The 144,179-nt window shown below is 39.9% G+C and overlaps 1 long non-coding RNA gene and 2 pseudogenes across 1 annotated transcript; all 3 read right to left on the bottom strand.

Moving 5' to 3' along the window:
- Positions 1-40,123: 40,123 nt before the first annotated feature.
- Positions 40,124-59,536, bottom strand: LOC114313452 (protein IWS1 homolog 1-like; annotated as a pseudogene).
- A 23,309-nt stretch (positions 59,537-82,845) lies between these two features.
- On the bottom strand, positions 82,846-85,677 carry LOC114273698 (uncharacterized). The gene is made up of 3 exons (XR_003633178.2): positions 85,252-85,677; positions 85,031-85,134; positions 82,846-84,009 (listed from the first exon to the last, which is right to left on the bottom strand). It is a non-coding gene; the product is annotated as an uncharacterized LOC114273698 (long non-coding RNA).
- Positions 85,678-88,281: 2,604 nt separating this feature from the next.
- LOC114273680 (LRR receptor-like serine/threonine-protein kinase EFR pseudogene) lies at positions 88,282-91,747 on the bottom strand (annotated as a pseudogene).
- Between the last annotated feature and the right edge of the window lie 52,432 nt (positions 91,748-144,179).

Raw genomic sequence — 144,179 nt, forward strand, 5'->3', positions numbered from 1 at the left:
ATCGGTGCTGTTGCCACTCCATGAACTATTGGTATTCGGCCTTTGGAGTTCAAAAATTGGCTGGGGGCAAGGGCAGATTTATTAATCTGATCGGCTATTCAATGATGGTAAATTAGTCGCCTGGGCGTAGCGCCGATCGATTTGTGCCACAGCCACTCCATGAACTCGTGGTATTCGGCCTTTGGAGTTTATGCTGGGTCAAGGGCAGGTTTATTAATCTGATCAACTATTCTACGATGGTAAATTAATCGCCTGGGCGTAGTGCCGATCAGTCTGTGCCGCAACCATTCCATGAACTCATGGTATTCGGCCTTTGGAGTTCATAAATTGGCTGGGGCAAGAGCAGATTTATTAATCTGATCGGCTATTCTACGATGGTAAATTAGTCGCCTGGGTGTAGTGCCAATCAGTCTGTGCTGCAGCCACTCCATGAACTCATGGTATTCGGCCTTTGGAGTTCATACTGGCTGGGGCAAGGGTAGATTTATTAATCTGATAGGCTATTCTATGATGGTAAATTACTCCCCTGGGCGTAGTGCTGATCGGTCGGTGCCGCAGCCACTCCATAAACTCATGGTATTCGGCCTTTGGAGTTCATAAATTGGCTGGGGTAAGGGCAGATTTATTAATCTGATCGGCTATTCTACGATGGTAAATTAGTTGCCTGGGCGTAGTGCTGATCGATCTGTGCCGCAGCCACTCCATGAACTCATGGTATTCGACCTTTGGAGTTCATATTGGCTGGGGCAAGGGCAGGTTTATTAATCTGATTGACTATTCTACGATGGTAAATTACTGAATTGCCTAATTATCTAATTGTCATGTGTACACGAATGTTTTATCCAAAGAAGCAAAAAGCAATACTATGCATCAATACAAAATTAAGCACAAGTAATAGCAAAGTACAAGGGAAATTTTCATTAGTAAATTGGGCACAAAATGCAGCCATTTTACATGTGAAAACTACTAGATAAAAAGCTATAAGTTTGTAGGGAAACGCCTAGCAAAAACTTAAAAACTGTAGCCATACATAAAAACTACTAAACAAAAAGCTGTAACATTACATTCAAAATCTTTAAACAAAAATAACTACTGTCGCCTTCGAAGCCTCAGAATTGGCTACTTCCTTTGCCGCCTTCGATTCTGCCAAGTCCGCCTCAAGTTTGGCGATCGCCTCTTGGGCTAACTTGAGCGCAGTTTCACCGCATTCGCCCTCTACTTGGTAGCCAATCTGAGCTGGTCTTCATTTCTGGCCCTCTCCATCTTGGCCTCGGCCCTTACAGCTTCCATTTTCGCCCTCACTGCTTCGAACTCGGCCCGGCTCTTTTGGCCCTCAACTTCGGATTGTAAACGGCCAATTCGTTCGATGGCGTCGTGCTGGCGACGGCCTATCTCGGCTATCCTTCTGACCGTCTGCAAAACAGGAGATTAAAACAAAAATATATGCATAAAAGGGAAAGGCAAGATCGAGATATTTACCAGAAGAGCCGATTGAGCAGCTAACTCTATTGCCAAAAGGTCTGGCTCCGAGCGGAAAGTCGACTTGTCAGACGGCAATGAAACCGATGAAGCCATGCTCAGCGCCATGGCTGGATCTTTCATAGCCGACGCGTCAGAGGAGATCGGCATATTTTTTATCTTTGGTTGAACCACAAAAGGCACAACCATATCCGACTCCTCTAAACGCGGCCGTTTGTCAGCAGGGTCTTCTCCAAAGCCGGCCTCAACCTCGGCAGGACGTTTCTCTGCCCTTCGTTCAGCCTCCTGATTTGCCGGCACGACTGGCTCTGACTCGACATCTTGGGTTTGATCCGTCTCCTCCTCAATAGCAAGCGGGGGGGGGGGGGCTCAACATCGATGACGAGTGGCACTTCAGATCGAATGGCCTCGACTCTCTGCCGCGCGGCCATTCGTTCGGCGTTTTTCCTTTTGGCGAGTTGTGTGAGTGACAACTCGGCCATATCTCCAGGGTACGCGCCGGGAAGGTGTAGACGCGCTCGAACGTCCCGGGAAAATCCCGTTTGTTCATTGGGCTCACTACAGTTCGGACTCAATGTCACGGTTCTGAATCTAATCTCACAAAGTGCAATGCAAGATCGATAAATCACCAAAGAGTCCAAATCCGGCAAATCATTTTGAAAAACTGATTTTTAGAAAGAAGTGCCAAACATGGACTGCTTTGCCAGATACAGAGTTGCCACCTAAATATTTTATTTTAGGGGGATTTAGGAAACCCTGACTCATGCCTAAGGCCACGTGTCCGTCATCACCAAAGTTGCCTCAGCTCGGGAACTTGGGTACGAGAGGGGAAGGTCATGCAATGAGCACCCCCGCTTGCCCGATCAAAGATCGGCCTTTACTAACATGATATGTTGTTTTTGAAAACACATGCGCTCTTATTCCGGTTATTAGCCTAGAATTACTATGTTATGCGCACGGCAAACAAGTATAGACTGGATTGCCTAAGTTGGAACAAAACATCTCATGTTTGTTTTTTAAAGCGGTTTGCTACTCGCAAGTAGGCTAAAATGCAGATTTTGCCACCCTCAAGTAGGCTTAGAAAAAAATGGTGATTTGCCACTCTTAAGTGGGCTCAAAACTCGCAATCAATGAATTGTTCCAAATCAAATAATTTAACCTTCACCCACAGGCAATTAGGCAGTTATATCACATAAGCAGTTAGCCTCATGGCAAACATGCTATCATGGCAATCACTCACACACATGCAAGGATGCTAAAGCATAAACACTTACCGAGTACTCCGAGCCAAAACAAAAGCTATGTTAAAAATCAATGCATGATCCTAGCTATGTCAAGAATGCCTAATGCAACACATACAAAATGCAACTAAGATAGGCTCGGCTATTCTAAAATGTCATGTGAAATGCAATTTGATCCATGTATTCAAACAGGAATTGAAATACAATGAAGTTAGTATGATGCTCCGAGCTCGGTGCATGCAAGACAAATGAATGGATGCAAACATGCGAGCATAAGGATGCTAATTGAAACATGCCCTAAAACTAACCATCGTAAGCTAGTAAATAAAAGGGAGAAAGAAATAGGGGTTGGAAGACATGCATCACACACACGCACACTTATTTACAACAGTTGTGCCCTCTTGACGGAGGGTTCGAATGAATAATACAGAACCAACTAGCTAATCTAAACTAATATAATTAAACTAGTTATTACACAACAGAATGAATAACAGGCTACAGCTAATTATTACACAACTCTAACTAATTAACAAATTAACTAAGTTAGCAATTAAATAAGCATATACAACTATATGATGTAGGCTGCCTCAGCTCTATTTTGGATGACAAAGGATGCATGCATGCTCGAGTCGCCTTGTTCGGAAATCCCTCGCGACGCCCCGATTTGCCTCTGTTTGCAATTGATCTCAGAAACTTGCACCGAGCTCCAGAGAGATGAAACTCCACCTTGGGAATCTGTAGGGGTGCTGTCAACCAGATATTGGCCTTGGAGACCACCTGCCAACCACTTTTTGTGGTGAAAACCAAAAAAAGTGGTCGGCCAGCCACTTTATCTGGTCGGCCGACTAGTTTTTGTTGCTGGTTTCTGGTTTTCTGCAACAGAGGGCAAGAAAGGGGCATGGCAAAGTATTTGTAACACATGTATGCACGACCACCCTCCCGATCATTACATAAGCTCAAGGGAGTGTAGGTCTCAACCCTCGGGCCACCAATGACGCATTTCGATGCATGATGGCCGAGGGGCCGAATTGCGCAACTCAATATGGAATGAATTTACATACAAACACCTAAAGCCTAGAACTCCGTCATGTATAGTCAGGAGTGTCGGCGACCGGGAATCGAGGTACGTTTCATCACTTCGAGTATGAAACGTTCCTCATTTCCCGTGTTTGGACTAACGCCTATTCCAAACACAATCCAACAAACATGGCATGCACAATGCGACTCAATCATGCAACTTAATGCAACACAACTTGGACATGAAAGCATGCAAGGGATGATCATGCAAACTAGCATACACGATGTTATGAACTATATGGCATACACAACACTCATGACACTAACATACATAATGCACATGATAACCAACATACATAATGCAATGAAAATGGCATGCACAAGTGCAATGATCAATCATGTAACAACATGGCATGCTCAATGCTACGAACTACATGACATACTCATTGCGCAATGGACATAAACCGAAATGAATAGGCCTTAGCCATGTCCAAATCAGCAGCCATTGATGATGAAATCAAGGCACCAAAACACACATAAACATGTATAATGAAATGGCCCAAGCCTAAGGCACAAAATACAACTCCCCAAGAGCATTGAAAAGATGAAACATGGAGTACAATGGCATGTGCTCCAGCACTGAAATGGCGTACAAAATGACTTCGAATCATGCAAACAACTCACGCAATGCATGTTAAAAGGCTCAAGTATCGAAAGCTAGTGAAGCGTATTACACTAGAGGCATGCAAGGCGATGCTCAAATGACCAAATCAACCCCAAACAGACCTTATGCAGGCCAAAACAGTAGCAAAATGAATTCGGATGATGGCTTTGAAAGGCACAAAAATGGGGCTCATGCAATGGCTCACAAATAGGGCATAAAAGCATAACTCTAAAGAGCACTTAAAGAGTGAAAAATATGAAAGTATAGCAGCCCTACATGCTCTGAAATAACATTCCCAATGATGCTAAAACATGCAAATATCTCAGGTTAAGCATGCAAGGGACCTCAAAACTCAAAGCTAGTCAAGGCTATTACACAACAAGCATGCATGGCAAACATCATTCGACCAAGAGGCCTCAAAATAGAGCTAAGGTAGCCCAAAATATGAACAAAACCATATTGGAGCAAAGCCAAAATGCGCTAGAATAAAGAGCCGAAACATCATGCGAACCAAGCTAGTAAACAAGATTTACACTACAAGCATATGGAGCATGTGAGAGGTTATCAAACCCACCAAAAATAGAGCCATGACATGTCAAATGATGACCAAAAACCCATTGAAATGGAGCTAAAACATGCTAGATTGACATGCTACCTTGATGAGCCATAAATGGGAATACACTACACATATGAGAAGCATGCCAAGGGTGGCCAAACCAACCATGGACAGAGTCTAGGCAGGCCCTAAAAGTCACCAAAAAGTGCCTGAACCAAGCCTTGAAAGTATGAAAATGTATGGTCCTTTGATAGGCCAAAAATGCAAGTAAATAAGACAAAAGGAGGGAGGGTCACCCCTCTGTGATTTAGGACCTCAAAATCACATGCCAACCATTGAAAATCCACTGGATTTTAGTGGCTAAAAGGCCAAGCAAGGATTAGCTCAAAGGCCCTAAGGCATGGCACAAAACAAGGCCAAACAAGGCATGCAAGAGGGTAGGAGACCCTCAGCAAGCTTTTTTTAGTTGAAAACAAAGCTCAAATAAGCATGCAAGTATGGCTATGAGAGTGATCAAAACAAAGCTTAAAAGGGGAGAAAACAGGTTACCCTTGGAGCATTGCAATACCAGCAAGTTTCTCAACCAAAAACCAGCTTTTCAACCTCCAAAAAGGTCCTCCAAGAACCTCAGTTCAATGGTGGGGTGTATGGTTAAGAGTTGTGGTGTAAAGGTGAAGGACAACACACACTTTAGGTACCAAATATAGAGATATAGAGGGAGGCCCTCTCTTATAGAAAAACAAAAGTTAAAGCTTTGTAGGGAAACTAAAACTTGGATGCAATCCCTCCATACATGTGTATGGAAGATACAGTCTGTTCCCTCTAGCTGGCACAGCTGGCATCCACACAGTCTGCCAAAACAGGGGGAAAACTGCCGACCAGAAAAGGTGGTCGGCCTGCTACTTTTAGTGGTCGGCAAGGGGAATTGGTGGTCTCCACACTGAAAGTAAGCCAATGGTGGAGTGGGAAACCAGAAAATGTGGCCCAAAGACCAAGAAAACCAGTTTCCCGACCAGAAAACTGGCTGGCAGGGAGAAAAGTGGTCTCCAAGGATAAAAGCTGGTCTCCCCTCTTGTACCACTTCCCAAACATAGAAAGTAAGGTTTGTACCCAAGACAAACCAAAACGGATGCAAGACGAGGGTTCGGGAGGCAAGACGCGCGACCGGGAGCCTCGAAAACCAGCTGCTGAGCATTAAAAGTGGCGTACGACCACAAAAGTGGCCTCTCGGACCACAGTGTCCCTCTAGACGGAGGAAACAAGATGTGTTCCAAAAATCATGCCAAACGGAGAATGTTAAGCGGTCCCGAGCCGAGGCGCACGACCAACGGCTCTGAAAATCAGAAACTAGTCTCCAAATGGGAACAATGGCCTACGACCACAGAGAGATGGTCTACAAGACCTCTCCCTCCCTCTAGGAAGAGAAAACAAGACTTGGTCCATGGACCGAGTCAAAGTGCAAAGGGTCCCGAGGTCCGGAGGCGAGGTTCTCAGCCAAGAACTCCGAAACCTCGAAACGAGCACAACATGCGCAATCACCGAGCGCTCAATCGATGACGTCTAAGTCTTAAGGTCGGTCAAAAATGGGGTGTCTACAGAAGGTCTTCTAATCCAATAAAGACGTCGTCGTAAACTTCTCCTCGACCCGAGGTGGACGGAGGGTTGGCTGAACTGAGGCTAGCTTCCTCAAAGGCTACCCTTAAAGCCTTGTCTACTTCGACTTCGGACTGGCCTAATTCTTCAGCGACCTCAGCGACCTCAGCGACTTCCGCACGCTCCGAGTTGGATCCTTTGAAACCGATTTGGTGCAAGTTTCTAAAGTTGGTTAAAATAAGAGCCGTAAGAAACTCTTCACCCCTCGGAATCGAGATGTTTTCTGTTACCGAGAAAGTCGTGTACGTCGGCTCATATCGAAGAAGAATGTGGGCCGCTCTCCTTTGTTTTTGAAGGCTTGGACGGGCGAAGTATTTCAACGCAACTTTGATCTCTGAAAGAACGGCGTCATCGATCGAGGTCAAGACTTTCTTCAAATCGTTTCCTGCACAAACCAAACCATGAGATCTTAAAATTGAAGTTTTATAAATATAAGAAAAATAAACGCAAAAAACTATACGGCCACCTGGTTCACCCCTTCGTCTAGGAATAGGATCAAGGCGATCCTTGCCTTCGTCGAATTCCCAATTACCTTGGACAACGACCATAACATCATCGACTTGCTTGCCAGAGCTGGAAAGCATAGTCACAAATTGATGGTTGGTGTCCTTAGCCCTAAGGAAATAGCGTCCATGCCGACCAAAAGACTTGGCCAAGGCGTAACAATGCCGAATAGCAGGTATACCGAGGTTAATCCTAAGGCGACGGTTTAGCTCTATTATCCCCATTACGATTCTGAAAAAGTTGACATTGGGTTGGGAGGGGATTAGACCCCAATGGCGAAGGACAGCCCTAAGGAATGGATGAAGCGGGAAACGGATTCCGCCCTCTGCAATTGATAAGAGAGGGAAGACGATTGTGCATTCATCATCCCTCCCCATATTGAGAGTGACGTCTGTCACAAGCGACAGGCAAACATCATCAGGGATAGAAAAATGGCGTCGAAAGCCAGAGATTCGATCCGCGGAGAGAAGGTCTTTCAGATGCTTTGCCATTTTGGTCAGCCTATAGGAGCGTACTAAACCAAAGGCAAACAAGGAAAAGGGATTCAAAGCAAAGAGGAAGCAAAGAGGAAGAAAACTTACAAGAGACGGAGAGGATAATGAAGGATGAATGGAAGTTGCAGAGGTGAGTCGGAAGGCAGTCCAAAAACTCTTAAGCGTCCAAAAATGTGTGTTCGAAAAGACGACAAGATTTCAAATCACAATAAATGGAAGCGTACGAAGGGGCGGGAAGTTGAAATGATAACCGAGAGGCATGTGCTCTGACATCCGCGTTGGAATTTCGGCTCTGACTTTTCGAGTTTGAAACCAAACACTCTAGCTAACTGTCGTTAGTGGAGTGCTTGGGGGGCAATTGTGGGGGCCGAATACTGGGAGTCGTAAAGAGGCTGAATATTATTGGACCTGGAGAGTCGAAATATATACATCACATTTGGCCCCGTCTTGCACATCCTACCTTATTCGGCCAAATAGCTAGTTGAGTAAGGGGCCGAGTGAAAAGCGGTTTGCAACAGAAAAAGCCGAGTAAATAGTAATACGGCGAATTGAAAGTGGGCCCAGTCCCGAGGCCCGAGAAGGAAAAGATATAAATAGAAGAACATCAGCCAGAAAGAGCTATGTGAGAATCATTACGCTTAACTTAAAATACAAGTAATCTAGAGAGTAAAGACTGACTGGCCCGTCGGAGTGCTAATTTTGACACCCCCGACCAGAGTGTTTATCCCTTTTCAGGTTGTTAGCTGAGGATCTCGAGCAACCCAGTGGATCGAAAGAGTATTTCCAAACCACCTTCCCCACAGTTGAGGTTCACAAGGCTGGAGGGGACAGCTTAAAATTTCAAAAGGTATGGTTCTGAAATCTCATTGCAATGGTTGCACACGTACACTTGGTTTTAATGCTTATGCAATTGTTTATTTATTGGTTTTATGCACCGTACTATTCATGCTAATGGCACCTAATGAAGCTTTGCATAAAATTTCTTGGATTTTACAATTAGCAAAAGCAAGTGATTTTCCATTGGACGGTGGCATATCCTTGTCATCCACCTGTTTTGCTTCCAGAAATTTTAACTGTAGGCTCTATGGCTTGTCCTTATTGGAAGTTCGACCAAATTGCTACCTTTTTGTACACAGCTGTCCCATGTTATGGAATCCCCTTCATACACATTTGTTGCTTTTGTATCCTGTTGACTATAATTTTTAAGCTCAACATTGCACATTCTTTATTATAGTTCTACAAGAATCTCGCAACTGGTTTGAAAGATATTGTCTGGAAATCAGGAAATGAAATAAAAGAGGAAGCAAATGATAGTATACAGTAGTAATAGCAATTACCATATTTCAATTGAATATTGTGTAATGGTTTTTGAATGGGTAATGGTAATGCCACAACTTTCTTTGTCGGTTCCATGCTAAAAATGGTACACAACACAAGCTAAGTATATTTGTTCCATATTGAGTGGGCTAGGGGGTTGAATCGATGTTTCCAATTATTATCCGACTTTCGTTAACTGCTTATCATGGCCTGGTTCATTATTTGTGTTTTGGTTCAATGTAAAAAAAGAAAAGAAAAGGGGAAAGAATAGAGCCTATCAATAAAAATAGAGGATTTGGTATATGTGCTTTGATTATGAGTTTCCTTTATTTTAAAGTTTTTAGCAATAAGACAATGCATTTGTTCATTATTAACAGTTCACAAAACTGATACTCATTAAATTTTTTACCTCTATTTATGGCTGTAGACACCCCATTTTTGACCGTCCTCAAGACTTGGACGTCACCGTTTGAACACTCGGTGATTATCTATGTTTGTGTTTGTTTGGAGTTCCCGAAGGCCTCGGCTCACGTGCCTTGCCTCAGGATCTCCGAACTCGACCGTTTAGTGTCTGGTTTTGCACCAAACACTTGCATCTTGCCCTTGAGAGGCGGGGTGGGGCTTGTAGACCATCCCCACCCACCACCGGCAGTGGCTAGAGGCCACCGGCTGGTGTTTGCTGCCACCGGCAATTTTTATTGCCGGCCGGCACTTTTTGTTGCCGGTCAGCACTATTTTGTGCCGGTCGGCACTCTTTTTGGCCAAGATGGCAATTTTGGCCGGCCGATTGCTGTTCATCTGCTTTTACAGATATTTTTAGACAGCTGTCTTGCTTTTGCTCCCCTCCATACACGTGTATGGAGGGATCTCCCTCTTGTAAAGCTTGTCTTGTAAGCTTTACAAGAGACATATAGAGAGGAGCTCTCTCTAAGGCAAAAAGGAGGAGAGAGCCCTGTTTTGTATTGTTTACAGTGTACAGTGTGAGCAGTGTACAGTCAGTGTAAAGCAGAATGTATGTGTGTGCCGTGTGTACAGTATACAGCAAGTATAAAGCAGACCACAGTGTGTGCAGTGTACAGAGTACAGAGAATATCGGACAGAAATGAAAAAAGCGGAGAAGAAGTGTACCTCCCAAGCCCGCCAGTAGCCTCCGAGTAGCTGGCCGCTGCCGCGAGAAGCCGAGCTCATGTACCCATAAAGGGTGGCCAGAGCAGCGCCGCCCCAATCGTAGTGCAGAATGTCCCGGACGTCCACCAGTGCGCTGAGAAGACAAAGAGGCACGGTGTTCGCCCGGTCGGCGAAGATGGTAGTCCCGAACAGGAACATGAGGAAGCCGCGAGCATACCTCTCCTCGTCCTCCGGGGTCATCTGCGCCTCCTCCTCCAATGCGGGCTGGACCCGAAACTGTGTCTCGAACCAGGAGTACCGCACGAAGCCTGGACGAGCTAGTGGTGGGGCCTCCCCCAGTAGATGGACCTGAGCGGCGGTCCACTCATCCATGTCGGTGTCGAAAGGGATCGGATCCCCCCTTACCCCGATGCCTGTGAGCATCGAGAAGTCATAAGGGGTCATCGTCATGTCCCCTGCAGCAGAAAAGTGGAAAGAATCGGTGGTGTCCCACCACCTCTCCGCCAAAGCAGCAAGAAGAGGTCTGCATGTGGACAACCTAGAGAGCCCTCGGCAGAAGGTGCCGAAGCCCGCCCGGTCCACGATGCGCTAGACCGCATCAGGGAGCTCATCATACCACTCCCGTGCACCAGTATTCCCATACCCGCGAATGGTATGGGAACCCTCCTGTAAACGGAAAATAACAATTGCAAGACAACATTCAAAATGCAGTTTTGAAAGGACAGATATAGCATGTATGCAAGTTTGTCTGTTTCAGGCAAATACCAGGTGCCGGTGTGCTTACAGTGAAATACGTGTGCTGTGTCAACGTGTTTGGGTGTTTTAGAACAGATATAGCATGCATGCGGGTTTGACAGATTCAGGCAAATACTGGGTGCCAGTGTGTGTACAGTAGAATACAGTGAGTGCAGTGTTTGAGTGATTCAGGGCTAGTTCAGTGTGTGTGCATGTGTCAGTCTCAAACAGATATCGGTTGTATGTATCTTTACAGTCAAATACGGTCTATGGTGTATCAGATTTCAGCAGTTAAAGAGTACAACTAGCTACGGCAGTTTTGTATCCTACATTGCAGAAAGTAAAGCAGAAAGAAGAGAGTTACCTCGGAAGTGCCGAATGACAGGTGGGAGGTAGGCTCGCGTAGTAGTAGCTCAGGCGCCGCGTACCTCTCAAAGCTCCGGAACTGATGCAGGCCGTCGGGGGGCAGAACGTGGATCGCCGGCCGGTAGGTCGCCGGATCAAACGGGCGCTCGCTCAGTGGTAGGAGCTCGACCCCGGGATCCATCTCGTGGTCCGGGGGAGTCCCGCCACGTGGAATGTCGTCCCCCATGTAGAGAATGTTTTGAAAATGGCCAGGAAAAGGAAAACCGAGTCGGAATACGAAGAGTCAACTGAAAAGTCAACTCCCGAGCGGGTCGGAAATGGCCGGGAAGGTCGGAATGTGAAAAGGCACAAGAATGAAGAGGAAAGTGAGGGGAACAAACCCCGAAAAGGCTAGAACGCCAAACGAGGCACCGAAACGAAAATGTGATCGGTGGAAAATGTCCGAAACGCGAAGAGAATCGCGAATCCGACGACGAAATGAGCGTAGAACGCGAAAAAACGGGCGAAAAATGAGAGAGAAACACTCTAGAGAGAGAGGGCAAGAGTTTTTGGCGGTGGAGAAGTGAGAAAATAGGGCTTGAAGCCCTATTTTATAACACCCAAGGTGAAAAGTCAAAACTGCCCCGCATCAGCAACTGTTTGCCGGTCGGCAATGTTTTGTGCCGGCCGGCACTTTTTTGTGCCGATAGAATTGTTTTTGTGCCGGTGGCTAGCCGGTGGCCTCCCCTTTCGGCCGGTGGGGTTCCCACAGCCTTGTTTAGGCCATATGAGAAGTTTGTGATCTTCATAGCTCAAGAAAGTGCAAGAAAGTGCATCTCCGACGTTCAACCGGCCTCCGTTCTGACCGCAGACCGTGTCTCCAGTGCGTGGCACTCGAATTCGTGCAAGGTGTATCCTTTTTGTATCCTTTTAAATTCGAAAGTTGCCCCATGTGTGTTGCACAAGTTCATCACACTACTTCGGTGCATTACATCGCGCTGTCATGCGCCACACATTTGCATTGATGTGCACATGTTACATGCGTCGCAACACGCACCCCTTTGCATTGTCGTGCACGTTTCTCATGCATCATCATTGCATTTCCATTCCATGCATTGTCATGCATTCCGGAACACGTGCGTTGTTGCGCATTTAAGTCTTTTTTTGTGCATTTCAAATTATCGCGCTGTTTTGCGCATCGCACTGTTTTGTGCATTCCAAACCTGCACACTGTTTTGTGCATTTCAAACCATCGCGCTGTTTTGCGCATTGCATTTCATTGCGCGGCTTTGCGCATATCATTTCTTTACTTGCGTAGACCGCATGTTCATTACATTACCTGCGTAGACCGCATGTTTGTAATCATTCCATTACCTGCGTAGACCGCATGTTTTGATTGCGTAGACCGCATGATTTATCGATTCCATTACCTGCGTAGACCGCATGTTTTGATTGCGTAGACCGCATTATTATTTTCATCTCCTGCGTAGACCGCATGTTTTAACCTGCGTAGACCGCATGTTTTGATTGCGTAGACCGCATGATTTATCGATTCCATTACCTGCGTAGACCGCATGTTTTGATTGCGTAGACCGCATTATTATTTTCATCTCCTGCGTAGACCGCATGTTTTAACTTGCGTAGACCGCATGTTTTGATGGCGTTGACCGCATGTTTAATTCCATTACCTGCGTAGACCGCATGTTTTGATGGCGTAGACCGCATGTTTAATTCCATTACCTGCGTAGACCGCATGTTTTGATGGCGTAGACCGCATGTTTTGATTGCGTAGACCGCATGTTTTAATTGCGTAGACCGCATGTTAATTACATTACTTGCGTAGACCGCATGTTTTAATTGCGTAGACCGCATGTTTAATTCCATTACCTGCGTAGACCGCATGTTTTGATTGCGTAGACCGCACGTTTAATTTCAATACCTGCGTAGACCGCATGTTTTGATTGCGTAGACCGCATGTTTTAATTGCGTAGACCGCATGTTTAATTACATTACTTGCGTAGACCGCGTGTTTTGATTGCGTAGACCGCACGTTTAATTTCAATACCTGCGTAGACCGCATGTTTTGATTGCGTAGACCGCATGCTTTGATCGCGTAGACCGCATCTTTATTAATTTCATTACCTGCGTAGACCGCATGTTTTGCTTGCGTAGACCGCATCTTTCTCAACTTCAATACTTGCGTAGACCGCATGTTTTGCTTGCGTAGACCGCATATTTTGATTGCGTAGACCGCATGATTATTTTAATTTCATTACCTGCGTAGACCGCGTGCTTTGATTGCGTAGACCGCATTCTCGTTAATTTCGTTACCTGCGTAGACCGCATGCTTATGATCAATCCCGTTGCCTGCGTAGACCGTATGCCCCACTTGCATGTTTGTATTTCCGCAGCATTGTTATGCTCCCCACTTGCTTTGCGCTGTCACGCATTTCAAGTACACCACTATTTTTGCATTGTCATGCATGTTGCTAACGATATTGTACCTGTTAAGTTTGTTTTCTTTTCAGGCACGATATTGTATGTACGGTTCATTTGAGGTTGGTGCAACCAGACGAGCCGCACAGGTATTGTATCCTCCGAGTGAGACGTATTGAGAATTCCATAATTCTCTTACATCCTTTCTGCATTGTAGTGTAGTTTGGTATGCTAGCTTAAAATTGTCGCATGTTTGCTTCATTACAGCTTTCTTTGCATGATCATAAGTTATGCTCGGCTCCGTGCATTGTCTTGCATTTTGCCCCTGCCTCCGGGCACATATCTTGATTGTCTTGCATGTTTGTCTAAGTCTTCGGCCTTGTCAAAAATGGGTCGTCTCTGGGCTTTGACATTCACTCCCGTCATTGTTATGACTTTCGAGTTCTGTCAAAGAGGGGCAACTGTAGACACCCCATTTTTGACCGTCCTCAAGACTTGGACGTCACCGTTTGAACACTCGGTGATTATCCATGTTTGTGTTCGTTTGGAGTTCCCGGAGGCCTCGGCTCGCGTGCCTTGCCTCAGGATCTCCGAACTCGACCGTTTAGTGTCTGGTTTTGCACCAAACACTTGCATCTTGCCCTTGAGAGGCAGGGTGGGGCTTGTAGACCATCCCCACCCACCACCGGCAGTGGCTAGAGGCCACCGGCTGGTGTTTGCTGCCACCGGCAATTTTTATTGCCGGCCGGCACTTTTTGTTGCCGGTCAGCACTATTTTGTGCCGGTCGGCACTCTTTTTGGCCAAGATGGCAATTTTGGCCGGCCGATTGCTGTTCATCTGCTTTTGCAGATATTTTTAGACAGCTGTCTTGCTTTTGCTCCCCTCCATACACGTGTATGGAGGGATCTCCCTCTTGTAAAGCTTGTCTTGTAAGCTTTACAAGAGACATATAGAGAGGAGCTCTCTCTAAGGCAAAAAGGAGGAGAGACAAGGTGAGACTTAGGATTTTTAGAGAGCAAAAGCAGCCATTGTTGAGCTCTTGTTCTAGGGTTAGTGTTAGATACACACTCTATCTCTCTTTCCCTCTTATTTGTACACTAGGTGTTTTGTGTCTCACTATTGCACACAAACACCTAGTGTTTCACCTTCCTCTTGGAGCTGAGGTTCTAAAGAGTTTGTTTTGAGATTTTGGTGTTGGATTCAAGCTCAAGGAGGCCATTGGAGCACCATTTGTAAAGGGGTCTTCAAGGGTGAGATTCTAGTCCTTTTTTTCCTCATTTTTGCATTGATTTTATACCTATCTTAGAGCTGTTTTTGTGATTATCGTATAACATAAAAAAGTTCTGTTTTTAGGCCCTCTTTATTGTTTATTAAGAGTGTTTGGTGGTTTGAGGGTTATTGACCACCCTTAGGCATCAAAAGGCCTATTTTTGAGCCATTTTGTGTTAGCTCCGGGATTTTGGTGTTGAGGTCTCTTCACCACTGAAATCTTGAGGGATTTCAGTGGTGAAGATGATGCTTTAAAGTCCCAAGAAGGAGAGGGCCACCCCCTCTCCTTGTTGTCCTTGAAAAGGACATGTTTTGGCCTCTTAAGGAAGCCTATGCTTGAGTGTGTGTTGAGCATGTTTGGTTTGTTTTTCATGCTTATATATCCATAATATAACATGATTTCAAGTTGGTTTTGGAACTCCATGCATGCTTAGCATAGTTGCCATGTAATGCCTTGTTTGTGCCTTAATGTGCCTTAGGTTGTTAGCCTTTGTTGGAGCATGTTTTAGGCTTAGTCTTGTGAAGATTATGTGCTTATTTTGCCATGTTCTAAGTCTGTCCATAAGTGTTTGGGTCGATTTTAGCATGCATTATATAGCTCCTTTGTATTTGGGCTTGTTGGCCTTGAGTATGTGCATGTGTAGCATGCCATCTTTGCATTGTTTTGGTGATTTGGGATCATTCTATATGCTATTTCAGTCCCACTTCCATGCTTGTTGGATTGCCTTGCATGCCTCTTTAATGCTTTGGAAGCATGTGTAGCATTGCTCCATGTTTTGGTGCCTTTGCATGCCTTTGTCTTTGAGCCATCTAGATGCCATCTAAGTGGTCTTTCGGGCCTTATGTTATGTGCTAAAACTCTATTTTGGGTCAATAAGCTCATACCATGTTTAGTCTTGCAAGTGTATTTCAATGCTCCTTGGATTTGCTTTGAACACTTAGACTATTTGTTGCATGTTTAGCTTGATTTGTTGCTTGGTTTGGCACCATCCTAACATGCATTTTCAATGCTTATGTTGCATGCTAATTGTCCATGATTCCCCCTTTCAAGTGTGCTTGAATGTTGTTTGATTTGTGCTTAAGTGTTGGTCCTTATGTGCATGTGTGTGTGCATGCCATTTAGCCCTCATTTTATAGCACTTTGGCCACTGTTTTAGGCCCTTTTTAGAGTTGCCTAATTCATGTATAAGTCCATCTTGCCATCCATTTGCATTGCTATATGTATGCCTGTATGCTTGCATAAGCTTGTCACCATGCCATGTTGCATCCTTAGCTTGCATGCTTAGGTTGCATTGCATCTTGCATGCATGCCTTGTTCCTTGACTTGATGATAGGAATTGGGCCTAGTTTTGTTTGATTGGTTTGCATACATTTGAAATCAAAGTTGCATACTTGGTTCTTTGGGCCATCATGCATGGAAATGCGTGATTGGTGGTCCGAGAACCGAGGCACATGTCCCTTTGAGTCATTACAATGATAAGAGACATGGTTGGTGCATACATGCTTTGAATTGTGCTACCATGCTTTGCCTTGCCCTCTGTTGCTGTGAGTTGCAGGTTCTGCAGGAATACTCTGCCGACCGGCAGTGTAATGTGCCGACCGGCAACAATTTCTCTGCCGACAGATTCAATTTTGTGCCGATGGCCATACCACACTGCCGGTGGCAATCTCAATCAGCCGGTGATGATCCTCTCTGTCCAAGGGATCAGTCCTGAGGCTTTGACAGCCTCCAGAGGAGGAAAAGAAGGAAAACAGAGGCAGCCCACGCATGGTGGCGCACTTCCCGAGGCATTTTCCTGTATTAATTATTTTATTTAATTTGTTAATTAAATTAGTTAATTTGTAATATTAATTAGCTTGCGTAGTTAATCAATTTGTAATATTTATTCGGTCCCTCCGAGTGAGGGCAAATCTGTAATAAGTGTGCGTGAGTGTGTGTATGTTTTCCAACCTCACGTCTTTCTTCCCTTTTATTTACCTGCTTATGATGGTAGATTAGGGCACGTTTAATTCGGCATACCTTATGCTATGCATGTGTGCATCCATACATTTGTATTGCATTGCATTAGGCTCGGTACATCACGCTAACTGCATCAATACTTCAATTCCCAAACTGAATACGTGATAATTGTGCATTTTCACATACCATGTTTAGGATAGCCGAGCCTATTCTAGCAACATTTTGTATGCGATGCATTAGGCACTTAACATGGACTTGGATCATGCATGTTTGCTAACAAGTTCTCTGTTTTGGCACGGAGTACGATGTAAGTATTTATGCTTTAGCATATCGCATGAGTGTGAATGTTGCCATGACAGCATGCTTAACATGTGGCTAGATACTTATGTGTTAAAAATGTTTTGAATGCCTGTGGGTGAAGGTTGGATTGTTTGAGTTGGAAAAACTCATTGAAATCCGTGTTTTTTAGCCTACTTGCGAGTAGCAAATTTCAAAGCGTTTTCAAAATAAACGGATATGCAATGTTTCTTTCCAAAATTAGGCAATCTAGTCTATACTTGTTTGCTGCGCGCATAACATAGTAATTCTAGGCTAATAATTGGTACAAGAACACGTAAAGTTTTCAAAAACGGATATCACGGTTAGTAGAGGCCGGTCTTCGAACCGGGCGAAAGGGGGTGCTCATAGCTGACCTTCCCCGATCGTACCCAAGCTCCCGAGCCGAGACAACTCCGGTGATGACGGACATGTGGCCTTCGGCACCGAGTCAGGGTTTCCTAAATTCTCCCATAAAAAATATTTAGGTGGCGACTCTATATCTGGCAAAGCAGTCCATGTTTGGCACTACTTTTTCAAAAATCTGTTTCTCAAAACGATTTGCCAGATTTGGACTCTTTGGTTCAGATTAAGAACCGTGACACAAATCGAGTCCGAACTGTAGCATGAGGGTCCCTCGCGGACTTGTCTACAGTTTCTGGCGACTCTGCTGGGAATTTTTAGAGAGTTTGACTCGAACTCGTGATATCCTGTTTTGACTTCATTTATGTGTTTCTTTGCATTACATGTGCATTGGTGCGCCTAGGAACACAGTGTTTGCCATCTGCCATTCCTGAACGGTTTGCCGGAGGCTTGTCTTGTCAAGGCATGTCCATAAGGCTGAACGGCTATGGGCTCTGACAGCATGGGAACACAAACCCCGGTTTACCGGGGCACCCTTTTTGACCATTCGACCTAGTTCATATTCGGATCCATAGTGACCATTCCAAATTAGGACAGGCTGCTTACCCGATATTAGGTTGTTTGAGAACCGCTGTGTGCGTAGTGAAACCCTAGCTCCTGACAAAATAGGACAGGGAAACCCTACCCCAACATAGGGGTGTTTTGTTCTCTTTACTTGCTATGTGCATTTAGAGTGTTGCTCTACAAGAACGCACATGTCAGTTTGCAAGTTTGAGTATCAAACCTGGGGACACCAGTATCAGTATCAGTTGTGAGATTCAGTTATCCGCGGGTATCGGTTCAGTTTTCGGGAACAGTGACTTCTGGGAACAGTGATCGGCAGTAGGGTACAGTTGTTTGGCTACACCCGTGTTTGATTAGTTTGGGCTGAAATGCGGTCTGTTTTTCTTTCAAGGTTCAGAGAGTTGCAGAGTTGATACAAAATAGCCAGTGTCTCCCCTTGTTGAGGCAGGATTTATGGCGGCACAAAGTTCAGAAGAAATTGTGGTTATGGCAGCTGCATCGGAGCAGGGAACCGCTCCGCAGAATGAGGCCAGCATCAGTATGTCATATCCGCCCAGGTCGCCCGTTGTGCACCCGGTCTGGGCTCCCCAGTTATATCAGGCTCGTGAGCCCACCACCTTCGAATTGATGGGAATGATAGGGGACCTCCAAAGGTCTGTGGCGGACCTCGCCTATGGAATATCGGCTTCACCGCCAGCGGTGCCGTATGCCGGGAATTTCGTACCACAGGAACCCCCGCTGTTGGGGCGGATTGTGATAGAGCTCAGCCAGCCAGAGGTGGCTTCTGGTTATAGCCACGGCATGCCAGCACCAACCCAGACCCTTGATCAGGCTGAGGCCAGAGGAAAGGACAAGGCAAAGATAGACGCCGACCCCATTGAGCAACTGCTGTGGGCAGTCGAGGCTTTGAAGGCCAGAGGGATGAACAAGCAACAAACATCTGCAATAGTGACCAAAGCTGTAGATGATGCTTTCCCCGCTCCAACCAAAGGCAGTTCAAGCCAGGCAGAAAACCGGGATGGGCCCCGTCATGCCCAGACAATTCCAGTAGTTCCCAACCCTGCACCGGGAAAGGTTCAAAAGGCCAAGGCAGCGCCAGCTGATCCTTTCGCCAGCGCATCTGGCAAGAATCCTCAAACTGCAAAGTACCTGCCCCGAGGGCGCAGAGTCTTTCACGACCTCCACATGCCTTTGTCTAGGGCATTGTTAATATTGGCGAAGAATGGGCATCTTAAGCCTTTGGAGCCCCGGCCACTCCCGAAGAATCTCCCCACCACTCATGATGCTACCTTGTACTGCGCGTACCATCAACAGTCCGGTCACAGTACCGATGGATGTTCCCGCCTTCGTCATGAAGTGCAGGATTTGATTGATAACAAGGTTATCCTACCACCTACCTCGGGCAAGCCCGTCACCACTCAGTTGTTGGATTTCGAGGGCTCAGATACTGCGAGTATGTAAAGCGAACCGCCTGCGGGCAACATTTGGTGTGTTTTTGAAGCGTCTAGCACGCATTTTTGAGCATCGGTGAAACCGAGTTTTGTAAATCCTGTTTTGGATATCGAGCCAGTCTTTTGTTTGAGTCTGTCTCTTTGTCTTGAGTCAGTCTTTTTGCTTAAGGGTCAGTCTTGTTGTGTCGAGTCAGTCCCCTTTGTATATAATACCAGGTGATTCTGGGGTTGTTGCCCCGAACACCGTTTTGTCTTGTAATTATCTGTTTTTGTTTTGAATCTGTTTCTGCCGAGGGGCCAGTTGCACCAACAAATCCGAGTGAAACAGCTGTTGCTATCTCAACTTCATGCTTGCTTTCAGCATAAGCGCCAGAGAATTTGATTGGGCTGACAGTACATCTCGCCTGCTCTCCTGCGCGCCAAACTCATTGCATTAACCTAAGTTTTTCAAAGAACAAACCTTTTGAACACTGCGGTGATGAAAACGAAGAGGAAGGAATTCCTCGGCTTTTGCAAAATTTTGATCATTTTGAGAGAAAGAAAGGCGTGCTAAGCCTTTTAATGAGTGAAACCATGCTTGTCAGCGTAAGTACTGAGAAGGATCCTGGCCTGATCCAGATTGGTTCCGCACTATCTTCGGCGCGAGCGATTCGTCGCTTTCTTAAAAACTTTCAAAAACAAATGTTTTACGCGGCCCTGCGAAGACCTGTGTGGAATCGCTCTCGAGGTCGCACAGCCTAGGATCGCTCTTAGCCTCAAGATTCAATCTACTTGTTCTCCGACTTTGAACCCGTTCAGAACATTTAGAAAGTTCAACGGACAAACGCCATGAAAGGCCCGTGTGGCCAGTTTTGAAGTAGCCCTCGAGCAAGAGGCACCAAAGGCGAATCAGAAGGAGTAGATCTCGCCGGAAGAAGCTCGTGGAATAACCGGGATGGATACTTTCGCAAATCATTGCAACAGCCGTTCTCCTAGACACAGAGAGGCTTCAATTTCAAAAAAACCATTTGGCATGGACTTGCTACACTTTTACCCTTTGAGAGGCTCGCTGGGCCGAAAACCCGGAAGGGCGGCCCAGGCAAAAGTTAGAGCAAGAGAAAAATACAAAAAAGAAGAAAAGAAAAGAAAAAAAAGGGAGAAAAAAGCAAAAAAAAGAAAAAGAAAAAAGAATGGAAAAGAAATAGAAAATGAAAAGAAGCTCGCAAGGTCGAAAACCCGCATTGGGCGCCTTGGCAAAAGTGAGAGCCAAACAAAGTGAAGGTTAAAATACCCGAGTGGACCTTAGCCGGAACTACGTAAGGCTTGATTCCCATGTTTGGGATACGTAGGCAACTTCATCATGAAGTCCAGCCCCCAACGCTTTCATAAGCGTCTCAGTCCATGCAATGGTTTCGACTTCATCCCAAAGTTCAGTGGCCAACACCCTTCAAGGTGATTGTGTCCATATATGTGTTGTGACCGTCTTCGTCATCACTGTGTCCAAGAACTCGACCACCGCCAATGAAGACTGTTTGCGGACTGCTGCGGCACCATCCAAACAAGGGGCAACTTTCCGTTGCCACGAGCCGCCGTGAGCCGCCATTCAAACCAGGGGTAACTTTCCGTTGCCTCCCACCCCCTTTTAAACCAGGGGCAATTTTCCATTGCCTCCGATCCAAGGTTGTGCATCTCGAAGGGTAAGCTCCATGCTTGTCGAGCATCAGCTGTTTGAAAAATAGTTTTTGAAAATTTTTACTGAGGTTGACTATTTTCTCGAAAACTATTCCATTTTCCAAAATCGGACCATTGTCTTGGACCCAAAAAAGGAAAACTTTCAGTGCTTGCTGCCTGACTTGCATGCTTTTTAAATCAAAAATCGAACAAGTATGTTTATCCGACTCTCATTTTGATCAAAACTGTTTTAGTAGAAAGCAAAAACGAAAAAATGGTTAAAATGATGAACTAGGGGCATGGTTGAGCCAGGCGTTCTGTCTTTCCCCCGTCACCGACGTACTTGCCAGAAGAGCACTCTGCCCGCCAGAAGAAATAGCGGTGAGCTAACGGCATCGGGCGTGAACCCGCAACTTCCTATTCATTCATCAATCACCCCGGGGAGGGATGGAAAATGAGAGATTGAAGAATAGAGAGGTGTAAGTTGAGAGAAAAGTGAGGAAAAGGGTTTTGAGAGAAAATCCGAGCTTGAGAGTCGAGTAATGTGAGGATCACAAATCAGAAAGGGTGGGAAACAATACCCAGGTTGAACTGGCTCCTCGTGGTCCGAGGTCCCCCATCTTCGTTTACGCGTCTGTGTGCCGTGTCTCTTTCATTTGACGGCCTCGTCTTTTGTTTTGAGTCTCTCCCGAGCGTGTCTCGTTGTGTTTAGGTCGTGTACCTCTTTGTTTGAGTCCTCCCCGCTGTGTTCAGTTGTAGGCTCGATATCCCGGTTTGAAAAACCCCATTCAATTACAAAAATCATTTATGCTCAAGGATGCTGTGCCATTCTCTACATTTGAACGTGTTTCGACTCCAACCGGTTCCATCTTTGAGGTCCGTCTTGTTAGATTGGGCCGTTTGTTCAGAATTCGCCGTGTGCAGAATGAATTGAATGCTGTGTTATGGGCTGTGTGCAGATTAATCCCCAGTAGAGCAAGGGCTGTGTGTCCAGAATCAGGCAGTGGGTTGCTTGGGTGCATTTTGCTGTTGGCTGTTTAAGTTATCTGATTATTACAATGCAAGTGTTCAATTTTCAGACAACCAATCAATTCCATTTACATTGAGGTGTAACATGATGAGATGCGATGCAATGCATGAGAAGTATAAATGTAAACACTTTTTCAGATAAAAAGTCTGTTTCATTTCATTATCTTTTCAAATGTACAAGTTTTGGAAACAAAAATCTGCCTGCGGCAGTACAAGGTAATCTATCTACCAACAAAAAGAAAAGTACAAAAAAGAAAGAAAAGATAGCAAAAATCTGCATCCATGTCAAGTACTCCAAGGGCCGTCAGTCCGTCCTAGTCCTCTTCCTGGACGAGGGTCCAGGAGCATCATCAGCGTCGTCGTCAGAGCCCGAGCTAGAGCCGTCTCCGGTCTCCTCCTCCGATGACTCTACCTCCGCCTCTGACTCCTCGTCATCGTCATCGTCCGGGACTGGAGCTCGCGAGCTGCTCCCGACGTGAGTACGCCCTCCCCTGGTACGGGGAAATATCCTGCCCTCCTCATCTCTCCCCCGAGCAGGGACAGAAGGCCCAGCTGGAGCACCTCCTGCCATGGGAATCTGGAAAGGAGGCTGAAAAAGTACACAAAAAGGGAAATGCATCAGTATACTGTGAACAGTTTAAAGGTGCAGAATGCAGTGTATGAATACAGTAAGAGTGCCGTGAGCAGTTTAGCAATGCAGAATGCAGTGTGTGAGTACAGTGTATGAATGCCGTGAGCAGTTTAACAGTGCAGAATGCAGTGTGCGAGTACAGTATAGGAATGCCGTGAGCAGTTTATCAGTACAGAGTACAGTGCAGAATGCAATGTATGCAGTGTGTCAGATACTGTGAGATCAGTGTGTCAGGTGTTGTGCCATGAATCAGATTATGTAAAGCAGTGGGTGAATGGTTTGAGGCCAATGTCAGAAGAACATACCGGTATGCTGTAGACGGCTAGGAGGTCAAATGTCCACTGGAGCATCCCCATCATCGAGGCATTCATCGCTAACGACTGACGGGTGTACTCAGAAGAAGCCTGCAAAAGTATCAGACGCATCAATATTCTGTGGAATATCAAGTAAACTGAATTGAATAACTGTACGAAGTGCAGTGATACATACCGGTGGTAAGTCGGGGACGTCAATGAACTCATGACCAGCCGGTGGAGGGGCGAAGGGGATCTGATAGGTCGACCCACCCTGCCCCTGGAAAGTCAGTACAGCAGGCAGGGCAGGCCAGCCAGCTCCTCGTCCTTCCTGCACTCTACCCCTACCACGGACCCGGGCCCTCCTCGAAGATCCAGCCCCTGCTCCTGCTCCGGCCCCAGCCGCCGATGCCACATGCCTGGCCCCCTCTGCTCGACGGCCGCTCAAGGGGCACATCAGGTACGTCCGCACGTACTCCTGATAGTCGCCGGTGCCTCGGAAGCCGGCCTCCTCCCAGCCGATGGAGTAATCATCCAGCTGCTCAGTGGTGAGCCCCTCGGTCTCCCTCATCTCTGCAGGGAGGGTGAACCGGGACTATCTGCTTAGGTAACCCGCGGGTCTGGCGTAGAAAACGCTCCCCCAGGTACCAAGCCTGACAGACCGGGCCCTCTAGCAAGATCCGGAAACGCGAGGCCTCCTCAGCACCAGGGAACCGACCCCGCATCGCCGACGGCAAGGAAGCCCATGGCCGTCATGTGATCTGAAAGTGACAGACAGTTTGTTATCTACTGTTATTGAAATATGCAGTGGGAAAGCGAAGCTAAATGAACTGAAAGTAAAGCATACCTCGGTCGGGGTGATGGTGTCAAAATATCGACGGAAGAAGCCGAATGTCTCCCGTGGTCGCCGGGTGCATCTCCTGTCGAAGCGACTCGAGAACGGGACAGCCGGGGGAGGCTCCGCGACTGGTACGGGTGCAAGCCTAGGGAAGTAGGCGTAAACCCACAGCTGCAAAACAGATGTCAGTGTGACTATCAGAAAAAGTAGAGTATGCAGAATAAAGCAGGAATGGCAGAGCCCTGTTTTGTATTGTTTACAGTGTACAGTGTGAGCAGTGTACAGTCAGTGTAAAGCAGAATGTATGTGTATGCCGTGTGTACAGTATACAGCAAGTATAAAGCAGACCACAGTGTGTGCAGTGTACAGAGTACAGAGAATATCGGACAGAAATGAAAAAAGTGGAGAAGAAGTGTACCTCCCAAGCCCGCCAGTAGCCTCCGAGTAGCTGGCCGCTGCCGCGAGAAGCCGAGCTCATGTACCCATAAAGGGTGGCCAGAGCAGCGCCGCCCCAATCGTAGTGCAGAATGTCCCGGACGTCCACCAGTGCGCTGAGAAGACAAAGAGGCACGTGTTCGCCCGGTCGGCGAAGATGGTAGTCCCGAACAGGAACATGAAGAAGCCGCGAGCATACCTCTCCTCGTCCTCCGGGGTCATCTGCGCCTCCTCCTCCAATGCGGGCTGGACCCGAAACTGTGTCTCGAACCAGGAGTACCGCACGAAGCCTGGACGAGCTAGTGGTGGGGCCTCCCCCAATAGATGGACCTGAGCGGCGGTCCACTCATCCATGTCGGTGTCGAAAGGGATCGGATCCCCCCTTACCCCGATGCCTGTGAGCATCGAGAAGTCATAAGGGGTCATCGTCATGTCCCCTGCAGCAGAAAAGTGAAAAGAATCGGTGGTGTCCCACCACCTCTCCGCCAAAGCAGCAAGAAGAGGTCTGCATGTGGACAACCTAGAGAGCCCTCGGCAGAAGGTGCCGAAGCCCGCCCGGTCCACGATGCGCTGGACCGCATCAGGGAGCTCATCATACCACTCCCGTGCACCAGTATTCCCATACCCGCGAATGGTATGGGAACCCTCCTGTAAACGGAAAATAACAATTGTAAGACAACATTCAAAATGCAGTTTTGAAAGGACAGATATAGCATGTATGCAAGTTTGTCAGTTTCAGGCAAATACCAGGTGCCGGTGTGCTTACAGTGAAATACGTGTGCTGTGTCAACGTGTTTGGGTGTTTTAGAACAGATATAGCATGCATGCGGGTTTGACAGATTCAGGCAAATACTGGGTGCCAGTGTGTGTACAGTAGAATACAGTGAGTGCAGTGTTTGAGTGATTCAGGGCTAGTGCAGTGTGTGTGCATGTGTCAGTCTCAAACAGATATCGGTTGTATGTATCTTTATAGTCAAATACGGTCTATGGTGTATCAGATTTCAGCAGTTAAAGAGTACAACTAGCTACGGCAGTTTTGTATCCTACATTGCAGAAAGTAAAGCAGAAAGAAGAGAGTTACCTCGGAAATGCCGAATGACAGGTGGGAGGTAGGCTCGCGTAGTAGTAGCTCAGGCGCCGCGTACCTCTCAAAGCTCCGGAACTGATGCAGGCCGTCGGGGGGCAGAACGTGGATCGCCGGCCGGTAGGTCGCCGGATCAAACGGGCGCTCGCTCAGTGGTAGGAGCTCGACCCCGGGATCCATCTCGTGGTCCGGGGGAGTCCCGCCACGTGGAATGTCGTCCGCCATGTAGAGAATGTTTTGAAAATGGCCGGGAAAAGGAAAACCGAGTCGGAATACGAAGAGTCAACTGAAAAGTCAACTCCCGAGCGGGTCGGAAATGGCCGGGAAGGTCGGAATGTGAAAAGGCACAAGAATGAAGAGGAAAGTGAGGGGAACAAACCCCGAAAAGGCTAGAACGCCAAACGAGGCACCGAAACAAAAATGTGATCGGTGGAAAATGTCCGAAACGCGAAGAGAATCGCGAATCCGACGACGAAATGAGCGTAGAACGCGAAAAAACGGGCGAAAAATGAGAGAGAAACACTCTAGAGAGAGAGGGCAAGAGTTTTTGGCGGTGGAGAAGTGAGAAAATAGGGCTTGAAGCCCTATTTTATAACACCCAAGGTGAAAAGTCAAAACTGCCCCGCATCAGCAACTGTTTGCCGGTCGGCAATGTTTTGTGCCGGCCGGCACTTTTTTGTGCCGATAGAATTGTTTTTGTGCCGGTGGCTAGCCGGTGGCCTCCCCTTTCGGCCGGTGGGGTTCCCACAGCCTTGTTTAGGCCATATGAGAAGTTTGTGATCTTCATAGCTCAAGAAAGTGCAAGAAAGTGCATCTCCGACGTTCAACCGGCCTCCGTTCTGACCGCAGACCGTGTCTCCAGTGCGTGGCACTCGAATTCGTGCAAGGTGTATCCTTTTTGTATCCTTTTAAATTCGAAAGTTGCCCCATGTGTGTTGCACAAGTTCATCACACTACTTCGGTGCATTACATCGCGCTGTCATGCGCCACACATTTGCATTGATGTGCACATGTTACATGCGTCGCAACACGCACCCCTTTGCATTGTCGTGCACGTTTCTCATGCATCATCATTGCATTTCCATTCCATGCATTGTCATGCATTCCGGAACACGTGCGTTGTTGCGCATTTAAGTCTTTTTTTGTGCATTTCAAATTATCGCGCTGTTTTGCGCATCGCACTGTTTTGTGCATTCCAAACCTGCACACTGTTTTGTGCATTTCAAACCATCGCGCTGTTTTGCGCATTGCATTTCATTGCGCGGCTTTGCGCATATCATTTCTTTACTTGCGTAGACCGCATGTTCATTACATTACCTGCGTAGACCGCATGTTTGTAATCATTCCATTACCTGCGTAGACCGCATGTTTTGATTGCGTAGACCGCATGATTTATCGATTCCATTACCTGCGTAGACCGCATGTTTTGATTGCGTAGACCGCATTATTATTTTCATCTCCTGCGTAGACCGCATGTTTTAACCTGCGTAGACCGCATGTTTTGATTGCGTAGACCGCATGATTTATCGATTCCATTACCTGCGTAGACTGCATGTTTTGATTGCGTAGAACGCATTATTATTTTCATCTCCTGCGTAGACCGCATGTTTTGATGGCGTAGACCGCATGTTTAATTCCATTACCTGCGTAGACCGCATGTTTTGATGGCGTAGACCGCATGTTTAATTCCATTACCTGCGTAGACCGCATGTTTTGATGGCGTAGACCGCATGTTTAATTCCATTACCTGCGTAGACCGCATGTTTTGATTGCGTAGACCGCATGTTTTAATTGCGTAGACCGCATGTTAATTACATTACTTGCGTAGACCGCATGTTTTAATTGCGTAGACCGCATGTTTAATTCCATTACCTGCGTAGACCGCATGTTTTGATTGCGTAGACCGCACGTTTAATTTCAATACCTGCGTAGACCGCATGTTTTGATTGCGTAGACCGCATGTTTTAATTGCGTAGACCGCATGTTTAATTACATTACTTGCGTAGACCGCGTGTTTTGATTGCGTAGACCGCACGTTTAATTTCAATACCTGCGTAGACCGCATGTTTTGATTGCGTAGACCGCATGCTTTGATCGCGTAGACCGCATCTTTATTAATTTCATTACCTGCGTAGACCGCATGTTTTGCTTGCGTAGACCGCATCTTTCTCAACTTCAATACTTGCGTAGACCGCATGTTTTGCTTGCGTAGACCGCATGTTTTGATTGCGTAGACCGCATGATTATTTTAATTTCATTACCTGCGTAGACCGCGTGCTTTGATTGCGTAGACCGCATTCTCGTTAATTTCGTTACCTGCGTAGACCGCATGCTTATGAGGTTGGTGCAACCAGACGAGCCGCACAGGTATTGTATCCTCCGAGTGAGACGTATTGAGAATTCCATAATTCTCTTACATCCTTTCTGCATTGTAGTGTAGTTTGGTATGCTAGCTTAAAATTGTCGCATGTTTGCTTCATTACAGCTTTCTTTGCATGATCATAAGTTATGCTCGGCTCCGTGCATTGTCTTGCATTTTGCCCCTGCCTCCGGGCGCATATCTTGATTGTCTTGCATGTTTGTCTAAGTCTTCGGCCTTGTCAAAAATGGGTCGTCTCTGGGCTTTGACATTCACTCCCGTCATTGTTATGACTTTCGAGTTCTGTCAAAGAGGGGCAACTGTAGACACCCCATTTTTGACCGTCCTCAAGACTTGGACGTCACCGTTTGAACACTCGGTGATTATCCATGTTTGTGTTCGTTTGGAGTTCCCGGAGGCCTCGGCTCGCGTGCCTTGCCTCAGGATCTCCGAACTCGACCGTTTAGTGTCTGGTTTTGCACCAAACACTTGCATCTTGCCCTTGAGAGGCAGGGTGGGGCTTGTAGACCATCCCCACCCACCACCGGCAGTGGCTAGAGGCCACCGACTGGTGTTTGCTGCCACCGGCAATTTTTATTGCCGGCCGGCACTTTTTGTTGCCGGTCAGCACTATTTTGTGCCGGTCGGCACTCTTTTTGGCCAAGATGGCAATTTTGGCCGGCCGATTGCTGTTCATCTGCTTTTGCAGATATTTTTAGACAGCTGTCTTGCTTTTGCTCCCCTCCATACACGTGTATGGAGGGATCTCCCTCTTGTAAAGCTTGTCTTGTAAGCTTTACAAGAGACATATAGAGAGGAGCTCTCTCTAAGGCAAAAAGGAGGAGAGACAAGGTGAGACTTAGGATTTTTAGAGAGCAAAAGCAGCCATTGTTGAGCTCTTGTTCTAGGGTTAGTGTTAGATACACACTCTATCTCTCTTTCCCTCTTATTTGTACACTAGGTGTTTTGTGTCTCACTATTGCACACAAACACCTAGTGTTTCACCTTCCTCTTGGAGCTGAGGTTCTAAAGAGTTTGTTTTGAGATTTTGGTGTTGGATTCAAGCTCAAGGAGGCCATTGGAGCACCATTTGTAAAGGGGTCTTCAAGGGTGAGATTCTAGTCCTTTTTTTCCCCATTTTTGCATTGATTTTATACCTATCTTAGAGCTGTTTTTGTGATTATCGTATAACATAAAAAAGTTCTGTTTTTAGGCCCTCTTTATTGTTTATTAAGAGTGTTTGGTGGTTTGAGGGTTATTGACCACCCTTAGGCATCAAAAGGCCTATTTTTGAGCCATTTTGTGTTAGCTCCGGGATTTTGGTGTTGAGGTCTCTTCACCACTGAAATCTTGAGGGATTTCAGTGGTGAAGATGATGCTTTAAAGTCCCAAGAAGGAGAGGGCCACCCCCTCTCCTTGTTGTCCTTGAAAAGGACATGTTTTGGCCTCTTAAGGAAGCCTATGCTTGAGTGTGTGTTGAGCATGTTTGGTTTGTTTTTCATGCTTATATATCCATAATATAACATGATTTCAAGTTGGTTTTGGAACTCCATGCATGCTTAGCATAGTTGCCATGTAATGCCTTGTTTGTGCCTTAATGTGCCTTAGGTTGTTAGCCTTTGTTGGAGCATGTTTTAGGCTTAGTCTTGTGAAGATTATGTGCTTATTTTGCCATGTTCTAAGTCTGTCCATAAGTGTTTGGGTCGATTTTAGCATACATTATATAGCTCCTTTGTATTTGGGCTTGTTGGCCTTGAGTATGTGCATGTGTAGCATGCCATCTTTGCATTGTTTTGGTGATTTGGAATCATTCTATATGCTATTTCAGTCCCACTTCCATGCTTGTTGGATTGCCTTGCATGCCTCTTTAATGCTTTGGAAGCATGTGTAGCATTGCTCCATGTTTTGGTGCCTTTGCATGCCTTTGTCTTTGAGCCATCTAGATGCCATCTAAGTGGTCTTTCGGGCCTTATGTTATGTGCTAAAACTCTGTTTTGGGTCAATAAGCTCATACCATGTTTAGTCTTGCAAGTGTATTTCAATGCTCCTTGGATTTGCTTTGAACACTTAGACTATTTGTTGCATGTTTAGCTTGATTTGTTGCTTGGTTTGGCACCATCCTAACATGCATTTTCAATGCTTATGTTGCATGCTAATTGTCCATGATTCCCCCTTTCAAGTGTGCTTGAATGTTGTTTGATTTGTGCTTAAGTGTTGGTCCTTATGTGCATGTGTGTGTGCATGCCATTTAGCCCTCATTTTATAGCACTTTGGCCACTGTTTTAGGCCCTTTTTAGAGTTGCCTAATTCATGTATAAGTCCATCTTGCCATCCATTTGCATTGCTATATGTATGCTTGTATGCTTGCATAAGCTTGTCACCATGCCATGTTGCATCCTTAGCTTGCATGCTTAGGTTGCATTGCATCTTGCATGCATGCCTTGTTCCTTGACTTGATGATAGGAATTGGGCCTAGTTTTGTTTGATTGGTTTGCATACATTTGAAATCAAAGTTGCATACTTGGTTCTTTGGGCCATCATGCATGGAAATGCGTGATTGGTGGTCCGAGAACCGAGGCACATGTCCCTTTGAGTCATTACAATGATAAGAGACATGGTTGGTGCATACATGCTTTGAATTGTGCTACCATGCTTTGCCTTGCCCTCTGTTGCTGTGAGTTGCAGGTTCTGCAGGAATACTCTGCCGACCGGCAGTGTAATGTGCCGACCGGCAACAATTTCTCTGCCGACAGATTCAATTTTGTGCCGATGGCCATACCACACTGCCGGTGGCAATCTCAATCAGCCGGTGATGATCCTCTCTGTCCAAGGGATCAGTCCTGAGGCTTTGACAGCCTCCAGAGGAGGAAAAGAAGGAAAACAGAGGCAGCCCACGCATGGTGGCGCACTTCCCGAGGCGTTTTCCTGTATTAATTATTTTATTTAATTTGTTAATTAAATTAGTTAATTTGTAATATTAATTAGCTTGCGTAGTTAATCAATTTGTAATATTTATTCGGGCCCTCCGAGTGAGGGCAAATCTGTAATAAGTGTGCGCGAGTGTGTGTATGTCTTCCAACCTCACGTCTTTCTTCCTTTTTATTTACCCGCTTATGATGGTAGATTAGGGCACGTTTAATTCGGCATACCTTATGCTATGCATGTGTGCATCCATACATTTGTATTGCATGAATTAGGCTCGGTACATCACGCTAACTGCATCAATACTTCAATTCCCAAACTGAATACGTGATAATTGTGCATTTTCACATACCATGTTTAGGATAGCCGAGCCTATTCTAGCAACATTTTGTATGCGATGCATTAGGCACTTAACATGGACTTGGATCATGCATGTTTGCTAACAAGTTCTCTGTTTTGGCACGGAGTACGATGTAAGTATTTATGCTTTAGCATATCGCATGAGTGTGAATGTTGCCATGACAGCATGCTTAACATGTGGCTAGATGCTTATGTGTTAAAACTGTTTTGAATGCCTGTGGGTGAAGGTTGGATTGTTTGAGTTGGAAAAACTCATTGAAATCCGTGTTTTTTAGCCTACTTGCGAGTAGCAAATTTCAAAGCGTTTTCAAAATAAACGGATATGCAATGTTTCTTTCCAAAATTAGGCAATCTAGTCTATACTTGTTTGCTGCGCGCATAACATAGTAATTCTAGGCTAATAATTGGTACAAGAACACGTAAAGTTTTCAAAAACGGATATCATGGTTAGTAGAGGCCGGTCTTCGAACCGGGCGAAAGGGGGTGCTCATAGCTGACCTTCCCCGATCGTACCCAAGCTCCCGAGCCGAGACAACTCCGGTGATGACGGACATGTGGCCTTCGGCACCGAGTCAGGGTTTCCTAAATTCTCCCATAAAAAATATTTAGGTGGCGACTCTGTATCTGGCAAAGCAGTCCATGTTTGGCACTACTTTTTCAAAAATCTGTTTCTCAAAACGATTTGCCAGATTTGGACTCTTTGGTTCAGATTAAGAACCGTGACACAAATTGAGTCCGAACTGTAGCATAAGGGTCCCTCGCGGACTTGTCTACAATGGCTAGTTTTAAATATATTGAATATATACTGACGAGTGTAACTGGTTGCCCAAATGGTAGTGCTAGACCCTACATGGATGATTTATAATACTGACTTTGCTTTGCAGGGAAATTAGTTTCTAAAGGATAGCTGAGTTGTGAAATATGATTTGGAATGATCCTCAACTTTGGCTTAGAAATTCTTATTGATGGTGTTTGGGAAGTTTGGGACTTGGGTTTTTTTTTTTTTTTTTTTCACAAAAGGACAAACTTTTTGCAAAACCAAAAAAAAACACATCCAAACAAAATATCATATCCAACCCCACAATCATTTCACTTTTTCTCTCGCAAACATCACATCCAACCACAAAAAAACCCAAGTACCTTCCCAAACACAAAATTTTTTTTCTCCAATAATATCCTACAACTGAAAAAACCTACATAAAAACCCACTTCCCAAACACCCACATTGTAGGTAAGGTTTTTTTATTTTATTCTGTGAGCCCTGTCTATTGGAACAAACTTATGTTTAGCTCTTGGGTTCCATGTGCCAGTGAGTCTTATATAATAACTGTAGGGCATGATAGATCTCTATTGTGATGGTTTAAATTGTGTTTGTTTTGCTTTTCTGGTTTATAAAGAGGATGATTGTAGGACAATTTTCCTCTTCAATTTGATAACTTGATGGGGGTATTTATGTCCTGTTCGTTCATTGTCTGGCCTTCTGTTTTTGTTGTGCATATAACTGATCTGGTATGTTGAATTTACAAAGTTTTGACCCGATATCATGATAATCAACTTGAGCTGATTTGAGTTGTTTGCTTCAATGGGGTCCACTGATTGGTTACTATGATGACCTGTCTGTAATACATATTGTTCAATGGTTATTAGATTTGTGATTTTATTATTTTTCTGCCATGGAACTCTATTGATGGTCTTTCTCAGTTGGTATTGATCTTTTACCCATTTTGCTTATTCCAGCCATCGAGTTGATGTAGTTTGAGAAGATGTGTTGCAATGTCATTGATTCAACACCATCACCCAGGTATATTTTTTTCTATGCTCCAAGGTATATATATATATATATATATTTTCTATTTTGGAGCCATGTAGTTTGTTGGCCAAACCATGTAGTTTTGCTAAATCATGCAATCTGTTGTGGTTCCTTTGTCAAAAATACTTTATAAGAAAATCATTTAAACGGTAGATGATAATCGAGTATATAATGTGATTTACTAGTTACTCTCAGTATTGTAACTTTCGATTTCAAGTGCCTAATTGCTTATTGCTTCTCTAAACAGATAGTTGACTTCTGTTGCGGAGCTAATGATTTCAGTTTTCTTATGAAGAAGAAGCTTGATGAGACAGGGACGAGGTGCTCATACAAAAACTATGATGCTTTACAAGCCAAGGTAAACTGAGCTTTTAATAATCATAAATTGTTAGTGTCTATGTCTGGGCTGGGCCTGTAAATGCATCAGATTTGGATTGTTTGCTATTGGATTTGGTATATTCCATGGTAAGATTATTGTTGAAAGGTCGTAAGGCTCAATCCTCAAATATTTATTGATTTTAATGCAAACAAAAATAGTGGCAAAAATCAGTATGATTGTGATTTATTTATTTTTGGTTACAATTGTTCTGTATACAGTTCGAAATTACTACTGATCTTCTACTCGTTGCTATTAGGTTTTAGCTCTTCCTTGTTAGCTTCTAAAAGTATTATTAGTCGAACAACCTGGATTAGATGTTTAATTCTTTCATGCCATGGAAGACTTGGTTGCTAGGAGAAATGAATCCTGTTTCTTAATTGTGTACTTTGATCATAATACTATGTTCTGTTGCCATTTCCATTTTAATTATTCATTGTTATGTAACACTCTGCTTGGTTGCAGAAAATTAGACAACATTCCTACAGCAATTTCATTCCAATGAAAATCATGAAATTGAATTTTCCAAATGCTAGAGATTTACATACATGTTCCTCTATGTTTTAATAAATCGGTGCACCAATAACTGTCAATTGATGTTGCAACTTTGCCTAGCTTGTCTTCCTCTTCATACCTTTTTGTCTTTTGGGTTAATTTTTGTTTTTTTATTTGGTTTTTAACAGGAAAAATGTCATTGATAGTTTTATTGTAAGCGGGGGGAACTAAAGCTTGTTGGAAGCCTTCAACCTGTTTCCCAGTGCTGTAAAGAGCACATGATTGGTCTTGCAATTGTGTTGTACTGCTGTTGATCTCCCCCTCCCTTCTCTTTTTATGCCAGACAAATTCATAGATATCTTGATTTTTTTTGTGCAGACCTTTTTGGTGCTGAGCTGTAAAGAGTACATGATTGATCTGTTTTTTTTCCCCTTCTTTTTTTGTGCTGATCTGTTTTGTAATAACTTTCAACTTATCCACTAGGCACTAGTTTAACTTTATTTCATTTTGGAATTGAAATATTTTTGCATATTGAGAACCATGGATTGATCCAGTATTATGTTTACCTAAATTAAGTCAATATATTGAATATTTATCAGCTTTATTGCAAGTGTTTTTTTTTTTTTAGTTAAATCTCACAGATTTAGCATAATTTCAAAAAAAAAAAAAAAATGAAGCTATGACGGCGTTTTTAAACGTTACTATAGAATAATGTTAACGGTTATATATTTAAAATAAAAAAGATCTATGACGACGTTTTTAAAACGTCACTAAATGTTGTGTGACGTCATTGTATCGTTATGCAGCACATTTAACAACGTTTTAAAAAACGCCGCTATACTAAATATAGCGACGCTTTTAAAGCGTCATAAAGCTATAGCGACGGTCTCATCTTCGACGTTTGGTACTAAAATATCACAAAAATAATTAACGGCGTTTTTGGTAGCTATAGCGGCGTTTTTTAAACGCCACTAAAAACCTAATTTCCGGCAGTGACTGTTATTGTGTAGTTTATTCACCGGTATTATACCGGCGTTAATTAGATACAAATTTTTCAAAAAGGTGTGTCAATATATATGAATTATTTGATAATTTTTTATATATTGTTTGATGATTTGTTATATATTGTTTGATGAATTATACTTGTTATTTGAACAATTATTTTTTGTTGTCATTAAATACTCGGAATAGTCTGCTTTTATTTCTTTCAATTGTGTTTCATGTTTTCATGTTGCAGTGTGAATGTTCACATTTGTATGAATTTAGTTTTTTTAAGGCTAGTTGTATGTTAATTGTAAATTATAAATATTCACAATGTATTCTGATATGAGTTTTGTTTTCTCAAAAGTTAGTTGTATGTTTGTTATTTTTGTTACTATGCTTGTTAGTTGAATAATCATTTTTGTTACCATTGAATAATTGAAATAATCGATTTTTACTTTTTTTTTATATTATTTTTGTTTCATGTTTTCATGTTGTAGTGTAAATGTTCACATTGGTATGAGTTTATTTTTTTAAGGCTAGTTGTTTGTTAATTGTAAACTGTGAATATTCACATTGTATTTTGGTATGAGTTTTGTTTTTTCGAAGATTAGTTGTATGTTTGTTATTTGTTGTTTATTGTGAACGGCTAGTTGTTTGTTAATTGTAAACTGTGAATATTCACATTGTATTTTGGTATGAGTTTTGTTTTTTCGAAGATTAGTTGTATGTTTGTTATTTGTTGTTTATTGTGAACATTTATATTGTATTTTGGTATGAGTTTTATTTTTTCGAAGGTTAGTTGTATGTTTGTTATTTGTTGTTTATTGTGAACATTTATATTGTATTTTGATATGTGTTTTAGTTTTTCGAAGATTAGTTGTATGTTTATTGCTTACTATGAATATCCGCATTATATTTTGATTTTCGTTCAAATTTTTTATTGCGTTATTTTTAAAATTTTCACATCATAAAAAAAAATGAAAGTTCATAATTTGAGATTTTTTTGTATGAACTAAGGTAGTGATTTTCTCCTTATTCATAAGGGAGATATTTTCTCAATAGAATAAGGGATATGTTTTCTCTATGGAATAAGGGACTATTATTATTATTTTTTTATTGTGTATTAGTTTCAAAATAAAAAATGTGCAAAAAATTAAAAGGATGAGTTGATCATATTATATTAAATAGGACCTAATAGAATACTTAAAAAAAAAATTAGATGAAATAAAACACTTTCAAAAAAAATTTATCAAAAAATAATCGTTGTTGATTTTAAACCAAAAGGTGACATGGAAAATTTATTGACAATAATGCCTATATTTTCTTATCGTTAGCTGCATTAAATCAATGACAGTTACTAGATAGCAGGGTTATAGGGTTCATTATTGTGCTCCTTTTGATAACTTGAGTTATTCATTTTTAGGTCTTTTTATAAATTATTCATACACAATATCCCTAACTATATAGTTCTATAACGTTTGTCTAAAAAAAAAAAAAAAAGTATCACATGAATGATTTTGAAATAGATCGTACAATTTTTCAAAAATAAATATGATAATAAATATGATAAAATTATGTATCTATATGTATATATCAGATAGACTTATTTTTTTGTATGCATGATCTACTTAAAGTGACTTAAAAAACAAACTGCTCGAATGATCGAAACAAGATCCGTAGTGAGTTCCACAGCCAGAACAATACTGCCAAAACATAAACATAAAAATAATGAGTTCGATTATTTAGATCTGATACTTTTAGTTTTTTTGTTTTTTTTTTTTGAGAGAAAATAAGGACATTCATTATAATAGAATAGATACAGTCATACATCACTACAACATATAAGAGTTTTAGAAACCAAATATTTTGATCTCTAAAAGTGAAAATTTTGTTACAAAAAACATTTAGAGACCAATTTCTATCATTATGAGGATAGTCGCTAAAAGGTCGTCCCAAAAAGTCAAAAACAAGACTTTTATCGACAAAATTTTGAAAATGTCACTAATAAATAGACTTTTAGGGACAAAATAAATTGGTTTCAAAATATGGTTTATTTTTTGAGACAAAAAATTTGGTCCCAAAAAGATAATATTTCATCACCAATGTCTAATTTTCGGTGTTAAAAATATAATGACACTTTTTGCAACAAAAATATTTGGTTCCTAAAAAATAATTTTGTTCTTAAGTTTTGGTCTCTAAAACCTTAATTTTTTGTAATGCATATTCACGTACAAAATAAAATTAGCCTTTACTTGAGGTTCGCTGCCTCAGGGGCAAATTAAACATCCTTCCTCTTTACCTTAGTAATACATACATGATCCAAAACACTACAAAGATAATTAAGATATCCTTCAACATAGAATACAACTCCCATTCTATAGCCATCTTTGATTTTATTCAAATTAGGTTTTTGTTTTTTTTTTTGTTTTTTGTTTTTTTTTTTTTTTTTATCTATTGTGGCCTATTAATTATGGCCAAGTTCGATTATAATCTATCGATTGAAATCATAAACTATTTTCAAATAATAACCTTGACCACATTTGTTTTTATTGTTATTATTTTTGTCGATAGACATGCTAACATGACATGATAGATGTGTTAAGGACGTGGCATGATGACATGTTAAATGGAGGGCCAGAAAATTAGCAATTGCAGCAATTTCAAAGTTAGTTGTTGAAATCAAGGAGCCAAGATCAAATCAAGTACTAAATCTGCAAAATGGTTCCTATCAAACATGGGATATGGATAATTTTAAGGAAATCATGGGCTTGTTGAGGAAGTCGTGAGCTTAGGCAATCTCTTTCTCTGGTGTGGTTGAGCCTATAAGTAGGCCAAAAGGGATACAAAGAGAGACCGATCAATCAACCACCACTCACAAATCGTGAAGAATTATTTAGGAGTAGCTTAAGTTAGGCATTTTAGGAATAGATTAAGTAATTTTTCAAACCCCATTTCTTTTCTTCTGTCGTTTGTTGTATTTTTCATTTCTTTATTTTTGTTTAAGTTCTGGTAACTAGTAACAAGTGACAATTTAATCGAATAAATGCATATTTTGTTTTGTTTTGTTCTTTCTTTACTTAATTACCTCTAGGGAAGTCTTTAGTCTGTTTAAGGCAGAGAGCTCAACCACAAAGTCTGATCTTTTATGTTTATTTCAAATATGCTTTAAGTTTGTCGATCAATCACTGTTGATTGGGCCTAAACAGAATTTTTGCTAACATAAATTGGCACGCCGGTGGGACCATTCTAATTTGGAGTGATGATGATGAAGAAATAGATTTATCCTTATGGAATCATACCTTCAACAAGTGTGCTTACATCATGTGCACCCATGGATACAAATCGCGAATGGAGTAGTAGTGTTCCCATCGATACAGATTATCAGTGGAATGCCTTACATTCTGAAAGTTGTCAGTGTCATGGTGGTGGTTCTACTACTTATTGTCAACATAATGGCATGACAAATGATGTGAAAAGAATAATTTGGTGTTGTGAGGATAAAATTTATTGGTGTGGGAGTGAAATTTTAATCCTAAAAGAAGAAATTAGTTCTCTTTGTAGGCAAAGATTTCAAATAATTTCATCATCTTCGCATTATTTGACGCAAAGAGATTTAAATTACTGTGATGGACAGATTCATCGACTTAAAGGCCAAAATTTTCTAATTGAATAAAAATTCTATATTGGAAGCAAAAATTAGAAGGCAAAATGGCCAATGAAAAATTAAGATATGAAAATAATGTGGCTCATATGGTTAATACACATATTTTTGAAATATGTGGCTCAAAGGGTTAGCACACCAAGTCATGAAGATAATATGACTTTGCAGAATTTTCATAGGCTATTAATGGCTAAAATTAAAAAATAACCCCTTATCTCAAAAAATATTGAGAATTCTGATGATAAAGGTTCACCTAGGGGCATGATGCTTTGCCAAACGTGGCAAAAAGTGACAATCCATTAATGGCTAAAAAAGAAGAACAACCCATTCTCTCAAAAAATTTAAAAAAATTATCACAAAATGATAGTAAAAATTCACTTAGGGGCATGATTTTAAGCCAAAGATGGCTGAAAATTATGAACCCACGTTTATTGAATATGAATTTTTTAGCATTGTTCAAAGTGTCAAAATTTATGAATTTCTCATAAAATTCAATTATGTGAGTTTTGGGATCCAACATCCACTTTGGATTTGTAGATCACACAAAAAATTAATTTTCATAACATGGTTTGAAAAACAAGGGTTGAAAAATGCTATATGTAATGAATTCTCTTTAATTAGTCAAAATGTGGCCAATAGAGAATTGTTTTATTTTAAAAATAAGGTATATGACTCTTTGTTATGTCACTCGACAGAGCCAAAGATAGAGTGTTCGCCAATCAACATTGGTAGATTAAAAATTACTATCGGTATAATATAACTCTTCAAGAATTTGAATTATTTGCACCATCAAATATTTTCTGTTGGTTGTGGTAGACCGCCTTATAGATCATTTAATTGGATTTCATTCTTCAATCTATTTAAATGAAGGGGGCATTGTTTGCACCACATTTCATTTTTCTGTCGATTGTGGCCTATTAATTATGGCCAAGTTCGATTATGGTCTATCGATTGAAATCATAAACTATTTTCAAAGAATAACTTTGATCACATTTGTTTTTATTGTTATTATTTTTGTCGATAGGCATACTAACGTGGCATGACAGATTTGTTAAGGATGTGGCATGAAGACATGTTAAATGGAGGGCCAGAAAATTAGCAATTGTAGCAATTTGAAAGTTAGTTACTAAGATCAAGGAGCCAAGATCAAATTAAGTACTAAATCTGCAAAATGGTTCTTATCAAACATGGGATATGGATAATGTTGAGGAAATCGTGGGCTTAGGCTATCTCTTTCTCTTATGTGGCTGAGCCCATAAATAGGCCAGAATAGATACAAAAAGAGATTAATCAATCAATCACCACTCACAAATCGTGAAGAATTATTTAGGAGAAAAGAATTAGTCATTTTAGGAGTAGATTAAGTAACTTTCCAAACCCCATTTTTTTGCTTTTGTCGATTGCTGTATTTTTCATCTTTTTGTTCTTGTTTAAGTTGTTGTAATTAGTAACAAGTGACAATTTGATCAAATAAATACATATTCTATTATGTTCCATTCCTTCTTTACTTAATTACCTCTAACAAAGTCTTTAATCTGTTTAAGGCATAGAACTCACCACAAAGTTTGATCTTTTATGTTTATTTTAAATATGTTTAAGTTTGTCGATCAATCATTGTCGATTAGGCCTAAACAGAATTTTTGCTAACACCAGTATTTGACAATCTGTAAGAATATTGGTTGACATAATTTGATGCTGTGAACACTATTTGAGCACCTCCAAACATGCCTTTGCCTCCGCCACTAGTGCTGAAGATGCTGTAAAAGAAAATTGCTTCTTTATGATTGGATTTCCGTTGTAGTCCATCGCAACCCATGTAGCCCCAGCTTGAGATGATTGTTGCCTCTATGCTCCATCAATCAAAAATCTGTGCACAATAGAATCTGGACACCAACTAGCATTGTTAGTAATAATAAAAGAAACATCCCCCCTCTTTCGGGTGCTCAATATCCTTTTGAAATACAGCCTTGTTCCTGTGGATCCATATTCCCCATAAAACCTTAATTGCTTCCACTGTAGCCCGCTCATCTGGTGCATTTCGAAACCACCACTCAATCCATTCCTAAACCAATAAACTTTGCCCAGATTCAAAATCCAGACACAACTGTGAACCCCTCCAAATGTACTTGGCAAAGGGTATTGAAAACAAATATGTTCCACATATTCTTCTTCCTCCAAACATCTTGGGCATCGAATATCAAATTAATTAAGGCAACATTGGCAGGTAAAATTCTATGAATTAATTTCCATAGAAATAAAGCCCATTTCACCAGAATTTGAAGGTTCCATAACTTCTTCCGACACCAACAATGGACCCCTATTCCTTGAACTTCAGAGAGAGACCCGGCAATTTTTGTGCATTGATATGACTTTTTTTGGCCTAAATAACTTCAAAGTGAATATGTTAGCTTAATTTTAAACATTAAAGCTTTTAGATATTCAGAATTTTGTAGCTAAATATGAGGAAACACACTGACCTGTTATTTAGTGTCAATTAAAATATGTGAAGATGAAAACTTCATTTTGTGACAATTTTTTTTCTATAATTTTTTTTTTAAAATTTCATTGCAATAAACCTATTACGATAGTTTTTTCATAAATATATTGTCACAAAATATTACGACAAATTAAGGTATGAGATATATATATGAGTTATTTTTATGAGATATATTAGTTTGCAGGGACAAAATTACTTTGTAGGTATGAGATATATTAGTTACAAAAAATGTAATTATTTTTATTTTTTACGATGAAATGAGCATTTAGTGACGAAATACTATCCTTTGTAAGATCCAATTAAGAAAAATGATGTTATAAATATGAGGAAATTTCATTTTACCTCCAAATTATGTCTTAATGATCAATTTAACTTGTGTACTTTTTATAATTTCAATTTTATACTTTAACTATTTGATTTTGGATCAATTTTACCCTAACCGTTAACTACCTCTTAAAATCAAAATAAAGTTGATGGCGTGACACCAAAATTTCGTTCGAAATTTTATTTTGTTTATTTTGCCTGCCAAACTATTTTAAAAATATAAATTAGACCCCCAAATCTCATATTGTTTAAGGTTCTAATTAATATTTTGGGGATAGTTCAAGGGATAAAATGAAAACGATAGCAAGTATCGTTTAATTATAGATGGTAGCTGACGGTAGGGATAAAATTGATCTAAAATTACAAAGTTCAGGTATAAAATTAAAATTATAAATACATTAATTAAATTGATCATTGAGGTATAATTTGAAAAGCAAAATGAAATTCTCCATAAATAAAAAGCATCTTCATGGGTGTTTTATTTTAAAGTGAAAGGTCCATATTAAATTACATCATTTTATACAAATGTATGATTTTTTTATATCATTATCAAAAAAAAAAAAATGATATCAAAATATTTATTATGTCAATAAAATTATGCTCACTATACTTTTACTTGATATCTAATGTGTGACATACACAATAATTGTTGTAATGGTATCCATACAAGTCATATTCATATTCATATTTAACCATTAATAATTATGTATGCTAAACAAAAAATAATATAAAAATATGGTAAACATAGAATTAATTATTTTTTTAAACAAACTTCTTTTTGTTGGTAAATCTATTTTTTTGAACAATTTTAATGGTGCCAATTTATAAAAACCTCTGAAAAATTTTATATAATACTACATAAAAAAGAAAAATTCAAAGTTCAGTGGTTCAATTGAACCCACTACTTCATGCATAGCTCGGCCCATGGAGAGAAATACAAGTATTTGACCATGCCACGACCCTCCACGCTAAGTTTTGTAGCTTGAAGTTGCTTCTTTTTTGGAGCTTTCAACTGTTGTAACTTCTTTTGCATCTGTCAACAAACAAAAGAAGCAAGTGCACTGCTCAGAGCTTGTCTAGAAAAAATAATAATAATACCTCCAACACACACACGACGTCTAAACACACAAACATGCCTACAGAGCCACAACAAGCCAATGTGAGTCTACCTAACACAGCCGAAGTTATTACAAGAAGACATCTTCTGCTTCAGCAGGTAAATGGGCATGGCTCATATAGCGACCCCGGTCTTTTCCCATTTGATTATTGTATCCGGACTTAGGTTCCGTAGCTCCTGCCATTGTATTATGATTGTTACCGTCCTTTAATTTCCTATTTCTGAGTTGGGGGATGCGATGGGCAGGTTTGTAGCAGGTTGGTTGAGCTTGGGAGGAAAGGGTTGCTGCCCAGAATTTTGACCCTTCGCTCGAGCAAGCAGTTCTTCGCTCGAGCGAGCTATTTGTTTTGGTCCGTCGCTCGAGCCAGGGTTTCTTCGATCGAGCGAGGATTGCGTTTTGTAGTAAGACCTGAGAGCAGAGGTTTTTGGCTCGAGCGAGCTTTTCTTCGCTCGAGCGAGTTAGTTCGTTCTTCGCTCGAGCGGGAGTTCCTTCGCTCGAGCGTGTGTCTGGTTACAGACCTGAGGGTTTGAGTTCTTCGCTCGAGCGAGATTTCTTTAGCTCGAGCGAGCTTTTGGGTTGTTGGCTCGAGCAAGGCTTCCTTGGCTCGAGCGTAGATTTTCTATGTCTGGTCGCTCGAGCGACCAAGTCTTCGCTCGAGCGAGCCTGTCAGGTTTAAATAGGCAGCAGCGTGTTTCAGATCAGTTTTTCATCCACTTTCAGATTCCAAAACCCTAGGTACGAGTTCTCTCTCCCTCTACACACCTTCTCTCTTAGGATTGATCTACTTAGAGTGAGTTTCTACCTTAGATCCTTTATTAAAAAGATAGAGTGGGTCGAGGGCTTCCATTTAATCTGAATTGTTGGTAGTTTGGAGCACTTTGGAGTTTGGGTCTTCATCTTCATCTTCATCTTCTCTTTTGGGACTATTTCTTCGAGGTAGGGATTTCCTACTCCATTCTATAAGTTTTGTTTTAAGTTTTGGTATTTTGATATGTTGGGGATACTTTGGTAATTTTGGGAAAAAAACCCTAGTTGTAATAATAAATTAATTTTTATAATAAATTCATGGAATTGGGAAAATATGGTTAAATTCATGGAATTGGGGAATTCATTGATTAAATGGCGTAGTTGGTTAATTTAAATCACTCATCTATTGAATTGTTGGTATATTTATTTCCAAGTCTAGAAATAACTGTTTTGGGCTATCGGTGGAGGATAGTCGTGCTTGTTGTAGACACTGCATGTGGATTAGGTATAACTGAAACTAATCATTGATTAAGTCATCAATTTTGACTGCTGAATTAATACAGGCATTATGTGTATTGATTGTGTGTTGTATATGTTATGTGTTTGCATACATTGTTTTGTGTGGGAGGAGATAGGGGATGTACTCCACGGTTTAGGGGAAGATAGGGGATGGACCTCTAAACCGGATTTTGTTTGGGAGGAGATAGGGGATGGACTCCATTAGCATCACTTTTATGTGTGCTTATTTATATTGAAGTGTTTTATTGATACAGCACTAAAATGTGTATCAAACTGGAAGTATGAAGTGTTTTGATTTGAACCTGAGTCTCATCTGTTTGTTGACACTGGATGAATGTGAATATATTATGTATGGTTCACTGTTGTAGGATTGGCCAGGTTCTGAGCCATATTGATAATGTTGGAAAGTAAAACATGTCTTAGGCATTAGTGTCTTGAAACTGTATAATGATGTAATTGATTATCTTGGTTAACCATCTATTGAATGCTATTGCTTTATTCAATGCTTATATTTGGTTTAGTATATTTCTACTGGGCTGTGGCTCACCCTTTATGGGAACATCATTTTCAGGTTCAGGTGATAAGCTACCTCCCAGGACTTAGCTTGGAAGGATTTGGAATTTGAAGACTATCTTTAGTTGTTTGTTTTTATTTGATAAATAATCAAGCCTAGGGCTTTATTTGTATTTGAGTTAGAACTCATATTTTGTATCCAAGTGTTGGCTTGGAAAGATGTAAGCCCATAGGGCATTTAATTTGATGTTACATGTAATGTTTTTATTTAGTAATACTCTGATGAATGAATTAATAAATTGTTTTCTTTAAGTAATGCATGTTGATGATATACATATAATGGGTTTATTTTGAGGGCGTTACAACTTGGTATCAGAGCGTACCGAGTTTGAATACTTTGGGTACGTGGGAAGTGATTAGTATCACAATGGGTTCGTCTCGTCTCATAGAGACTTAGTGTAATGTTATATGCTTATGTGATAACATGTTTATGTGATTATGTGGGTACGGAATGTAGTTTCTAGGATGTTGATTGGACCCTTGAATTTCTAGTAGTCTTGTTGGAAAGGAACTTGATCACTGCTGCTTCCAACCGGAACTATAGTAACGCATTGGGACTATCATTATCCGGGAATGAAATTCGTAGGTGCTTATGTGATTATGTGCTTACGTGGAATGAATTATTGTTGTCCAATGCATTAGGACGTGGGTGATTAGCTTCGGCACATTTATTAATGTACTAATGTCTTTGTTTCCTTTATTAGGATGTCAGGACATGGACGAGGACGCGGTAGGCGTGGTAGGCCGGTTAGGCAGGAGGTGCCTGTGCCAGAGGAGATTCCAGCAGTTCAGGAGGGTATTGGCCAGGCCAATGTGGCCGAGCCAGTAGGCCAGCAGGCTATGGGCGCTCTAGCCCGAGAGATAGCAGGGGCATTCAGGGAGTCGGTAGGCATTCTCAGAGCTAAGAATCAAGCTCGGGATGTTGTTGCAGATGCAGGACCTTCCTTTCTGAAGAGGGAGTTCTTCCGGTCTAATCCGGATGAATTTGTGGGTGATCCTAAAGAGCCGCTTCAGGCAGATGAATGGCTCGAACAGATAACGAAGACGTTTGAGATGCTTGGCATCGAAGACGAGGGGTTGAAAGTGACCTTGGCATCTTTCCAGTTGAAGGGGGATGCGGGTCAGTGGTGGAAGTTTACTAAGGGTCGTATAGGAGGTACATGGGAGGCTTTTGTGAATGCTTTCCAGGAAAAGTTCTTATCTCCAGCAGTTAGGGAGAAGCTGAGAGACCAGTTCTGCCAGCTTAAGCAGTCGAGTTCTTCAGTGGCCGAGTTTGAGGCTGCATTTACTAGTTTGTCCAGGTTTGCACCTGAGTTGGTGGCGTCTGAGGAACGCCGTTGTATTGAGTTTGAGAAGAAGTTAAGGCGTGGCCTCAAACTGAGAGTTGGGGGAACTATGATTCGGGATTATGGGCGTATGGTTGATGCTGCAGCCCATATGGAGATCATGATGCAGGAGGAGGAGGAAAGACAGAAGGGCTCCAAGAGGAGTCAGGATAGTCAGAGTGATGGTAGGAGACAGAAGGGTTTTAATCCTCAGCAGTCTCAAGGTAGTTTTTCTAGATCGACTTTTCCTGTGCCGAGTGCTAGTTCGGGGAAAGGCAGTCAGGGAGACATTACCTGTTTCAAGTGTGGCCAGCTGGGCCACAAGTCTCCAGTTTGTCCTCAGAGGGGAGGAGTGCAGAGAGCAGCATCATCTGCGGCTCGATCTCAGAGCCAGAGTCAGGGTAGAGGTCAGCCACTCTCGTGTTATCAGTGTGGTCAGCAAGGGCATATGAAGAGGTATTGCCCTCAGTTGGGTGGCACACCAGGTGTATCTGGTTTGAGGCAGATTCAGGTTCAGCAGCCAGCTCAGTCGGGTCAGGCCTCGAGGGCCAATCAGGGGGCTTCATCGCCCCAGTCAGTGCAGCAATCTTATGCTCCTAGGGGTGAGCAGGTTGATCAGAGGTCGTCTGGGCGCGTGTATGCTATTACCGCGCAGGATCTTGTGCCAGCACCATCAGTTGTGAGAGGTACCTTCTTGTTTTGCAACTCGGTTGCTAATGTTTTGATTGATACGGGTGCATCCCATTCCTTTGTGTCTGCTGCATTTGCATCTGTTTTGGAGTTGGAGTTAGCACAGTTAGCATCTTCTATTTGTGTAGTGTCACCTCTTGGGGGTGAATTGATTTTGAAACAAGGTGTTAGGGGTTGTGATATAGAGGTTGATTACCATAGAATCCCATTTTCCTTTGTAGTTATGCCTATGAGAGGTTTCGATGTTATTTTGGGTATGGACTGGTTATCGTCATACCGGGCAGTTATTGATTGCTACCGCCAGAGGGTCAGTTGTTGTACCGTGAGCGGAGAGTATTTTCATTTTCTGGGGGACCGGGTTGGTAATGTGTTGCCACCGGGGTATGTTCCGCGAGGACGGAGTGAGCTTAGTGGTCTAATTGCAAACCTTTCGATTAGTGAGGATGATGAGACTTAGATTGTGTTGCCAAGGGTGGTTTGTGAGTACTAGGGCGTCTTTCCCGAGGATCTTGTTGGTTTGCCACCGCATCGGGAGATTGAATTCTCTATTGACCTAGTGCCCGGCACGGCGCCGATTTCTATGTCACCTTATCGTTTTGCCCCAGCCGTGTTAGTTGAGTTGAAGATTCAACTCCAGGAGTTGCTAGATAAGGGCTTTATTCATCCTAGTGTTTCGCCGTGGGGAGCACCGACCCTCTTTGTTAAAAAGAAAGGTGGTGCTTTGAGACTTTGTATAGATTACCGGAAATTGAATCGGGCTACGGTTAAGAATAAGTACCCTATGCCTCGTATAGATGATCTGTTCGATCAGTTGAAGGGTTCTCATTGTTTCTCGAAGATAGACTTGAGATCGGGTTATCATCAGTTAAGAGTCAGGGAGGAGGATATTCCAAAGACGGCATTCCGTACACGGTATGGCCACTGTGAGTTTCTGGTGATGCCATTTGGGCTCACCAATGCACCGGTAGTTTTTATGGATTTGATGAACCGAATATTCCGGGAATTTTTGGATCGTTTTGTGGTCGTCTTCGTGGACGACATCCTTATTTATTCACCTTCTGAGGAGAAGCACAAGGAACACTTGAGAGTGATGCTTGAGTTACTTAGAGCCCATAAGCTTTATGCTAAGTTTGGAAAGTGTGAGTTCTGGCTAGAAGAGGTCAAGTTCTTAGGCCATGTAGTTTCTGGGGAAGGAGTGTCTGTTGATACATCCAAGACTGAGGCGGTGCAAGATTGGGCACAGCCTAAGAGTGTGTTTGAGATCCGCAGTTTTCTGGGGTTAGCTGGGTATTATCGTCGGTTTGTGAAAGATTTCTCCAGATTAGCTTCGCCTTTGACTAGATTGACTCGGAAGGGAGTCAAATTTGTATGGAGTGAGACTTGTGAAAAGTCGTTTCAGGAGTTGAAAGTTAGACTGACCACCGCTCCAGTATTGATTATTCCAGAGAGAGGGTTGGGTTATGCAGTCTATTGTGACGCCTCACGAGAGGGTCTGGGTTGTGTGTTAATGCAAGAAGGGAAAGTAGTTGCCTATGGCTCACGCCAGTTGAAAATTCACGAGCAGAATTACCCTACGCATGATCTAGAGTTAGCAGCTGTGATTTTTGCCTTGAAGATTTGGAGGCATTATCTTTACGTTGAGAGATTTGAGGTATTCTCGGATCATAAGAGTCTGAAATATTTGTTTACACAGAAAGACTTGAACTTGAGGCAGAGGAGGTGGATGGAGTTCATAGAGGATTATGACTTTGAGTTACATTATCATCCGGGAAAGGCCAACGTGGTGGCCGATGCCCTTAGCAGGAAACCTGTTGGTGACATAGCTAGTATAGCCATCCGAGAATGGGAGATGTTGGGTGCACTTGGGGAGTTTAATTTCCTTCTGGGCGAATCTGTTGAGGCTGCGGCCTTGTTTTCTGTTGTTGCACAGCCTACACTTGTGACTCGAGTGTTAGAGGCTCAGGGGGGTGACCTTGAGGTAGAATCCCTCCGTGAGAAGATTTCCAGTGGGAAGGTTGAGAAGGGTTTGACGGTGTATCCCGACCTCAGCGTGAGACACCGAGACCGTCTGTTTGTGCCGGAGTCTTGTCGAGAGGAGGTACTCCGAGAGTTTCATCATTCACGCCTTGCGGTGCATCCGGGAGGCACTAAGATGTATCGGGATTTGGGTCGCCAGTTCTGGTGGCGGGGTATGAAAAGAGATGTGGCAGCTTTCGTATCTAAGTGCCTTACTTGTCAACAAGTGAAGGCCGAACATCAGAGGCCAGCGGGTTTGCTGCAACCCTTGCCTATTGCCGAGTGGAAGTGGGAACACGTCACTATGGACTTCGTTGTGGGCCTTCCGAGGACTCAGCGGGGTAGTGATGCTATTTGGGTGGTTGTAGACCGGTTGACTAAGTCGGTGCACTTCATTTCTATGCGCGTGAGAGATTCAGCCGATCATCTTGCCGATTTGTACATTCGGGACATAGTGAGGTTACACGGGGTTCCAGTGACGATCGTCTCAGATAGAGATCCTCGTTTTACTGCCAGGTTGTGGCAGAGTTTGCAGAGTGCCTTAGGCACTAAGTTGACCTTTAGCACGGCTTATCATCCACAGACTGACGGGCAGTCCGAGTGTACTATTCAGATCCTTGAGGATATGCTTCAGGGTTGTGTTCTAGACTTTAGTGGGTCGTGGGAGAGGCACTTGCCGTTGGTGGAGTTTGCCTACAACAACAGTTTCCAGTCTAGTATCGGTATGGCACCGTTTGAGGCCTTGTATGGCGGACCGTGTAGATCTCCTGTTTGTTGGGCCGAGGTGGGTGATGCACCTCTGTTGGGTCCGGAGTTGGTGAGGGAAACGACGGAGAAAGTTGAGCTTATCCGTAAGAGGCTTGTTACAGCACAGAGTCGTCAGAAATCTTATGCAGACTGTAGGAGGAGATCTTTGATGTTTGAGGTGGGTGATCATGTCTTTCTGAAGATATCACCTAGGCGGGGTTTGATGAGGTTTGGGAAGAGCGGGAAGTTGTCCCCTCGATTCATTGGTCCTTTTGAGATCCTTGAGAGGATTGGCGAAGCTGCTTATCGTTTAGCTTTACCACCGCAGCTGTCCGGAGTACATGACGTGTTTCATGTGAGTATGCTTCGGAAGTATGAGCCGGATCCATCACATGTGTTGGATTGGACCGATTTAGTGGTTGATGAGGATGTCTCGTATGAGGAGAGACCGGCTCGGGTATTGGATAGGCGGGATCAAGTTTTGCGAGGCAAAACCATCCCTTTGGTGAAAGTTTTGTGGAAACATCACGGAGCAGAGGAAGCCACTTGGGAACGTGAATTGGAAGTCCACCAGAAATATCCGGACATGTTTATTGATTTGTAATCTTATAATTATATTATGTTATATTGTTGAACTTAAGAGCTTTATATATGTCTTAAGTTGTAAAACATTGAGTTTGTTTTGGTAAAAGGGGTGTATCTTGAAACTTGCTTCATTATAGAAGTTTAATGTAACATTGCATCTGTTGAGTACATTGTTGAATGGGTTGTATATATCATGCGATTGAATATGATATGGGAATTGTTAACATTGAAAGGAATAATGCATAATAATGATACAGGTTGAAATATATGTCGTTTTATATATATATTGTAAGATGCCTCTTGATGAAGAAATGAAATGACTAGTTTTGGGTCAAGATGTTTACTAATGAATTGTCATGTTATAATAAAAAAAAAAAGGAATCTGTTTTCAAAAACTTATGCTTAATTTCGGGGACGAAATTCTTTGAAGGGGGGGAGGTTATAGCGACCCCGGTCTTTTCCCATTTGATTATTGTATCCGGACTTAGGTTCCGTAGCTCCTGCCATTGTATTATGATTGTTACCGTCCTTTAATTTCCTATTTCTGAGTTGGGGGATGCGATGGGCAGGTTTGTAGCAGGTTGGTTGAGCTTGGGAGCAAAGGGTTGCTGCCCAGAATTTTGACCCTTCGCTCGAGCGAGCAGTTCTTCGCTCGAGCGAGCTATTTGTTTTGGTCCGTCGCTCGAGCCAGGGTTTCTTCGATCGAGCGAGGATTACGTTTTGTAGTAAGACCTGAGAGCAGAGGTTTTTGGCTCGAGCGAGCTTTTCTTCGCTCGAGCGAGTTAGTTCTTTCTTCGCTCGAGCGGGAGTTCCTTCGCTCGAGTGTGTGTCTGGTTACAGACCTGAGGGTTTGAGTTCTTCGCTCGAGCGAGATTTCTTTAGCTCGAGCGAGCTTTTGGGTTGTTGGCTCGAGCAAGGCTTCCTTGGCTCGAGCGTAGATTTTCTGTGTCTGGTCGCTCGAGCGACCAAGTCTTCGCTCGAGCGAGCCTGTCAGGTTTAAATAGGCAGCAGCGTGTTTCAGATCAGTTTTTCATCCACTTTCAGATTCCAAAACCCTAGGTACGAGTTCTCTCTCCCTCTACACACCTTCTCTCTTAGGATTGATCTACTTAGAGTGAGTTTCTACCTTAGATCCTTTATTAAAAAGATAGAGTGGGTCGAGGGCTTCCATTTAATCTGAATTGTTGGTAGTTTGGAGCACTTTGGAGTTTGGGTCTTCATCTTCATCTTCATCTTCTCTTTTGGGACTATTTCTTCGAGGTAGGGATTTCCTACTCCATTCTATAAGTTTTGTTTTAAGTTTTGGTATTTTGATATGTTGGGGATACTTTGGTAATTTTGGGAAAAAAACCCTAGTTGTAAGAATAAATTAATTTGTATAATAAATTCATGGAATTGGGAAAATATGGTTAAATTCATGGAATTGGGGAATTCATTGATTAAATGGCGTAGTTGGTTAATTTAAATCACTCGTCTATTGAATTGTTGGTATATTTATTTCCAAGTCTAGAAATAACTGTTTTGGGCTATCGGTGGAGGATAGTCGTGCTTGTTGTAGACACTGCATGTGGATTAGGGATAACTGAAACTAATCATTGATTAAGTCATCAATTTAGACTGCTGAATTAATACAGGCATTATGTGTATTGATTGTGTGTTGTATATGTTATGTGTTTGCATACATTGTTTTGCGTGGGAGGAGATAGGGGATGTACTCCACGGTTTAGGGGAAGATAGGGGATGGACCTCTAAACCGGATTTTGTTTGGGAGGAGATAGGGGATGGACTCCATTAGCATCACTTTTATGTGTGCTTATTTATATTGAAGTGTTTTATTGATACAGCACTAAAATGTGTATCAAACTGGAAGTATGAAGTGTTTTGATTTGAGCCTGAGTCTCATCTGTTTGTTGACACTGGATGAATGTGAATATATTATGTATGGTTCACTGTTGTAGGATTGGCCAGGTTCTGAGCCATATTGATAATGTTGGAAAGTAAAACATGTCTTAGGCATTAGTGTCTTGAAACTGTATAATGATGTAATTGATTATCTTGGTTAACCATCTATTGAATGCTATTGCTTTATTCAATGCTTATATTTGGTTTAGTATATTTCTACTGGGCTGTGGCTCACCCTTTATGGGAACATCATTTTCAGGTTCAGGTGATAAGCTATCTCCCAGGACTTAGCTTGGAAGGATTTGGATTTTGAAGACTATCTTTAGTTGTTTGTTTTTATTTGATAAATAATCAAGCCTAGGGCTTTATTTGTATTTGAGTTAGAACTCATATTTTGTATCCAAGTGTTGGCTTGGAAAGATGTAAGCCCATAGGGCATTTAATTTGATGTTACATGTAATGTTTTTATTTAATAATACTCTGATGAATGAATTAATAAATTATTTTCTTTAAGTAATGCATGTTGATGATATACATATAATGGGTTTATTTTGAGGGCGTTACAGCTCAGGTTTGACCCGACTTTCAAAGCACCTTCACTAATAAGGAGATAGTGGCCAAAAGAAGTTATTTCTTCTAAAAGGTGAAAAGTTTTCCTTTCTCTAATTTGTCCCTTCATTAAAACTTTTCAAAAATATTGTCGGACCCTCCATTTCAGGTGGGTGTCCGAAAATAGGGCACGTGTCTGACATATCCATAATGTGGCCAGTGAAAAGAATTAATTATCACAAGCTTTGTGGGCTTGAACAGAGTGACAGTACATCAGCTTTCATTCAGGCCAGGTAAGGGGAAAAAAAAACTGCTTTCTCTCTCTTTTCTTTTCTCTTCGGTCTCCTCCTTTGTAAAATAGGGCCTAGGACTCTTTTGCTCTTATTTGGTTGGATGAAATGAGATGTAATGAAATGATCATTCTTTAGATTTGCCTGTGAAGTGATCATTCCCTTACAAAGATAAATGACACAATTTCATTTACAATGCATTTTTCATTGTTTTTTCCATTAACCAAACATGGGAACGAATATTTTGATCGAATAACCATTCAATTTCATTCCAGTGAACCAAACATTATTTTATAATTTATTTTTTTGATCCACAGGAGAGAAAAGGTTGTACATACCATATTGTAGTTGCATGTTGACATGAGATTTGACCTTTTGGGGTTTATAAAAAAATATGCACTCTGACCCTAGAGGAGTCATGTCCCCAAAATAATAAGTCGAACAAAATCAACACAGCTTGTGCACATTTGAAAATCTTTTACAGCAAACTTGAGAAAAGGCCTCTATCAAAAAAATTTCTATTTATCATTATTATTAGATAAAAATTGAAATTTCACAACAGCTTAAATTTTATCAAGGTGATTTACATGACTTAAATTAAATTCCATTTACTTCCACTTCTTAGCTTTCTTATCTTCAAATGAAAATTAAACTGGCATCATTTGAGTTTAAATGGATTGAAAAAATCAACTTCAAATCAATAAGACTTCCGACAGAGAGATGCCATATTTTGAACATGTATCCTGTAGACATTTCAGCACTCCCTTCGTTACCATGTACATATACATACATACATACATATATATTATGAAAGAAAGAAACTAATTACAATAGTAGATGGTTAAATTTAAGAGTTTGTCATAGTTGTCCTAATCTATTTCATGTTAAGTGTCCAAGAGAGGAAGACCAACCTTCAGACGGTGCTGATCTTGCACAACCTATTTAGCACGGGCCCTAACCTCATCTGGATCAATCTTGGATTGCGGGCGAACTAGAAAATCCATTGGCATTGCTTCAAGCCCTAAAGCAAGATGCATGGAAGATGACTGGCCAGACTTCGATTCCCCGCACATCCCTCATAAAATTGAAGCATTCGAATATATACATTCAAAACATGGTGCAAATCAGCCATATAATAAATCAAAATTGGCTGACTGACTAGGAACCAACGGATTAATTCTGTTACGACATCTTATTGTGAAAATTCAGGCAAGTCATCTCTAGATTCCATTCATGAAGCTTTATTCATGGGCTTATTGAAAAATAAACAAGACATTCTACACATGACTAAGACTAGATATATATATGGAAACAAGGTCAAGATGGCTAAATCGCTCAAAATACGTGTAAGCAAATTGAACAAAGACAATATATACTTTTTCGCAGATGACCTCCGAAAGGGTACCTTCTCATCATCAAAGTTTCTCATGTCCTCAAACTGTGTGCTCTTATTGAATATTGGTTGACTCTGCATTTTATTTTCAAATTTTAAAATGATAAGGAAATATTAATATGAATGAATAGAAAACATGTACCCACATCAGTTATTAAAAAAAAAAACTCTTGAGGTTCCAAACAATACCTGCATACAAGGGTTCCGAGAATATATTGTGTATATATTGCATTGTGTATATTAGGAATTAGGCAAGAATTAAGCAAGATTGTGGTGTAAATAGGAATCTTTGTATTTCCTTTTTCAGTCATAGATTTAGGGCTATATAAACTGATGAACTCTTTGTAATCAAACACAAGTTGAATATATAGATCATTTAGAAAAACTTACATGGTATCGAAGCCAAGTTTGAAACCCTAGCTTGCAAAATCGAAACCCTAGTCGCCATAGTGGGTTTGCTCCATTTGGTTTTTCGTTTGACTCAAAGGTTTCATCTGGTTCGACGACTCTTCGACGTCGACCCAGAGCTCTCTGCCTCTCGGTTCAATCGCGGCTCATTGTCGCACCTCGTCACACCCATCTGCTGTGAATCGCGACTGTCTCTCGGTTCAGCTCAGCATGTCGTCACAAACGCTGGTTCTTCTCTCTCTGTCTCTATGTTTTGCACTATTATTTGTTTTAAAAATATATATATATGTATATTTGTCCCATTTGGTACTATTTGCTTGGGTGTTCTGGAGTTTCTCCTTTATTATGGTTTGACCACAGTTTATATCTCTGGTTTTGGTTGGACCCATTTGACTTCCAATATTATAAGTGTATTCATAAAGAAGAAGGGGCTATTGGCATCAAATGAGTATGCCTTTTGCTATCAGAGGGGTCATTGGAAGTATCATTTTCCCAAGAAGAGATGTTTGTCTGCTTTATCTTCTCAGTAGTTTCCGATCCAGTTCCACGCCCCTTCTCTGAATATTTTTCAGCCTCCTGCCAGTTTTACAGCATCTGCTCCGATTCCTAATCCTGACTTGGCTTCCTTGAGTGCTCAGATTAATCAGCTTTAGCATATACTGTCTGCCTCCCAATCATCTCCATCTATCTCCATTGTTTCTTCTATTTATTCCGATTTGCTTGGGTTTTCTTCAAATATTTCTTCGTTTATCTGGATTTTTGACTCTGGTGCCTCTTATCATATGACTCCCCATTTTCCCTTACTTTAAAACTGTACTCTTCCTCCCTTTCCTATTACTGTCAATGCTGCTAATAGGTCTGGTATGTTTGTTATATTTGTTGGATCTGTCCTACCATCTGCTATTTATGCTGTCTCTATTCCATCTGTCTTTTATGTTCCTCAGTTATCTGTTAGTTTATTATCTATCAATCAGTTTGATGCCTCTAGTTTTGATGTTATCTTTTCTTCTGCTATCTGTTTTGTGCAAGATCGAATGTCTAAGCAACAAATTGGGACTAGCCGTAGAGTTAGAGACCTCTATGTGGTGGAGAGCTTACATCTGCCTATGGCAACCTCTCAGATTGCCTTTTTCTCTTTTCAGTTAGATTCTTTGTTTAGTCCTTTCTACTTGTGACATTCTAGATTAGGGTATTTGTTTGCTGATCGCTAACGGTCTTTAGCTCAGTCGGGTATGTTAGGTTAAGTTTCTCCTCGTAAACTTACTGAATGTCGGGGTGTAAACTTGCCAAAATGAGAGCCTTACCTTTTCATAAAAGTACTTTTATAACTGATACACCATTTTCTTTAGTTCATACTGATGTTTGTGGCGCTTCTTCTATTCTCACCAAAGGGGATTTTGCATATTATGTGTCTTTTGTTGATGACTACACCCGTTACACTTGGGTTTATCTTATGACTCATAAGTTTGACTTTTACCAGATATACCGTACTTTCCAGTCTATGGTCACTACACAGTTTGGGTCTACTATTAAATTGTTGTGGTCTGACTTGGGTGGTGAATACTTTAAAATTGAATTATGTGAATACTTAGCCAAATTAGGTATCATTCACCAAATTTCTTGTACTGATACACCTGCCCAAAATGGTCGAGTTGAGCGTAAACACCGTCACCTTCTTGAGAAAGCTAGGTCTCTCCTTTTCTCTACCTCTGTTCCGGCTCCTTTTTAGGGTGAAGCATTTCTTACTGCTGCTTTTCTTTGCAACCGTATGCCTACACCCCTTCTTTCTAGTCGGTCTCCTTATAAGGCTTGGTTTTCTCAACTTCCTAATTACTTCATTCTTCGTGTATTTGGGTCTGCTAGTTTTTTTCTTTTACCCCGTAAAGATAGGACCAAACTAAGTACCTAGTTTGTTCGATGTGTCTTTTAGGGTTATAGTCTCACTCAGAAAGGTTATCGCTGTTATGACCCTATTTCCCGTCACCTTTATGTCTTCCGCCATGTTGCCTTTCTTGAACATCTACCTTACTTTCAGTTTCCTCCTCTCACCGCCCCAGTTTCCAAAGAGGATTTGGTTCATATTGATCCATTTCCTTCTGAGCTCCCGTCTGATGAGTACATCTACACTGTTCCTCTTGAGGCCGTTCCTACTTCTCCGTCTGCGTCACACATGGCTCTTTCTCCTCATTCGGCTTCTTCTTCTCCTCTTTTGTTAGTCTATTCTCGTCACAAGGCTCCCCCACCACTAGTTGTCTCTACTCCTGTTACTGCTCCTTCTGCTTCTGATCCTACTGCACACCGATATCCTACTCGTGAGCGTTGTCCTCCAAACAGCTTGGGTTGGTCTAATACATGTTTTTCTACTTCCTATCGTACTTTTTTGTCTGTTATTCATTCTTTTTCAGAACCTCAGTCTTACACGGAGGCCTGTCAGGATCCTAATTGGGTTTAAGCCATGGAGGATGAGTTATTTGCCTTGCAAAAGACAAACACTTGGGAGTTGGTTCCTTTGCCTGCTGACAAGAATCTGGTTGGTTGCAAATGGGTATATAAAGTCAAGACACATTCTGATGGTTCTCTCGAGCGCTACAAAGCTCGCTTGGTTGCCAAGGGTTTCTCGCAGGAGTATGGTATTGATTATGAGAAGACATTTGCTCATGTTGCCAAGATGACTACTATCTGTACCTTGATTTCTGTTGATGCTGTTTGACATTGGCCTCTCTATCAGATAGACGTTAAGAATGCTTTTCTTAACGGTCATCTCATTGAGGAAGTCTACATACGTCCTCTCCCTGTCCTTCTCCACTCCTCTGGGCAAATTTGTCATCTTCAGCGTACTCTGTATGGTTTGAAGCAGACTCCTCATGTTTGGTATGATCGCTTTTAGACTGTTACTGTGCTTGGGTTTCATCCTTCTACTTCCGACTCTGCTTTGTTTCTGAGACATACCTCGACTGATTTTGTTTCTCTCCTACTCTATGTGGATGATATGATCATCACTAGCTCTGACTCTTCTGCTATCTCTGAGGTCAAGCAACATCTCTTTTGCACCTTCGAAATGAAGGATCTGGGTCCATTACGGTATTTTCTTGGTATTAAGGTTGCCTCTTTTTCAAAGGGTTATTTTTTGTCTCAGGCCAAGTATGCTAATGAGGTTATTCACCATGCTGGTGTTACTGATATTAAGGTTTTTGATACACCTATTGAGCTTAATGTGAAGCTCAACTCTAATGATGATGTCCCTTTGGATGATCCCACGTTCTATTGCGAGCTTGTGGATTGTTTAGTTTATTTGACTGTCACTTACCCTGATCTTGCTTATGCTGTTCATGTGGTTAGTCAGTTCATTTCTGCTCCTCGCTCTACCCATTGGGCTGCTTTGGTTCGCATTATTCGCTATCTCCGGGGTTCTATCTTTCAGGGCTTACTGTTGTCCTCTACTTCCTCTTTAGACTTGGTGGCCTATGCTGATTCTGATTAGGCTGGTGATGTTAATGATCACAAGTCCACCTTTGGTTTTTGTATGTTGCTTGGCGATTCCTTGATCTCTTGGAAAAGAAAGAAACAAATTGTTGTTGTTCACTCTACTACCAAAGCTGAGTACCATGCTATGGCTCATGCCACTGCTGAGCTTGTTTGGTTCGGCTGTCTTCTCTCTGATTTAGGTGTACCTCAGTCTTCTCCGACCTCTGTTTATTGTAACAACTGCAATGCTATTCAGATTGCCCACAATATTGTCTTCCATGAACGGACGAAACAGATTGAGATTGATTGTCACTTTGTTTGATAGCATCTGCAGTCTGGCTCTATCTCGTTTTCTTTCATCTCATCAGCTTTGCAACTTGCGGACTTCTTCACCAAGACTCATACCACCGCTTGGTTTTAGTTTCTTCTTCGCAAACTCTTAGTGTTTTTTGATAAAACACCTTGAGTTTGAGTGGGGGTGTGAGAATTATGTATGTATATACGGCATTGTGTATATTAGGAATTAGACAAGAATTAGGCAAGCTTGTGGTGTAAATAGGAATCTTTGTATTTCCTTTTTTAGTCATAGATTTAGGGCTATATAAACTGATAAACTCTTTGTAATCAAACGCAAGTTGAATATACAGATCATTCTGAAAAACTTACATCACATACCAATCAAACAACATTAGAAGGGGAGAACAAACAATATTAGAGAGCACATCTTCAAAACTCATAAATTTACTCGATGAAAATAGATCCCCCATGACCAAACATCATGCGATGATAGCTCATTACAGAATAAAATGAAACAGGAGTGGTTCTGGATTTTCAAGACAAATTTCATCATCTTGGAGAATAGATCTTGGGTTGATCATTGAGCAAGAAAGAAGTCTATCCACCACATACACTTTCACACAATGTTCTAGCAAACAAATATCATAAAATTTATCCAAGTACAAAGGGGAACCATGAAGAGTGATCAATACATGTATGAGTGCCAAAAGTCCAAAAAATGTATAACATTACCCATTTATCAACCAAGTCTTTTGTCATTCTTCTGTTGGTTGTGGTCTCCTCATCTAACATCAACAAAAACATAATAACCTGCATAGCACAAAAAATTAATATGCAGAGTTGTTCCTTCCACTGCCAAGCCATAACCATTATTCATGTGTCAGTGTCGCCTCATAAGGAGAATCCTGACCTTCCCAAGACCACTCTTCTTCAGTTGCTCTCTCCTATCATAATGCTCTAAATCAATGGGAAACTCTATGAAGTGCAAGACATAATCAGTGCACACATAATTTTAATACATCTCACTTAAAGAAATGGAGAAAACGCTTTTTGTACATCAGTTAAGATCCTCAATATTGCCCCACAGGTGTTTATATTCGGTAAGCTTCCATCTGGAAGGGGTTCGAGCCAGGTTTTCAAGAGAGTTAATACTCCATGATGGAGTTGTTTCCTGCACCAATCAACAGTTGGTGTAGGAAACAAGATAAAAACCACAAATACTAAAATGGAAACATGATGTCAATGAAACTAATGAGAGAAAATCATCTTACTTTGAGAGAACCTCCATAAGGAGAGGCGACTTTTTGAGTTTATTTATAGCAGGTTTTGACTATCTATCCAATTCTGCATCTTCTTCAGCCACCACTTTAAGCTATAACATTTTCAACAAGCAATGCTATCTCGGCAGTACTCTTCTCATCTTTCTTCTTTTTCTTGCCTGACTTGAAGAGCTGATCAATTTCCTCATTGTCTTCGCCCTCTTCCACTTGGAAAAATTGTAATAGATCTTGTAAATCTTCAAAAAAATATATATATTGATAGTCATTATTAAGAAACCGACACAATTGGAATTGCCACAATAATAAATTTTAAAGAACGATGAAATCCTAACCTAAGGAGCATCACCAGGAGAGCGTGGTTCATTATCAAATCCATACAGCTTCAATTGCATGAGTTCCAGGCACTACCTTGATAGCCACTTGTAACAATAACAAGAGATGTCAAGAAATAGAAAAACAACAAAATTAAATCAAAACCACTAGCAATTGCTGGATATTTCAATTGAAGTGAAGCACAAGTAAACCAAATTTAATCCAGCCCCCTCAAATAGAAGTGTGCTTCTAGATTAAATCAAAGAGAGATGTGCGACTAGATTATAAATGTAATTAATGACATACAACCAATTATAAACAGGAAACAGTTTTTTAAAACCAATTATTAGCTTGACATCTGGGGAGATAAAGCCAACACTTCACTAAAAAGGAATTCAAAGTGGCTTCAGCAATCATGTTTAGAAGTAACATTTCCAAAACTTCCCCGTTATATCTATATTACTCATCTCAAAATGACATCAACCTTGCTGAGATCAGTAGAAGTTCAGAACCATAGTTATAGTGAAGACCATTCATTAATATCATCAATATAACAAGTAAGGTCTCAGAACCATGGTTTCGAATTATTAACCTAGATATGCCTTATGGTCACACTCAAATTTTGGTAGCTACAATTTCTTAATTTCTATTTTGGCTTAAATCTGTATCCATTTTTGATATTAGACCTGACTAAAGAAACCATTGATGATATGTTATTTTATCCACAATAGGATCCACTACAAACATTAATGAAACATACCACAACAATATGAACTTCCAATCCTCTATGATGGGACTTATACAGTATGTAATTTGTAAACAAAGAGGTACCATCACAAAACATATAGCGATCCCGGCTGCCCCTTTACTGTTCTGTTGTATTCCGGACTCGGTTTTGTGAAATTGGTAGTGGTATCTATATTGTTGTCGTCCTTTAATTCCACTTGATCGAGTTTTAGGATGTTTTGAGCAGGGTTGTTACAGGTTGGTTAGGCCTTGGCTTCAATTCCTTGTTGTTCAGTTTTTAGGCGATCCGCTCGAGCGGGTCTCCTTGCGCTCGAGCGGGAATTGCACACCTTCAGTATTTCGTGTTCCTGCAAAACTTCTGCAGATGTGATTTTTACGCTCAAGCGGGTTTGTTTACGCTCGAGCAGTAGCGCTCGAGCGGGTTTGTTGGCGCTCGAGCGGGTAGTACTTTCTGGGTATAAGTCCTGGGAGGGGGAAATCTACGCTCGAGCGGACTGCTTTTCGCGCTCGAGCGGAAGTGCTTTATTCTTGTGTCTTGGCGCTCGAACGGGCCTTATTGCGCTCGAGCGTGTTCAGATTTTTGTTCTTAGCGCTCGAGCGTTGTGTTCTCCACTCGAGCGGGTCATACGTATATGAGTTATCCGCTGGGTGATTTTAAATCACTTTTTGCTTTTCTTTCTCTCTCCTACTTTTTCTAAAAACCATTTTTGAGAGCCTCTCTCTCTAGAAACTCCTTTCTCTCTAGGGTTTGATCTAGTTAGAGTGTCCTCTTTCTCTTCGGCCTTTGTAAAGGTTGTGTTGATCGTCGAGGGCGTCGTTTTGATCCGAAACTCTTGGTCTTTGGAGCACTTTGGTTTTGGTCTCTTCTCCATCCGAGCTCTAACTTCGAGGTAGGGATAACCTACTCCTTACTATGTGCTTTGTCTTTAAATTTTTTGCATTTTGATATGTTGGGGGTTGTTGGGTAATTTCGAGAGAGTTTGGGCCTTTGTGTAATTTTACAAAAGTTGGGGTTTTTATTTATATAAAGCCTAAATGCATGTTTGGCATGGAAAGGTGAAATTAATGTTGAAACATTAATGAAAATGGAACCTAAGGGTTGTAATGTTAATTATGGAAAATGCCCTAATTACATTGATTGATTAATTTGTATAATTAATTGTTGGAGATGAGGGATTGATTTGAAAATGTGGAAATTGGAAAAGGAAGGGGTTAAAGGGTGTAGTTGGATCATTTATCACTCACCTAGTTGAAATGTTGATTATATATCCATTGTTGCATTTATTTTCTGTATAGAAATAACTGCTTTGGGCTATCGGTGGAGGATAGTCTTGATTGTTGTAGACAACGCATGATGATTAGGCAGACTGAAACTAATCACTAGAATGTGTCATTGAGTATGACGGTTGAAAGAATACATTAAATTTATGTGTTGTGTGATGATGTGTACAATTTTTATTTATATGCATTGTGTTGTGTTGGAGAAGATATGGGATGTACTCCACGGTTTAGGGGGAGATAGGGGATGGACCTCTAAAGCGGATGTTGTTGGGAGGAGATAGGGGATGGACTCCATAGCTAGAGCTCATATGCTTATCTAGTGATGTGTTGACAGAGCCCATATGCTTGTCTTTGGAAGTGTGATAGTGCTCTTATGCATATCTATGGAAGTGATGATATAGCTTGTATGCTTATCTGTTGGTGTGTGATATAGCCAGTATGCTTATCTATTATGAAATGAGAAAGTGCTTAATATGAGTTATTGCCTCATATGAGTTGTTTGGCCAGGTTCTGAGCCATGGTTATAAATTGAGAATTGAACAGAATTGGAAAATGGATTGTAACATGGACTTGTATGTCATGAAACTGTAAAGTGTGATAAGGGAAAATATCAGTGTTGGCCATCTATCAATTACTAATCTTTTCGTCATTGTTCATATTTGGTTTAGTGTATGTCTACTGGGCTGTGGCTCACCCTATATGGGAATATCATTTTCAGGAACAGGTAGCATGCCACCTCCAAGGACGTAGCTTGTGAGGCTAAAGGCGGACACACTTTTGTTGTCTTATTTCTTTTGATGTATTACATGTAAATTCAAGCCAAGGGCTTAATATGTAATTGAGTTAGTACTCTCTCTTGTAACCAAGTGTTAACTTGGAAAGCTGTAAGCCCGTAGGGCATTTGCTTTTGTTGTTAACATGTGATACTTTTGTAATGAAGTACTCTGATGAATAGAAGAATGTGAAGCTTTTGTATATCAATGCATGTCTATGTTAATGGGTTTAATGTTGTTATTTTGAGGGCGTTACAACTTGGTATCAGAGCGTACCAGGTTCGAATACCTTGGGTACGTGGGAAGTGATTAGGATCACAATGGGTTTGTCTCGCTTGATAGAGACTTAGATGTAATGTCATATGCTATGTGCTTAATTGATAACATACTTATGTGACAATGTGGGTATGGGATTTAATTTCTAGGATGTTGGTTGGTTCCTTGGGTTTCTAGGAGTCTTGTTGGAAAGGCACTTGATCAATGCCGTTTCTAACCGGAACTCTAGTAACGCCTCGGGACTATCATTATCTAGAAATGAAATTCGTAAGTGCTTATATGTTTATGTGCTTACGTGGAGTGAATTACAGTTGTCCATGTATTAGGACGTGAGTGTTTAGTTTTGGCACATTTGTGAATGTGCTAACGTTCTGTATTACCTTTATTAGGATGTCAGGACGAGGAAGAGGTGCTAGGCGTGGTAGGCCTGCGAGGCAGGAAGTACCTTTACCGGATGATATTCCGGCAGTACAGGAGGGAATTGGTCAGGCCAATGTGGCCGAGCCAGCGGGTCAGCAGGCTATGAGTAGCTTTGGGTATTCTCAGAGCAGGGAATCATGCAGCTGAGGCAGGGCCTTCTTTCTTGAAGAGGGAGTTCTTCCGGTCTAATCCGGACGAGTTTATTGGGGATCCGAAGGAACCACTAAAGGCTGACGAGTGGTTAGAACAAATGAGTAAGACGTTCGAGATGCTTGGCATCGAGGACGGAGCATTGAAAGTGACCTTGGCATCCTTCCAGCTGAAGGGGGATGCGGGTCAATGGTGGAAGTACGAGAAGGCTCGTGTTGGTAGTACATGGGAGGCGTTTGTGAATGCTTTCCAGGAGAGGTTCTTGTCTGCAGTTGCTAGGGAGAAGCTGAGAGATCAGTTTAGCCAGCTTAATCAGCAGGGTATGTCTGTGGCAGAGTTTGAGGCCACTTTTACTAGTTTGTCCAGGTTTGCACCTGAGTTGGTGGCGTCCGAAGAACGCCGTTGCTATGAGTTTGAGCGGAAGTTGAGGCAGGGCCTCAAGTTGAGGGTTGGTGGGTCTTACATCCGAGAGTATAGACATTTAGTGGATGCTGCAGCTCATATGGAGCTTATGATACAGGAGGAGGACGAGGAGAAACATAGAGGCTCCAAGCAGGGCCAGGAGGGTTAGGGTGATGGTAGGAGACAGAGGGGTTATAATCCTCAGCAGTCTCAGGGTGGAGTTGCTAGATCAACCTTTCCGATGTCGAGTGCAGGCTCGGGGAGAGGTAGTCAGGGAGGCCTGACTTGTTTTGCGTGTGGCCAGCTGGGTCACAAGTCTTCGGTTTGCCCGCAGAAGGGAGGGGGTCAGCGAGCTACTTCCCCTTCAGCTAGACCTCAGGGCCAGAGTCAGGGTAGGGGCCAGCCCTTGTCTTGCTATCAGTGTGGTCAGCTTGGGCACCTGAAGAGGTATTACCCGCAGTTGAGTGCTACTTCAGGAGCGTCTGGTTCTAGACAGACGCAGAGTTATCAGCCAGCTCAGTCTGTGCAGGCCTCGAGGGCCAATCCGGGAGCTTCGTCATCCCAGTCAGTGCAGCAGTCTTTTGCTCCTAGAGGTGAGCAGGTGGATCAGGGGCCTACGGGGCACATGTGTGCTGTTACCGCGCAGGATCTGGTACCGGCTCCATCAGTAGTGAGAGGTACCTTTTTGTTTTGCAACTCGGTTGCTAATGTGTTAATTGATACGGGTGCATCTCATTCTTTTGTATCTGCTGCATTTGCATCTGTTTTGGAGTTGGAGTTAGCACAGTTAGCATCTCCTATATGTGTAGTGTCACCTCTTGGGGGTGAACTGATCTTGAAACAAGGTTGTAGAGGTTGCGATATAAAGGTCGCCGACTATAGACTTGCATTCCCTTTTGTAGTTATGCCCATGAAGGGTTTTGATGTTATTTTGGGTATGGACTGGCTATCGTCATACCGGGCTGTTATCGATTGCTACTGCCAGAGGGTCACGTTATGTACCTTGAGCGGGGAGTGGTTCCATTTCTTGGGAGACCGGGTTGGTAGTGTCCTGCCACCGGGGTATGATTCGCGAGGGCGGAGTGAGCTTAGTGGTTTACTTGCTAGCTTTGAGAGTGGCGAGTGTGATGAGACCCAGCTTGTGTTGCCGAGGGTGGTTTGTGAGTATTCGGATGTCTTTCCCGAAGACCTTTTTAATTTGCCACCTCACCAAGAGATTGAGTTCTCTATTGATCTAGTGCCCGGCACGGCGCCGATTTCTATGGCACCTTACCGTTTTGCCCCAGCAGAGTTGGTTGAGTTGAAGATTCAGCTCCAGGAACTGCTAGATAAGGGTTTTGTCCGCCCTAGTGTTTCGCCGTGGGGAGCACCGGCCCTCTTTGCTAAAAAGAAAGATGGTGCCTTGAGATTGTGTATCGACTACCGAAAGTTGAATCGGGCTACGGTCAAGAATAAGTACCCTATGCCCCGTATAGATGATTTGTTCGACCAGTTGAAGGGTTCCCGTTGTTTCTCTAAGATAGACTTGAGATCGGGTTACCACCAGTTGAGGGTCAGGGAGGAGGATATCCTAAGACGGCATTCCGTACACGGTATGGCCATTATGAGCTTTTGGTGATGCCATTCGGGCTTACTAATGCATCGGCAGTCTTTATGGACTTGATGAACCGGATCTTCCGGGAATTCTTGGATCGATTTGTAGTCGTTTTCGTGGACGACATTCTTAACTATTCGCCTTCAGAGGAAGAGCACGAGGAACACTTGAGAGTGGTGCTTGAGTTGCTTAGAGCCCATAGGCTATATGCCAAGTTTGGGAAGTGTGAGTTCTGGCTAGGAGAGGTTAAATTCTTAGGCCACGTGGTATCCAGGGAAGGGGTGTCTGTTGATGCATCCAAGGTTGAGGCAGTGCAAGATTGGGCACAGCCTAAGAGTGTGTTTGAGATCCACAGTTTTCTGGGATTAGCTGGGTATTACCGTCGGTTTGTGAAAGATTTCTCCAGGCTAGTTTCGCCGTTGACTAGATTGACGCGGAAAGGGGTCAAATTTGTATGGAGTGAGACTTGTGAAAAGTCGTTCCAAGAGTTGAAGGTTAGATTGACCACCGCTCCGGTCTTGATTATTCCGGAGAGAAGGTCGGGTTACGCGGTTTATTGCGATGCCTCACGAGAGGGTTTGGGTTGTGTGTTGATGCAAGAGGGGAAAGTGGTAGCTTATGGCTCACGTCAGTTGAAAATACACGAGAAAAATTACCCTACACACGACCTAGAGTTAGCGGCAGTGATCTTTGCCTTGAAGATTTGGAGGCACTACCTTTATGGTGAGAAGTTCGAGGTGTTCTTGGACCACAAGAGTTTGAAGTATCTTTTTACACAAAGAGACTTGAATTTGAGGCAGAGAAGATGGATGGAGTTCATTGAGGACTATGATTTTGAGTTGCACTATCACCCGGGGAAGGCCAATGTTGTGGCCGATGCCCTTAGTAGGAAATCCATTAGTGATGTAGCTTGTATAGCCATCCGGGAATGGGGAATGTTGGGTGTACTTGGCGAGTTTGATTTGCATCTGGGCGAATCTGTTGAGGCTGCGGCCTTGTTTTCTGTTATTGCGCAGCTTACACTTGTGACTAGAGTGTTAGAGGCACAGAGAGGTGACCGTGAGGTAGAGTCCTTCCGAGAGAAGATCTCCAGTGGAAAGGCTGAGAAGGGTTTGACGATGTATCCCGACCTGAGTGTGAGATACCGAGACCGTTTGTTCGTGCCGGAGTCTTGCCGAGAGGAAGTACTCCGAGAGCTCCATCATTCACGCCTTGCGGTGCATCCGGGAGGTACTAAGATGTATCAGGATTTGGGTCGCCAGTTTTGGTGGCGGGGTATGAAGAGAGATGTGGCAGTTTTCGTGTCTAAGTGCCTTACTTGCCAGCAAGTGAAGGCCGACCATCAGAGGCCAGCGGGTTTGTTGCAATCCTTGCCTATTGCCGAGTGGAAGTGGGAGCATATCACTATGGATTTCGTTGTAGGTCTTCTGAGGACTCAGCGGGATAGTGGTGCTATTTGGGTGGTTGTAGACCGGTTGACTAAGTCGGCGCACTTCATTCCTATGCCCATGAGAGATTCGGTAGACCATCTTGCCGACTTGTATATTCGGGACATAGTGAGATTGCACGGGGTCCCAGTGACGATCGTCTCAGATAGAGATCCTTGTTTTACTGCTAGGTTGTGGCAGAGTTTGCAGAGTGCCTTGGGTACTAAGTTGACCTTTAGTACGGCTTATCATCCTCAGACTGACGGGCAGTCCGAGCGTACTATTCAGGTCCTTGAGGATATGCTTCGGGGTTGTGTCCTTGACTTTAGTGGGACGTGGGAGAGGCACTTACCATTGGTGGAGTTTGCCTACAACAACAGTTTTCAGTCTAGCATCGGTATGGCACCGTTTGAGGCCATGTATGGCCGACCGTGTAGGTCTCCAGTGTGTTGGGCCGAGGTGGGTGATGCACTTTTGTTGGGTCCGAAGTTAGTTAGGGAGATGACGGAGAAAGTTGAGCTTATCCGTAGGAGGCTTGTTATAGCCCAGAGTCGCCAAAAGAGTTATGCCGACCATAGGAGGAGGCCTTTGGCGTTCGAGGTAGGTGATCACGTCTTCTTGAAAATATCACCTAGGCGAGGTTTGAATGAGATTTGGCAAGAGTGGGAAGTTATCCCCTCGGTTTATTGGCCCCTTTGAGATCCTTGAGAGGGTTGGCGAGGTTGCTTATCGTTTAGCCTTGCCGCCACAGTTGTCCGGAGTTCATGACGTGTTTCATGTGAGTATGGTTCGGAAGTATGAGCCGGATCCATCGCATGTGTTAGATTGGACCAACATAGAGGTAGATGAGGATGCCTCGTATGAGGAGAGACCGGTTCGGGTCTTGGATAGGTGGGATCAAGTCTTGCGTGGCAAGACCATCCCTTTGGTAAAGGTTTTTCGGAAACATCACGGAGTGGAGGAAGCCACTTGGGAACGTGAGTTGGAGGTCCGCGAGAAATATCTGGACTTGTTCATTGATGAGTAAATTGTATTTAAATTTTGTAATGTTGTTGGACTTAAGAACTTTATATATGTCTTAAGTTGTAAAAAATTGGTAATGTTTTGGTTCAATTGAAGTACGTTGTAGAACTTACCTTGATATGGGAAGTTGATTATGATATGAACTGTGAACCATGTATATTGGAAATTGTTGGAAATTGAAGGAAATTGCATGTTGATAATGCCCTTGTAATATATGTTGTGAAATGCCTCTTGAAAAGAGATGGAATTGACCAGTAATGGGTCGAAATGGTTAATATTATGTCGTAATATTGTTGAGAATGAAGAAAACCTGTTTTTGAAAAACTTGTGTTTAATTTCGAGGACGAGATTCTTTAAGGAGGGGAGGTTATAGCGATCCCGGTTGTCCCTTTACTGTTCTGTTGTATTCCGGACTCGGTTCCGTGAAGTTGGTAGTGGTATCTATCTTGTTGTCGTCCTTTAATTCCACTTGATCGAGTTTTAGGATTTTTTGAGCAGGGTTGTTACAGGTTGGTTAGGCCTTGGTTTCAATTCCTTGTTGTTCAGTTTTTAGGCGATCCGCTCGAGCGGGTCTCCTTGCGCTCGAGCGGGAATTCCACACCTCTAGTATTTCGTGTTCCTGCAAAACTTCTGCAGATGTGATTTTTACGCTCGAGCGGGTTTGTTTACGCTCGAGCGGTAGCGCTCGAGCGGGTTTGTTGGCTCTCGAGCGGGTAGTACTTTCTGGGTATAAGTCCTGGGAGGGGGAAATCTACGCTCGAGTGGACTGCTTTTCGCGCTCGAGCGGAAGTGCTTTATTCTTGTGTCTTGGCGCTCGAGCGGGCCTTATTGCGCTCGAGCGTGTTCAGATTTTTGTTCTTGGCGCTCGAGCGTTGTGTTCTCCACTCGAGCGGGTCATACGTATATGAGTTATCCGCTGGGTGATTTTAAATCACTTTTTGCTTTTCTTTCTCTCTCCTACTTTTTCTAAAAACCATTTTTGAGAGCCTCTCTCTCTAGAAACTCCCTTCTCTCTAGGGTTTGATCTAGTTAGAGTGTCCTTTTTCTCTTCGGCCTTTGTAAAGGTTGTGTTGATCGTAAAGGGCGTCGTTTTGATCCGAAAATCTTGGTCTTTGGAGCACTTTGGTTTTGGTCTCTTCTCCATCCGAGCTCTAACTTCGAGGTAGGGATAACCTACTCCTTACTATGTGCTTTGTCTTTAAATTTTTTGCATTTTGATATGTTGGGGGTTGTTGGGTAATTTCGAGAGAGTTTGGGCCTTTGTGTAATTTTACAAAAGTTGGGGTTTTTATTTATATAAAACCTAAATGCATGTTTGGCATGGAAAGGTGAAATTAATGTTGAAACATTAATGAAAATGGAACCTAAGGGTTGTAATGTTAATTATGGAAAATGCCCTAATTACATTGATTGATTAATTTGTATAATTAATTGTTGGAGATGAGGGATTGATTTGAAAATGTGGAAATTGGAAAAGGAAGGGGTTAAAGGGTGTAGTTGGATCATTTATCACTCACCTAGTTGAAATGTTGATTATATATCCATTGTTGCATTTATTTTCTGTATAGAAATAACTGCTTTGGGCTATCGGTGGAGGATAGTCTTGATTGTTGTAGACAACGGATGATGATTAGGCAGACTGAAACTAATCACTGGAATGTGTCATTGAGTATGACGGTTGAAAGAATACATTAAATTTATGTGTTGTGTGATGATGTGTACAATTTTTATTTATATGCATTGTGTTGTGTTGGAGAAGATATGGGATGTACTCCACAGTTTAGGGGGAGATAGGGGATGGACCTCTAAAGCGGATGTTGTTGGGAGGAGATAGGGGATGGACTCCATAGATAGAGCTCATATGCTTATCTAGTGATGTGTTGACAGAGCCCATATGCTTGTCTTTGGAAGTGTGATAGTGCTCTTATGCATATCTATGGAAGTGATGATATAGCTTGTATGCTTATCTGTTGGTGTGTGATATAGCCAGTATGCTTATCTATTATGAAATGAGAAAGTGCTTAATATGAGTTATTGCCTCATATGAGTTGTTTGGCCAGGTTCTGAGCCATGGTTATAAATTGAGAATTGAACAGAATTGGAAAATGGATTGTAACATGGACTTGTATGTCATGAAACTGTAAAGTGTGATAAGGGAAAATATCAGTGTTGGCCATCTATCAATTACTAATCTTTTCGTCATTGTTCATATTTGGTTTAGTGTATGTCTACTGGGCTGTGGCTCACCCTATATGGGAATATCATTTTCAGGAACAGGTAGCATGCCACCTCCAAGGACGTAGCTTGGGAGGCTAAAGGCGGACACACTTTTGTTGTCTTATTTCTTTTGATGTATTACATGTAAATTCAAGCCAAGGGCTTAATATGTAATTGAGTTAGTACTCTCTCTTGTAACCAAGTGTTAACTTGGAAAGCTGTAAGCCCGTAGGGCATTTGCTTTTGTTGTTAACATGTGATACTTTTGTAATGAAGTACTCTGATGAATAGAAGAATGCGAAGCTTTTGTATATCAATGCATGTCTATGTTAATGGGTTTAATGCTGTTATTTTGAGTGCGTTACAAAACAAAAGCTCATACCTTATACCGCATAGGCAGGCTGAGCATGAGTTTCACTCGCAAGCAAAGGCCAATCACAGTTGCCAGACTATAATGTTCAATTGTTGGAGTGAATGTCACCCTGAATTAAAAAAAAAAAAAAAACCATATTTAATTTATAAGAACTTAAAATTCCACCAATACAGGAGGATTTGTCTCTACCTCGCACAGTTATGCTTGTCATTTACTTCAATTGCATCTTCTCACATAACTTTCAGCTTTTCCAAGGAATAGGGATGCTCAGAATCTTTTATGTCTCTAAGATGATGTAAGAATGTTAAGAGAAGTACAGAGTTTCCAAAACTACTTAGCTCCCTTGTATAATTTGGTATGAAACTATATCCATCATACTCGGATGTTAAGAAATAGTATCTAATTTTATTCAATAAATAAGCTCAAAACAAAACGATATAAAGAGTAAGAATAACTAGTTGCCATAAAAAATATAGTTTTGCTTCCAACGAAAAGATACACTTGTTTGATGAGAAGAACATGATAGTTTTGCTTCCAAGGAGAGTAGCATCTTCCCAAGAAATTCTCCATTAATTCTTTGACAAATGTATAGCATTTATTTTCTTGTGCTTGTTTTTTTCTTTGTTAAAGAGCCTTCTTTTACCCAGTGAATATTGTACTATATCTTCCTATTGTACTTTCCTCCTCCACTTTGACAAAATTTTCAATTAACACAAAAAGTATTGTCGTTCTTTTACTTTTTGTATATAGACACACAATCAAATGTAATGCATATTGACTGCAAATGTTAGTTGCGGTGAGATAGTCACCACACATTTATTAAATTTTATATCAAATTTAAATGGATTTCATGATAATTTCTATAACATGTCATTAATATTCAAAAGTTTCTATGGAAGTTTTACATACTCATAAAAGTTTTGAACCACATAGAGGCACGTGCTTCCTTACAATTGCGTCTGCTCCCTTTGTCTAAGAGATATGGACAAGCAGCAAAACTTTGCTGAATAGGAACTTCACCCATGTAGTTCGATTTGATCAACATGTCTAAACTACATATTCCTTTCTAAATTCTAATACACTTACATACAAGTGAATTTTAATATCAACACCAAGCCTTGCAAAGAAACGCATGATTTGTGAGATATATAACTGACAAAACACAATGGATATGACAGAGCATCGAATGTAATAATCAAACTCAAAGGATATCAAAGATTTCTAATTGGTCAAGGGGCTCCACAGCATACTCGTTGACATCATCCGGTGCTGTTCTAGTTCGATGCTCCTTTTTTTCATAGACAATGGGATTGGCATTGATTAAACCGGAATCCATTTTCCTCAGTCAACCTGATGCAGTTTGCAGAAGCTCCACATAAAAAACATTAAAAACTATGGTCCACGCTCAAATGCGACCAAATGGAAGCCAAATTGATATTGAATTATTGCATAAGCATTGAACACTATTGTCCCCTTGTTCATAAATCATAGGATGATGTGCAAAAAGAAATAGAATAACAACAAATTAGCAGATTACATATTCAATTCCAATTGAAATTCTTCGCGGCTGAAATCTGCTTAACTTTTTGTCCTTTGTTATAATACATGATCACTCACCAGTACATCATTAACCTCAAATTGTAAATAACATCACATCGAAGCAGGGATATCTAATGATTTCTATAATCAACTCATAGAAGGGAAAAAAAAAAAGAAGAAAGAAAGAAGGAGAAATTACAAAAAGAAACCAGAGTTGGACTCTTGTAACAAAATAAAACTTAAGTTTTTAATTTTGTCCATTTAAACCCTAATCTTTTGGTTTATTTTTAATCTAAAACATTAGTCAATTTTCATTAAGTAAAACCGACTAAAAAAGGGTATTTGAATGTAAACATTAAACTCAATGTAGGTGTATATAAAATGTCTAAAATACCATTTTTTGTTGTGTTTAATGATTAAAATACATTTTTTCTGTTGGTTTTACTTAATGAAAAAAGGCAAATGGTTTAGATTGACAATAAATCAATAGTTTAGGATTTGAATTGATAAAATTAAAAACTCAGTTTATTTTGTTATAAGGATCAAACCATAGTTTTTTTTTTTGTTTGCAATTTCCCCAAGAAAATCGCTTTGACTTATTCGACTAGGCAGGGAAGGTCTGTCCCTTCTCCACTGGAAGAAAGTGGATGATCGCGTAGGGTGAATGAATCAAAGAAACGGAATACTCAGCTTGAGAGATTGAATTCCGCAAGTTCGAGTGTCTGTACATTGGAGGAAGACAAAGAAAAGACTAATTCCTTAATATCTTATCATGCTCATTCTTTATATAGATCTTAGTTAGCTTTGTAGGGATTCTTTAGGATAAGCCTGATCGGAATAAGAAGAAGACAATACCATTAACTGGTTTCATCCTCAATTTTGGTGACCTCATCCATTACCAAGGTTTCATTCATGATTTTAACCCATATATGCGATGTTTATTTATTTTAGTTTTTTCCCAAATTGACGGCTCAACTGCTGAAATTTTTTGTTTCTTTTCTAAACAATCCTTTGTCAAATGTAATTCACAGTATAAATATTTCTCCTACACATATTAGTAAACGACTACAACATCAATTGTTTCAAGAGATTGAAATAGTGTACCCAAGTGCATAAACTAGGGTTAAAAAATGTAAATCTTAATCATGGTTAAGATATGTCAATTTGGGGGTATTTTAAAACATTTATTATGAGAATAACAAAATTATATTGCCTATACGCCATTACCTGAACATAACAGATCAAATTATAAACTAAAACAATCCACAAATCAAAGAACATGCCTTCAAACCACAGAAATCAAATATAGGGTCTCACATAAATACATATACACATATATAACTTACAAATCTACAAGAAAATACACACATGCGTGTATACATATACATGTGTCTTGTTTACATATTGGATTTTCGAATGACAATGATTATCTCCAAGTTTCTGGGAACTTTTATAGCAGTTTACGTGGAAACTAACAAGTAATTAATATCTATCTATTCTATTATTATTAAAAGGGAACATCTACTTAGCCATGGTCTCATAAATTTTTATTATTTTTCCTAAAATAGCCTTAACTTCTTAAATAATTTTTTTATTTTAAAACTTATATCAATTTGTAATGAAGGGTCAAATCGTAAATTACTACTCAGTAAATAACTTCTACTTTTCCACTTCCCACATTTCACAAACTGCTGTGCAGTTCCACCTTTCACCATCTTCTCTCTCTTTTTTTTTTTAACAAACTGCTGTGTAAGTTCCATATTTCACCATCTTCACTCTATTCAAAAACTTTTTCTTTTTCTTTTTCTTTTTGTTCTTCTTTTTGGAGAAAGACTATTCAAGTATTCAAGAACTTTTTTCTTTCTGGTTTTTTTCTTTTAATTTTTTTTTTATTTTTTTTGGTGTGGAGGAAGACTATTCAAGAACATTGCAATCTTATAGTTTTGTTGCAAGTTGATAGAGTGGTTGTTCAAAATATGTATCTACTGCTCATCTTGCACGGTAAGTGTAATATTGTTAATTATAATTTTTATTTTCTTTATTAAAAAGTTTCATTATGTAATCAGGTTTTTGGAGAGGAAAAAGTAGAGTATTAAAAGTTTGTTTGTTTGTTTTCTTAATTTTGTATGTGTGTGTGCGCGTATGTTGTTTAAAAAAATCAATGTTCTTAAAATTTCTATTATGTTATCAGGTTCTGTAGCTTTTTTTTTTTTTTTTTGGGGGGGGGTTCTTTAATCTTAAATCTCTGTGTGTGTGTTTAAAAAAAAAAAAAACAGTGTCCTTAAATTTTCCATTATGTTATCAAGTTCTTTGAAAAAAAAAGTACAGAATAAGAAATAAAATTTATTTATTTATTGTGTTTTTTGTAAAGAAAGAATTCATCGTTCTTAATTTTTTTTTAAAAAACAAAAAAAAAGCTGTTAAAAAAAATATATTTTATTATTACAAAACGAAAATCCATTTGGTACCAAATGCAGCACAACGGGAGCAGGAGGGCGTGAGAGTAGCGATGACTCACAATGTCATCCAAGATTTTGTTCACTTTCTTTAAAATAGAGCATATTTTTCCCTTTCTTTTTCAATCTCTTATGCATATAATCACCCTATTTAAACCCATTTGCACCATTTTCTTTCGCTCAAAATTTTTTTTAACTGAAACTTTTTTCTCTCTCAATTTTCTTTTTATTTTATTTATTATTTGAGTTCTAGCGTTGGGTTTTTTTTTACTGAAACAGTTTTTTCATTTTTTTCTCTCAATTTTTTAACTGAAACTTTTTTTTCCTCATTTTTTATTTTTTTTTATTATGATATATCAATTGTGATCAATCAATTCTCCATGGTTTTTCCCGTTCTTTATCTCAACTTTTTTTTTGACTGAATTTTTTTTCTTTTTCTCAAATTATTCTTATTTTATTGATGGATTATTGTAGAGTTTTTTTCCCCCCCAATATAGAGTTGAGTATGCTTTATTTTCGCCCAAAGGTTCTCTCTCAAATTTTCTTTTTATTTTATTTTATTTTTTTATTATGATATATCAATTGTGATGAATCAATTCTTCATTGTTTTGTCCAATTCCTTCTCTCAATTTTTTTGATTGAAACTTTTTTCTTTCTTAATTTCTTTTTATTTTATTTATTTATTATGATATATCAACTGCGATGAATCAATTTTCTCTTGTTTTTTTCCAATTCTTTTTTTCAAATTTTTTGGACTCATACTCTAAAAAATATAAAAATTAAAAAACAAAAATAAGATACCTTGACAAATTATGTACAAATGTAGTTTTAAATTTTATTAAGCAAATAAATTTATAGATAATAAATTTATAAATTTATATAGTTTTTTTTCCCCTAAAAAACACAAACAAAAATTTAAGAATAAAGAAAAACCCAAATAAGAAATCCAAAGTAGGTGTTACCTTTTAATAACAGAACAGACAATAGATAGATAAGGAGGACACCAACAGTTATTAAAATTAAAAATAGATATATATTTTTTTTTCTTGATCTTTCTCATAACATTATTTGAATTGTTCTTAAAAAAAATTAGAAAACAAAACTTACAAATATACTTGAAGAAAAATTACTATTATTTTAACATTATAATTTTTTTTTTAGTTGCATAAATATGTGCAACATTGTTACATGGTAATCTACTTATAGGTTTGTATATATAACAAAAGTTACGTACTTCATTTTTTGTCAATTCCATCTTTTTTTTTTTGTAGTTTAATGCTGTCATATATGTATGTCCAAAATTGCATCAAAACAATTTGAAGAGATGGTTGAACGTGACGTTTGATTTATGCTAAAATATAAGTTTTGAATTTTTGAATTTCGTTTATAAATTTTTTTCACAATATTTACATTTTGTGTTTTTATACATAATAAGCCAATTAGAAAACCAAAGTTATTATTGTGCACTTAATGAAAGTACGCATGTGAAAATTTTTGGCTCATTTTACGAACGTAAAATTGTAATTTAATCAATGTACATTATTAGCAAACTAATCTTTAGCCTTATGTTACCAAATTAAGATTTTATATGAATTTTTGTTGTACAATTTTTTTAGTTAAGATTAGTAAATATTGTATTTTTTTAAAGATAGGGGAACAAAAAATTTATGTCCATCTCAGTAGTTGAATGAATTATACCAAATAGGGGAACAAAAAAAGAAAAAGAAGAAAAACCCAAACTGTTTAAGTGTAAGTCTAAACAATTGCACACATTTTATGATTTACAATTTTGGGAAAAAAATTGAACCAAACAGGAAAGTATGATTACACAAAAAATACAAAAAAAAAAAATAAAATCCAAGACACTCATTTTATATGATTTTTTTAAGAGCACAGAATTTTATTTTAAATTACAAACACAGAAAAATCAAGATAAGTGTCGATAAAGAATCACCCGAGAAGTTGTTTATTATGAACAACACAAAGTCATAAAGCAACCTGCAAAAAAATTAATAGTGTTACACACACACAAAAAAAAAAATCACAATTATGGTTGATAAAAAAATTGAACCAAATAGGAAAGTATGATTACACAAAAAATACAAAAAAAAAATCCAAGACACTCATTTTATATGATTTTTTTAGAGCATTGAATTTTATTTTAAATAACAAACATAGAAAAACCAAACTGTTTTTTGATCAGCAATAGAATAGAAGTACCATTATATGCATGGAGCCCTTGCAAGCCTCAAGATGATGCTCATTGCTTACCGTATGCAGGTGTGTAGTTCCTTTTGTGTGATGCAGCAATTGGAAAGCATCAACCCGGTGTGGAAGTTCAAAACGTATGCAAAATACAATGAAGATATAGGGGAGTTTCAGAATTTTTGTATGAAAAATACAGTGAAGTTATACAGTACTTTTCACTGAAATCAAATGCAAAATGCAATTCAAGGAAGATGTTGTAACTGCTTTAGACGTGGAGAGTGGGAAGTGGAAAGTGGAATTGGTGTTTTAATTTATCATTTTACCCCTAATAAAAACTGATGTAAGTGTAATAAGTTAAGGTCATTTAGGAAAAATTGAGAAAAAATTGTTTAGGAGTGGCTTCATGACACCAAAAATGTTGTTCCCTTTTAATAAAAGAATAGATATAACTTACAAATCTACAAGAAAATACACACATGCGTGTATACATATACATGTGTGCTTGTTTATATTGGATTTTCAAATGACAATGATTATCTCCAAGATTCTGGAAACTTTTAGAGCAGTTTACGTAGAAATTAACAAGTAATTTATATATATATATATATATATATATACACATATAGATAGATAGGTAAAGATTTATACCTTTCGATGTGAGAGAACAGAGCACTGGAGAGAGAGAGAGAGAGAGAGAGAGAGAGAGAGAGAGAGAGAGAACTGCCTAAAATTGAGGAAGAAACAAGGGATAGAGCCAAGAAAAAGAAGGTATATTTGGTGGGTGTTTGGAAAGTGGCTATTTTTTAGGCTTTTGGCTATTTTAGTAGGCTATTTTAGTTTTTGTGTTTGGGAAGATAGGATGAATTTTTATTTGAGTTGTTGTATTGAAAAATGCATTTGAAACGATGTTTGAAACTGAAATGACAAATTTGTCCGTAATCTCATTTTTTTCAAAATTGTTCTAAAGGGGCAAAAGTGTCACTTACTATGTGTGAGACTAGGCTGGGGCTGCACTGACAGTGTAGGCTGCTGAAACTGTCCAGCTGCCTTTTTTTATTTATTTTTATTTTTTTATTAATATAAATTATTGGTTTATGGTATTTGAGGCTTTTTGACTTTTTTAGTATTTGAGGCAATTTTAGCCTCAAACTTGGCTTCCCAAACACCCCATACAAGGCTTTATTGTATAGCCCATTGTAAAATAATAAGTAAAGAAAAACCATGAGTTATAATTAAAAGAAAAGAATGAGTAACTATTAACGGGTTTTAATGGTTGGACTTAATTTTTGGGTTTCACTTTATTTTCAGTTTGTGATCGGATTAGAAGATATTGTTGGCCCTACAGGGGCCCAATATGGGTCCCATTTTGATAATCCGAACCATTCAATGTGTAGAACTCATCGAGTAATATATGCTTGTAAAAAATCACGTTGATTGGATATCGATAACTATCTCATCGGATCAGATTTCTATCAACTGCTTATTTTTTCACTGCCTATTTTTTTTTTATACAAAACTAATTTGATCATGTAGCTATAGATATCCGATCAACATGATTTTTTACAAGAATATAGTACTTGACGAGTTCTACACATCGATTCAGATTATCAAAAACGAAACACGTGGTGGACCCCCATGGGCCCAACAGCACCCTCCAGTCCGATCACGGACTAGAGGGAAGCCAGACCTTAATTTTTTATCAAATTTTATTGAAAATAAATTCTAATAAATTGTCATTAAATATAATTTTTTGTAACAATTTTAAAAATTTATAATTATTGACTTTTTTGTCATAATTTTAATAAATTGTCGTTAAATTTATAATTAGTGATATTTTTTCGTGACGAATTTTTTAAATTTTCATTAAAAATTAAAAATTAGTATCTTTTTTTGTAACAACTTTTTTAAACGGTCGCTAAAATTTATAATTAGTGATTTTTTTTGTGACAATTTTCAAACTGTTGATAAAAATTAACAATTATTGACTTTTTTTAATATTATTTGATGACAAACGTTTTTAATTATCGTAGAACCTATTAGACAATAAGTCCACCTATTAGGACCTATGCATAAGTCTCTCTTACACTGCATTTGGTTGGAGGATTTGGGAAGGGATTAGAAAAAGAAAAGTAAAATGTTAGATAAAATTTGAATAAAATATACTTATATTTCACATAGTTTTACACATCTCTTCTCTTTTCATTTCCAAATCCCTTGTCAAATCCTCTAACCAAACATAACGTTGAAGAATTCATGCCTTATAACTAAAATAATATTATAACTAAAGAAGAAAAACGATTATAATTAAAAAAGAAAATGACATGATTAAGGGTGCATATAATGCACCCCTTTCAAGGGTGTATATGTTAGAATTTCCCATTTAGATAACATAAATCCTAAATTACTACATATTTATAAAAAAAAAAAATTAACCCCTAAATTATTACATATTATCATCTTTACCTCGTTGGCTTTGAAATTTGGCATCGGCTTCCCGGACTCCGCCCCATGAAAAAGTGGATTTCAATAAGGAAAAATTACTTATAAGTGGGATTTAAGAAAAATAAGTACGGGATATTGGCAAGTTTTTTGAAATAACAGCCGCAGTGGAGAATACAAAAGTAATTATTGAAAAATAATTTTTTTTTTTTTAATTTTAGATTGACCAATATACCATTTTCTTGTCTTTTTCTTAACTTTCTGCCATCACATCTTTCATGTCACTCATTCACTCACACTTTTTGTAGAGAAGATTTTGCTTATGATATTCATCTTTGAATCAATAGTAAAAAAGTCATACATAATGATGCGGTTCATTACGAATATTTTACTTTAAAACAAAATATTATTAAAGATAAATTTATTTGTGATAATGATATTATCACATCATTCTTCTAAAAATTTTTGTATATATTTTATATATGAATAGAATTTTCTAACCTATAAACCAATCATGAGAAATGAGTAATCTTTCTCACAATTTTTTTATCATTTTTCACAAAATCATCCCATTCAAACGGAGTGCAAGGATTGTTGTTATTGTTGAAAAAATATATAAAAATTGTATTGAAATATGTAAAAATATTTTGAGATATGTGAACAGTGTATTAAAATTAGAGTAAATTGTTGGAACAATCTTCTATGTAAAAAAAAAAAAACTTGAAATAAATTCAAACGAAATAAATAAATAACATACCAGATTTATTTATCGAACCGAATTAAAATTAAGACTAAGTTGAGTGTGTGACACTCTATCCTTAAGATAGATTTGCCTCGCTATGGTGCTTACGGTTGAGTGGCGTCTATCTCCCAGGATACAATGATCTTCACAAATTGTAGTAGCACTCCAAACAATTTGTTCGGCGAACCAAACCTGTGTTCTAACTCTCTGAATATTTATTCCTAAAATTATAAATGAAGAATAATGTACTAAAGATTACAAATGGATAGAAAGAACAAATTTCAGACTGATTTCTTCAGATCTCTTAAATACTGGATTTATGGCAGTATATATAGGCAACCAATCACTGCCCCGAACAAGTCCAAATAAATAGTGAAAAGGTGCATAAAGCCTATGAACAGGTGCACCCTCTACTATTCAAATTTGAAGTGTGGTTTTGACCGTAGTAGGAACAAATTTCCAAATACATTGAAAAGGGACCCGTTGGAACAGTTAAGGAACTGTTTCACCTTTATTGTTTAAACCATTTAATATATATATATATATATATATATTAAACTAGTTTAATAAATAAAGGAAGAGGTACTAATTTTAGGAAACTATTAAGGAACCTAAAATTTGAATTTAGAATTAAATTAAATTCCCACAATTACAAACTTTAGAAAACTATAAAAGAACTCAAAATTTGAATTTAGAATTAAATTAAATTCTCACAATAATTTTTATTGAAAAAATTCAAATGAATTTTAAAATAAAAAATTAATGTTAGACTCGAAAACGACATCAACTTCCCATTCACTCATAAATGGTTTTGACGAACCGTCTTCACCGTGTAACTTGCCACATGGCAAGGAACACTTCACCTCTTCGGACTCGCCCCAAAAGACGTTCGGGGCCCACTCAACTTGGGCTCAAAAATATGCCTATATTAAACTATTTTTCCAACATAAATTACATTGATAGTCCTTTCAATTTGCTCATTATATCATTTTGGTCCTTATAATTTCAATTAGCTTGATTTCGACCTTTAATTTTAAATTGTGTCAATTTAGTCAAATTGATAACGTCAATTAGGTTTTGAAGAAAAATGGTCACCAAGTTAGTTGAAATTAACTCATTGGATTGAACAAATTTATAATTTTGTCTATAAAATCAGAATACATGTTGCTTCTGCGTACATTGTCTTTCAAAAAATACTAACAATTGCAATAAATTGGATTAAATTGAGATAAAATTATAAATTTCATATCAAAATCGAGCCAATTGAAATTACAAAAATCAAAATGACACAGGACAGAAATATAGGATTATTGGTGCAATTTCTCCTTAAGACTATAAATATTTTAATATTTTGTGCATCTTATTGACAACTCTTAGAACTACCATTAGTAGGACGAACCAACCATGAGCTATTTATGAACGATTCGGTTCGTTTGCACAAAGTTTTTGGAATTAGGTAGAAAGAGGGAAAAAAATTATGGGAAAAGTATAAATCAATGGTACCTTCACAAAATATTTACAATTCATGAAAATATTTATCATTTTATTTATTAAACTTGATAAAATTTATCATTGATTTAATTTTATTTTTGAAAAATTGCAATTTCCACATGAATATATTAATACACAACGTGATCCATTTTCCACATGAATCCGCGATCATTTTGTCTCATTTTTCTAACAAAATGGTCACATACCTCACATATGGGAGTTTAGATCCTCCAGAGTTCCTTCTCTAGAGTGATCTCTTTATAGTTCGATTCAATGGTTGAAATTAAGAGAAATCAAAATCACGTCATTTTGATTAAGTATGGAAAAACAAAAACAACACAGAACAAAAAGAGAGACAGAGAAGAGACCCCTCATTTCCCTCTCAATCGATAGAGGGAGTCCTTTGGTGGTGCAGCAGATTGAAGATCGCTTGGTGGACCCAGAATTTTCTATTTCTTGATGTAGTTGCATTGTGTGTTTTCGTTGTATTGCTATTGTTATACGAACTCGCAGTTTGGGATTTTTTATCATACTAGTTGGACCCCACCCGCTACGCTCGTGGGGTTGCATTATTATTGGTAGAAATAATAAGAAAATAAAATTGAAATGATTATTTTTCTTCAAAAAAATCCCCAACACAAAATGCACAATGTTTCTTCTTTTCTATTGAATAATTAGTTACATTTTACATTTAACGAAATTGGGAACCAAAAAAAAAATCAGTCCCTTGTTGTCCTAGAAAAAATGAAAATACTTTGCGGATTAGTTAAATAGTTTAGTTTTTTTTTTTTCCCTTCTTGCATCCAGCCAATACTTTGTCAAAGGTTACACGTATGGTTATGCTCAACTGGTCATGAATTCCCTGTATCAAGAAGATTTGCAAATTAGAAAGGCATACTCATTCAGTTAGTAAACTAGTGTGGAAGAGTTCTTCAAATCTCCTATAAGCAGCTCTTGTGAGTAATGGGCATATGTATGGCCATGATTTCTTGAGTCAAATGGATGTTGCAACCACCTCTTTTAAGGATAAATTACAAATACACCCCTTGAAATTTGATTAAAATAGAAATCGCCCCCTTGATTTTGAAAATTACATTCCACCCTCTGCGGTTTCTAATTTCATAACAAATCGTCCTTTTATTAATAAATCATCAAGTCAATTAACAGTTTTTAATGATTTTAAAAATACGTTTCAATTAATAATTTAGATAATTTTATTATTGTATAGGAGAGCAATTATAAATTTCATTTGTTTTAGTTAATTATGTTAAATAAAAAATTCTAATAAGGGGGTATTTGTAATTTTTCAAACTACAGGGACAATCTGTATTTTTAGCAAACTTCAGGGTTGTATTTGTAATTTACCCCCTCTTTTATTAGCATGTGCTTGTGGACATGCAACTAAAACCTAAACCACTAAAATCACCAGAAAATATGAAGAAATATAAGCATAAAGGCGACCATTTCTTCAAAAGAATCAAATAGCATTTTAATGGTATATGCCCAACATAATTTGCACAAACCATTGCAATCTAACATCTATTCATGTAGTTCAAATTTCTATATGACATATTACTAATAGTTAAAAAAATAAATAAATTTCTACAGCAGTGATTCATCCCCTTAAAATTAGAGCTCTAATTGAGCTCTAGTGAGGTGGAAAATAAAAAAAATAAAATAAAAACAAAAAACCAAAACAACACATCAGATGAGCCTCACACACACATTAGAGCAATTAGAGCTCCAAAATATTTTTGATGAATACCATGGTTCTTATTTTTGACATACAAAAACACTGCCCCTTATTGAGCACTTAAGTTTCGCACAAGTTGCTTAATCCATTGCTTGTTGCTTTCGAGTCGGAGCCCAGCTCCACTCCAAATTCACCATCGCTTGAAATTCACATTTTCCATCATATGGTATTGATTCTATTTTTCATATTTCTTTATTTTCTTCAATCTTTGTCATAACAGACCTCAACAGATGGGTTTAACCAGAAAATCCAATAGCTGGTTCATTCATTCATTTTATCTGAAGTATGACCTTTTGATGAATGACTGTCAAACAAACAAACAAACAAACAAACAAAAGAGAGAGAGAGAGAGAGAGAGAGAGAGAGAGAGAGAGAGAGAGAGAGACAATAGTTAACTAAAAGAATTCATTCTAAAGTTATTGATTTTATTTCTCAACTTATCACTTAAAGAGAAAACTCAGGTGTGGATCATACACCTGGTTTTGATTGGAACCAGCTAGTCGCAATCATATTGATCTATTATTATGGGATTTGAGACATTTTCCTTCCACACATTCTGAAAATCAATCTTCATGGAAAAACCACTGCGTGTCATGTTTTGATCGTTACCCCAATTTCATAGTTGGACGGAAATGGTTCATGAAGACTTATATCATGCACTTGCACCAATGGACTTGATTTCACAAGCTTTCAATATTAACAGATGAAGGTCATCATCATTCAAGTTATTCACTAAGCACATGGGACGGAACAAACAAGTTTTAGAACCTAAGAAAAAGATAATTTATCAAACAATTAACAACAGAAAAAAAAAAAGAGAGGAAATTATTGAAAACACAAATAACAATATTTTATTATGTTAAACAAAGTCTGACAAGTGATTTTCTTAGTTTATATTTTTTCTTGGTGGTTATTAAATGGCTAATGAAATTTGGATTATGCCGAATGACAGCCTAATGAGTTGTCAATTCAAAATAGAAAATGAAAAATAGAGGGATCTTTCCAATCAATACTGTCACGATACAGTATCCAGGTGCAGCTCGTTAACAGTGGCTTGGCTATAGTCATTATGACAAAAAAAAAAAATAATGTTTTGATAGATGTACAAACCTCTCCACCTGGAAGACGAAGGTGTTCAGACCATAGCGTAACGTGAAGACTCGAATAAAATTTTCCTACCTTCCAAGGCTTTCCTCTCATACACGAATCCACAAATTCTTTGTCTTCAATAAGTACACCAATCTGAATCAACAGCATTTTTGTTAACAACTAAGAGAACTACTACAAAAAAGTGGAGGAGATTTGTACATTAAAATGGAAGGGCATATCATAATAGATGTGTAGTTTGACAAGAAGAAGTTGGAGTTGCCAGTAATATGATTGGTTGTGACTAAACGGAGAAACAATTCAAGAAGTCAGCAATAACAACAAAATTCCGTGTGTTAAGAACAGCAATCTGAAAGTAAAGAGTTGTATCTACTACTTTAGTTATTAGTTTGTACATTTTAAAGGGGTAAAAAAAATTTGAATTGTTCAACAACTTGTATTATTGAGAAATTGTGACTTATCAATCCATCTGTGAAAGTTGTTCTCGCTTGAACCAAAAAAAGGTAATACTCATATAATGTAGACGCAACAAAAGAACTCAAAAATAAGAAAGTTATCACAAAAATTTATCTAATCTTATAATCTGTAGATCAGATTATTCCACCACTCTTCTGATTGCAAAGAGCATCAATGGCTCACTTCACAATTTTTTTTTTTATTTTTTTGGAAAAAAGAAATGAACAAAATGAATCCATAGATGCAAAATTTTCAAACTTCCATTATGCAATCAACTACGAGATAAATCATACTGTATCCGGTTCTGCAATTTAAAACAGCTGGTCAAAGAATAGAAAACATTAATGCAAAAGGATCCAAAAGTTTAAGTTGATACCTCAGAATCTCTTAATCCAAGTAAACTCATGTTGTTTATATTAGCTAATCCTATCAAGGATATGCAGTCATCAATTATCATGATTTTGCTATGCACATATATCAGCAGAAACATAAGAATGCGAAATGAGATGTGAATATCTTCTCTCCATACCATACTTCACATGATCCGGTTCCCAAATTTGGTTTTCTAGTTTTTGTATCTAATACCAAACAATTGAGCAGTGAAGGCATGTTTGGAATAAGGTAGTAAACAACTTCTACCAAAAACAAAGTAAACAAATCGAGAGGAAAAAAAAAATAGAAACATAAGGAACGCTCTTACAGGAATTTTAGCGAATAGCTGGCATGCTTCCATCAATTGAGTCAAGGAATTTGAGAATCACTCTCTCCAAAACCTAACTAGAGAATGTAATTGTTGCATTTCAGCTGGAGAGTAAACAAAAAAAAATTAAACACTAACAGATATTCCATTTATTGATCCAAAAATGGATTAAGAAATTAAGATAATGATACTAAATTAAGAGAAACGAATGAGGTACATACCAGAGGGGGGTAAGAGAAAGCAAAAGGCTTTTCCCTGAATTGAAGATCTATAACAATTGATGGGAGAGGGTTTCATGACGATTGAAAACGAAATTCAGGAGCCACCGCCAAGAGTGTGTAGAAAATGAATTCAAAACTGTGAGCATACAGTGTATACATGTTCACCGCCAAACCGAAAGCTTTCCAGAGCACAGATGGGAGCCCTGGGTTGGCTTTATGGGCAGTTCACTGAAACAAAAAACAAAAACAAAAAATATATCCTTTTTCAACTTTATCTTCTTCCTCCTTTTTACAAGAAAACAAGGGGAGGGTTGAAATTCATTAATGAAAAGTAGTGTTAAGGAATCTGTCATCCCAAGCTCACAATAGGGTTTCAATCAGGGCTAACCTCCTTTCTCTAATATGAATAATGTTCTCAAGACCTGAGAAGAAAAAGGGGGTAAGAAATTAATCAATTAAAGGTAAATGTATTGGGTGGAGTAGTTGATGTGAAAATGACATTTTCTTTTATGTTGCTAAAAAATATCAAGCTTGGCTTTTGATTGAGTGGAAACCAATCCCAAGCTTAAGTAGCTTGGTTCATGTAGAAGGATGGTTTCTTGGTGCTTAATAAGTCAAGTTTGGGATCAACTTGAAAAATCAAAAGAACTCTAGAAGTTGGCATTGAAAAAAAGCTCATAATCGAGCTTAAATCCAAGTAACTCAATAAGCTCCATATATAGTATTCTAGCTATGATTACCGTCAACAAATATGGCCTTATTGACACTTATGATGCCTTTCTTGATTCAGTGCCTTGGAGAATTCACTATAATTATGCAAACCTGTAATACAAGAATTTGTGTTTCTAATGATGAAAATGGAAGAGTTTGAAATGAAAAATAAATAAAAATGGATGAGTTTGAAAATATTCTTGAAAAACAAAAAATGTAATTTGCAATGTTCATATCCTTTGGTATCAACTACGCGGCCATAAAACAAAAGAAGTTTTATTTTACTAAGAGTGCTCCATATCTGCGCAGATTTAGATCCTAAACTGACTTCAGGATTAGCTTTGTTGTTCTACTGAAAATCTTTTGGAAGGATTGTTTACTATTGGCATTGAAAGAGTTCTGAATTGCTAACATTTACTATTTCATTACAGATCATATAAAAGCAGTCCGAGTAAGATTGCAAAACATCCAAACTACCTCCCAAATGTCACCTAAGATCATGACAATTAGATATTGCACGCATGAGGAAAGCAACTAAGATTAAAAGATTTGAAATTCACCTCTCACCAGAATTAAAATCTTTGAAAAGATTACTTGAGGAACAATGGCTTCTCTAATCTTTTCATTCACAGTGAAAATCCAACTAAAATTATGCTTAAAAGGTAAATTGAACTATGTTTAATATCATTAGCAATACAAAAAAGGTAAATTGAAAAACAAAAGAAAAAAATTGTAAGCCATTTGAATTTGCACATAACCAACTCTAAAAGAACACTTCGGAATTGAACTTGTCTAAAGTTAAGTTGTGTTGCATCCACACGAGACTAAACACAACTCGATGCATTTACAAAGTTATAAAAATTCAATTTTTAAATTGTTTTTTGTAATTCAAATTTTATTAAAACACAAAGAAAACTAATTCAAATTATATTCAAACAAACTCCAAGCAATTGTGCAAATTACTATTTTGTTTTACTGAATGCTCACTTGAACAAAGGCAGATAATTGTATTAAGATCAGATGAACTATTGTCTTCTCTTCTTTTGTTAAAAAACTATTGTCTTCCTATTCTTCTTAATGGTGCTTCAACATCAACTACTGACTTTGTTGTTCTTAAGTACTTATTTAAAAACAACAATTTCAACTGAAGCTTAAAATGTTGAGGCTCAAGTAGGAATAAGGGATTCATTTACAGATATTAATAAGAACTTCAAACCAAAGCACAAATGCATGAACATTAATTTGAGCAAAAAACAAATTCAATTCAATGTCGGCACTAACCAAGCTCATAAGCAGACATCTGAAAACAATTGTCAATGAAGCAAACATAGGACAATGGAAGTAAGAAATGGAATTCATAGCTACGGGAATATGGAAGTTGGGGAATGTCATGCCTCTTTTGTTTCTTGGACCAAATTCAGAGTAGTTTGCAACAAGGCAACAATTTACACCTCTTAAAATAGCAGAACTTGTGGAAGAAGCCTGAGTGGAAAGCTGCAGCAACACACGCGGGAAGAGGTGATGAACAGCTTGTTGGAGAAGACCCAATTGATGGAGATGTTGCTCAGCAATCTTCAACAAGGGTGAATTTTCCATTTCACCTGCGTTAGACACACTGATGCTAGAGGCGGATTTTCCTTCTTTTATAGGTAGGTTATAGACTAGAAGATTGTTCCTAGCATTGTGTTTTTTATTTTTTTAACACTTTCTACCAGTAAATTTTTGCTTTCCTCATAATAAAGATCATTCACATTTCCCATTAGCTATATACATTGATTAAGTTTTAGTTTTGCATCTAACTAATATGTCACTAATACCATTACACCATCAGATTAAGTTTTAGATTAATATATGATGAGAGTGAAATCAACATAAATGAAACATTTTTCCCATTACTCAATAATTTATGAGTGATATTGGTTAGTATTTGATGTATAACAACTTCATAATCCATCATATTATGAGCTAAATCTTTTTTTGTTTTTGTTTTTCTCTTTTAGCTTCTATGGCATTAGTTTTTTGTTTTGAGCCAAGCTCCCTTATGTACAATAGAACTACTAGAGAGCATAAACCAAAAAACGAAACTATGACAAAACTAGATAGAGAAGGCATCCATATAAACATATAGAAACCTTAACTAGTTATAAATATTTGATGACAATGCCACAAGTACAACCACTTTCATGCCTTTTCTAGCTTAGCAATTACAGATTCAGAAAGTAAAAAATGGGGGAGAAGAAAAGTGAGGGAAAGAAAATCCTAGAACATCAAAATAACCTATAGATACGGCTTTAGTTAAGAATCATTTCTTCTTCCATCCTAATGCCTTTGTCCCCTAACCCCAAGAAATACAGTTCTAATCTTGTGTAGTTCTTTGAGAACATCTTTCACACTCATTCTTTCACTCGGCATTTCAGCAGAACATGAAACTCCAATTTGAAAGACTGGTACTAGGCAAGCCTCTAGTTTAGAAATGTTGGTTGTACTACATTGCATGCTCCTACTTGGCTCCTCTTCCATTTCCAATATGATTTGGGGATCAATGATCTGCATTACTTTGCCCGGAAGACACATTTGTACATAGCTATGGAGGTTTACATTGCCCATAAACATGTTATTAGTTGGTCTTTTTCCTGTGAATATTTCTAGTAGCAACACTCCATAACTGTACATATCACCTTGCATTGATACCTCTTCACCCATACCATACTCTGCAATATGAAATAGTTAAAAAAAATGCCCAAAATTTTTACTTTTGGTATGATTGTTGAACTAATAAGTTGTATTTCTTTTGCTGAAAAAAAAAGTTAAACATTTCAAAAGATAAAATTATCTCAAGGGTTAAAATCTATGTTCAAACACCATAGGGGTAGGACAATGGTTGATTTAATTTGTTGTGGTAGCTATACAGACAATAAGGCAAAGTCAAGGAAAATCATCTCCAAAACATGGCTTAATTTCTATATAATCTCGTAATTAATTTTTAGTTCACCGCAAGATAATAATATAATGTAACTAAATAATATTTCTTAATCAATTTCAACGTAAGAAGCACTAAACAATTACCTGGGGCAACATAGCCAATTGTTCCTCTAATCCCAGTTGAGCTTGATTGCTGATGAATAGAAATTCCATTGGTTGCTGAAAAAATCTTTGCCAAGCCAAAATCACTAACATGGGCACACAAATCACCGTCAAGAAGAATATTACTTGGCTTTAAATCACAATGAATAAAAGCCATTTCACAATGATGATGAAGATAATCCAATGCACATGCCACATCAATGGCAATGTTTAGCCTTTGAACAAAGTTCAAGTTCTTAGGTTCATGTGGCTCTAAAAGACTTAGGTGTAACCAATTTTCTAAGCTCCCATTTTCCATGAACTTGAAGACCAAAGCCTTGAAGTCGTTGCCCTTAAAATCAATGCTTGAGCAAGCTGTAATTATCTTGACAAGATTTCGATGGCGAATGTTCTTCAATGCTTCACATTCTGTAACAAAACTTTTGTTCGCTCCACATTCGTGTAGTTTGAACACCTTCACAGCAATAATTTGTTCATCGGAGTTAAGAATCCCTTTATAAACAGAACCATATTGTCCCTCACCAATTAAGTTGGATGGAGAGAACCCATTTGTTGCTTGAAAAAGTTCTCCAAAAGATAGTTGCAAATATTGGTTTTGCAAAGGCGAGGCTAATTTGACTTGTTGTCTTGACGTTTTGTTTCGGTAAATAATAGCTAAAATGCACAATGATAATAGAACAATAGTCAGAGTAACAATTAGCACTATTACTCTATGGTTGAAAAGTCGTTTCCTTTCATTTAAGACTTGCATTGGGCATGCAGGCAATTGCAATAGTTTAATTCCTCCGCATAGCTTACTATTTCCAACAACTGAGAAGGCACTAATGTTCGTGAAAACTCCTTCATTCGGAACTTCACCATCAAACATATTGTAGGAAAGATTGAGATATTGAAAGAACCGAAACTCCCCGAGAAACCTTGGAATCTGTCCACACAAGTTGTTCCTAGAAACATCTAGTTCTTGAATACCTCTCAGTTGTCTGAAGGCCATCGGAATTGTACCTTCGAAGAGGTTACCATCGATGTAGAGGAATTCTAAAACTTCACAATTGCCGAGAGTGGCAAGGATTTCTCTAAATAGTTTATTTTTTGATACATATAGTCCACCTAGATTTTTCAAGTTGCCCACTTCTTGTGGTAGTAATCCTGTTAAGTAATTTTGATTCAAGGATAGACTAATGAGGGAAGATAGACCAAAGATTTGATAAGGTATTGCTCCTGTGAGATGATTGTAATCAAGATAAATTTGTTGTAGATTGGTACAATTGCCTAAAGAAATTGGAATGCTTCCCTCAATCATATTTGTTGACAAGTCAAGTACACCAAGCCTACTCAGGTTTCTAATAGACGATGGAATCTCTCCAGAAATGTTATTGTATTGAAGCAAGAGCCTTTCCAACATGGAGAGTTTTCCAATGGAATTTGGAATACTATCTGTAAGCAAATTCTGACTTAGAAAGAGGTATCGCAAATTTACAAGGTTCCCAATACCAAAAGGTATGTTTCCAGATATATAGTTGGCTTGTAGATTGAACCAAGTGATATTGGTGGAGAGATTTGCAATAGAATGGGGCAAAAAACCTTTAAAATAATTCAATGCCAAATCTAGAACTTGTAGATTGGAACAATTGGATAAAGAAGTGAGGAAGCTCATTAATTCATTGGCTTGGTTTGTTCCAAGTGAATTGTCAGAAGCACCTACACCGGCTAAAGCATCAAGGGTTCCCAGATTCATAGGCATGGGCCCAGTAAACGAATTGCGGCCAAAATTAATGTATGCAAGTCTTGTAGCATTGACTAATGACGATGGAATTTGGCCATAGAATTGATTTGAAAAAACATAAAATTCTTGCAAATTCGGAAGGGTCAAGCCTAAATCTGGTGGTAGAATTCCATGCAGTTGGTTGGAACTAATAGAGAATAAATAGATTGATGAGATGTTGTAAAGCGAAGTAGGAACCATACCGGACAAATTGTTTACTGACAGCTGAAGAAACTCCAACTTGGAAAGCTGCCCAAGTTGGGTGGGAATGCTTCCCTCTAGATTATTGAACCCTAGAGAAAGCTCACGTAGATTGGAAAGGTTCCCAATTGAAAGTGGGATAGTTCCAGTAAGATGATTGGTTGCAAGATTCAACTTTGAGAGATTGGACAAAAAACCCAGCTCGGTGGGAATTTTACCTCCTAAATGGTTATCACGCATATCGATATATCTCAAGTGTGAACAATGAGTCAAATTGGTTGGAAATTCACCTTGGAAAGAGTTATTCAAAAGCAGAAGGTACTGCAGACGAAACAACTTGCCAAGTTCTTGTGGGATTTCGCTATGAAAGCTGTTGTTACCTAGATCAATCCTCCTGAGGAAGGTGAGGTTCCCAATTTGAGGAGATACGGAGCCCACCAATGCGAGAGATGACAGGTTTAGGGCTGCCACACGTTGATGTTGACGACCGCATGAGATTCCTTGCCAATTGCAAAAGTGAATTGAATGATTCCATGAGCTTAAGGCACCCCGAGGATCTCCTTGTATCAAATCCTTGATTGCAAGCAGAGCCTGATGGTCTGTCTCGTTGGTGAGAACTAAACTGGGATTGCCCTTGGTAGTGGTAATCAGTTCAAGAGAGCTCATGAAAAAGAAAATGAAACAAAGTAAAGATGTATTGAGTAGACCACTGAGAAAAGTCGAATTTGTTTGCTCCATTTTGCATAAAAAATAGAATATTATTATGAGAAATGGAGCTGATCAACTTGTATACACCAATGGGGAGCCAAATATATGTAACGGGGAGCCAAATATATGTATTTATAGAGCCAAAGGCCGGGGACTTTTTTGATTTTTTTGGGATTGAACATGGTCTGGATTGGTTTGGATTGGGATAAAATCAGGACCAATCCATTATCTATAGTTCTTGAAAATTTGAAATCAATCCAATCCGTTTAAATCGTGAAACCAATCCATTTAAATACTAATTTGATCGGTGTAGGACTACAGATCACATAATTAAATAATAAAAAATATACATAGAACATTTTAATTTCATAAAAACATAAATATAGTATCCTATTAGTTCCACAATAACAACATGTCGACATATTATTCTAGAATTTAAACAACCATAAGAAAATTGGTTCCATCGTAAGTATTTAAACCATTACAAATTAAAACTAAAAACCAACAAACAAAAGCAATAAAAGAGCGGATTTAGGTTTGGGTTGGAATAAGAGAAGATACTATGCGGAATGACGGTTCCAATATAGAACCGTGAGGTTCAATCCAGAACCGATCTGTGAACTATGGGGTTTAATACAGTGTGTACACAAATTCGAAAATTTAAATTTGAGATAGTTTGAGGGGCTCGTGGGGTTCACCACATGTCATATTTTGATAAATTGAAGCATTCATTTTGTAGAACCATTTGTTCATATCTTTTATGAAAAAAATAAATTAATTTGATAATTGTAATATTTTTATTCGATCGCATTTATTTCCAAAAAAGCGAATGGTCCATTTTAAAAAAACATACTTGTCGTTCATATTTTTAGAGACAAACACAATAAATAAAAATATTATGATTATTATCAGATTGACTTAATTTTTACCACAGATGATATACATTAAGGATCCTATAAAATGAAGGTTCAAATCCTAGAAATAGAGTCCTTGATGGGCTCCACGAACTCCTTAAGCTCTCTCAAGTTCATATTTGAGTTTGACAGAAGCTTAAGTTTCCCAATTCAATATCATTTTGTTAATGATTTCGTTTTAAAAATGAACCAAATTAATTCGAATTAAAAATTAATGGATTTGACAAAATTAAAACTTAATCATCTAAGTGACACATAACGCAAACTTAAACACTCTGTTTGTATCATGTGACTTCGTAAGAAATTACCTATACTATTATTAAAAGTAAACCCGTCACTTAATGTCCATGAACTTCCTTCTCTCCTTTTGTCAAGTAACCTTCTCTTCTTCCGCCCAGGGTCAATTTTTTCATCCAAAAAGGAAAAAATAAAAAAATAGTAGTTAAAAGAGAGCCACAAGACTTGAATCTAAGACCATCCACTTAACTTACTAAAGAACACTTTCATCACTTAAACAACATAAAAAATATATTACAAATTCAAAATTAAATTTTATATTTTAAGTACACCCATCAGGTGAGCTCACACCCTAATAAGAAATAATGTGAACGATAACTCTTTTTTTTATATAGTAGTGAGGTGATACATTCCCCCCATTTGTTTCCCCCTAACTCCACCTCTAATGAGGTGGCTAAAAAAACCAAAATTTCAATTTGAGTTGCAACACAGTGCGAAACATACGCATAGCCCCCCTCCCCCCCTTCCAAAAAAAAAAACACCACCTATTTGCTTCTCTCTCGTTCTTACCAAAAACACAATCTTTGGTTCCTATGTAAGTGTCAATATCTCTCTTCTGTTACTCCATTTTTAAATCTTTAACAAAATTTAGTCATGTGACAAAAATGTGACAGGGAAATGAGGATAAAATAGGAAAATCATCAATGTTTCTTACCAATACACTTTGTTCTACATGATAAGCACATGAGAGTTATATAATACGAATATATATATGTTTGTACAGTAAAAATTGAGACGAAAATATAAGAAAGTAGATCTTTTGAAATAAATAAAAAATGCGACAAAAAAATCAAAGAGAAAGAAAGATGAATAGATAGAAGATTGTTTTATCATAAAAAACAGAGTTTCGTAATTTCAATTTATGCAAAATGCTAGTTTATCTTCTTAATTGTTTACAATCTGTGTTTTATTTTAGCTTAATATAGTCATATTTTGATGTAAATTTTAGGATAAAATGTGTATTGGTGAAAAATGTAGATGTTTTTTTTTCTTTTTTACCCTCATGTCATAGTTACATTCTTATCACATGACTAGATTCTGTTAAATATTTAAACAATTGAGCAACAGAAAGGAGACATTGACACTTGCGTAGGGACTAAAGTTAGATTTTACCAAAAGTACAGGGGGTTAACTGTCACAATTTCATGTGTAGGGATCAAAGTGTGATTTGTCCAGAAGTGCAGGCGATTGACTGTCATAATTTCATGTGTATGGGCCAAAGTGAGATTTAGTTCAAAATGAGAGGGTGCAAAGTGTAATTTACCCTATAATAATTTTTATGTTAAAAAATAAAAAAATTAAAATGAAAGGAGTCTGTATTCAACTTTGCTTTGCTGGCTAATTAATGGCTATAGATTATGATTGGGAAATGGAGTTGATCAACTTGTATACATACACCAATGGAAATTCAACTTTGCTTTGCTGGCTAATTAATGGAATTCACATATACTCTTGGGTGTTTGTTACAGCTTAAATGATCTATTTATAACTTATTTTAATTTGGGAGTCTGTATTAGACCGTTTGTTGTAACTTTTGTTTACAATTTATAGGCAGAAATTAAAAAGCCGAAAAAAGAAGCTAATTATCTAAAAGTTAGGGGAGGGATGGTTTTAGTTTATGTTTTCTTATTATCAACTTTTAGCTTACAATAAACTGTACCAAACAAGGCAAAAATGGTCAGAAACGACTATAATGTTTCATAACAAAATGGGTATTTACACCAAGGCCCCCTCAAAATATTAATGAATATCACTTTACCATCATGAATAATTTATATTACGTACTTGACCTATTTAATTCGGTACCTATTATATAATTTTTAACTTTGGATTTTTTTTAATTGCCCCAATATTTTAATTTGAATTAGGTCCCTATTGTCGTTCAGAAGGACGTTATTAACCTATTCTTGTTGGACCATATGCTAATGTTTGAATGCAAATATTTTGGAGAAATTTTAATTTTTTTTTAATGTGATTATTAGATCATTGGTGCAAAGCCAAAAAAGAATTGAAGGGAGAAAATAAAAATATTGGTAAAGCCAATCATGTGAACACCTCTCTTGTACATTGCTAGCGACTCAAAGAATAAATTTGACATAGTCCAAACAAGTCTAAAGCAATAAAACTTGACATAGTTGAAAGAAATAAAACCCATATGTTAGTTCGAACAAATACAACGAAAATAGTCTAAACAAGTCTAAAGAATTTTCTTTAGCAATGCTTTCATTTTCAATTTTCCTACCCAATCAACTGATTACTTGAGTTGGCCACTCTTGGACATTTTTATTCAAGAGTTGTTGCGGTCAGTCATTACAAGACATGAAGATTGAATATTTTTTTTTCTCTTTATGAGAGTTGCATTTGGTTATTTCTTTTCATTATATCTTATACCTAGCTTGACACAATTTTTTTTTAAGTAAATTACAGTGACAGCCTTTCCATAACATTGAAATCACGTTGTCACCTCCCTTATTCTCTAAAATATCAGTAACCCCCCTTCCTTCAGAATTTTAAGTAACATATGGATCGATCTGTCAGTCAACTGCGAGTTGACCTAACAGATTTGGTTGATGCAGTTAGTTTGATATTTTAATGTACCAAAAATGCCCTTATCCAATCAACATAATTTAAAATGCATTTTATTTACTTTGTTTAAAATAATTTCACACCACTTGAAGCTACAAATCAACTGTGTCTAATCCATAAACTTGATTTACAAAAACCAAGGCCACCATTCTGCTACAAGCTGTAATAGTAGTACTCCATTCTTCAACCAAAAGCTAAAGGCATCATTTCATCAAGCAAAGACTGAAAAACCCACAATCCCTTCCCCAGTTTCATAAACCCAGAAAATAAAAAAACAGAGCACCCTTAATTTCTCTTGACAAAGAAAAATAATTTATTCTGGCCCACATACACTTATTGAATGCATTCAGCTCAACAAACTCAATTCATCATCCACATTACACTGCTCTTTTTCATACATACATGTATATATGTGTGTGTCTGTGTGTCTCATTCTTTGTTGTATTTCTTTTTGTCTTCTTCTTTGAAAAAAACTTGGTTGTGATTGCAGATGTGGATATGGCTGTGCTTGTGTTTGTGATTATCTTGACAAGATTTCGGTGGCGAATGTTCTTCAGCGATTCACATTCTGTTATGAAACCGTTGTTTGCTGACGTAGGTGAGATGGGATTCCTTGTAGAAGCACTGTGGGTGCTAAGATGCAATATTTCCTGGTAGATATGTGGAGTAACCTATTACATATCCATTTTTATGAAGAGAAAAAAAAAAAAAAATTGCCCTTATTTTTGTTATCAATTGTAGATGGAAATGGAGGTAGGAACTATTCAGTGACAAAAATATTAGATTGGGAACAATTTGGGACATTTAAAATATCAAGAACCAAAATAATACACAATGCATATTCCTGGAACAATTTGCGTATTTTATGCATTAGATTTGTTTGGGCCAGCATGATACAAGGCATAGATTCAATTGCCGAAGATTAATTTGGAATAAATAACATTTATGATTTTTAACTATGCATTTAGTGTCATTTTGATCTTTCATGTTTTCATTTTGTCAATTTGGTTCTAAATTTTTCAATTTGGGTTACTTTGGTCCAATTTCAAATGACTCGTCTAAGTAATTAACCAATAATGAAAAGAGTATGTGTTCTGTGTCACTTTAGTTTCTAAAGTTTTTAATTTTGTCAATTTGACCCCGAAACATTGATGAAAACATGAAATATAAACTTACAATATTGAGGGGTGAAATTAAAATTTTAGAGATCAAAATGAGACAAAACATATACTTTTGGGATCATAGTTGAAATTTATAATTATTCTGATAACAATTTAGACCATCGTTTGAAATTAGATCAATTTGATTCAAATTAAAAAATTTAGAGATGAAATTGATAAAATTAAAATTTAAAAGATCAAATTAACTCAGAACCCATACTTTTATATATATATATATATAAGTATATTTTATCCATTAATTTATTACTGAGTTGCTTTCTCTGCCGTCTGTAACTCCGAAAATAATGACAGTGAGAACGTCATGAGAATAAAATTCCACTTCCTTTCCACCAATTACAATCTTGAATGTTACTAAATTTATGTTGACTTAGAGCATCTTTAATGGTATATTGTCATTGCTATAATTTGACAATAAATAGTATTATTTTGCCAAATTATAGCAATAGTTCTCTAATGGTCATATGCTATTTTGGCAAATCCCAACCAATTTTCCATCTAAGTTTGTAGGTGTTGTTTGGATATAAGTTTTTTAACGATTTTTTTTGTTTTGTTTATTTGTTTGTCTTTTGTGACCTTTTTTCAACTGTTTGTAAAAAAAATTATATATTTACTGTGGGGATATATTTTCTGAGTACCAACACGTGGCAAGGTGATGCCGACGTGTCAGCCGATGTGCCACGTGTCCTGGTCGTTATGCCGAGGTCATCTCAGTTAGGCCGAGGTTATCTCCGAAGATATCGGAATCCGAGATAAACGGATAAGGGATAAGGGACAAGAGTCCTAGAATAAATAGGAGACTTAGCCAAGATAAGGATAAAGCTCTTAGGGAGTTTATCTTTATCTCTTGAGGAGTCCAAAGTAAGTACTGAACAAGAATCCATAGAAGGCAGGCTTCTATTGGGATTAGGATTGAGGTAACTATAAAAGAGAGACACCCTCATGGGTCTAAGGTGTGCTTTTTATGCTCAAGCTAGAAAGTTTAGCACTATTGATTATCTTTGAGAGATATACTGACTTGATCGTCGGAGTGGCCCCGGGTGGACGAACTACCGCTGGAATCTTCTCTTTCTGTTACAGGTTAGCTAGGTGTCATCCATTCTACCAGTGTTCTCCAGCTGAATACTAAGTTGGGTAGTGTGATCGGAAAATCACCCACACAATTTGGCGCCGTCTGTGGGAAAGAAAGTAGAATAGTTAGCCAGTAACGGACAGAAGGAAAAGATTGGGGACGACACTCCTACTAGGAGTGGGAGACCTGACCTTGATGGCGAAAGAGACAGGTCCAACGCAGAAACTCATGAGCAAGCTCACGGAGTAAAAGACATCGGCCAGACTGGCGACGTACCAAAAAAACCTGATCAAAGCAGGTACTACAACGAGGACGACCTCCAGGTTTGGAAGGATAGGTGTCTACGGAGGGATGAAGAGGTAAAAGAGATGGGAAACAAATTGGCAGACCTACAGTCGGTCGTCAACTTCATGATGCAAAATAACGTCATGCAACCACCGTTCCTGCTGCAGGATACGCCGATTCCAGCGGCCAATGCCCAGAAGGGAGGGTAGAAAACAATCCCCATAGCCCCTCAGCACAACGGGAGCGAAAGATACTCTCACCGACCTTCCAGGGAAGTCGGACGAAGAGAGTCAAGAAGAGAAGAATCACAGAGGACGCTTTCCATAAAGGAGGCATACCCTAAAGGACATCGGAATGTTCAGGGACAGGCACTGTGCTTCGACACAACTCATGGAGAAGGGTCGAAAAGGACTCTCCACGAAGCAGAAAGTAGTGCACCAAAAAGATTGAAAGCAGGAGATAGCTGAGCTCCTGGACGGACGAAGGAGGACTTAAGAGATTACCTCAAAAGGAAGTAACAGAATACCGAGGCTGAGGTAACCTCCCCAGATAAGCCGAGGACACCATTCTCGGTGGAATTGGACAGGTTTGAGGCACCAAAGAGATTCAGTATGCCTAGGTTTCAAATTTACGATGGTAAGTCAGACCCCAACTTCCATGTTGGACTATATTTGAACTCAATGGCATTGTATAGTGGAAACGAGTCGTTGCTCTGCAAAGTGTTCCCCTCATCATTCGAGGAGATTGCATCAAACTGGTTCCACAAATTACCGAAGGGAAGCGTGAAGACTTGGGAAGGCCTGGCCGAGATGTTTGTGGCTAGGTTCGTAACAAACAAGCTGCAGCCATTAAGGGTGGACGCATTGATGGCTCTGAAGATCAGCAAGGATGAAGGCCTTAAGGCCTATGCAAAAAGATACTATGAGGTGTTCAATCGAATACCCGAATGTAATCAAGAGGTGGCGGTCGTATCTTTCAAGAACGGCCTGAAAGACAACTATCCACTACAAAAGTCTTTGGCAAAGACATTGCCAAAAAGTATGGAAGAGCTCATAGCGAAAATCGAGAAGTATGCCAGAGTCGAAGAAAACACGTCGGAGACTAAGGAGATAAAGTAAGAGAAAGGAAACGGCTAGCCGAAGCGAGGCCGAGGTAATAATAGATCGAGTAAACAAGAGACAGAGCTGAGGGCCACACAGGTAGTAACAACTGTGTTCCGAATCCTGATTCCCAAAGTCCTGGACCGGATTCGGAACCAACCCTATTTCAGAACACCAACGAAGGCACCAGGAGAGTTTATGGGAAGGAACGTTAGCAGACATTGTGCTTACCACAATGAAGATGGGCACACGACTTAGGGTTGCAGAGCCCTAAAAACACACTTGGAAGAACTGGTGAGGCAAGGCCACCTAAGAGACCTCATCGATGAGGCCAGGACAAGGGAAGAACATGCAAGACTACCTCAGGCGCCAGCAGCTCCGCCTCCCCCAGCACCACAACCTCAGGCAGGAGGACCTCGGATAGTCAATGTGATTCACTCGAAGGTCAACGAGAATGAAATTATGGGGGAGACCCAGAAGGTGAAGCACCTGCAACATGTCTACCAAGTCGGGGAGAAGAGACATCGGGCAGAGGAGCGCCAAGGACCAGTAGTGTCCTTTTTAGAAGCCGACCTTGAGATGGTTCAGCATCCGCATAATGATGCCTTGCTAGTATCCCTCCAGGTTGGGGAGTGCCAAGTGAAACGCATCCTGATTGACCAAGGAGCTCTTGCGACATCATGTACGTTCGATGTTACAAGGAGCTCAGCCTTCACCCAGACGATATGAAGCAATCCAATAGCCAATGGTCGGGTTCAATGGAACGCCGACATGGCCACTGGGAACAACTAGCTTGGAGGTGCAGACGGGCACCAGGAAGGTAACAACAGAGTTCACCATAATCGACACACCCTCCCCTTACAACATCATCTTGGGAAGGCCATGGTTGCATGCAATGGGGGCAGTTCCCTCAACGTTACATCAACTATTGCGATTCCCAACAGAGCATAGGATAGAAGAAGTCAGAGGCGATCAACTGCAGGCGAAGAATTGCTCCATGGCAGCAATGAAATCCACCTGCAGCATACGAGAGCCAGAAAAGGCAGAAATGGAAGATGAGGACGTGGAAGTCCTAGAAGACGTCGGCAAGGAGCCAGCCGAGAAGAGCGAAGAGGCACTGAAGAAAATCCTCGTCCAGGATGGAGATGAAGAACGCTTCTTTCTTCTTGGCTCGGGCTTAGCCGAAGAAGAGGAAAAGAGTTGGAAACTTTTTCGAGAGCAAATATTGAGGTGTTTGCTTGGACACCTTACGAAATGCCTGGCATTGACCCCGAGGTCACTTGCCACAAACTGAATGTTGACAGGTCGGCCAAACCTGTAATTCAACGAGCCAGAAGACCGACGTTGATGCACGTCGAAGCAGTAGAGGAAGAAGTAGACAGACTTCTAGAGGCCAGGGTCTTTAGAGAAGTTCACTACCCGACATGGCTATCCAATACAGTGGTGGTAAAAAAGAAGAACGGTAAATGGAGGGTCTGCGTAGACTTTACCAGCCTCAACAAAGCCTGTCCCAAAGACAGCTTTCCTCTACCCAAGATTGACCAGCTAGTAGATGCCACTTCAGGACATGGAAGAATGAGCTTCCTAGACGCCTACAGAGGGTACCACCAGATAGCCATGTACCCCCCAGACGAAGAGAAGACCGCGTTCATCACCCCAAAAGGCCTGTACTGTTACAGAGTAATGCCTTTCGGGTTGAAAAATGCAAGAGCAACTTACCAAAGGCTGGTAACCAAAATGTTCAAACACTTGATTGGCCGAACAGTAGAAGTCTACATCGACGACATGGTCATTAAGACCAAGGAGCCTGAGGGTCATCTCGCCGATCTAAAAGCAGTCTTTGAAATCCTTAAAGCATATCGGCTCTGACTAAATGCATCGAAGTTTGCATTTGGAGTTGGATCTGGTAAGTTTCTAGGATACCTGGTGACCAGAAGGGGCATCGAGGCCAGCCCATATCAGATCAAGGCCATCCTAGAGTTGAAGAGCCTGACGTCGGTAAAACAGGTGCAGATGCTAACTGGAAGGGCCGCAGCCCTGAACAGATTCATCAACAGAAGCTCAGATAAGTGCAGACCTTTTTTCAACTTGCTGAAGAAAGCCACAGACTTCCTGTGGACCGAAGAATACGAAGCCGCTTTGGCCGACCTAAAGAAGTACTTGACCACAGCTCCAATTCTTTCAAATCCAGAACCTGGGGAGGAGCTGTTCCTGTACTTAGCCGTTTCAGAACATGCGATAAGTGCAGTACTAATCCGAGAAGAAAAATGGGAGCAAAGGGCTGTTTACTATGTAAGCAAAACCCTAGCCAATGCAGAAACGAGGTATCTACCCTTAGAGAAATTGGCACTAGCTTTATTAATGGCTTCAAAGAAGTTGAACCATTACTTCCAGGCCCATAAAATTGTGGTGCTAACAGAACACCCTTTGAAGTCCTTACTGCAACAAGGAGACCTGACAAGAAGAATAGCCAGGTGGGTAGTCACCCTAGGCCAGTATGACTTGGAGTAAAGGCCAAGGACAACAATTAAAGGCCAGGTTCTGGCCGACTTCGTGGCCGAGTTCACGCCAGAATCCATCGAACATCGGGCTCCGTTGAGCTAGGATGAACGATGTCCAACCAAGCAAGGAGAAGCTCAGTCAAAGGCGAAAGAACAAGGAAAAAAGGAGAAACTCAGACCCTGCAGCATTTACATCGGCGACTCCTTTCGATTGTTCGTTGATGGGAGTTCAAACCGGCAGGGAGCGGGGGCAGGAGTAGTGCTTATATCTCTAGATGGACAGATAGTGGAACAGTCCATTCGTTTGGGGTTCAAAGCCTCAAACAACGAAGCAGAATACGAAGCACTCATCGCAGGGCTGAAGCTGGCAGCAGTAGTACAAGCAAATGAGGTAATCATTTTTTGTGATTCATAACTAATAGTTAACCAGACAACAGGCGAGTTTGCAACCCGAGATGAACGAATGTCAGCATACGCAAAGGGGGTCATCAAGTTGTCAGCCTTGTTTCAGAACTGCCGACTACTTCAGGTAAGCCGAGATGATAACAGCCACGCCGACGCGTTGGCCTACCTAGCTAGTGCAGTACAACTTGGAAAAGCAAGGACAATAATGATTGACTATTTGTTGGGCCTGAGCGTCGAGCCACTATCCACAGAGCATGAAGCAATATGCGTGGACATGGGGCCAAGATGGATGGACGCAATTGTTGCATTCCTGAAAGAAGGAAAGTTGCCAGAAGACCACAAGGAGGCACACAAGATCAGATTGAAGTCGGCAAGATTCAGTCTAACAGTAGAGGGACACCTCTACAGAAGATCCTTCACTGGACCCCTTTTAAGGTGCGTACACCCTTTGCAGGTTGAAGATTTTTTATATGAAATTCATGAAGGAATTTGTGGAAGCCACGCTGGGGGCAGATCACTAGCTCACAGGGCCATTACCCAGGGGTATTGGTGGCCTTACATGCAAAAAGATGCAGAAGCCTACGTGAAGAAGTGTGAACAATGCCAAAGGTTTGCACCTTTGATACACCAACCAGCTGCTGACCTGAACCCTGTATCTTGTCCTTGGCCATTTGCCCAATGGGACATGGATCTCATTGGGCAATTGCCCCAAGCAACCGGACAAAGGAAGTACTTGCTGGTAGCAACAGATTACTTCACAAAGTGGATAGAAGCAGAACCTCTTGCCAAGATCCGAGATGTGGATGTAAAGAACTTTATTTGGAAGAACATTATCACTAGGTTTGGAATTCCAAGAGCAATTGTTGCAGACAATGGAACTCAATATGGCAGTAAGCTAATCAAGAATTTATGTGCAAAGTTCAAGATCAAGAACTACTTTTCAACCCCAAGCTTTCCACAAAGCAATGGGCAAGCAAAAGCCTCCAACAAAGTAATTCTGGATGGGATAAAGAAGAGGCTGCAGGCATCAAAAGGAAAGTGGGTAGATGAATTGCCTAATGTACTCTGGGCATATCAAACTACGCCGAGAAGATCAACAGGGGAATCCCCCTTTGCCATGGCTTATGGCACAGAAGCAGTCATTCCGCTAGAGGTCGGCATCCCTGGGATCAGAACCCAGGGGGTAGAGAACGGGACTAATGATGTACTCTTAGCCCGAGATCTAGATCTTCTAGAAGAACAAAGAGAGAAAGCTGCAATTCAGCTCGCAGCATACCAGCAACAGCTTGCCAGAGCTTATAACAAAAAGGTTAACCCAAGGGAATTTCAGATTGGTGACCTCGTCTTAAGAAAAGTCGTCGGCAACAAGAAGGATCCCAGAGAGGGCAAGCTTGGCCCAAATTGGGAAGGACCCTACAGAATCATCTCGGTGCTGGGCAATGGGGCATATCGGCTTGAAAATAATGAGGGCAAAAAGTTGTCAAGACCTTGGAACACTTGCAATTTGAAATTTTTCTATCATTAGAATTTCTTTATTCCTTTGTCATTTGCCGAAGTAAATAAATAAAAATTCAGTTCCCTTTTCAAGATACTTGACATTGTCACTAGAATACATGCATAATGAGAACCCAAGTGGAACTCAGGTTCACATTAGGGGGCAGAGAGAAAAAGAATATGTTTAACACTTGTTGAAATTTGTGGACAATTTACAAGTTGAAGTTAAACCGAAATCATTGTTTAACACTTGTTGAAATTTGTGGACAATTTACAAGTTGAAGTTAAACCGAAATCATTGTTTAACACTTGTTGAAATTTGTAGCAATTTACAAGTTAAAGTTAAACCGAAATCATTGTTTAAACACTTGTTGAAATTTGTAGCAATTTACAAGTTGAAGTTAAACCGAGAACATTGTTTAACACTTGTTGAAATTTGTAGCAATTTACAAGTTGAAGTTAAACCAAGAACATTGTTTAACACTTGTTGAAATTTATAGCAATTTACAAGCTGAAGTTAAACCCAGATTATTGTTTAAATAATTGTTGAAATTTGTAGCAATTTACAAGTTGAGTTAAACCAATATGATGTTCAACACTTGTTAAAAGTTTACAAGTTAAATTAAACCGAGAAGTTTGTCTATCCGAGGTGTGTCACCCTGAGAAGATTGCACAAAGAAGGAAGAGTATGTTAAAAGACATGCAGAATATTCTAAGTATAGAATCACGCAAAGACAGTCAAAAGAAGACAAAGGTACAAGCACTCAGTGAAGGAAAGTTGTATTAGCATTCAACAAAAAGAGGGCACATCGGCCATACAAAGAGCTTACATTATCTCAAAAATAAAATTCGAAATACAAGAAACAAAAAGACATGAAAACTAAGATTCCTCAGCATCGGTAGTGAGCTGGGTTGGGACCTCGGAAGACTGTTGAGAAGCCACCTTGGCCGCCTTCTCCGCCGCAAGCTCAGCATCAATCTCTTGCAAGGTTTCATCAATACTCTTGTCGGCGAGGGGGACGTCGGATGAAACCCTCTCAGGAGCAGCATCTGTGAGGACCTCATCACCCTCCTCATCTTGAGTCAAGTCCAGGACTTGCTCATTTTGGAGAGGAGACTTGGTCCCAGCAGCATCTTTGGACTTCCTCACTAAAACTTCCTTCTCGGCCTCATCCTCAGAATCAGATTCATCATCAGATTGAGCAAGAGTTGGAGTTGGAGGGAATGGAAGAGGAATGGTGTCGACACTTCTCAAAGGCGAATCTTCAGGGACATTAAGCTTTTTTAGAAGGGACATCCAACCAAGGGTGAAACCCTTGTTGCATGCCTCTTTCACTTGCTTTTCGTATGCCTCCGTAACATCGGCTATGCCCTGAGCATATGCCGTCTCATCTGCATCCTTGATTTCGGCTTCTTTCGTGGCCAAGGCCTCTTGAAGCTCTTTTTGGGCCTATTCCATCTTTTCCTCAGCCTCTCTTTTTTGGGCCTCAGAGACCTTCCTGATGGCCTTGGCAGATTCAGCCTTTTCTTCAGCGTCGGTTTGGGCCTTGATGGCGGCCTCGGCTTGGTCCTCCAACTTCTTTATTTTCGATTGAAGGCTTTTGTTGGCCTTTTGAAGAGAAGAGAACTCCCTCTTCATCTCGGCCAACTTCTCTTGATTTTTGAAAGATTGAACAGAGAAAGAATGGGCATGCTGGATGGCCTGAAATTGAACAAAACAAAAGTTATTAGAAAATTTCTAAGTATGAGAAAGAAGGAAAAAAGTGCCAGATGAAAGACACTTACATGAACAGAACGTTGAAGCATCAAAGCGTAATTTTCATACTCGCTCAACCCAGCGTTTCGGTCAAGATCGTCGGGGAGAAGCAAAGAAGTACTGAGGGCTACGCCGACATTGATGTCTTCAATGCTGTCATTGGGCATGACTGGCTTATCTTCTAGAGTAATTTCGGGGGCCTAGGGGACAGCAGGCTTTTTAGACCCCGAGGTCATTGCAGAAGATGACCTCAGCTTTTTTGATTTGGAAGAATCGGGTGGAAGTGTTTTGGCGGACCTCTTCGTAGGGACAGAGGCAGTTTTCTCACTCAGAGCCGCTTTGGAAATAGGCAAGGTATCCTTAGAATCGATCTGAGACACCTTTGCCTTTGGCTGAGCCTTTTTGATTCGTTTTGGCTTTGGAGGAGGCAGGGTTTGTGTTGGCTGAGCGTCAACATCAGTTGGAATGTTGGCCAGGAGATCTTTTGCAACTGGTTTTGGGAGACCCATCTCGGCAGTAGAAACTATTCGGCGTCGATGGCGGCGTTGGGATATTGGAATCAAGAATGGAGCCAAGGTTGACGGTTGCTCAGCTAGATCAGAGGTTGATCCTTGGTCTGTCCGAGATGTGGACGCGGTTTGTGGAGTTGTGGCAGATGGTGGAGAAAGGCTTTTCTTCTTCCTCCTAGGGACGTTGGGCAAAGCTGACTTGTATGTTGGAATAAAATTGAGAAGCAGAGGTGCCGTTCATTTATGGACTGGCAGGTCCAAGAGTTTCTTCAAACCCTTGCTGGGAATAAAGGATTGGCGAAAGTTTTTTGGTGGCTTAGGAACAGTTACAAGAAAAACAGACATTAAGAAATGGATAAAGTATGAAAGACTTTAAAAAACAAAGTAGGTATAAATGCAGGGCTCTTACCATTGCCCTCTACAAAGACTGATCGAAGGAGAGGGAAGAGATGGAGGTCTTCATTTGGGGCGAACTCCCATTTCCCCGAAGTAATGAAATAATCGTCCCCAGCTCCCTTGTTGGAGTCAGGGAGGTCGGCAACAATTTTGTATTCAGTGGACCTCGGCTTGAGGTAGTAAACGTAGCCGGTGTCTTTTTTAAGGCCACACATAGTATAGCAATATTGGATGCCGGCTAATGTGATCCTAGCGTTTTCTTATTTGGCTAAGGCTATGATACCATTGATGGTTCGATAGGAATTGATGGAAAGTTGCATCGGGTTCAACTTGTAATAATGAAGTATTTCACGGAAAAGGATGTTGAGTAGGAGCCGAAGTCCACACTCAATGAAGGATACCACAGGGAAAGGCATGGAGTCATCAGTAGGCATGATGGAGTCATCATCCCCAGCCAACCTCAGATGGATATCGGCTGGGATTTCAAACTCTTGTCTAAAGAATTCTAGTTTGGATGGGGTGTTTACCCTATGTTTCCACATGCCCATAATGTCGGCTTAAATGGAGATATCAGATTTCAGGAAGAAGAATTTTTGGAAGGATTAAAGGACCTCGGCCAAAAACCTAAAAGTCCACTTTGGTAAGGGTTTGTATGGATCTAGAGGGAGTTCGTTTCAGTTTTTCCTAAATTATGGGTTCTACAGACAAATCCCAAACCTAAGTCTATGGAAACGAAGATTGAAGGCACGAATCTGGAAAAGACACAAAAAACAGAAACAAGAATGAGTTTCAGAGTCAAGAACAGAGATGGTCTATCAAGAGCATAAAGAACACAAGAAGTATAGGGCCAAGAACAGTGGCAAAAGTATAGGGAAGTGGTGAAACAGTGCGTGTGTTCAAGATATGGGCAAGGGCAAAATTATGAAAAAAAAAAACACATTCAGATGTATGATTCACAAATTAAACGTTTGAACAAATGCAGTAATGGCAGCAAGTGATAGAAAGCATCAAAGAATTAAAAACGAAAGGAACAGTAAACTCACCGAAGAAAAGAAGCTGGTGCGAGGATCGCCGAAGTCAGACAATGGTTACAGAAGTAACAGAACGGCGGAAGCTTCACCAGAATGAGGAATGAAGGCAGTTGCAGAGCTTAAGGTTTGGAACAATGGCGTATTCAAGAGCTAGAGAGAGAAAAAGCAAAGGAATCGAATGAAAAGTGATGAAATAAAAGAAGACGGAAACAAGTTTTGCCAAAAACTTGAAATGGTGGCAAAAGAGGACAATTAATGCGTCTAGAACAGTGAAATGCGTTAGACGGCGCATGTAGGCGCGAAACGACTTAGAAGCGCGTTCGGAATACGATCCAGTAAGGAAAAAACACGTGGCTAAACGGTTGAGTTGTTATGTATGACAGCTCATACGCGTGAAGGAGCTCTTGGAATTCTTGATCTTTAAGAAAACATGTCAGCCTACGAAGATGATCTCAGATTAAACCGATGAATTAGCATGAGGTACTAATAAAGGATCCATCACCTCAGAATGCCGAGGTAATAGAACCTAGGGGCAGTTGTGGGGATATATTTTCTGAGTACCAACACGTGACAAGGTGACGCCGACGTGTTAGCCGAAGTGTCACGTGTCCTGGTCGTTATGCCGAGGTCATCTAAGTTAGGCCGAGGTTATCTCCGAAGATATTGGAATCCGAGAGAAGCGGATAAGGGATAAGGGACAAGAGTCCTAGAATAAAGATGAGACTTAGCCAAGATAAGGATAAAGCTCTTAGAGAGTTTATCTTTATCTCTTGAGGAGTCCAAAGTAAGTACTGAATAGGAATCCATAGAAGTCAAGCTTCTATTGGGATTAGATTGAGGTAACTATAAAAGAGAGGACCCCCATGTGTCTAAGGTATGCTTTTTATGCTCAAGCTAGAAAGTTTAGCACTATTGATTATCTTTGAGAGATATACTGACTTGATCGTCGGAGTGCCCCCGGGTGGATGAACCACCGCCGGAATCTTCTCTTTCTGTTACAGGTTAGCCAGGTTTCGTTTATTCTGCCAGTGTTCTCCAGCTGAATACTGAGTTGGGCAGTGTGATCGGAAAATCACCCACACATTTACATTATACCTGACTAGACAAATATAAAAAATGAAAACAAAATTGAAAAATTTCCAAAAAAGAATTTAAATATAATTCACCCCACCAAAAAACATACCACTAAAAAAAAAAAAAAACAAAAAATTTTATTAACTACATTAAAAAATAAACAATCACCAACTACTACCAACAACCATCCATTATTCATCTAGCATTCATTCACCAACAACCATCCACCAACAATCATCTATCATTTTTTTTTTTTTTTTGAACAGGTGAAAGCTAAAGCGATTACAAAACATCAAACATTAACAGATCCTTCAAAGGAGAGGGGAGAGAGGTAACCCATCCCAAAGGTAAAGCACCTCGTAAATGAGTGGAAGCAATCCAGTGAGCAACCCCATTTGCGGCTCGAGGGTCCAAGAGAGAGAGAGAAAGAGATTCTCAATCCCATTAAGCGAATGTTCAGAATGCAAACTCAACAGTCCCATGGGGGAACCAGCTTTGTCGTACTCAACTTAATCACTGATTTGTTATCGCTTTCCACTTGGATGTGCGAAAGACCAAGGGCTTGAATAAGAACGCACGCGAGTCTAACTGTCATGGCTTCCCTTTGCAAGACTGAAGAAGTTTGGACTGAGCAGACCCTGCCATCAACTAAAGTACCCTTTCAATCTCGTAAGACAACTACAATGGAGGCTATCCTCCCATCTGAGGTGAAGCTGGCATCACAGTTTGCCTTGAGAAAGCCTTGGTGAGGCGGATGCCAAGAAGGGTGGGACTGACGGGTTAAGTGCTCGTTGAGGGGAAGACTTCCTCTTGAACACCATGGTAGTAAACTTCCCTCCAAAGGGACGCTGCTTGCCGAACAACTTGTGTAGGCTCTATTGGTGAATGATTAAAAACCCAACCATTATGATCTTTCTAGATAAACTAGCCCACAACTACAACCCTGCCTATTCTGCGTTTCCTTTCTCTATCAGTGGTGTAGTGCTCAAAAAGGGATACTGTCTAGGCTTGTGTAGAGGAGGTGACACCAATGCTTGATAAGAAACCTAAATCAGACCCAAACTAGACTGCTCTGGTCCAACTGCAATGAAAAAGTATATGTTCAATCATTTTCGTGACAGCCCCGCAGATGGGGTAAGATGGAGATGTGGCACATTGACGACGAAAAAGGTTTTCTTTGGTGGCTAGCTTGTTGCAACAGACCTGCCACCAGAAATTACAAATCTTTGGTGGAACATGGAGTGCCCAAATTAATTTCCTGAAGTGCTTAGGAGGTTGGGTTGAGGACGAGGCTCTAGAGCTACCCCTGAGAGAATGATCCTCAAGGGCGTATTCAAGAGAATGATCCCCTGAGAGAATGCTCAGATTAGTGAAGATCAAAGAGAGAGAGAGACAGAGAGACAGAGAGAGACAGAGAGAGAAATTGATGAGCCTCAATGAACTTTAGCTTCGGATCGTAGATCGTAGATCACCCCCTCTTCGGATCGCAGATCATCTTCTCTCATTCGCCCATTCTCTTTCTCTCACCCACATTCATTGATTCTCTTTCCCTCCCCATGTTTTCACTCCAAAGTTGAATCTCTCTCTCTCTCTCTCTCTTTCTAGAACCACCACCAGATCATCCACATATCCCTATCTCTCGACGCCCCAACCCCCCCATCCACCTATCCTTCGAAGCCCTAACCCCCATCTTCAACCCTCTTCTCCAACCCTCAACGTCCTAACCGCTAGTCGATTATGCCTTTGTCTTTGAGTTTCCAACTCTAACCCTAAACTCCAATGGTCGCACTACAAGAAATAATAGTTTCGCCGACCAAAATATTAGTCGCCAAAGGTCACTTTTTTAGTCGCCAAAACCAATTAGCGACTAAATTTTTTTGTCGCCAACTTAGTCGCCTAAACCCTGTCGGCGAATGTTTTAGTGACCAAACGTGTGTTTGGTCACTGAAAGTGAAACATTTGGCTACTATTTTATTCAGTCAGCAAAACCTACCTTTTAGCTACTAAATTTTAGTTGGTCGGCAAAGGGCCAATGTTTGGCTACTAAATTATTGGTCGCCAATAGTCAATTATATTTTTTTAAATTATACATTTACCGACCAATGTTTTAGTCGCCAATACTCAAGGAATCGGTGACCAAACCTTTTAGTCGCCAAAAGTGATTTCGTGAAAAACAAAATTACACTCTGCCCTTGTGGAGATTCGAACCATCAACCTCCCACACCATAAACCTTATACAACACCCTCTTTCCACTACACCTCCATAACAGTATATGATTATATATGCAAGATATATTATTTATATAGTACATAGACCCGTATTAATATAAAAGTATAGATATAAAGATAATTATTTTTTACTGAACATAATTTATATAAAAATAAATTATTTATTAGAAAAAAAAGAGACCACTATTGGCAACTAAACATAATTTTAGTCGCCAATTCTATACTTTTGGCTACAAATAATTTTTTAGTCGTTAAAAAATAAAATTCCCGCGCTAAAATTACTACTTTTGGCGACTAAACTTCTTTTTTGTCGCTGAATGCCTCACTTTTGGCTACTAAATTATTTGTAGCCGCCAAAAACCCTCACTTTTGGCTACTAAAAAATTTATAGTCGGTAAAGGGCCTAACTTTTGGCTACTAAAATTTTTTTAGTCGGTAAAAGCCTCACTTTTGGCAATTAATTTTTTTTAGTCGCCAAAGGGCCTTACTTTTGGCTACTAAATTTTTTTTAGTCAGTAAAAGCCATATATCGGCGACCAAACAAATTTTTAGTCACCAAAACCTATACTTTTGCCTACCAAATTACTTTAGTCGCCACAAATCTTTACTTTTGGCTACTAATGTCTTTTTAGTCGCCAAAACCTATACTTTCAGCGACCAAAGGTACTTTTTTAGTTGCCAAAGATGCTTTTTCTTGTACTGTCACATTCCTTCAAATTGGCTTTCTGATGGAGAAGATGAATATTGGAGAAATTTGTATAAATTCGACTTTCAAATCTAGGTATTTATCTTCTAAAATTCATTTGAGATTGCTTCAGAAATTTATATAAATTTGTATTGGTGAAATTTGTGAGATTTGTTTCAAAGCTATAAATTGGTGAAATTTGTGTTTGGCAAAGGCACAAATTGGTGAATTTGGTGATTTTTTTATTTATTTTTATGTTTTAGACACACCTTGAATTAACAAATTGGTGAATTTCGTTTTTATTCCTAAAACTTCAAACATTTTTGGGAGGTTTTTTTGGAAAAGGCCCAACCGAAAGGGAAGGAGGGAAGGAAGAAAGCAGTTGGTTTTTGGGTGACCTGGCAGATTTGGTAGTTGCCAAAGCTTGTGTCAAATTTGGCAGTTGCTATAACATGTTATTGGAGAAGCCATTTTTGCCCAAGCTGCCATATTAGGGCTTTGGTAGGTGTTTTAGCAATCCATTGGAGTCTTTTTATTTTATTTCTCAAATCAGAATATATAATCTCACCCCTATCTCATTACTAATAATCCTACAAATTTGTTGGATTAATTATCCATTGGATTGATAATCCTGAACCAAAATTTCAAAACAAACAAAGGATTATTGGGTCCACGAATTAATAATCTCAACCCCATACTCTAATCCTGTCAATCAAACATGCCCATAAGTTAATAAACATATTGTGATTTCTCTTGGAATAATACTATACACTGATTATTAATTAATAAATCTTGTATTATCTATTAATTAAAATATCAATATAAAGTAATGAGTCCCAACACTGAATAGACTTGTTGTAACAAGACTAAATAATTTAAAGTGAATATGTTAGTTTAATTTTAAGCATTAAAGCTTATAAAAACATTCAGAATTTTGTTGTAGAATATGAGGGAGCACATTGACCCGTTAATTAATGCCAATTAAAATATGAATGAGAGAGACACGACAATTTTTGTGCATTGATTTGATTCATTTTATGCTAGCTCATTATTCAATTTGGGTTCGGTTCTTTCAAATTTGAAAATTTAAATCGGAGATAGATTGAGGGACTCATGGGATTCACCAGGCCATATTTCAATAATTTAAATGGTTCATTCTGTAAAATTATTTGATTGCATTTATTTTCAAAAAAATAGATGGTTTATTTTAAAAAACATACTTGTTCATATTTTTAAAGACAAACACAATAAATAAAAATATTATGATGGTTATCAAATCGATTTAATTTTTACTATGGATAATATATACTACGGATCCTACAAAATGAAAGTTCATATCATAGAAACGGAGTCTTTGATGGGCTCCACAAACTCCTCAAGTTCTCTCAAGTTCATATTTAAATTTGAAAGAAGCTCAAGTTTTCGGAGTGCCCCCGAGTAGACGAGCCACCGTGGTATTTTGTTGTCTCCTTGTGTGCAAGTGTTGGGCTCTTCTATTTTTCCGTGTGCTCTACAGCTAAGTTCCTTAGATCTCGACTAAAAGATCTAATTTGGTTGTGAAGTTAAAAATCAACACCCACAGTTTGTGTCATGTGACTTGGTAAGAAATTATAAGAAATAATGTAAAAGATGGTGATACATCCCCCATTTCTTTCCCCCGACTCCAATGAGGTGGCTGAAAAAACCAAAATTTCAATTTGAGTTGCAACACAGTGTGGGAAACTCACGCACAACCCAAAAAAAAAAAAAAAAACACAACGTATTCTTTTCTCTCTCTTTCTTTCCCTCTCCGGCGTCCTAATTGGTATAACATATTGATTGCAAATGTTAGGTGCAGTGAGATAGTCACCACACATTTACTAAAGTTTATATCAAATTTAAGATGCATTTCAAGATAATTTCTAAAACATGTCTTTAATATTCAAAAGTTTCTACAGAAGTTTTATGTACTCATAAAAGTTTTGAATCACATAGCGGCACGTGCTTCCTTACAATTGCTTCTGCTCCCTTTGTTATGCCTCTTAGGGAAAGAGATATGGTCAATGCTTCAAGCCTCGAGAGCTTCAGGTGCGAATTTGTAATCACTGGTCGACCGGCCGGATGACCACCCGGACGACCGGGTGAAGCCCTTGTCTACCGCGATTGTCACCTTGTCGACTGCAGTTGTCAGCCTCTTTGTCAGACGACCAGTTAAACAAATTCGAGGCAAATTCGTGCCTCAATATTCGAGGCTTGTAGCATGACTCCAAGAGATATGGACAAGCCACAAAACTTTGCTGAATAGGAATTTCAACCCATGTAGTTCGATTTGATCAACATCTCTAAATTACATATTCCTTTCTAAATTCTAAAACACTTACATGTAAGTGAGTTTGATTTCAACACCAAGCTTTGCAAAGAAATCTATGATTTGTGAGATACATGGTTGACAAAACAGTGGATATGACAGAGCATCAAATGTAATAATCAAACTCAAAGGATATCAAAATTTCTAGATGGTCAATGGTCTCCACAACATACTTGTCGACATCATGCAGTGCAGTTCTAGTTCGACGCTCCTTTTTTTCATAGACAATGGGATTGGCATTGATTAAACCGGAAACCATTTTCCTCAGTCAGCCTGATGTAGTTTGCAGAAGCTTCACATTAAAAACATTAAAAACTATGGTCCATGCTCAAAAATGACCAAATTGAACCCAAATTGATATTGAATCATTGCATAAGCATTGAACACTATTGTCCCATTGTTCATAAATCATAGGATGATGTGCAAAAGGAAACATGATGATACAGTTACGATACAACGGGTTCTAGAGGGAATGGGTCGGACTGGTCCACGCTTCTCCAACTGATATCTGAATAGTCAAGCCCACCTGAGAACCTGCACAGGAGTTCAACGGGGAACGGGGAGTTCCCCAGCGAACCCTCTGACGAGCAAGTTAGAGAGAGAGAGAGAGAGAAGTGGAATGTAGAGATATGAATTAGAAATAGAGAGCTTAACCTTCTTCTTGTCTTCAACGTCTGCTTATATCCTTTGGTAATCATTTCGTTTTCCCGTCCGACCTGTCACCTTGGCCAAAAGTCTATGCTGTAGCTTACCTTGTTCAGGGTGAGGGCATACTGTCCCGACGGAGAGGTGTTGTCGTAATAAATGCTGTGAGGAGCTGCATTAATGGTGATGTGCAGTGGAAATAACTTTGCAGATCTTTGCCTGCTGAGGTGGCTTGCCCTTTACCTGCCACGTGCCTGAATATCATTGGTTCTTCATGTCATGTTGACTTCCAACTGTGCTGGGCCTTATCAGTTGGGTTATGTATTGGGCCCTAAGTGGCAGGCTTGGGTTGTTCATAGTGGATTATGGCCTTTATGGGCCTACCCACGTCAGTAGTTCCCCATTCCCAAGTGCAGCTTTAGACTAACGAAGGGAATAATAAGGAAGATGGGGGTTGAAGGTCGAGTGAAAGGAACGACCGATCAGAAGTGGCCGAGTGGAGGGACCCGCCGTGAGAAGGGCCGACTGCGAAGGCTAACCAAGTAGGGGGACCGACCGCAAAGGGTAACCGAGTGAGGGGACCGACCATGAGGAGGGCCGACCGGGAAGGGTAACCGAATGGAGGGATCAACCATGTGGAGGGCCGACCGTGAAGGGTAGCCGGGTGGAGGGACTGACCATGAAAAGGGCCGACCGCGAAGGGTAGCCGAGTGGAGGGACCGACCATGAGGAGGGCCGACCGCAAAGGGTAGGGCGGCGGGGCGCGGGGCTCGAGAGGCGGCAGGTCACGTGACAACTGGAAGTGGGAAGGGGGGCAGTGAGTCGTGGTCGTACACGTGGTAGCATCTGGTGGGCGGAGGTCAGGCGTTGGGCCAGGAGTGAAACGATAGGTCATTATAGGGTGTTGAAAAGACTGTGTTGGCGGTTTTTTGAAAAATTTTCAAACAGGCAAAATTTAATAGGGACCCTTGGAATACGGGCAAACCTTGGGCCTTTGGGATTACTCGCTTTACCTATCTGTTCGCAAAACATCAAAACATTCCCAGCGTAAACTCCTTCGTTGCCAACGATACACCCTTGTAACACTTCTAGAATTTTCTTACGCCCGCATCCGAAGCTATTCGAAGACATACAATAGGGATGGCACAAGAGGAAGCAACCACCACAAGGGTTGATCCCCTAGGGGATGATGACGCGGTGGACCTGGCAGAACGATATAGGAGGGAGAGGCAAGTGGAGAAATCAGGGGAGCCGGCGGGTTTATCTCGTCCGTTGACGATGATAGCGGCTCCGAAACTAATCAGCCAGGCTGAGCCAGATCTCTGGCATACAAAGGCTGACAAGTCAACCGTTACGGCGAAGGTATTGGAAGATATACGGAAAAAATACCAGGTGCCTAAAGAAATAGAGTTGATGTTACCGACAGCAATGGAGAGGCCTTTCGACGCCCGGCCAGGGGAGTTTGCCCTATACGAAGAGGCGTTGAAGGGAGGGTTGAGGTTGTCGCTTCCACAGGTGGTAGTGGATGTCCTCAACCGACTGGAAGTAGCGCCAGGCCAACTAATGCCCAATGCATGGAAGATTGTACTGGCCTGTGCAAGTGCGTGGCAGAAGGCGAAAAAGGGAGCGGCCATCACGGTGGACGAGTTTTTTGCCTGCCATAAGGCCTCGGGCCAGCAAGAAACTTGGGTCACTTTGCAGGCAGTGGCAGGAAGGGGTTTGGTGGCGGGGTTGCCGTCATCAATTAAATGATGGAGGTCGCGGTGGTTCTACGTATCTGCGAACGGCAGAGTTGGAGTACGCACAGTGTGGAGGGTACCCACCAAGTCTATGGAGCCAAAGCTAGCGGCTACAGCGGAGGAGACGGTGAAAAGGTAAAGGCATGGAGGGAGAAGGAGGGGGTCAGATGGGACGATCTCGTTTAGCCATCAGCGTTGTTTGCCGCAGGATTGGGCCATCAGCCGACCGGTGGGGATCTGGCACCGGCAGAGCTTGAGGCGAAGTGGAACGCGCAAGAGGCGGAGGACCGGGCCATTTTTGCCAAAGCCAATAAGTTCAAGGAAGTGCAGTTAGGCCCGCCACCAAAACCAGTCGCGAGGGAAAGAATCCGACCGCGCCCCAAGCCACTGGGGGGAAAAGACTTGGGCAGTTTCAAGCCACGACCGGCCCCCGTTGATCCAGTGAAGGAAAGGGTAAACAAGGAGGGAGAGGTCTTAAAGAAGAAGAAGAAGAGAAGGGTTGCCCCTGAGGGGGTCTCAGATGCGCCTGGGTCGAAGAGGGCGAGGGTGGGCGGTGAGGGCACTCCGATGGCAGAGGAAACAGAGAAGAAAGGGGTGGAGGCTACTCCAGAAGCGGTCGTCGTCCTAGAGGCGCAGGGGGAGAAGAGCCAAGGGGTCTTAAAGGAAGAAAGGCATGCGAGCGCCCTGGCCGCCAAGGTGTAACTAGAAAGTGGGTCGGCTGACCCTAAGGAAGTGATGGAGCAGCAACCCAAGGGGAGCCCTGCACCCCAAGGAGAAGGGGCCATGCTGACGACTGCAATCTACCACGCTCGCGCCGTGTCTGGGCGGCTGGAGGGAGAAGAAGGCCTAGCCAGGGTGGCTACAGATCGCCTTGTGGGGATTGTAGACGAGGCAGCCGTGCACTCGGTTTCTACGTTAAATGAGGTTGAGCTGCTAAGGGTGTTGTGCTTTGTCCAAATGGAGGTAACCACCTTAGCAGGGCCTCTGCTGAGAAAGGCGGCGGCTGCGAAGGTCAAGTCGGAGGAAGCTAAGGCCCAGCTTGCAAGTTTCAAGAAGGAGAGTGCAAGCTGGAAGAAGACTGCGCGACGCGCGTGTGCCAGGGGTTGGCAGGAGGCTGAGAAGGCAAAAAACATGGAAGTATTGGCGATCGTGTAGGGCAATGTTGCCGACCGTGCCCATGCTGAGCTACTGGCGGTCAGGTTGGAGCTAGAGGACGAACGCCGCAAGGTAGTGTCGCTCGAGTTCCAACTGACTGGTGAGCAGAAGAAGTTGGGGGATGCCCAAAATGCCTACACGGTCGCCACCGAGCGGTTTGAGGAGGCGATGATCAACAATGAAGAACTGCGTACCCAGCAGATCAAAGAGAAGGATGAAGCGGACGTGAAGATTACTGGGCTGCAGAAGGAGCTGGAGGATGAGCGTGGTAGGGCTATGGAGGAGAAGACAAGGTTGTAGAAGGAGCTGGAGGATGAAAAAACCAAGGCAGCCTCTGAAAGAGCAGCATACCCCGATCTGTGCGTTGCAGCAGTAGAGCAATTCAAGGGGTCTGCTGAATTTCAGATAGCAGTCGATGCCGCGGTCGCCAGCAACTTGGCAAGGGAGGTGTCTAGGGGGGCGGGCCCATCGGGAACGACCGCTGGGGGCAGGACTGAAGCAGAAGTTATTGAGAGCTTCCAGCGGTCGGACTTCTACAAATATGAGATGGCTGAGTTCTGGGACAGTGGCAGGAAGATGTTCAAGCGGAAGGTAGAAGAACTGTTCCCAGGCTTGGACCTTAGCGGTGTAAGGATTGATGAAGACAACGTGGCCCAGACCCCCCTAGATGAGGGCATTGAAGAAGAAGACCTTCTTTCAAGTGAGGAAGATTGATTGGTGTGAACAGAACCTGTACTTAAAGTTTGGTTTGTGTTTTTGTGTTTTTTTTTTTTTTTTTGCTTTTGAATGACTGTAAGAAACTTATGTACAAGTTTGTGAATAAATAAAATTTTGAGTTGTTTTCATGCTACTCTTTTTGTTTGCGCATCTGAAGTCAATGAGAAAGGCGACTTGTATAAGGCTTATGTGTAAATCATTGTGAAGTGTAAAATGTAAGGAAAACTCACTGTAAAGTGAAGTTTAACGTGTAAAAAAAATTCGATGCATAGTGAATGTGGGAAAGACTCAACGCAGAGTGAATTTTAACTTGTAAAAATTCAATGCAGAGGGAATGTGAGAAAAACTCAATGCAGTGTGAGTTTTCACTTGTAATAAAAACTCCATGCAGAGTGAAGTTTGAAAATGTAACAAAATCATAAGTTTGTGTTCGCCAAACTGCTGTCTTGCAAAAGAGGTTTATTCAAGTTAGGCTTCATTTGTAAGGGAAGAGGCTGACTTAAAAAAGTTGATAATTAAGGGAATAATCTGACTTGTAAAGGGAACATGTAAGAATGTCAAAGATGTGAGGCTTCAAATTATGCCTAAAAATATAGTTGTAAACCATGTTGTAAGAGTGTTGGTAAATAAAAGATGAGTTTGGAATTTGACTAAGTGAAGAGTGGTGATAAAACATGAACCTGGAATTTTGACTAAGTGTGTCTACTAATACCACAAACATGAAGTTTGTATGAATGGCCTTGACTGAGCTCTATATGTGCGCTCGGTTGGGGTTGAGATTGGCCGTAACTCAGTGGCTTGAAGTAGCTCAGTCTGACTGAGGCTGTGTAAGCTCAGTCTGGACGAGGCTTTTACGCTCAGTTTGGCTGAGACTTGTCATGCTCGGTCTGGCTTTTATGCTCAATCTGGCTGAGGCTTTATATGCTCGGTCTGGCTGAGGCTTTTACGCTCAGTCTGGTTGAGGCTTTGTATGCTTGGTCTGACCGAGGCTTTTATGCTCAGTCTGGTTGAGGCTACAATCAAAGCGTTATTTAAAAGATCATACAGATAACTGAGATATAAAATTGTCATGGAAAGTGAAGCCCAGTAGATCAAAAATTTACATTATGTGAGGGGAGAACAAGAAAGTTCAAGTGTGTAAATTTGCCAAAAAGAAAATACAATAACTGAGCAATGCAAAAATAGGAATTTATTGAAAGTAACGCTTCAAGTGTTCGGCATTCCATGGGTGGGGGAGGTCTCGACCTTCCATGTCCTGAAGTCGGTAAGTGCCCGGACGTGGTCAGGCTTTCACAACGTAAGGTCCCTCTCACTTGGCTGCCAGTTTACCCTCAGTCGGATTTTTGGTGGCAAGAGTTACTTCGCGCAAGACAAGGTCCCCCACAGCAAACTCCCTTGGCCGGACTTTGCGGTTGTAGTGTGTTCTCGTTTTCTGTTGGTATGAGGCCAGTCTGACAGCAGTGGTTTCTCTGAGCTCTTCGATTAGGTCAAGGTCTGCCCGACGGAGTTCTTCGGTTAGTTCTGGGTTCGGATGTAAAACCCTTGGGGTAGGCAGACCAACTTCCACTAGGATGACCGCCTCAGCGCCGTATGTTAAGCGAAAAGGGGTCTCCTCAGTGGGAGTCCGAGCGGTAGTACGGTAAGCCCAGAGTACATTCGGTAATTCCTCATCCCAAAGTCCTTTAGCAGCTTCGGGCTTAGTTTTGATGATCTTCAAAAGAGAACGGTTGGTAACCTCGACTTGGCCATTGGCTTGGGGACGACTTGGGGAGGAGAAACATGGTTGGATCTGGAGGTCTGCATAGAACTTCCTGTACTTGGCGTTGTCGAATTGTTTGCCGCTGTCGGAGACGATGGCTTGAGGGATGCCAAACCTGCATACGATCGACTGCCAGATGAATTTGGTTGTGTTCCGCTCGGTAATGATGGCAAGGGGTCCTGCCTCTACCCACTTGGTGAAGTAATCGATGGCAACAATCGTGAACTTGGTCTAGCCTCGGTCGGTGGGAAATGGACCAACTAAGTCGATCCCCCATTTGGCGAACGGATAAGGACTACAAAGTGTGATCAACTCTGTAGGAGGAGCATGGGAGATGTTGGCAAAGCATTGACATTTATCACATTTGAGTACGAAGTCGGTCGCATCTTGGTTGAGAGTAGGCCAAAAATAACCAGTGAGAAGTATTTTGTGGGCTAGAGACCGGCCGCCTGAATGATTACCGTAGATACCCTCATGGATTTCTCGCATCACATAGGTTGCTTGAGCTGGACTGAGGCATCGCAGATACGGATGTGAAAAACCACATTTGTATAAGACACCACTGACGATGATGTAATTGGACGACCAGGCCTTAACTTTGGTGGCTTGCTGTTGGTCATCTGGAAGTTCCCCCGTTGTCAAAAATAGAAAGATGTCCGACGCCCAAGGGCTGGGCTCATTCTGGAGGAACTGTACTTCTTGCTAATCGGGAGAAATGGCAGGGTGGGCTAGGTACTCGAGACGGACACCATGACTGAGGTCAGACTGGTCTGCAGAAGCCAACTAAGCCATCTCGTCTGCCTTAGAGTTTTCCGCCCGAGGAATGTGCTAGATGTGGAAAGTATTGAAGAGGCGAACAAGGGGAAGGGCAATATCCTTCTAAGCCCGCATTGTGTCCTCCTTTGCATCGAATTTCCCCGTAATTTGTCCGACAATGAATTGGGAGTCGCTGAACACCCGGATGTGGCTGACACCAATGTCCCTGGCTAGGCGGAGACCTGCTATCAATGCCTCATATTCAGCCTCATTGTTACTGGCATCGAACAAGAAACGGAGAGCACATTTGAAATAACCACCCTCAGGGGTGGTGAGGATGAGGCCAGCCCCGCTGCCTTCTCTGCGGGATGATCCGTCGACGTTGAGAGTCCAAGAATGAGGGTCCTTTGGCTCGGTAGGGGTTGGTGGGGGTGGAGGGGCTGTGGTTGGGGTAGGATTAGTGAACTCCAGGATGAAATTGGCGACAGCCTGTCCTTTAATTACTGTTCTAGGTCGGTAGGAGATGTCGAACTGGCTGAGTTCCACGGACCATTGCATGAGTCTTCCAGAGAGCTCTGGTTGCTGCATTACCTTCTTCAAAGGTTGGTCGGCGAGAACCACTATGGAATGGGCTTGGAAGTAAGGACGGAGTCGTCTGGAAGCAGTGACCAAGGCTAGGGACAATTTTTCTAACAGTGGGTAATTCTACTCGGCGCCCCTGAGGGCCCGACTGATGTAGTAGATCGGCCGTTAAACAGAGTCGTCTTCCCTGATAAGAGCTGCACTGACTGCGGTGCTTGAAACGGCTAAGTAGAGGAAGAGGGATTCGCCAGTGATTGCCTGAGAAAGGAGGGGGGGTTGGCCATGCACTGTTTCAATTGTTGAAAAGCCTCTTCGGACTCGGTCGTCCATTCAAAAGTTTGTCGAAAAACTTTGAAGAAACGGAGGCACTTATCCGTTGCGCGGGAAATGAGGCGGTTGAGGGCGGCAACTCGGCCAGTGAGTCTCTGAACTTCCTTAACCGTTTTGGATGACTACATTTCAATCAAGACCTTGACCTTTTCAGGGTTAACTTCAATGCCCCACTGACTGACCATGAAACCCAAGAACTTCCTAGATCCTACGCCGAAGGCACACTTCTCTGGGTTGAGCTTCATTTGGTACTTCCGTAGGGTGGCGAAGGTCTCTCGCAGGTCGATCAGATGATCAGCGGAGAGTTTTCTCTTGACTACCATGTCGTTGACATATACTTCCATATTTCGACCGATCTGATGATGGAAAATGACGTTGACCAACCGTTGGTAGGTGGCCCCAGTATTTTTCAGTCCAAATGGCATCACACGGTAATGGTAGGTGCCTCGGTCGGTAATGAAGGAGGTGTGTTCCCGATCAGATGAGTGCATCAGAATTTGGTTGTACCTAGAGAAGGCATCCATGAAGCTAAGCATTTGGTGACTGGCCGTGGCGTCAACTAGCAGATCTATGCGGGGAAGAGGATAACTCTCTTTGGGGCAAGCTCGGTTGAGGTCTGAGTAGTCGACACAGAGTCGCCATTTACCATTGTTCTTACGGACCAGGACCGCGTTTGACAATCATCTAGGGTAGTCCACGTTCTTGATGAATTGTGCCTTAAGGAGTTTGTCGACCTCTGCGGCGATGAGAGTATTGCGCTCCGGGTGGAAAATGCGCTGCTTCTGGCGGTAAGGTGGGAAATGGGGTTCAATGCTGAGGCGGTGGGTTATGAATGAGGGGTCAATACCCGGCATGTCTGAGTGGGTCCAGGCGAATACATCGTTGTGCTCGATCAAGAGGGCAGTAAGGTCGGCCTTTGCTCGGGGGGACAGTTGGCTGCCGATTTTGGCAGTTTTTGTCGGGTTGGTGGGGTCGATGGGAACCTCAACGAGCTCCTCCACAGGTTCCCCTCTGACCAGCTCGTCCTCATCTCGGGTGTCAAGTCCTTCAATGATCATGACTTCCTTCAGCTTGACTTCTTTGAGTGAGGCGACATAGCATTCCCTGGCCACGGTCTGCTCTCTCCTTACAGTCCTGACCCCCAGATCGGTGGGAAACTTAATGGCAAGGTGATAAGTTGATGTGATAGCTTGAAAGGCATTTAGGGCAGTGCGGCCAAGGATGATGTTGTAGGCATATGGGCAGTCGACAACAAGGAAAGTGAGCAGCTTTGTAGTCTGCCGTGGGTACTCGCCGATTGTGATAAGAAGATCAAGGAGCCAATCGAGGTCACCCGGTCGCCAGTGAAACCGACCAATGGGGTTTGGAGAGGAGACAGACTTTCCTCCCCAATTTTGAGCTGATAAAAGCAGTTGAGAAAGATGATGTCTGAAGAACTGCCGTTGTCGATGAGAACTCGTTTGGCTTGTAGTTGGAGAGAAGGGCAAAATGACGAGAGGGTCACCATGAGGGTAGCGGATGCCTGTACAGTCGGCGTCCGTGAAGGTGATAGGCTCGGTCCACTACTTGGGCTGTTTGGAGGGTCGATCAATCGTGGCAACTGCTTTGTCTGAGCCCTGCCTTATCTTTCTGAGTTCTGCCCTTTATGCCGAGCGGGATGGTCCCCCACAAGCAAGGCCGCCTGAAATGACTCTGATTTCTTCAACAGGTGGGGGTGGGTTACCTAGCGGCCGAGGTTGCTGTGGAGGGCGATCATGGCCTTCGTTAGGTTGGGCTGGCTGGGGGGGGGCTGCGCCGGCTGTTGTTTCTGAGGGGCTCAGTTCTTTGCCTCTACTGAGGGCGAGTATCCGTGAACTGGCTAAGACATCCCTGGCATATTAGGGTCTTGACCTAATCTTTGAGGTTAACGCACTCATCGATGTTATGGCCATGGTCCTGGTGAAAATGACAATATTTGGGCTGGTCTTTCCGATTGGAAGGGATTCGTGAAGGTTGGGGCCATTTGAGGGGGTAGTCCCGCTGGATCTGATTGAGGACTTGTTCCAAGGGGGAATTAAGAGGTGTGTATCGCTCGAATCGACCGGGCGGTTGGGCTGGTGCCGACCGGGCAGCTCGGGGGGGTCGGTCGGTATAGTGCGGTGTTTGGCTATTATACTGAGTGTTTCTGGGTTCTGAGTCTTTTCTCTTTTCTCTGGAGGTCGGGTTTTTGGTTATTGGATCTTGCCTGACGGCTAGGGAATCCTCAGCATTCATGTATTTTGGGGCTTTGGAGAGTAGGGTTGCCATGGAGGTCGAGGGGTTTTTAGAGAGGGAGAACAGGAAGTCGGACGACTGCAGACCGGCCATGAAAGTAGTGAGGATGACCTTGTCATCATTTTCCGCTACTTGCAGGGCTTCGGTGTTGAAGCGCGTAACTAAACTGCGTAGCGACTCCCCCTCGGTCTATCAAATGTTGAGGAGTTGGGTCGCCGAGCGTCGTTGGCACTGGGCTCCAATAAAATGGCTGAGGAATGAGTCACTGAGGTGCTGAAAAGTGGAGATAGAGTTTGCTGGTAACTGGCTAAACCACAGTCGAGCTGACCCCTTCAGTGTCATAGGGAAAGCTCGACACATGATCTCGTTAGGGAATGCATGGAGGATCATGAGGGTTCTGTAGGTCTCCAGACGGTCGACTGGGTCCATCGTTCCGTTAAAAGAGTCAATGGTGGGCATCTTGAACTTGGGCGGTAGAGGTTTGTCCCGGATGGAGGCGACAAAGGGTGAGTTTGCTGTGGTGGAGGGTTTATGCTGGATGTTCTGCATGACCCCTTGGAGTTTGAGCTTCATGGCTCAGAGCTCTGCATCCCAGAGGGGAATGTGGTCACCGCCGAAGGGCAGTGGGGGCTGGACGCTACGGGCCTCCCCTTCAGGGGTTGGTGCCAGGATCGATGGGTGCGGGGGTGGAGGTGGTGGATTTATAGTTAGAGGAGGAGGTTGCACGCCTTCCAAGTTAGGTGGATAGGGCTGCTGGATAGAATGGCTTGGGGCTCATTCTTGATTAGGTGGAATATCTGGCGGTGGTGGGGGGGCATAAGAAGATTTCTTTGGAGTAGAGCGTTAATCAGGGCTTGATTTTGCTTGGCCATGCGGTTAATGCTGTTGGTAAGCTCGATGAAATACTGTGGCGGGTTGTTTGGATTGGGGGGGTCGGCTTGGTGGTCGGCGGCATTTTGGTGAGAAGCCATGGATCTAGTCGTGACCATACACTTTGATGGGTATCAAGAAAGGGTTATTGGGACAGCGTCTCCGGCGGCAATGAACACAACTGGCGCAAGGAGCAAAGCGTTCCCACAGACGGCGCCAACTGATGATACAGTTACGATACAATGGGTTCCAGAGGGGATGGATCGAACTGGTCCACGCTTCTCCAATCGATATCTGAATGGTCAAGCCCACCTGAGAACCTGCACAGGAGTTCAACGGGAAACAGGGAGTCCCCCAGCGAACCCTCCGACGAGCAAGTTAGAGAGAGAGAGAGAGAAGTGGAATGTAGAGATATAAATTAGAAATAGAGAGTTTAACCTTCTTCTTGTCTTCAACGTCTGCTTATATCCTTTGGTAATCATTTCGTTGTCCCGTCCGACCTGTCACCTTGGCCAAAAGTCTATGCTGTAGCTTACCTTGTTTCAGGGTTAGGGCGTGCTGTTCCGACGGAGAGTTGTTGTCGTAATAAATGCTGTGAGGGGCTGCATCAATGGTGATGTGCAGTGGCAATAACTTTGCAGATCTTTGTCTGTTAAGGTGGCTTGCCCTTTACCTGCCACGTGTCTAAATATCATTGGTCCTTCATGTCATGTTGACTTCCAGCTATGCTGGGCCTTATCAGTTGGGTTATGTATTGGGCCTTAAGTGGTAGGCTTGGGTTGTTCATAGTGGGTTATGTCCTTTATGGGCCTACCCACGTCAAAACAGAGTAACAATAAATTAGCAGATCGCACATTCAATTCCAATTGAAATTCTTCGCAGCCTAAATCTGCTTAACAAATCATCCTTTATTATAATACATGATCACTCACCAATACATCATTAACCCCAAATTGTAAAAAATAGCATGTTGAAGCGGGGATATCTAATGATTTCTATAATCAACTCATAGATAGAAAAGAAGAAAGAAAGATGGGGAAGTTACAAAAAGAAACCCAGGAGTTTGACACTTGTGATAAAATAAAAACCTAAGTTTCTAATTACGTCCATTTAAATCCTAATCTTTTGATTTGTTTTCAATCTAAACCATTAGTCAATTTTCGTAAGTAAAACCGACCAAAAAAAAGATATTTTAGTCATTAAACTCAATTGCAAGGGTACATAAAATGTCTAAAATACCATTTTTCATTGAGTTTAATGATTAAAATATAATTTTTTTTTGTCAGTTTACTTAATGAAAAAAAGTAAATGATTTAGATTAAAAATAAATCAAAAATTTAGAGTTTGAATGGGTAGAATTAAAAACTCAATTTATTTTGTTAAAAGGGCCAGACCCTAAGCTTATTTATTTATTTTTGCAATTTTCCCAAGAAAATCGCTTTGACTTATTCGACTAGACAAGTAAGGTCTGTTCCTTCTCCACTGGAAGAAAGTACATGATCACGCAGGGTGCATGAACCAAAGAAAGGGAATACTCAAATTGAGAGATTGAATTCCACAAGTTCAAGTGTCTGCGCATTGGAGGAAGACAGAGACAAGACTAATTCCTTAATATCTTATTCTCCTCATTCTTTATATAGATCTTCAATTAGCATTTTAGGGAATTCTTCAGGATAAGCCTGATAGTAATAAGAACAAGACAATACCATTAACTGGTTTCATCCTCAATTTTGGTTCCCTCATCCATTACCAAGGTTTCATTCATGATTTTCAACCCATACATGCGATGTTTATTTTATTTATTTATTTTCCAAATTGACAGCTCAACTGCTGAATTTTTTTTATTTCTTTTCTAAACAATCCTTTGTCAAATGTAATTCACAGTATAGATATTTTTCCTACATATTAGTAGACAACTACAACATCAATTGTTTCAAGAGATTGAAATAGTGTACCCAAGTGCAGAAACTAGGGTTAAAAAAATGTAAATCTTAATCATGGTTAAGATATGTCAATTTGGGGCTATTTCAAAACATTTATTATTATAATAACAAAATTATATTGCCTATACACCCCTACCTGAACATAACAGATCAAATTATAAACTAAAACAATCCCGAAATCAAAGAACATGCCTTCAAACCACAAAAATCAAATATAGGGTCTCCCATACATACATATACACATATATAACTTACAAATCTACAAGAAAATGCACACGTGTGTATACATACATATACATGTGTACTTGCTTACATATTGGATTTTCGAATGACAATGATTATCTCCAAGATTCTGGGAACATTTATAGCAGTTTACATGGAAATTAACAAGTAATTTATATATATATATATATATATATACATATAGATAAACTAACATATCACCCGTGCTATGCACATGATAAAATAATATATTATTTAATAAAAATATGATAATTATATTTAATTTTTTTTATTATGTAAAATGAAAGTTAAATGAAATATAGAAAATCAGGATTTTCTTAATTGTTTAAAATTAAGAAAATTAAAAAAATTAGTATGAGATATTGATCATACGGTTTCTCACTAAAAATCTCATTTTGCTTATATAAATGGAAGTATAAGATTCACTTTTTTTTATTCTTTTCTCGATGTGGGATTATAAAATAAAAATTAAATGAAAGTCAGCCAATAAGCATTTTCTTAATTGTTTAAAAGTTAACAATTGTTTAGGCGGGAAGTTTATTTCGAATCAAGCAATCTTAACCGTTTAATCTTTAATTTATTTCGAATCAAATAAATTTAACCAATATATTTTGATAAAAATGCTAAAATCACAGTTAAACTAGCAAATCAGTCAATCCGAAAACGGTTCACCCTATTGGCTAGGTTAAAGTACCAACCAACTAATACAAAATTAATTAATTAAAACTTTTTAATTTTATTTTAATTTTAAAATTTAAATTGTCTTAAACTAAAACATATACAACACTACAATATTAAATGGGAGCATAAGGTTTATATAGTTAAGCAACTCATTTTTTCCTCATTTTCCTGACGTGAGATTGTAAAATAAAAGTTAACAATTATTTGGATGGAAAGTTCATTTCTAATCAAGCAATCTCAGTTGTTCAATTTTTAATAAGGTTAATTTTAGTTATTTCAAATCAAACAAATCGAAGCAATATATTTTGATAAAATAACTAAAACCGTGGTTAAACTAGTGAATCAGTCAAACCCAAAACGATTCAGCCTTATCAGCTAAGTCAAAAGATCAACCAATTTACAACAAAATTAGTTAATTAAAACCTTTAAATTTTATTTTAAAATTTAAACCATCTTGAACTGAAACATGCACAATATTATAATATTAAATGAGAATATAAGATTTACTTTATATAAGTGAAACAACTCACTTTTTATTTCTTTTTTCGATGTAGGATTGTAATTATTTTAAACTTAAATATTATAAGAGTTTCAAAATCTCATACAAAATTATTTTTAAAATTAAAACGTCTATGTGGGATTGTACAATAAAAGTTAAATGGAAGCTAACCAATTGAGATTTTCTTAATTGTTTAGAATTAAGAAAATAAAAAAAAAAGAAAAAAGAAAAAAAAAAGATTGGTATTGATAATATGATTTCTCACTAAAAATCTTCTTTTGCTTATATAAATGGGAGCATAAGATTTACTTTATATAAGTGAAACAATTCACTTTTTTCTTATTTTCCCGATGTGAGATTGTAAAATAAAAGTTAAATGGATATGCTCATTGGATTGCAGATTGAAATTGTGTTTATAAAAGCACATTCACATAGCATGGGTGATATGCTAGGAGTATTGTATATGTGTTCTTAAACAAAAAAAAAAAAATGGTATTGATTATAAGGTTTCTTACTAAATATCTTCTTTTGCTTATATAAATGGAAGCATACGATTCACTTTATATAAGTGAAACAATTCACTTTTTCTTTCGTTCCCTGATGTGAGATTGTAAAATAAAAGTTAAATGGAAACTAATTAATGGGGATTTTCTTAATTGTTTAAAATTAAGAAATTTTAATAATTTATATAAATTAAAGTATAAGATTCACTTTATGTAAATAAAACAATTCACTTTTTTTTTTTTTCCTCCTCCCGATTTGGAATTGTAAAATAAAAGGTAAATTGAAGTTAGTCAATGAGAATTTTCTTAGTTGTTTAAAATTAAGAAAATTTAATTATTTTATATTGACGGTTTGGAGCTTCTAGAAAGCTTCTCCCTTAAAACTCCATTTATAAGATTCATTTTATATAAATGAAACAATTTACTTTTTCTTCCTTTTCTCGATGTGAGATTGTAACACTTTATATAAGTGAAACAACTCACTTTTTCTTTCTTTTCTTGATGTGGGATTGTAATTTTATTAAAGTTAAATATTATAAGAGTTTCAAAATCTCATACATTTTTTTTTTTTAAAAATCAAAACAATGTGGGATTTTAAAATAAAAGTTAAATGGAAGCTAGCCAATGGGGATTTTCTTAATTGTTTAAATTAAGAAAATCAAAAAAATGAGTATGAGATATTAATCATAGGGCTTCTCACTAAAATTTCTTTTTGCTTGTATAAATGGCAGTATAAGATTTACTTTGTTTTTTCTTTTTCCGATGTGGGATTGTAAAATAAAAAGTAAATAGAAGCTAACCAACGGAAATTAAAGAGGCATAGTTTAGGTTGGTGAATTTATCATACTCGTTCATTTTATAAACTCATATGCATATTAAAAATAAAAAAAAAAATCAAATTCATTCCAAAGTCATGTTCATGTGATTTCAATGTATTTATCTTTAATTAAACTATATGATTTATTTATAAAATTATATATATTATTCCGTTTGCTTGGTTCCATTTTTCCAAAAATACTTTTCAGAAAATTCTACTTTCTTGTTTTCCTTGTTTTTTTGTTTTTACTGAATTTTTTTTAATATTTTAAGCAATTTTTTTTTTATTTTTACTTTTTAGACATACCTAACATAAATATACCTAAAAAGTAAAAAAATTGTGAAAAAACCTTTTAAAAATTCACTAAATACCAAAAATACAAAAAAAAAATGAGAATTCAGTACATTTTTTTTTGTATTTTATGTATTTATTAATTTTTTAAAATATTTTTCACAATTTTTTTACTTTTTAGATACATCTAAGTAAGGTGCATCTAAACAAGTAAAAAAAAAATGTTTAAAATTTTAAAAATATTAACTAAAAACAAAAAAATACGAAAACCAAAAAACTCAATTTTCAAAAAACTCAAACCAGATACGCTGATTGTAATTATTTTAAAGTTAAATATTACGAGAGTTTCAAAATTTGATACAAAATTATTTTTAAAATGCAAACTATGTGAGATTGTAAAATAAAAGTTAAATGTAAGCTAGGCAATAAGGATTTTTTTAATTTTTTAAAGTTAAGAAAATCAAAAAAAATGAGTATGAGATATTGATTATAGGGCTTCTCACTAAAAATTTCTTTTTGCTTATATAAATGGAAGCATAAGATTCACTTTAAGTAAGTAAAAACAATTCACTTTTTCTTTCTTTTTTCGATGTGAGATTGTAAAATAAAAGATAAATAGAAGTTAATCAATGGAAATTAGAGAGGCATAGTTTATGTTGGTGAATTTATCATACTCGATCATTTTGTAAACTCATACGCATATTAAAAAGTAAAAAATCAAAATTAATTCCTAAAGTCATGTTCATGTGATTTCAATATATTTATCTTTAATAAAAATATATGATTTATTTATAAAATTATATATATTATTTATTTTTTTAAAATTAAATATAATAGAATTACGTAATTATAAATGATAGTCTCCCTCAAAGTAAATCGAACTTTAATTTGTTCAGAATGTTGCTAATAAAAACTAAAAATAAATCAAAGGCAATCAATTGATCTCTTCTCCTCTCTGACATGTGCCTTGTTACATTGTCATCTATGTGGTCATAATCTTGGAATTAACTTGCATCATTGCATTTGGAGCAAAATATTATTTTAAAAATATAATTAATTATAGGCATGCAAGCAAGATGGACCCAATTGGGGAGATGGGTGACGGCCTCTAAATTTTGATACCCTTTTACTATAATAATAATAACATTAATTATTAAAAAAAACTTTTAAATTATATAAGTTGGCCTCCTATTAGAGAGACATATTTTTACTGTACAATTTGGTGAACCATCAATCTAAACTATGATAAAAGCTTCCAACTTAAACTATCCCAATCTAAACAATTCACTTTTTTTTTTTTTTTTTTTCTTTTCTAGATATGGGATTATCAAATAAAAGCTAGCCAATTGAGATTTTTTTAATTGTTTAAAATTAAGAAAATTAGTATGAGATATATAATTAATTGTAGGCATGCAAGCAAGATGGACCCAATTGGGGAGATGGGTGACAGTCTCTAAATTTTGAAACCCTTTTATTATAATAATAATAACATTAATTTTTAAAAAAAGTTTTTAAATTATATGAGTTGACCTCCTATTAGAGAGGCATATTTTCACTGTACAGTTTGGTGAACCATCAATCTAAACTATGATAAAAGCTTCCAACATAAACTATCCCAATCTAAACAATTTACCATTTTTTTCTTTTCTCGATGTGGGATTATCAAATAAAAGCTAGTCAATTGAGATTTTCTCAATTGTTTAAAATTAAGAAATTTAGTATGAGATATTGAAACTTTCACAAGGCTCTTCACTAAATGGGATGCGAGTATAAGATTATCTTTATATGAGTAAAACAACTCATTTTTTCCCTTCTTTTCTCAATGTGCGATTATCAAATAAAAGTAATTATTTAAAATTAGGGAAATCAAGAAAATTAGAATGAGGTTTTGGAGCTCTCACAAGGCTCCTCACTAAATAAGATGGGAGTATAAGATTCTCTTTATATGAGTAAAACAACATTTTTTCCTTCTTTCCCGATGTGAGATTATCAAATAAAAGTAATTATTTAAAATCAAGAAAATCAAAAAAAAATTAGAATGAAGATTTGGAGCTCCCACAAGGTTTGTGGGTTAAAAAGATCCATTTCCTTATATAATAGATTGGTAAAGATTTATACCTTTCGATGCGAGAGAACAGAGCAGTTATAGCGATCCCGGGTTTTCCCCTTTATGTACTGTATTCCGGACTTGGGTTCCTTGGTTGAGTATTGTTGTATATGTCTATTTCCATCCTTTAATTCCTTGAATATGAATTTTGGAAATGTCTTGGGCGTGTTTCGAACAGGTTGGTTGAGTTTTAGTCTCTAATCTTGTTGCCCAGATTTTTGATGATCCGCTCGAGCGGGTCTTGTTGCGCTTGAGCGGAGTTTGCATCCTTTCAGCATTTTGTGCGTCTGCAAATATACTATAGTGGTGTTTTTCACGCTCGAGTGGCGTTCCTCACGCTCGAACGGGTATTCAAAGTCTGTAAAAGTGCTGGAGGAGTGTATTCTACGCTCGAGCGGGTTATGGTTTGTTGATTGTGCCTTGGCGCTCGAGCGGATAAAGTTTTTGTGTTTTACGCTCGAGCGTCTTACTCTCCGCTCGAGCAGACTATACGTATATCAGATCACGATTATGATATTTTAAATCACTTTTTCGACTCTCTCTCTTTCTCAAACATTCCAAAACCCCAATTTGAGAGCTTCTCTCTCTAGAATACCCTCTCTCTCTACATTTTAGCTAAGACCAAGTGATCTCTTCACCCCCTTCCTTCATTAAAAAGCTTGGGCTCTTCAAGACCTCTATTTTCATCCGAGTGGAAAAGTGATTTCGGCGTTTTTGGAGTTCTTCCCTTGCTAGGCTCGTCTTCTACAGTCAAGGTAGTGATAACTACTCATTTTTATGAGCTTTAACATAGATGTTGGGCATTTTGTATAAATGGTTTGATTTGGGAAGTTAGGGTTTGAGATTTGAAATATTGAAAAGAGGGGTTTTGTTTCTTTTGAACTACATATGTGTATGTGGGTCTTAAAATGAGGTTATTGATGTAAAAAGATGATGTTTGGGCCCTCGGGTCAATATTTGAGAAAAATGGAGAAAATGCCCTAATTATATTGAATAATTAATTTGAATAAATAATTTGGGAAAATATGGAATTGAGTTGAAAATCATGAAATTGGGAATTTATGAGATTGAATGGTGTAGTTGGATTGATTAATCACTCACCTATGAAAATATTGATAATTTATCTGTTTGATGAATTTATTATCTGTTTAGAGATAACTGCTTTGGGCTATCGGTGGAGGATAGTCTTGATTGTTGTAGATACTGTATGTTGATTAGGGAAAAATTGAAACTAATCAAATGGTTAAGTCATTGAATATGACGGTTGAATTAACACATTGAATATGTGCCTGGATTGATCATTGTATATGATAAACTGTTAAATACATTGCATATGTATCTTGTTTGGGAGGAGATAGGGGATGTACTCCATGGTTTGAGAGGAGATAGGGGATGTACTCTCAAACCCGTTTGGGAGGAGATAGGGGATGGACTCCATTAATAACTAAGTTGGCTGGAGTGTCCAGGGTGAAAGTCCCGAAATCCTAATTACGTTTGCATAACATAGATAATTGAAGTATTGGAAGTGTTTTAATATGAGTTGTAGTCTTATTTGAAATTGAAGTGTTGAAGTGTTAATAATGTGAGTTGTAGTCTCATATTAATTGATCATGATCGAAGTATCGTTAACATGAGTTGTAGTCTCTTCATAAACTGTCTGAACGAATAGGGAACCATATCTATGAATGGGTTTTGATAATGAAACGGAAAGGAATTGAATGAACTTGTGAATAAGGATTGGTTATGAAAGGGATGTACGTTTGTTTATATGAGTTTAACATTTATCAAATGCTAATGTTTTAGTCACTGTTCATATTATGTTTAGCATATCTCTTCTAGGCGTTGGCTCACCCTATATGGGACATCATTTTCAGGTTCAAGTGATGTGCCGCCTCCAAGGATGTAGCTTGGGAGGTTGTAGAAGCTGAGGGTTTACTTTTGTGATTATCTTGTGTATTACATGTAAATTCAAGCCAAGGGCTTAATGTGTTTAGAGTTAGAACTCTCTATTTTTTTAACCAAGTGTTGACTTGGAAAGTTGTAAGCCCGTACGGCATTTACTTTTGTTGTCAACAAGTAATACTTTTGAACTAAATACTCTGAGTAATGGAAACATGTTTTATCCTTTATGTCTATGGATGTCTTGAATGAATGGTTTATATGTGTTATTTTGAGGGTGTTACAACTTGGTATCAGAGCGTACCGGGTTTGAATACTTGGGTACGTGGGAAATGGTTAGTACCACAGTGGGTTTGTCTCGCTCATTAGAGACTTAAGTATGATATTATGTGCTTATGTGGTAACATGTTTATGTGACTAAATGGGTATGAGATTTAATTTCTAGGATGTTGACTGGATCCTTGGGTTTCTGGGAGTCCTGTTGGAAAAGCACTTGATCAACGCTGTTTCTAACCGGAACTCTGGCAACGCAACGAGGCTGTCATTATCTGGAAATGAAATTCGTAAGTGATTATATGATTATGTGCTTACGTGGAGTGAATTACTGTTGTCCAATATATTAGGACGCAAGTGAAATAGCTTCGGCACATTTGTGAGTGTGCTAATGTTCTGGTTACCTTTATTAGGATGTCAGGATGAGGACGTGGTGGTAGGCGAGGTAGGGCAAGGAGGCAGGAGATGCCTATACCGGATGAGATTCCGGCACAGCAGGAGGGAGTTGGTCAGGCCAATGTGGCCGAGCCAGTAGGTCAGCAGGCCATGGGCGCCTTAGCCCATAAGATGGCAGGAGCGTTGAGGGAATCCATGGACATTCTCAGGGCTGAGAATCAAGTCCAAGCCCATGTTGTAGAGGCAGGGCCTTCTTTCTTGAAGACACAGTTTTTCCGGTCTAATCCGGGCGAGTTTCTAGGGGATCCTAAAGAGCCACTTAAGGCTGATGAGTGGCTTGAGCAGATGACGAAGACGTTTGAGATGCTTGGCATCGAAGACGGAGGTTTGCGGGTGACCTTGGTGTCCTTCCAGCTGAAGGGAGATGCGGGTCAGTGGTAGAAGTTTGTTCGAGGTCATATTGGTGGGACTTGGAACGCTTTCGTTAGTGCCTTTCAGGAGAAATTTTTGCCTCCCATTGTTAGGGAGAAGTTGAGGGATCATTTCTATCAGCTCAAGCAGCTGAATACACTAGTGACCGAATTTGAGGCCGCATTTACTAGCTTATCGAGGTTTTCTCCAGAGTTAGTGGTGTCTGAGGAACGCCGTTGCCTTGAGTTCGAAAAGAAGTTAAGGACCGGGCTCAAGCTTAGGCTTGCTGGGTCCATGACTCGGGAGTATGGATGCCTTGTGGATGCTGCCCATCTTGAGATTATTATGCATGAGGAGGAGGAGAGGATGAGGGGCTCCAAAAGAAGTCAAGATGGTTAGGGGGATGGTAGGAGGCAGAGGGGTTCTAATCCTCAGTAGTCCCAGGATGCGTTTGCGAGATCTACCTTTCCAGTGCCGAGTACAGGCACTGGGAGAGGCAATGAGGGAGACTTTACTTGTTACAAATGTGGTCAGCTGGGCCACAAGTCTCTAGCTTGCCCGCAGAGAGGAGGAGGTCAGAGAGTAGCTTCATCTTCGGCTCGTCCTAAGAGCCAAAGTCAGGGCAGAGGCCAGCCGCTCTCTTGTTACCAGTGTGGTCAGGCGGGGCACCTGAAGAGGTTTTGCCCGCAATTGAGTGGCACTTCTGGTGTATCTGGTTCGAGGCAGACTCAAAGCCATCAGCTAGCTCAGTCAGTTCAGGCCTCAAGGGCCAATCAGAGAGCCTCTTCGTCTCAGTCTGTGCAGCAGTCTTATGCTCCGAGAGGTGTGCAGGTAGATCAGAGACCTTCAGAGCGTGTGTATGCCGTTACCGCGCAGGATCTTGTATCGGCTCCATTTGTTGTGAGAGGTACCTTTTTGTTTTGCAACTCGGTTGCTAATGCGTTGATTGATACGGGTGCATTCCATTCCTTTATATCTGTTGCATTTGCGTCTGTTTTGGGGTTAGAGTTGGCGCAGTTAGCATCTCCTATTTGTGTTGTATCACCTGTTGGGGGTGAATTGATTTTGAAGCAAGGGTGTAGAGGGTGTGATATCGAGGTCGCTGACCGTCGGCTTCCATTTTCTTTTGTAGTTATGGCTATGTCGGGTTTTGACGTGATTTTGGGTATGGACTGGTTATCGTCATACCGGGCTGTTATTGATTGCTACCGCTAGAGGGTTACTGTATGTACCTTGAGCGGGGATTGTTTTCATTTCTTGGGGGATCGGGTTGGTAGTGTTTTTCCACCGGTATATGATCCGCGAGGGCAGAGTGAGCTTAGTTGCTTTCTTGCTAGCTGTATGAGTAGTGAGTGTGATGAGACCCAGGCTGAGTTGCCGAGAGTGGTTTGTGAGTACTCGGACGTCTTTCCCGAGGACCTTGTTAGTTTACCACCTTATCGAGAGATCGAGTTCTCTATTGATTTAGTACTTGGTACGACACCAATCTCCATGGCACCATATCATTTTTCGCCAGCTGAGTTGAGTGAGTTGAAGATTCAACTCCAGGAATTGCTAGATAGGGGCTTTATCCGCCCTAGTACTTCGCCGTGGGGAGCACTGACCCTCTTTGCTAAAAAGAAAGATGGGGCTTTGAGACTTTGTATCGATTACCAAAGTTGAATTGGGCTACGATTAAGAACAAGTACCCTATGCCTCATATTGATGATCTGTTTGACCAGTTGAAAGGGTCCTGTTGTTTCTCTAAGATAGACTTGAGATCGGGTTACCACCAGTTGAGGGTCAGGGAGGAGGATATCTCAAAGACGGAATTCCATATGCGGTATGGCCATTATGAGTTTCTAGTGATGCTTTTTGGGCTCACCATTGCACCGGCTGTGTTTATGGATTTGACGAACTGGATATTCCGGGAGTTCTTAGATCGTTTTGTGGTCGTCATCGTAGACGACATTTTGATTTATTCACCTTCTGAGGAGGAGCACGAGGAACACTTGAGAGTGGTGCTTGAGTTGCTTAGAGCCCATAAGCTGTATGCTAAGTTTGGAAAGTGTGAGTTCTGGTTAAGAGAGGTTAAGTTCTTAGGCCATGTAGTCTTCGGGGAAGGGGTGTCTGTTGATACATCCAAGATAGAGGCAGTACAAGATTGGGCACAGCCTAAGAGTGTTTTTAAGATCTGTAGTTTTCTGGGATTGGCCGGTTATTATTGTCGGTTTGTGAAAGATTTCTCTAGGCTAGCTTTGCCGTTGACTAGATTGACGCGAAAAGGGGTCAAGTTTGTATGGAGTGAGACTTGTGAAAAGTCGTTCAAAAAACTTAAAGTTAGACTCACCACCGCTCCAGTTTTGATTATTTTGGAGATAGGTTTGGGTTATGCAGTGTATTGTGATGCTTCACGAAAGGGTTTGGGTTAAGTGTTGATGCAAGAGGGAAAAGTGGTAGCCTATGGCTCACGTCAGTTGAAAACACATGAGAGAAATTACCCTACACATGACCTAGAGTTAGCAGCTGTGATTTTTGCCTTGAAGATTTGGAGGCACTACCTGTATGGTGAAAGGTTCGAGGTGTTCTTGGATCATAAGAGTCTGAAGTATCTGTTTACACAGAAAGACTTGAATCTGAGGCAGAGAAGGTGGATGGAGTTTATTGAGGATTATGACTTTGAGTTGCATTATCACCCGGGGAAGGCCAATGTTGTGGCCGATGCCCTTAGTCGGAAATCCATTAGTGATGTAGCTTGTATAGCCATCCAGAAGTGGGAAATGTTGGTTGCCCTTGGCGAGTTTGATTTGCTTCTGGGCGAATTTGTTGAGTCTGCGGCCTTGTTTTCTGTAGTTGCACAGCCTACACTTGTGAATCGAGTGTTAGAGGCACATGAAAGTAACCTTGAGGTAGAATCCCTCCGGGAGAAGATCTCTAGTGGGAAGGTTGAGAAGGGTCTGGCTGTGTATCCCGACCTGAGTGTAAGGTACCGAGACCGCTTGTTTGTGCCGGAGTCTTGCCAAGAGGAAGTACTCTGAGAGTTTCACCATTCGGGCCTTGCGGTGCATCCGGGAAGCACTAAGATGTATCGTGATTTGGGTCTCCAGTTTTGGTGGTGGGGTATGAAGAAAGAAGTAGTTGTTTTTGTGTCTAAGTGCCTTACCTGTCAGCAAGTGAAGGCCGAACATCAGAGGCTAGTGGGTTTGTTACAACCCTTTCCTATTGCCGAGTGGAAATGGGAGCATGTCACGATGGACTTCATTATAGGTCTTCTGAGCACTCAGCGGGGTAGTGATGCTATTTGGGTGGTAGTTGACCGATTGACTAAGTCGGCGCACTTCATTCCTATGCGCGTGAGAGATTCAGTAGATCATCTGGCCGATTTGTATATTCGGGACATAGTGAGGTTACACGGGGTTTCAGTGTCGGTCGTCTCAGATAGAGTCCGCGTTTTACTACCAGGTTCTGGCAGAGTTTGCAGAGTGCCTTGGGCACTAGGTTAACCTTTAGCACGACTTATCATCCTCAGATTGACGGGCAGTCCGAGCGTATTATTCAGATCCTTGAGGATATGCTTCGAGGTTGTGTCCTTGACTTTAGTGGGTCGTGGGAGAGGCACTTGCCCTTAGTGGAGTTTGCCTACAACAATAGTTTCCAATCGAGCATTGGTATGGCACCGTTTGAGGCCTTGTATGGCTGACCGTGTAGGTCTCCAGTGTGTTGGGCTGAGGTGGGTGATGCACCTCTGTTGGGCCCGGAGTTGGTTCGGGAGACGACGGAGAAAGTTGAGCTTATCCGTAAAGAGGCTTGTTACAGCCAGAATCGCCAAAAGAGTTATGCCGACCGTCGGAGGAGGCCTTTGGCATTTGAGATGGGTGATCACGTCTTTATGAAAATATCACCTAGGCGGAGTTTGATGAGGTTTGGGAAGAGTGGGAAGTTGTCCCCTCGGTTTATTGGCCCTTTCGAGATCCTTGAGAGGATTTGTGAGGTTGCCTACCGTTTAGCTTTACCACTGCAGTTGTCTGGGGTGCATGACGTGTTTCATGTTAGTATGCTTCGGAAATACGAGCCGGATCCATCACATGTATTGGATTGGACCGACTTAGAGGTTGATGAGGATGCCTCGTATAAGGAGAGACCGGTGAGGGTCTTGGATAGGCGGGATCAAGTCTTGCGAGGCAAGACGATACCCTTGGTGAAGGTCTTGTGGAAACATCACGGAGTAGAGAAAGCCACTTAGGAACGTGAGTTGGAGGTTCGTGGGAAATACCCGGACGTGTTTGTTAATGTTTAACCATGTATTGGGAATTTTATTTCTTAATGAAATCTAAGAACATTGTATATGTTTTGAGTTGTAAAATATTGTATATGTTTTAATTTATGGAAGTATTGTGAATCTACCTTGAAAATGGAAGTTAATTTAACGTTGTATATGTTGAATGTGTTGTAAAAAAAAAAAATGCAAATATATCATTAACATTGAATATGTTATGGGATTGTGAAACATGTATATTGGAACTTGTTGAAATTCAAGGGAATGCATGTTGATAGTACATGTTGAGAGTTATGTTGTAAGTTGCCTCTTGAAAAGAGATGGAATGACCGGTGATGGGTCAAGTTAATGAATGTTGAATTATAACCTTATTGAGAATTGAGAAATCATGTTTTTGAAAACTTATATCTAATTTCGGGGACGAAATTCTTTAAGGGGGGGAGGTTGTAGCGATCCTGGGTTTTCCCCTTTATGTACTGTATTCTGGACTTGGGTTCCTTGGTTGAGTATTGTTATATATGTCTATTTCCATCCTCTAATTCCTTGAATATGAGTTCTGGAAATGTCTTGGGTGTGTTTCGAACAGATTGGTTGAGTTTTAGTCTCTAATCTTGTTGCCCAGATTTTTGATGATCCGCTCGAGCGGGTCTTGTTGCGCTCGAGCAGAGTTTGTATCCTTTCCGTATTTTGTGCGTCTGCAAATATACTGCAGTAGTGTTTTTCACGCTCGAGTGGCGTTACTCTCCGCTCGAGCGGACTATACGTATATCAGATCGCGACTGTGATATTTTAAATCACTTTTTTGGCTCTCTCTCTCTCTCAAACATTCCCAAACCCTAATTTGAGAGCTTTTCTCTGTAGAATACCCTCTCTCTCTACATTTTAGCTAAGATCAAGTGATCTCTTCACCCCATTCCTTCATTAAAAAGCTTGGGCTCTTCAAGACCTATATTTTCATCCGAGTGGAAAAGTGATTTCGGCGTGTTTGGAGTTCTTCCCTTGCTAGGCTCGTCTTCTACAGTCAAGGTAGGGATAACTACTCATTTTTATGAGCTTTAACATAGATGTTGGGTATTTTGTATAAATAGTTTGATTTGGGAAGTTAGGGTTTGAGATTTGAAATATTGAAAAGAGGGGTTTTGTTTCTTTTGAACTACATATGTGTATGTGGGTCTTAAAATGAGGTTATTGATGTAAAAAGATGATGTTTGGGCCCTTGGGTCAATATTTGAGAAAAAGGGAGAAAATGCCCTAATTATATTGAATAATTAATTTAAATAATTAATTTGGGAAAATATGGAATTGAGTTGGAAATCATGAAATTGGGAATTTATGAGATTGAATGGTGTAGTTGGATTGATTAATCACTCACCTATGAAAATGTTGATAATTTATCTGTTTGATGAATTTATTATCTGTTTAGAGATAACTGCTTTGGGCTATCGGTGGAGGATAGTCTTGATTGTTGTAGATACTGTATGTTGATTAGGGGAAAACTGAAACTAATCAAATGGTTAAGTCATTGAATATGACGGTTGAATTAACACATTGAATATGTGCCTGGATTGATCATTGTATATGATAAACTGTTAAATATATTGCATATGTATCTTATTTGGGAGGAGATAGGGGATGTACTCCATGGTTTGAGAGGAGATAGGGGATGTACTCTCAAACCCGTTTGGGAGGAGATAGGGGATGGACTCCATTAATAACTAAGTTGGTCGAAGTGTCCAGGGTGAAAGTCTTGAAATCCTAATTACGTTTGCATGACGTAGATAATTGAAGCATTGGAAGTGTTTTAATATGAGTTGTAGTCTCGTTTGAAATTGAAGTGTTGAAGTGTTAATAATGTGAGTTGTAGTTTCATATTAATTGATCATGATCGAAGTATTGTTAACATGAGTTGTAGTCTCATCAAAAACTGTCTGAAAGAACAGGAAACCATATCTATGAATGGGTTTTGATAATGAAACGGAAAGGAATTGAATGAACTTGTGAATAAGGATTGGTTATGAAAGGATGTACGTTTGTTTATATGAGTTTAACATTTATCAAATGCTAATTTCTTAGTCACTGTTCATATTATGTTTAGCATATCTCTTCTAGGCGTTGGCTCACCCTATATGGGACATCATTTTCAGGTTCAGATGATATGCCGCCTCCAAGGATGTAGCTTGGGAGGTTGTAGAAGCTGAGGGCTTACTTTTGTGATTGTCTTGTGTATTACATGTAAATTCAAGCCAAGGGCTTAATGTGTTTAGAGTTAGAACTCTCTATTTTTGTAACTAAGTGTTGACTTGGAAAGTTGTAAGCCCGTAGGGCATTTACTTTTGTTGTCAACATGTAATACTTTTGAACTAAATACTCTTATGAATGCAAACATGTTTTATCCTTTATGTCTATGGATGTCTTGAATGAATGGTTTATATGTGTTATTTTGAGGGCGTTACAGCCTTGGAGATAGAGGGAGAACCGTCTAAAATTGAGGAAGAAACAAGGGATTGATAGGGGCGTAAATCTGGCCTGGTTTGGCCCGGCTCGGCCTGGCCCACTTGGGCCTTGCGGGCTCCTACCAAAATTCAAGCCGGGCCGGGCTAGGCCATGGGCCTAAAAATTAGACCTAGGCCCAGGGGTATTCAGGCCTCGGGCTAGGCCTCAGATCGGTCCAATGGGCCTGGGCTTGGCCTTGGGCTTGGACAGGCTTGACATTTTTTTTTAATTTTTTTTTATCAAAATTTTATTATTTTTCACTAAAAAAGACACTGGGCCTTGAGCAGGCCGAGCCTCAGGCCAGGCCTTGAGTGGGCCTTAAGCAAGCTGATGGACTAGGCCACGGGCCGGATCGGGCTTCAAAATGATGGCCCAAGCCCAGGGGTTAGGGCTAGGCTCGGGCCTAGCCCAAACGGGCCAGGCCCACCCCAGGTCGCGGGCTATTTTTACACTCCTAGGGATAGAGCCAAGAAAAGGAAGGTATATTTATTTAGGGAAACACTAGGCACCATTGTATAGCACTATTGTACAATAATAAGTAAAGAAAAAACATGAGGTATAATTAAAAAAACAAAAATGATTGAGACCTTTTTTTGGGACCCTTACAACCCCCTTTGGATCTTAACCATTGATGGTGTGGGCCCTACACATACATGAGTGAGTCCTACACATACATCAATGGCTGAGATTCAAAGGGGGTTGTGGGGGTCCCAAAAAAAGGGGGTCCCAAGCATTTTTCTTAAAAAAAAAAAAAAATAGTTAACTACTAATAGGTTTTAATAGTTAGGCTTAATTTTTATCAAATTTAATTAGAAATAAGTCTTAATAAAATTATCATTAAAAATAATTTTTTATAACGATATTTTATATATGTAGTTAAAAATTGATAATTAGTGACTTTTTTTGTCACAATTTTTCTAAATTGTCATTAAAATTTATAGATAGTGATATTTTTTCATGATGAATTTTTTAAATTGTCATTAAAAATTAAAAATTAGTAAATTTTTTTTTGTGACAACTTTTTTAAATGGTCGCTAAAATTTATAATTGCTGACATTTTTTGTGACAAAAATTTCAAACTGTTGCTAAAAATTAACAATTAGTGACTTTTTTTTAATAGTATTTGATGAAAAACGTTATTAATTATCATAGGACCTATTAGATAATAAGTCCACCTATTAGAACTTATATGGAAATCTCTCTTAAGGAATTCATGCCTTATAACTACAATAATATTATAACTAAAGAAGAAAATTGATCATAATTAAAGAAGAAAATGACATAATTAATGGTGCATATAATGCATCCCTTTCAAGGGTGTATATGTTATAATTTCCCATTTAAGTAACATAAACCCTAAATTACTACATATTTATAAAAAAAAATAGCCCCCTAAATTATTACATATTATCTTATTTACCTTGTTGTCTTTGAAATTTGGCATCGGCTTCCCGGACCCATGAAAAAGTGGATTTCAATAAGGGAAAATCACTTATAAGTGGGATTTAAGAAAACAAAAATGCTTGGGAGTTCTAAATATGGAGCTCTAATGAGATGGCCCTCCTGATGTGATAGTTGTGTCTGCCTTTTCTTTTTTTTCTTTTTCTTTTTTTGAATTTCCAGCTTATTAGAGCTGGTTTAGTGCTTCCTTTTAAGAGGGATGTATCATGACTGTTAAGAAAAATAAGTACTGGATATTGGTAAGTTTTTTGAAATAAGATTCGCAATGGAGAATACAAAATTAATTATCAAAAAATAATTGTTTTTTAAAACTTTTAAGTCGATAAATATACCATCTGCTTGTCTTTTTCTTAATTTTCTGCCATTACATCTTTCATGTCACTCATTCACTCGCACTCTTTGTAGAGAAGATTTTGCTTCCGATATTTATCTTTGAAACAATAGTAATGCTATACAAATAAAAAAATCATACATGATGATGCAGCTCATTGTAAATATTTCACTTTAAAATTGAAGATGGATTCATTTACGATAATGACATTATCGTATCATTCTTGTGAATTTTTTTGTATAAATTTTATGTATGAATAGATTTTTCTAAATTATAAACCAATCATGAGAAATGAGTTATCTTTCTTACCATTTTTTTTTTAATCATTTTTCACAAATCATCTCATTCAAATGGAGTGTAAGGGTTGTTGTTATTGTTGAAAAAATATATAAAAACTGTATTGAAATATGTAAAAATATTTTGAGATATGTGAACAGTGTATTAAGATTAGAGTAAATTACATTGATAGTCTTTGCAATTTGCTCATTATATCATTTTGGTCCTTATAATTTCAATTAGCTCGATTTCGACCTTTAATTTTAAATTGTGTCAATTTAGTCAAATTGATAACATCAATTAGGTTTTTAAGAAAAATGGTCACTAGATTAGTTGAAATTAACTCATTGAATTGAACAAATTTATAATTTTGTCAATAAAATCGTAATACATGCTTATGTGTACATTTTCTTTCAAAAAATACAAACAATTGCAATAAATTGGATTAAAAAAAATTATAAATTTAATATCAAAATCAAACCAATTGAAATTACAAAAATCAAAATGACACAAGGACAGAAATATAGGACTATTGGTGTAATTTGTCCTTAAGATTATAAATATTTTAATATTTTGTGCATCTTATTGTGTAACGCCCTCAGAATAAACCCATAAATCATACATTCATTATACAAGAAAAAGATATCATATTTCATACATCAGAGTATTCTTACAGAAAGTATTACATGTTGACAACCAAAGTAAATGCCCTACGGGCTTACAACTTTTCAAGTCAACACTTGGGTCCAACAAAAGAAGAGTTCTAACGCTTTATACAAAATAAGCCCTCGGCTTGATTTACATGTAATGCACAAAAGATAATAACAAAAGATCTTTCAGCCTCTAAGCCTCCCAAGCTACATCCTTGGAGGTGGCATGTCACCTGTACCTAAAAATGATATCCCATAAAGGGTGAGC

Source organism: Camellia sinensis, chromosome 11 (assembly GCF_055761805.1).
Source record: "Camellia sinensis isolate YWXY chromosome 11, ASM5576180v1, whole genome shotgun sequence".
Taxonomy (NCBI): Eukaryota; Viridiplantae; Streptophyta; class Magnoliopsida; order Ericales; family Theaceae; genus Camellia; species Camellia sinensis.